Source organism: Schistocerca cancellata, chromosome 2 (assembly GCF_023864275.1).
Source record: "Schistocerca cancellata isolate TAMUIC-IGC-003103 chromosome 2, iqSchCanc2.1, whole genome shotgun sequence".
NCBI classification, from domain to species: domain Eukaryota; kingdom Metazoa; phylum Arthropoda; class Insecta; order Orthoptera; family Acrididae; genus Schistocerca; species Schistocerca cancellata.
This window is the reverse complement of record NC_064627.1, coordinates 626,763,104-626,907,282: the sequence shown is the minus strand read 5'-3', so window position 1 is coordinate 626,907,282 and position 144,179 is coordinate 626,763,104.

Below are 144,179 nucleotides of genomic sequence, written 5' to 3'. Positions count from 1 at the left end.
CTGTCACGTTTTCACGACTAAATCGCTGAACCGACCTTGATGAAATTTGATATGGAAATCCCTGACCGCTGAAGAAGGACACAGGTTACTTAAAAAAGTTTGTACTAGAACGTATTGAGGAGTATTATACGAATTAGGGAAAAATATTTACTCTCTAAAAATGCTATTTGCTCTCTGACTTTTGAATTGTATCATATTTTTGAAATCAATTTTGTTGGTTGATATGTTCTACGTATTACGATTCAAAGTAATGAATGAAATGCTAATATAATCCTCAACGTTTTAAATCCATATTTCCGTGCTAACATTATTAAAGGCCAAAGTAATTCTGTTGCATTTTCAGGACTAAGCCGCTGAACCGATTTTGATGAGATTTTGTACTGAGATAGCGTGAAACTTGAGAGAGAACATAGGCCACTGTAGAAAGTGACAAGAAGAGAAAAGAAAAATTACAACCAAGTGGGTGGAATAGGGAAAGGAATATTTTTCTTTTTTTTTCTTTTTTCTTTTGCATCAGTAAATATGAGCCATGTTAGAATTTTATAAAATTTGTTCGATAACGTACACGTTGCATAATGTATAGCAAGTGGCAATTGCTCGCTAATGTAATTATTTCCCTTTTTTTGTTCAGATGGGTTTAGAGTAGTCTCTTTTTCACTAAAAGGAGAAAGTAGTAAAGAAGAATCTTTAGGCATGGCACATCTAAGGCGGAACGTCGTATTTGCTTAAAGAGAAATTGCAGTACTGACGCTTTCTGACAAAACTGTAGTTTAGAAAAACGGCGATGAAATCGAATTTGCAGTGGCAGAGCGTTCGAAATATGCAAAGAATGCATTTCGCACCTCTTCTATAGCCGAATATTCCAACGGCAAAAGCGAGAATGAGATCGCGGTAGGAATTTCAGACGGGGTAAGAGATCGTTTTCCGCAGGAAGCAGATACTGGAACCGGGCAAAAGCGATCTCGGAAATGAGAAAGATTCTTTTTCCTCTAGGGAAATGACACTATACAGGAGCGCTGCCCGCCTTCCAAAAGGGCGGATTCAAGGGAGAGGCAGAGAAAGAGCTCATGTTTTTTAAACGTTTCGCCGTCTGAGAACCTTGTGTGCTGTACAGTAAAAGCAAAGTAAGTTGTCCAAGAGCGTTAATAGTGGGGCTGCACTTGCGATGCTCTACGGTGAATTGGACCTGGTGTGTCATAGCTTTTAAAGCACGGTTCGTAAATTCTGGAAGCTTACCCCATAATCTACATTTGCAGAAGCTATATCCATGGTTTTTATGTGAAGCTGTTAAATCAATAAAAACACTCATTAATTTAATCTTTGTTAATTACGACGTGTTCGAAGGGCTTTACCTCGTCTTAAAATTTTACCTCTTCAGAATAGCAAGACAACTTCTTTATAAATTTTGCAGTTGTAGTCCTCTTTATTTTTAAGACAGATTGAAGGTAAGATGCTAAGCTCTCCAGGATAATAATGCAGAAAAACAGAGCAAAAGAGTAGAACTTCAAAAGATATTTCGACGAGAAAGCCATTACGTGAAGTCAGTATACAGGACAATCATCTGAAAATGGAGCTAAATCGCTGCTCATTTCTTTCTTTTAACCTATTATGATTGCAGTAAATGGATTTGTCTTTTGTTTTCTTTCTGAATAGCTTTGTATTTAAAATGACATTGTACGAACAGAGGTGAACACACATACACCAAAAGCAATTTGATTCAAAGGCACCTACTGAGTGATTTGAAACGCATAGTGCCAGCACTAATAACAATAATAATAATGTTAATAATAAAATTGTGGCTGACACAGAAAGCGGTTACCGTTCACTTAAACGCCTGCATTATTAAGCTTGACGTAATGATAAAAATCGCACAAAATAGTACTTTTCTTACAGCCATACCTTAAGGATCCTGTAGGTGTATATGCGATTGTGTGTGAGCTGCACTTAGTTCATTCTTACTCGCAACATTGCAACACACCATAAATAATAGGTATAAAGGTTACAGAGTGTTTTTGTTGCGAATAAGAGTTGTCTACATCTCTGCGGGCATAGTTGTTTTGTAGGTAACCGAAATTGAAAACCAAAAATCGAACACATAAGTTACTTCTATCCATCTTAAGCGTGTGACAAAATAATCTAGACACGACAACGATTTTTCTTTGTGCCCTTATAGTTATCAACAAAACTACGAAGTTCTTCAAAACAAACGTACTGCTCCTTCAGATCGTGGTGACTCAAAGAACATTTATTACTTTATTCCTTATAGACTTCCACTTGTTTTGCTTTAACAGTCGCACAGTATAGCTAAATAGCACTTGCAAAATTTTTCGTTCCTTAGCGACTAACGCACTATTGACACGCATGACAGCACTGTTTTCCTTGAATGCATCAATCTCTTGTCGAAAGCCTACCAAGTAAATCTTTTCCATGATCTACCAGAATTACCAGTAAGTAGCACATACAAAAAGAATAAATTTCCGAATATACCTTTTATAAGACTCTGCAGTTTCGGAAATATCAAACCAACGAAGCGAGAAATAATTGATAGTAAAATCTGTCATTTACTGAAGTACACCACGTTAATTAATATACATGTACCTTCCAAAACGAAGGTTTATAAGGAAAGTTATAGTTTAACAACCTATCAGCGATGAAGTCACTTGGAGTCTTATACGAGGTGAGATGGGCAGCGGTGGTGAAGGATGCCCCCAGAGACATTGTTGAAGAAACAATTCCGACGTTCTTCGCTAGTGATCTAGGGAAACAACGGCAAACGTAGTAGCGACGGATGGATGGTGATCTGATTCCAATTCCTCTCTTGTACATACCCAGCGTCTTAGGCTCTGTGCCATCGTGTTCGGTGATATGTTTAAACTGGCAAATTTCAAGCAAAGACATACAAGTACCATTAAAAAGACCGACCTACAGAAGGTTTAGTTTTGTTAATATGAAGTTAACATTATTTTCTTCAGGTATGTGTGATATTTAGTTTCTGTTGTGAATTGGCAGGAGCCAATTCACGGAGTTTGGAGGAAGCCGAAAGGCACGCGTTTAAGCTCACGCAGGCTGGCGTGAGGTCTGGAACAGGTCAGAGAAATAAGACTAGCAAAACAGGAGGTAACTGGTAGAATACTTAACTTTAATCCACAATTGGTGAACATCTCTCTTGACTGTACATGCTTCACAAGATAAATAGCAAAGGATATGGCGCCTTGCTAGGTCGTAGCAAATGACGTAGCTGAAGGCTATGCTAACTATCGCCTCGGCAAATGAGAGCGTATTTGTCAGTGTAGCATCGCTAGCAAAGTCGGCTGTACAACCGGGGCGAGTGCTAGGACGTCTCTCTAGACCTGCAGTGTGGCGGCGCTCGGTCTGCAATCACTGACAGTGGCGACACGCGGGTCCGACGTATACTAGCGGACCGCGGCCGATTTAAACGCTACCACCTAGCAAGTGTGGTGTCTGGCGGTGACACCACAGTTTCATTGTCCACTCTTCTTTGCAAATGAAGACTGTTTAAATATATTACACCGCTTTCATATTTGAAGCTGCAGAGTCTTCAAAGAATTATGGAATGAAGGGTCTAACGTTTTTCAGTTATTGTAGTGCAGACGTTTCAGCTAATGGAAACCATTTCCTGCGCCATTAATTGGATTATTTCTAATTTCTATAGGGGACAACGCGTTACGTGATCAAACGTCGTAATCGAGCGTCTTTCAGTTAAATTATGGTTACATGATAGTTGTAGCATCAAGTTCTATCTGTAGCCCCCATCCACATGTCACTTTCAGTCGTTCAGTGTCATTTTAAAGACGAAGCTTCTGACAAAGAGAAATTCTTTGACGCATGGAATTTACAACTACTTAAAAGAAAGAAATATGCTATTACAGATCTTACTTTTTTGTTATGCCCAAAAACAACTCATTTGTGGCACAGAGATAAATAAGCCATTCAGATACAGGTAGGCCACACAGCATGGTTAAAACACATGATGCTTTAAACAAAAAGTTTTTAGGTACAGATGAACAGGAGCGTATTAACCTATAAATTAGCAAATTAAAAGCACAATTAAGTAATATGTAGAAGTGTTAGACTGCAAAGTGAATTAAGTTACAAAAGAAACAGCTGTCACACCATATTTCACATTTCTCAGAACAATGGTGTACCAGCATGCAGCCTCCATCACTAAGATTGCCTGAGAATACGGGCTAGGCATTAATAAAAGGTGTGCCATGTGAAGGGATGAACGCAAAGGTATACTCCTTGTCAGTTGATACCAGTACACTCTCGAATATGACTTCATCAAGGACGTAACACAGTCACAGTGAGAAAAAGCAAGGATGACAACCCACGTGACTGCATTCCATACACTGAAAGCATCTTGCAAAAAATCACAGTTCATTCATATTAATAAACTAAAAATTTTATCTTAAGATAGGAACGAAGAAATCCAAAATTTTATGCGTAACATTTCTAGCACCTGCATACAAAACACTTGAGGCCATCATAAAATAATTTGCTTCACAAATAAGAAATTTGGTATTGAACTGACAGGAAAGTACTTTGAAGTATAGCACACTGATAATTAAGAAGATGTGACAGTTAGTTCCAAACAAAATATGCTACCACATTCAAAATTTAGTTACGTACCTGTGAAAAAATACAGAAGTATTTTGGAATATTTCAGAAAACGAATCTAAAAGTGTCAACAGTGAAGGTGACACAAAAAATTCAAAAACTTCACGCAATTTGTAAAGAAGTTTACCTAAAATTACTATCATTTATGGAGCTGATGTTCTCTGAAAATACTTTGATAAATAACTTTTAACTCCTGTTTTTCTTTAATTTCTTTATGAATGTTTCTACACGTGAAGATCACCTTTTTTATGTGACACTTGTTCAAATCGGGGTTACTGAAGAATGGGACACAGCCCGTCGACTTTGCCCAATGACGTCAGAAGTTACCAGAGATGATGTATTGCACAGATTTAATAGCAAACACGAATGTTGAGAAACAAAGGAATGAAGTTCAGAGAACAAATAGTAGACATATGACGTACATTCAGGTTTCGAACATAACGTTAAGTATATCGCTTTTTTGAGTCCTAGTATCCTATTTTCAGTTAACCTGTATAGCTCAACTGACGAATGGGATACTAATGCGAAAAAGAAAAAATAGAAACAGAAGTAACGTTAGGGTGGAATATCTCAGTTGGCCGGCCGGTGTGACTGTGCGGTTCTAGGCGCTTCAGTCTGGAACCGAGTCACCGCTACGGTCGCAGGTTCGAATCCTGCCTCGGGTATGGATGTGTGTGATGTCCTTAGGTTAGTTAGGTTTAAGTAGTTCTAAGTTCTAGGGGACTGATGACCACAGATCTTAAGACCCATAGTGCTCAGAGCCATTATCTCAGTTGACATAAGAGTTGTATCCCCAACATCGGTTGAGTTCTTTAGATTAACTGCAGTAAGGGATACAAATTTAAAGTATGTCGACTTTTTCCCCTTCGTTAGCACTAGTGAATTATTCTTCAGTTGACCTGTATAGGTGAACTGAAGTATGGGATAGAGATTTTACAGATGTTGCTTCTTCCGCCTCCACTACTACTAGCATCCTATTCTTCAGTTGATATTAGTGCTAGCGAAGGCGAAAAGACCGGCGTACGTAAAATTTGTATCCCGTACTTCAGTATCACCTGAAAATTATCGTTGCGGTACTAGCGACGGCGAAAAATCTGTTGTTGTTGTTGTTGTGGTGGTGGTCTTCAGTCCTCAGACTGGTTTGATGCAGCTCTCCATGCTACTCTATCCTGTGCAAGCTTCTTCATCTCCCAGTACCTACTGCAACCTACATCCTTCTGCCCAGAATGAGATTTTCACTCTGCAGCGGAGTGTGCGCTGATATGAAACTTCCTGGCAGATTAAAACTGTGTGCCCGACCGAGACTCGAACTCGGGACCTTTGCCTTTCGCGGGCAAGTGCTCTACCAACTGAGCTACCGAAGCACGACTCACGCCCGGTACTCACAGCTTTACTTCTGCCAGCACCTCGTCTCCTACCTTCCAAACTGGCAGAAGTAAAGCTGTGAGTACCGGGCGTGAGTCGTGCTTCGGTAGCTCAGTTGGTAGAGCACTTGCCCGCGAAAGGCAAAGGTCCCGAGTTCGAGTCTCGGTCGGGCACACAGTTTTAATCTGCCAGGAAGTTTCATATCAGCGCACACTCCGCTGCAGAGTGAAAATCTCATTCTGGAAACATCCCCCAGGCTGTGGCTAAGCCATGTCTCCGCAATATCCTTTCTTTCAGGAGTGCTAGTTCTGCAAGGTTCGCAGGAGAGCTTCTGTAAAGTTTGGAAGGTAGGAGACGAGGTGCTGGCAGAAGTAAAGCTGTGAGTAGCGGGCGTGAGTCGTGCTTCGGTAGCTCAGTTGGTAGAGCACTTGCCCGCGAAAGGCAAAGGTCCCGAGTTCGAGTCTCGGTCGGGCACACAGTTTTAATCTGCCAGGAAGTTTTACATCCTTCTGAATCTGCTTAGTGTATTAATCTCTTCGTCTCCCTCTACGAATTTTACCCCCCACGCTGCCCCCCAATACCAAATTGGTGATCCCTTGATGCATCAGAACATGTCCTACCAACCGATCCCTTCTTCTAGTCAGGTTGTGCCACAAACTCCTCTTCTCCTCAATCCTATTCAACATCTCCTCATTAGTTACGTGATCTACCCACATAATCTTCAACATTCTTCTGTAGCACCACATTTCGAAAGCTTCTATTCTCTTCTTGTCTAAACTATTTATCTTCCATGTTAAGAAATTTCTCTCCTTCAGAAACGCTTTCCTTGACATTGGCAGTCTACATTTTATATCCTCTCTACTTCGACGAAACCTTCGAAAAAACCTACAACAGTAAAATTTGTATCCCGGATTTCGGTTGACCTATATAGGTAAACTGAAGAACAGGATACTACCTTCGTAGTTCAATTGAAGTAAAGGTTGCCAGTATTATATATGTCACTTTTTTTCGTCTTTGCTAATATTAGTGTCCTATTCTTCAGTTGACCTATGTAGGCCAACTGAAGTACGGGGTACAGATATTTCGTATATCGGTCTTTTCGCCTTCGATAGTACTAGCATCGACTGAAAAGTATCATAGCAAGAACAGTGCTAGCGAAGGCGAAAGAAAGCGACAACTGTAAAATTTGTATTCCGTGTTGCAGTTGACGAACTCTGGTTCCAGTCTTCCAAATTCATAGGAATAGACAAATCGATAACTACAAACGAAAATCAAAAAGTAAAAATTATCCAGAATGGAAAACATTTCTTCCAAAATATCTCAAAGTCACTAAGAATGAAAATAAGTGGTGGTGGTGGTGGTGGTTAGTGTTTAACGTCCCGTCGACAACGAGGTCACTACAGACGGAGCGCAATTTCGGGTTAGGGAAGGATAGGGAAGGAATTCGGCCGTGCGCTTTCAATGGAACCATCCCGGCATTTGCCTGAAACGATTTAGGGAAATCACGGAAAATCTAAATCAGGATGGCTGGAGACGGGATTGAACCGTCGTCCTCCCGAATGCGAGTCCAGTGTGCTAACCACTGCGCCACCTCGCTCGGCAAAAGTACCGAATGAACTGGGACGAACACATAAATCTTTTTAAAACACTTACTTCAATTTACAATGACGACCCCTCATCACAGAACATAACCGATTTATTATCTGTGATTCGAAAATAAAGGCGTTAACATCTATAAGTAACCAATGACGTAGTTGGTCAAAGCCGACGGGTTGTATTCCATTCTTCAGTTGACCTTTCAAATCAATCTCACTAGCCTACATTATTATCTCATGTGCATATAAACTATTTCTGAAAGCGAGCCCTTTTCGTCAGTTTCTTTCTCAACGCGGCTTCAAACTGAAACGACACTACATGAAGAGAATTACCTCATAACTACAGCAACACAACATCGAGTGTTTTTATGAGCAGCTTTTGAAATATAATTTAATGCAAAGGTCCCTAACGATGAAGATGTTCTCTCGATACGTTTAGTACGAATTAGAATTAAAAACTGTTACTGACGCATTTCATTGCACTTACAGATTCAGGCATTAAACTCATTCTCTATGCGCAAGATGTAAAAATTCCATCTCACACAAATGCAGCGATGTAGCAATACACAGAACACGAAGTATGTCACTTGAAGTGGTGCATGAAATACGTAGACTCTAACACCGTGACACGGAGGAAAGGTATTACTTGTCCGTGCGTCGCAGTGCGTGACGGTGACGCGTGCGCAAGCAGCATTTTCTCTGTGTATGCTGCAGTGTGTTCCATCTTCTGCTCTTGATGCGTTGCCTAGCGAGGGCGTAACTATAGCAAAAATCATTGTCGAGTGAGATGCGGTGACTTCAAGAGACGGCAAAAATTCTTATACGTTTGCTACAATGAAGTATTATATTAAGTAACAACCTGTCGACCATTTTCACAAATTTTCTTCATCATAGTGTGTTACAGACGACAGCACCAATACTACTAAGGCTCGTTTATTCTAGTTTTCCTTCCTGCCCCTATTATTTCTTAACAACAGCGTTATAAAACTCGTATTGTATTTCATTTGTGTTCTGTTTCTAGATAGGAAATATGGAGTAGGAATGAAGTTTGAATTGCAGGTTGGTAATATTATGGAAACCGATGTTTGCTTATGGACATTATTCACCAAATAGCGACAACAAGAAACAACAGCAACAGGACGAAAAGGAACACATCACGAGTGTTACGTATAACTCAGGCAGCAAGATAAACTATCACTGACAGCCCACCAGAGTGACTAGGAAAGCTACGATAGTACGAATACACATATTGAACTGTTAGAAAAAATGTACCACAAGAATGAGGAAAACGTGAGAGGAGATTCATATAGTTAAACGGGCAGCTAATACCATCCACGATGATGTTTAGAGGATTCCATCGCCTTTGTTGGTAGCAGTAGATACATCAAGCGCAAAAGACCACAGACTACCATGGTTCCGTCTGAACAGGATTGGACATCACCATGAATGCAGGTTCCACAGGTTCACCAATTTTCACCAACAGTATTAATCAAAAGCTACAAGCAATGAAGGATCTCAGCTGCTACCCATCATACAAGCTGTTGACACGATTAAAATACTGGCAAGAGACCGTATGATTAATTAAGAACATTAACATGCGACGGGCGTTCAATAAGTAACGCAACAATTTTTGTTCTCGGCAAATTTGGGTTGAAAAAAAGCGGAATTTATTGAGGACATCGTAGAATATTCCCACTTCAGCCTCTATTGTTTCACAAAGTTCCAACAGAAACGTCTAGTTGTGCAGCGTGGCGTTTGACTGTGAGTCTGCGATCACCTCGAATGGGAGTTTTCGCACGTTTCAACATTGCAGGAGTCATAACATATGGCGGCGCTTTACGTAGCCTTCAAATTGATGTCTGTAACGGAGGTGCTTTCCAAGCAGCAGAGAGCTGTTAGTGCCTACAAAGACCAGGCATCGAACAAAAGCACGGTGAGACGCCGGGTAGGCCTCTGTCATTATGGCAACACGGTAGTGCGAACCTGTCCGATCTCCCAAGTACTGGCCGGCCATACCCAGCTGTGACTCCTGCAATGTTGGAACATGCGGAAACTCCCATTCCAGGTGATCGACGAGTCACAGTCAAACGCCTCGCTGCACAACTGGACGTTTCTGTTGGTAGCGCCGACACACTCGTCCACTACTAGGGCTACTCAAATGGATGTGCCCGCTGGAAATCACTTTAAAGCCTAGATCGTGCACTTTCCAGCTTCCACATGTTCGGCCCAATGAAGGATACATTCAACGGAGGTTATGTTGAAAAACAGGGTTTTCTAGCCAAAACAGCGGGGAATAATTTCGTGTACGGGAGGCCCGGATAAAACCACCCTGCTTTCAGAAAAAAAAGGTGTTGCATTACATATTGAGCGCCTCTCATATGTTACATGAAAATACACTGAGCTAGTGAAGTATAACTGCAGTTTTAATGGCGAGGCTTTACTAGACGCACGGTAATGAAGGGTCTTTTTTACTTTGGAGGAGTGGTCTTAATTGTTCTAAACCTCTGTTCTGGCATCCAGATTGATCAACGATGGCCAGTTAAACCTTTGTGAGAGCCGTTGACCGACATTTCCCTCAAGCACTAGAGGAAATACTGCTGTGACATAATTCCTACAGCTGTTGGCTCTTGCTACTGCCATGTACATGAGGAGTCTGTTGTCTTCGATTACTATTCACTGAAATATACATGTTGAAACGTCCCCTTCGAACAATTATACACGACTGTGCTTAAACTGACACACAATATTTTTTAGCGCAACGCAGTCTGACTTTCAATAATCCCTACAAAACAATGACCCTGACTAACATTAACCTATACCTTTCACAAATCACTTACCTCACAAAAATCTTCGTTACTCGAACTACTGCAATACAGTGAGCGCCACTACTGCCAGCTAAATAACAGATTCAAACTACGGAAGGCACTAACTACTGATAGGCATAGTTAGCAAATGTAAGATTTTAATAGAGAACAAACAATGTATTTACCTTAATATTCATAATTGACATCCAGTCTTACAAATTTCAAAACTCCGCCATCTCTCTCCCCACATCCACCACTGCTGGCGGCTCACCTCCAACTGCGCAACGCTACGCGCTGTTCACATCCAGCTGCCGCTGCCGAACACTACAGTGGCAGACAACAATGCAAACTACCCACAGACTGCACACAGTACAGCCAGTGATTTTCATACAGAGCGCTACGTAACGTTGCCAATAAGAAAACATAAACAGCCTACTTACATAGGTTCTTATATTGGTAACGCCGCCGCCACGTAGCGCTCTCTGTATGAAAATCACTGGCTGTGCTGTGTGCAGTCTGTCGCTAGTTTGCATTGTTGTCTGCCATTGTAGCGTTTGGCAGCGGCAGCTGGATGTGAACAGCGCGTAGCGTTGCGCAGATGGGGTGAGCCGCCAGCAGTGGTGGATGTGGGGAGAGAGATGGCGGAGTTTTGAAATTTGTAATACTGGATGGCATGAACTGCTATATATATTATGATTATTCAGGTAAATACATTGTTTGTTCTCTATCAAAATCTTTCACTTGCTAACTATTCCTATCAGTAGTTAGTGCCTTCCGTAGTTTAAATCTTTTATTTAGCTGGCAGTAGTGGCGCTCGCTGTATTGCAGTAGTTCGAGTAACAAAGATTTTTGTGAGGTAAGTGATTTGTGAAAGGTTTAGGTTAATGTTAATCAGGGCCATTCTTTTGTAGGGATTTTTGAAAGTCAGATGCGTTGCGCTAAAAATATTGTGTGTCAGTTTAAGCACAGTCTTGTATAAAATTTTCATAAGGGATGTTTCATAATGTAAATCAGATTTATTCGTCGACCGTGCATGTGCAGCACCCGACACGTCACGCGGGTTACCGTTTGCATTGGAAACACTATCGTTTGTACAGTATTACGCTACAGCTGGTGAAAGACCATTCTTTTCACACATGATTTTCGATAATGATTTTAAACGAAGGCAAATCTGCTTTAATTTGGCGACAAGACTGCACACATTTGCGTCGATCAACGATCCGTCGCGGCTCCTCCCGCCGGAGATTCGACTACTCCCTCGGACATGGGTGTGTGTGTGTGTTATTCTTAGTATAAGTTAGTTTTAGTTAGTTTAAGTAGTCTGTAAGTCTAGGGACCGATGACCTCAGCAGTTTGGGCCTTTAGAATTGGCTCTGAGCACTATGGGACTTAACATCTGAGGTCATCAGTCCCCTAGAACTTAGAACTACTTAAACCTAACTAACCTAAGGACGCCACACACATCCATGCCCGAGGCAGGATTCGAACCTGCGACCGTAGCGGTCGCACGGTTCCACACTAAAGCGCCTAGAACCGCTTGGCTACATTGGCCGGCCCTTAGAATCCACAACCTTTTTTTTTTTTTTTTTTTTTTTTTTTTTTAACGAGAAATACGTGGAACTGCGACTGCACTGATCTACAGAATTGAAATGTTATATGTTCATGATCTTACTTGTCTCGATAATAAAAGTGATATTTTCATCTGACAGAGGGTACACGTGTTCACCGGTAAACAGTTCAGTATAAAGAGCCCCCAGTCCGATCACCTGATATGAAGTCCGTGCAGTACATTTGAGTTGCACTCGAGAGGCATACGGTTGTTTTAAGCGGTTCCCCTTACCATACCGTTGTCTCGAGGAGAGCTGCTATGCAAGAATGCCACACACATCCGGTGTGGCTCATTGCTATCATCTCCCCCACTTCATCATATATTGTGTGCTGTGTCGTTGATGATGATCATTTGTAGTGCTGGATGAAACTGGTATACTCACGTGATCTATTCCAGATACGGCTGGGATGGTGGACGGCGGTAGGCAGATCAACAATCTGCGCTTCACAGACGATACTACACTCATTGCAAGAAATGCGGAAGAACCTAGAGACCCGGTATCTAGAGTGAAAACTATTATTTTAAGTTAAGGTCTAGAGATAAACATGAAAAACCAAACTAATGGTTATTAATCGTCAAGGCTTATACCAAATTTTACTTACAGGATGCTTAAAAGATCTGGAGGTAATGAATGCTTCAGTATGTCTAGGATCTATGATCAGTGACACAAGAAGTGCGACAAAAAAATAAAACGGAGAATCGTCCTTGGCTGAGCTGCAATGGTTAAACTCACTAAGACCTGTTAGAACCGGGCAACATCCAAAGGAATGAAGATGCCCCTTGTGAAATCGTTGGCGTTTCTTGTATTCTTTAATGGCTGCGAGACCTGGATCGTGATAGTTAGTAACAAGAGTCAAATTGATACCTTCGAAATGTGGTGGTCGTGGAAGCAACGCTTCGAAAATAGAAGGACTTAGCACAACAAAGTGCTTGTCAGCCAAAAATACTGTAGACACATTTTGAGAAGAGAAGATGATAATTTGCTAGAATCTGTCTTACAAGGCAAAACTGAAAGCAGAAGGAAGGAGGAAGAGCAGCCACCATATGTTTGGATCAAGTGAAGAAGATCAACAGCTTATCATTTCACATTATATAAAGATGAGTTGAAGATCGCTGTCGGTGGAGACAGAATGAAGAAATGAGGTCACAGCACGCTGCAGTTGTGGGGCGGTGGGTTTGGATATTTTTATGACGATGGTTGTACGCTGTCTTTCTCACGCGTGCCTGGCAACTAATTTTGTGGTAGCCAGAAAGCGATGGAGAACATACTGACCTTAGTTTATACTCTGCACGGCCATATTCTGGTCCAGCCCACTGAAATAAAGTTTTCTATTATCTTTCTATGTAGCGGGATCAGGACTATGATTATAAATGAAGGTATAAAATTTAGTTCAAACGCCCGCATCTCGTGGTCGTGCGGTAGCGTTCTCGCTTCCCACGCCCGGGTTCCCGGGTTCGATTCCCGGCGCGGTCAGGGATTTTCTCTACCTCGTGATGGCTGGGTGTTGTGTGCTGTCCTTAGGTTAGTTAGGTTTAAGTAGTTCTAAGTTCTAGGGGACTTATGACCACAGCAGTTGAGTCCCATAGTGCTCAGAGCCATTTGAACCATTTTAGTTCAAACATATAGTGAGTAAAGCCTCTCACGTACAACATTTTGAATACTTTGAAAGTCACTAGGTTCAACAGACAGTAAATCTCTCTATTCTAAACAGTACAATTGGTTCAAATGACTCTGAGCACTATGGGACTTAACATCTGAGGCCATCAGTCCCCTAGAACTTAGAACTACTTAAACCTAACTAACCTAAGGACATCACACACATCCATGCCCGAAGCAGGATTCGAACCTGCGACCGTAGCGGTCACGCGGTTCCCGACTGAAGCGCCTAGAACCGCACGGCCACACCGGCCGGCTTAAACAGTACAACTAGTAGTTCAGAGGTTATTTCTACGGTATGTTCCAACCAGATTGACTTTCGCCCTGATGAATAATATTCAAATAAATGTTTGAAATAAATGCTCACCTCAAAAGTGGAAATAATAGTAACCACTTGCCGCGCGGATTTGTAATTATCACGGACGACACACTAACAGTTACTTTAGCGAATTCTAAGCGACCGAGGTCCGTGTACAGTCCTCGCGAGTTCACTATCCGCTATTACCACAAATACGCGATTTGTCACAGTCCGTCTCTGACGTCAGCCGAGGCAGAGCGCGCTCCGATGTTTAACAGACATGGATCGTAACAGTGGCTGAGTGCTAAGTGAACCTTCCTGCTGCCTCTCGGGCTGTGTTTACATAGGTGCTGCAGCGGACGGCCAGGGAAACATCTGTTGTCTACTGCCTTAAAACACGGCAGCAGCCTCAGAACGACCGCTTTCTCGGACACATAATCTTTAATAACATAGTTTTGAATTAATTCAGAATCTTCTTAATTGTTACATGTACTTAGTTAAGTTGTTTGAAAGCAAAGAAAAAGTTTAAGCTCGCTCGAATAAAAATTTCGCTTTCTAGATTTTTATAGTGGAACTAACAGTAGATCGTTACCTTTCAAACATACCTTTACTAGAACATGTATTTGCTATTATTAATATTACAACTCTAAAATTTGGTATAGCTCCATTATTTAGTAGGTTTTACTATGTGCTGAATCCAAAAAAAATCTCTACCATTAAAATTACTGGTACTTAATCTACTAAAAATGGATATATTTTAGTTACAAATCTGGTTTTTTCTTAATTCCTCAAAACTATAGAGGTAGCTTAATGTGGTCTCTTAGTTATGATTTTTTTATGGAGAACTGAAGTAGAAAACAAATTTTTACGTTTCTAAGTCCAGTTTTTAGCACCCTTCATTTTTCTTAAAAACGTCGATTCCTGTTGTAATTTTTGTTCTTTAGCTTTGAAACTTGCACCACTTATTTATAAGCTTCATGGGAACATTCTGACCCAGTTATGACTTTCTAGCTTTATTCTTTTGCGCCACTTATTTTTTCTTAAAACTGCATTTATACAAAAACTATCGAGTCCAGGTACATTGACAGTTGATATTCGAAAAGTTATTTCAATAAAATACATGATAACAAAGTTTTGAACGTAAAATTTGTCTTTTAATTTTATACTTAATTGTGGTGCAATAATTGTGCGTTACGCCCATACGCGTTAAGGTGACGTGGCGCTACTAGCAGTAAACTGGGGTAAGTCCCGGCACACTTGCTCGCCTCTGTATCTCACACACGATACAGCGTTTGTTTTTCTTCACAGTGAGTTAACCGACTAATTATGATGATACTTCCTAAAATGAATACAATGTCTAAATCTAAATTTATCGCTGAAATAATTATTTCTAGTACTATACGAAACTACCATACCATATGAAATATTCGACAAATATTAAATGTTCTAACATCAATTAGTTGATAATAACTGAATGTTGATCCCTATCCTAACACACATTCGTGCGGTTCGAATCCTGGTGCCAATGGAAATTTCCTTCACCAATATTTGGCCGCCTAGAAGTGGTGGTGGCGTAAGGTTCGTAATCATAGGTCTTTGGACCAATGTCCAGTATTAATTCCAAACCTCTTACGAGTATCTCATAGTGTGACCGCTTGTGACACTGTTGATGATGATCCCCGTCCCTAGTACCGGCACGTTAAAGATGGCGTCCCTCTTGCTACTATATTTCATATGGTGTGGTAGTTTCGTATAGTAGCAGAAATAATTATTTCAGCGATAAATTTAGATTTAGACATTGTATTCATTTTAGGTAGTATCCTACGTGTCGGCACTGGATTTCCCCTTTCCTTACCTCATCGTCTTACAACACAAATACGATATTGTACTTCATATACATATCCGTTAGACTCAACAGATGTACAAGACACAATTCTGGTACATCGTGTGTGTGCGCACGCGACGAGGAAAGAAACCCTGTCCGACTAGGCGGCTGAACAACGCCTTGGTATCTCCCAGTCAGCTGACAATACCATAGGACCCACTCTGCCTTTACCAAGGTCGTGTTTTGTATCTTATCTTATCCTACAGAAACAATCCGATAAAATAAACGTCCTTCTAAAAAACACAAACGTGAAATTAACCTTCATAACAACAAATAATTTTAGCACAAAATTACGTTCAGGAGAAGCCACACTCCCGAAACGCTTAAGCCCTGATTTTACAAATTTAACTTCAGTAACTGCATAACATTTTGTATAGGACAGACTGGAAGAAAGTTCATCGTCAGGTTCAGCAAACACACGAGAGAAACAAATAACAATCAACCTGCCTTCTTTACAAACCTCAAATGCAAAAAACGCGAAGTTGGCAACATTGAAAACGGACCCCAAATCTTGCCCGCAATCGCAAAAGGTCCAATCATGAATATTCTGGAGGAACTTGAAATATACATACACACTAAGGATCATCACCCGCGATATACTAAATGAACACACTGATTTCAAGCACACACAGAAGAAAATTATTGAAATTTTATGTAGATATAACGGATAACCAAAACGGCAGAAATTACCAACCCATCAATAACAGTTCCATACATATCTGACATGCAACAACATAAATATATTTCAGTAAACAGCTGGCTGTCGGACTTCAGTTTGTACGACTGTCAGTATATGTGCAACATAAAATCGTCGACAACTTATAAACGCTACTGAAAAATATTACATTCAACAACTGCGGACAGAAGCAACAGTTCCCTCATGGTTGGCATATGTCCTTTCACAACGCCAGGTCATGAGTACAACATCCAACGTAAAAGACCTTTGTAAATTATGTATCATGTAAAATACAAATAAATGCGATGTTTTGCAGATGTACTGATGACGGAATAAAGCCGAAATAAGCTTACGTACAAAAATAAAATAATAGGCATCATATTGCCCACAAATACTCTGCATGATGCAAAATACGTATGGCTAATTTGACAAAGCTTGCATCACCCAGGAAAACAAAAGACTTTGGTAAAAACGACGTTCCGTTTGCGGAGACGGTGATTTACTTAATGTCAGGTATTGTTATTTTTTCTCATTTTTAACTCTGTCACTTTTTTATGATACAGTCATAACCGGTTCCCGCCTTCAAACCGATTATGATTCTATCATTAAAAAAGTGGTTTAGTCAAAAATAAAAAATTAAAATTAATAATACCTGAATCGAAAGATGATAGATGGTATAACGTTACAGTCTCAACGGGGTAATTATTAACAGTCCACGAGCTGCGACAGACTGAGGACGTGGAAGGGAATCGACCGTGTCCTTTTCAAAAGAATTATCCTGGCATTCAGCTTATGAAGTTATGGGAAAACATTATAAATGTAAACCTCAGTGGCGCAACGAGTAATTGAACGCCATAGCATCTGTGGGTTCACCACCTCACTCAGCGTCACCCACGAAATGATATTCGATATTCCTATGGTTACAAAGGATGTCCCTAATCCTCCATAAGACGTCAATTGTTCTAGGATTTTAGTATCGAACCACTGTGACCTGTGTATGTGTGTGTGTGTGTGTGTGTGTGTGTGTGTGTGTGTGTGTATTTGGAGCTTAAGGGTGCTCAACGGCGTGATTATCAGCGCCCTTATACTCATTAAAACAAATAAATGTAGCTCAAAGCTCGGTAATTGTTCCATACACATACACTCGAATCGACCACACAATCACTCTACCGCGCATGCTATAAATCAACGGAGAAAGACTAAAAGTAAAACGATAAGGGATATAAAGAAAGGCACACGCAGTTATCACTGGCTGACTACATTCAAAAAAAAAAAAAAAAAAAAAAAAGATAAGCCAGGCACATCACCAAGAGTAAAACGAGGATAATGGAATGTAGTTGAATTAAATCTGGTGATGCTGAGAGAATTAGATTAGAAAATAAGTCATTTAAAGTAGGAGATGAGTTTTGCTATTTACCAGTCGGGAATTGTAAAATAGTGAGGTAAAACTATGTCTGGCTGTAGGTGTACTTGTTATTCGGCAGACCTCGAGCGCTGCCACTAGCGTATCTACTATTTTTAACTTACAAATGTAATAAAATTTCTTTTATTTTTGTTAGTTTTTTTACTGTATTCTCCACATTCTGTTTTATTTTTATATTAATATTTGTAAATACTGTCACTTTCTGCGTTGCTCTTGTTGCAGTTGCTCTTTACACGCAAATAATTTTCTGGTGTTAAGCGAAACGGCGCAGTAGTCTAGGGTTAGAAGGAGCGGGATCTACCGTGATCAGGGCATCCAGAGCCATCCATGGTTTCCTAAAACCGCTCCGGGAAATATCAGGATGGTCCCTTGGAAAATGACGATTTCCTTCCGCCTCCCTGCCCTTTCCGAGCTCATACCGCGTCTCCAGTGACCTCACATCGTTCATTTCTTTTTGTATCCTTCAAACACAACACAGCTGGCCTGACTTATCAGTACTATATGAGTCAGTCGTTCAGAAATAAGAAATATAATTATTTAGGGAGAAAGGTGATGAACGGGATGGTGCGTTGATTTTCCTAGCTAGTGAAGTTGGAATAGCGTCAGACTCTTTGGGAAATCCATTCACGGGAGCAAAAATAATGAAGTGTATCCGGCGGACAGAACAGAAGAATTCTGGCAGTCACAAGTGCACAACAACGATGCTCACAGCTTAGAAGATGAATTATTTGACATAGGCAGGTCGATGATTAGGGTGAGAGAGCTAGACAGGAAGACGTAATACTTCCCGACAACAAGAAAGAGGCTAGGTAACGTGAGACTAGCAGCTCGTACAGAGCGTTAATCACTGGCTGAGTTAAATTATTCGTCGAGTGGGCATCGAGTCAGTCTATTACAGCAGTGATAACATCAGACATCTGCCTGGCGGTACTAAAGATGCCGTCGATATAGTACACGCAACAGGCGCTTTACTAGGTCACCTGCGCTGCGGATTGCATTAAGCAGGTAACGGCTAGAAGATCCATCAGCACACACCTAACGTGGCGCGAGTGTTGGTCTCTGTGAGCGCAACAGATCGGCGATGGCAGAACGCCGAACGAAAATACCGTAATAGTATTTTACCGGTACCAGTATTTCGGTAGGGTTAATGACAGACAACTACTGTTTGTATTTATCCTTTGCTGTCATCATCTCTGCGTACCGGTTACGCTCATCATACTCATTATGTACTCTGTTTTCCACTGTTTCTGCTTACATTTACTTTTTCTCCGATTACTACCCTATCTTTCATGACGATGAGGACACACATGCATTTCGTCGATTTCTGTGGCCAATTTGGAACCTTGCGCAGTTACTGGTATGGTTCGGAATACCTGTGTCCACCATGCAGCATAGCAATGCTATTTCAGTTGCCCCACTCTGATGCTGCCGTTTTGCTGTAGGCAGTAGGCACTCCTTCTATGTCCTCATTTTGAAGATAGGTGCTGACGTCCGTGGTTTTAATGCTAGCGATTTCCACTCCACACTAATGACAGCAACTGTAGAAAACGAGACGGATGTTGACATTCATCTACTACTCGCAACCATGCACTGAGTGTTTCATTATTAGTCATTTATCACTTGGTAAAAGGCAGGTTAGATATAGAAGATGTAATTGGCTTATTAAATCCGTTTCTTTTATTCCCCCTAAAATTATAAGAGATTGTCAAACGAAAATGAGACCGATGGAATAAGTAAGTAAACTTTTTATTATTTGAAAATCAATCGTCATAGCTGTTAATACACTTCTTCTTCTGTGAAACAAGACAATCAGTGCCTTCATGGAAAAATGTTTCCAGCTGCCTACGCAACTGTGTTTGTACTCAGGTGTACATCTCTCCGTCAGAAACAAATCGTTGGCCACTGATGTGTTTCTTTAGGGTGCATAAGGAGAAATCGAGACGTAATTGATTGTTTCGACTACTGTACAGACGTTTCGACGGGAAGCCCTTACACGTCCTCCATGCACTCTCGATCTCTCGTCACGCAATTTCCATTTTTTTGGATCCTAAGTAAGGCATTTTTGGCCATCAATTTGCTTCAGATGAAGAGGTGAATACCTGCGTACAATTATGATTCCTGGGAAACTGCAAACAATTTTTCATGAAGGCATTGGCCATTTAGTCTCAAAGTGTGATTAATGCACTAACTGTTATGTCAAATACTTTCGAAATAATAAACAGTTTACTTGAATTTTACCAATCTGTCTCCTTTTGTGATATAATTAAATTTTCCCTGTGACATATGAGTCTCATTTTTACCTACGATGATGATAGGAGCTGCAGAAATGAATTAAAATTTGTACCACGGCCAATACATGAACCCTGGTTCTCTTTGCCTAGTAGGCTGGTGGGCTATACATTACACAACCGCAGCAGTACCACTAATACAGCTGTAGGGACTATCGTAATCCAATTTCCTCCCTAACACAAACTTCAATTCACATCTTGAGCTTAGGTCGTCACTATTGCGAAAGCTCTACGGTATTCGAACAGCACCCCAGTGTTGCACGTAATTGGGAAATCCTGCCTGAACCTCAGGCATAGCTGATCTATAGGTCTGATATAATTAAATTTTCATTGACACACTTGAGTCTCATCTGTGATAGTGATAGAAGCCAAAGAAAGTAAGTAAAATGGTGACGATCTAAGAAGGAGAAAATAAGGTGAGGACGTGAATTGAAATTAGTGTTAGGGAGGGCATTGAACTAGAGTAGTCTACGAAGGTATGTTAACCATTATGTTGTGGTGGTGTTATGGCTAGCCCACCTGCACAAATTTTAATTCATTTTTTCAGCTTCTAACATGTATCTTTTAATGTTACTACCGCGTATAATTTAGAATGAATGAGGATATATGACACAAGCATACATTGTTGAGTGACAGAAAAAGGAAAGCAAGAGGGGTATTAATTTTATTACTATGTATTAGAACGGGTGAGACACTATGCGCTACCTATTACGATCCAAATTAAACAGCACGTAAAAACGGAAGAGTTCTGAATAGCCCTTTGGCTAGGGACAATTCTCATACACAATGGCCGCGCGTGATTAGCCGAGCGGTCTCAGGCGCTGCAGTCATAGACTGTGCGGCTGGTCACGGCGGAGGTTCGAGTCCTCCCTCGGGCATGGGTGTGTGTGTTTGTCCTTAGGATAATTTAGGTTAAGTCGTGTGAATGCTTAGGGAGTGATGACCTTAGCAGTTAAGTCCCATAAGATTTCACACACATCATCATACTCAATGAAGGGATCATCTTAGTGGTACTATCCTACAGTACAGGGTCAAAATATGAATACTACACACTTACTCCTGCTTAGTTAAACGGAGTCCGACCAGACAGCTGAGTGGTAGTGTAAGTGGACTGCTTCTGTGTTGGCAGCGCTATGTAGCGCCTCGCATTGGATCTCTGACTGCGCCTTCTTTGTAAGACACTCTGTGGCTGGTAGGACTTGTTGGAAGTTTATCGCCAGTGGTGTTGGGTAGTTGGAAGTTAGTCCCCAGCAGTGATGGAAGTACTGTTGGGCAGTTGGAGGTGAACAGCCAGCAGTGATGCATGTTAAATGTGAGAAGTTAGCATTGATGGAGGGTAGAGGTCTGAAGTGTTAGCGCAGGCTAATGATCTGGAAGTATCCGACTTGGAAATTGAAAATTATTCATGATTATATATCTTCGTACTGGATGTCAATGACGATTTATATTGGTGTTTGAACTGGGTGTCACATTATTAAGGTAAAAAAATACATTATTTGGTTTGCAAAAAAATCTTTCCTTTGCAAACCACATGCCTATTAGTAGATAGTGGCTTTAGTAGTTAGAATATTTTATTTAGCTGGCAGTATTGAGGCTCGCGGTATTGCAGTAGTTCTTGTAATGAAGATTTTTGTGAGGTAAGTGCTTAATGAAATGTATAGGTTATTGCCAGGATTGGTTCTTATTCAGGGCCTTTCTTTTGTATTAATTATTTGAAGTCAGGTTGTAATTTTTTTGAGCAGTCAGATTGCGTTGCGCTAGAATATTGTGGGTCATAATTGACATGATAAGAAAAAGTAAAGAGAAAGTAGGCTAAGTACGTTCAGTTTTACTTAGCTGTTTCAGAATCAAATAACGTAGAAGTTTCATATTATCAGTCATTTAGCAATTTAAGTACAGACACACACATTTAAATAAATAAGTTTCACTAGTTCCGCTTAGAGCGCCGAGCGGGAAGGCTTTTGTTTATTTCACTTGCCGCAGCGTCGCTTGTGTGGAGTTTTCCTTGTTAGTGTTGTTCTGTATGCCGAGTAAGTCTAGCGACTCCGTTCCGCCTTTACTGTCTGTTTGTGTTCGTCTACTTGCAGCGGAGTCGGCCGCTCCGCTATGGCTACCATGGTTTCTACGCATGTTCCACGGAAAGGTACTGTTTACTTTCGATAAACCAACGCAACACGTGCAGGCCGGGTCTCTAGAAATCCACGAATAGCTTGTCGATTCAATTCATGTGAACTCTGATCAGGTCCACACTGCTTATTTTGATGCAGACGAGTACGTGTTTTACGTGAAATTTATGGATCCCCTTAACGTTGAAAGATTACTGTCGCAGCATGGCTCTCATGTCCCGTTCAAGAATTGCGATAATTCCGTTAGTATGGTGCCCGTCGCATATGCTGAAATCAAGTATACCAATGTTCGAGTGCTCAACCTCCCGCCGAAGGTTCATGACAACTTTCTGAAAGACAAAAAATGGTTCAAATGGCTCTCAGCACCATGGGACTTACCTTCTGAGGTCATCAGTCCCCTAGAACTTATAACTACTTAAACCTAACTAATCTAAGGACATCGCACACATCCATGTCCGAGGCAGGATTCGAACCTGCGACCGTAGCGGTCGCGCGGTTCCAGACTGTAGCTCCCAGAACCGCTCGACCACCCCGGCCGGCTCTGAAAAACATATTGACACCTTATGGCAACGCGAAAAACGTCCGACGTGAACGCTGGTCTGGCCGGCCGGAGTGGCCGTGCGGTTCTGGGCGCTACAGTCTCGAGCCGAGCGACCGCGCCGGTCGCAGGTTCGAATCCTGCCTCGGGCATGGATGTGTGTGATGTACTTAGGTTAGTTAGGTTTCATTAGTTCTGAGTTCTAGGCGACTGATGACCTCAGAAGTTAAGTCGCATAGTGCTCAGAGCCATTTTTTTGAACGCTGGTCTACTCAGATTAAAGAGTTATAGTGGAATTCGTTCCGTGGAAATGAAAGTCAAACACAACATTCCATCACATTTACAACTGTGTGGTTACCGCGTCCGTGTCATGTATACTGGTCAAGAGGGAACCTGCCTCCTATGTGATGAAAGTGGACACTTTCGGTCTAATTGTCCGCGGAAGGTTTCTGTATTAAAGCCGTCATTGATGCAACGTCGCAAATTGGCGGTTGCTGATCTTGTTCCTTCCACTCCGGCCGTTGAGCCTACTTCTGCTTCAGATTATAGTGAACAAACAGCCAGTTCTGATGATCGTGTCAATGAATTTCTGCTTTTACCTCCACGACCGGTTCAGAATCCTATTGGCCCCAGGACAGAACGTATAATGACGACCAAGAAGCGACGTCGCACTCAGGATGGTGATGGTGAGGATTTGGCTGTGCCTTCTGCACCAACCTCCTCCGCATCGACTGTATCCCCTGCTCCTCTCGATGATGCGGTATCTCCCGTCCGTGGTACGGTGAGTGGCGCAGAAGTTATCTCCAGCATCCCTCCTGCGAGCGAAGTGGCTCCTTCTGAGCTGCCTGTGTGTGGAGAGGGAGCAGAGTCGCTCCCCTTCGTCTTTGTGTCTTCCGTTACAGTCTGAGACGATGCAATCTCCTCCTGCTCCTTCATCTTCAGCCGCCTACGGTTTCCTGCATTTGCTGACTACAGCAACTCCCGAGGAGAATAAAATTAGCGACCAAGCATCACCTGTTGCATTGACAGTTCTACAGAATGTTTCCGCCTTAGTGGCTGTTAAATGTTAAATGTCTGTGAGTTCTAAAGGGACCAAACTGCAGAGTCATCGGTTCCTAGACTTACACACTACTTAAACTAACTTAAACTAACCTATGCTAAGAACAACACAAACACCCATGCCCGAGGGAGGACTCGAACCTCCGGCGGGAGGGGACGCGCAGTCAGTGACATGGCGCCTCTAACCGCGCCGCCACTGGAACTGCATTACATGATCCTGGAAGCTGTTCTTATGACCCCTCCCACATCTACGTCTGCAGAGGCCGCCATCCCACGTAGCGGACAGAAACAGCGTATACAACCTGACAGTGCTGTGGCACGTAAGAAACCTAAGAAAAAAGGTTGCGATGACGGAGATTCTGGTCTTCCGATGTCTGATTCCTCTGTGGATTCCACAGTGGACCTTGACTGTCAGCTGTCTACCTAATTCTACTTGGAGGTCCGTACATCCATGTCCATCCGTGATCAATGACCAAAGCCTACACATTCCTTTCCTTAAACGATAATCGTGTGGAATCAGAATTGCGATTGCCTTCGCTGCGTCAGATCATTTATGATTCATGTGCGGACATAGCCTTCTTACAGGAGGTGTTATTTTGTAATTTCTCCTTACCTGGTTTTCGTATGATCTTTAATGTGGCACCCGAATATTCTACGGGGACCGCCTTATTCTTTCGGGAAAGCATTCCTATTTTTGAGGTGAAAATGTTGGATTCTGGCAGGGGCATAGGTTGTCAACTTTTTAATCTTATCTTCGTTCTTTTATATGCCCCTTCTGGCACTGGTCACGCAGTGAATCTTTCGCGTTTTTATAAAGAGGACATTGTTATTTGTTCAAATGGCTCTGAGCACTATGGGACTTAACATCGAAGGTCATCAGTCCCCTAGACCTAGAACTACTTAAACCTAACTAACCTAAGGACATCACACACATCCATGCCCGAGGCTGGATTCGAACCTGCGACCGTAGCGGTCGCGCGGTTCCAGACTGAAGCGTCTAGAACCGCTCGGCCTGTTATTTGTTGCGTAAGGGTCCTCCGGGTACTCTGTTGGATGGTGATTTTAACTGTGTATTGCGTCCTGCAGATCAATCTCCTAATTTTAATTTCTCTCTTGAATTACATGAACTGGTCCGCTCCTTACTCCAAAAAGACGTCTGGATACTTAAATACCCGACGTTAATTAAATTTACCCATTTTACTGCGACTTCTAGTAGCAGGTTAGATGGGTTTTACGTATCAGACTGCCTGAGCGATAGTATTCTTATCGTTGAAGTCACCCCTGCTTCCTTTACGGATAACTGTACTGTGGCCACAACTCTCAATCTTGAACGGCAACCAGTTAAAATGCTTCGCCCTCCGTGGATGTCAAACGTCGCTCACCTTGTTCACCCCTCTCTCGATGACGTCATGCTAGTCGTGTGGGAGCGTACTCTACAGCCCACTGGGAAATGCTCTTCCACCCTGGACTGGTGGTCACAGCTAGCAAAACCGACGCTCAGGCAAACTTTGATACTTTTCTGTGCTGCCAAAGCGCGAGACTTTCGCAGAACTTATGAATGTTACTGTTCCATCCTGCCTGAACATTATGCTGCTTCGGATCAAGCCCCTCTGCGAATTGCGGATGTTAGGCGTCTAAAACCAAAACTGCTGACCTTGAAGAGAATACAAATGGAAGGTTTGAAAATCCGATCGAAGCCGCGTTCATTGGTGACGGAAGAACTGACATCCTTATATCATTTGCTTCGGCATCAGACCCGTCACCGACGCGCTTGTATTCATTCTCCCACGACAAATGATGGCCATACCGTAATGGCGCAAGGTGATACAGTGCGTGTCTTACACAGTACTTTGTAGAAATCTATAACGACCCACTTATCAGCATCTTGGATACGACAATTACATCTGCACATAGTGCAATGCTCTTAGCTGCCTTTCAGCCTGAGGAAGTTTACAAACGTATTATGGGATCGCTTTCTCAAAAGTCCTCGGGTCCAGATGGACTTCCCAAGGAATTTTACGTGCGATTTTGGCCATTGTTGGGTGTTACTTTACCTCCCTTAAGAATGAAGTGTTACAGGGTGGAGTAGTGCCAATCTCGTTCAAAGTGGGAAAAATGGATTTAATCCTGAAACTTATTGGACCGGCTGACCTGATAGCTTTCGCCCACTTACTTTGTTAAACTTTGACTATAAGACTGTGGTGAGGGCAGTAAACAGTAGAATGTCGGCTCTGATGGAGACGATTGTTGCAAAACATCAAAGCTAAGTACCTGATCGTACCATTCTTACCTCTATAGTCGAGTGTCGTGACGTGGTTTCCGTTGCTGCTGTCACGTCCGTTCCTTGGGCCCTTGCTCTTCTAGACTTCGATAAGGCATTTGATCGTGTTAATCACGAATTTCTACTTCGGATTCTGGAGGCAATTAGTTTCACTGTTGACACACGGCAAGTGCTCTCAAATCTGTTTTCGGGTATTTCGGCTTCGGTAGTTGTTAATGGCCAACTGACGCCCCCAATAAATATCTTTATGGGAGTGCCTCAAGGAAGCCCGCTGACCATGACTTTGTTTGTGTTGTCTCTGGAGTCCCTGCTTCGGGTGCTGGCATCCCAGATGACAGGTTGGACGCTTTTCGGCGGAACTATAGCTGTTCGTGCATACGCGGATGACATGATGGTTCTACTTCGCGATCTTGCTGAAATATCTCGACTGAAGGATGTAATCGAAGATTTTTGTCAGAGTTCAGATGAAAAACTTATGAAGGTAAATGCAAGCTTATTCCCTTGCGAGGTTTTGGTGACAAAATAACAAAAAAATAGAAAATTACAAAAAAACCCATAGAAAAATAATTGTTACACATTTCATGTGAGCTTGCTGGTGGTTTGTCGTCTATGTTTTCGGTTTTTTTTTTCTTTTTTTCTCTTTATTTTTTCACTTTTATTATTATTCTGTTATCATAATTATTTTTTTCTCCCGTTTGCAGCTTATATTACATGATGATTTATCTATGGTCTAAAAAAAAAAAGGTCAGTGCGACGGAATTCCATTCAAAGGGGCTCGGGTTCGATTCCCGGCTGGGTCTTGTGTTGTCTTCACCGTTTCCAGCGACACGGAAATCGTCCAAGTGGCGTCAACTAAAAAGACTTGCACCAGGCGACCGGTCTACCCGACGGAAGGTCCTAGCCACACGATATTTCATTTCATTGCTGTCAAATGGAGCACATTGATTGATTCTTTTTGCATTTGATGTGGCCTACGGTGGGCCTTAAGAGGCTACTGGAGGCATCATTTCTTCGCACCAAAACCGAGGTGCGGATTCCAGGACAGCTACGCACAGCAAATGGCTGAAACCTTACGATATTCCTAAGAACCCAATATCGAACAAACTTGAAATTCTTCTTGATATCTTTATACATTTTTGAGATACAGAGTTTCAAAGTTACCCTACTTGTGTGCATAAAACACGCACGTAGAATTCGCCGTGGTGCGAAAACGCAGTTTATAAAGTGATATAGCACGGAGAAGTATGAAATAAAGTTTCTGCTTTATCATCAGAAGGATTCTGGGAACCACATGTTGTAGTACTGAAGCAAATGCAAAACTTTTGTGCACGTTAAATACGGTCTGAGGTGTAAAATTAGTTTCGCATAAGTAAACTATTTTACTGGCCCATAAATTTCTTCTTATACGAGAGATATGAGTGGCATGTCCTGCTTTGATAGAAGAAAGAAGGGAATGCGCGGAAAAGTGCTCCTGTCACAGGACAAAAAAGATGAATATGCTCATGCCTCAAAAGTGGAGTACCAACTGCCTCATACTAATATTTCCTGAGCACCTATAAAATTTTTCCAAAAAATTTCGGCTTGCAACCACACTCGCGCTTTTTTTCTTTTTTATTGAGAAAGAGAGAGACAGTGGCAGTGGTCGTCAGCCACCTCCCATTCGATAGCAGCAGAGAAAACTGACAAATCAATGGCCGAGAATGTCCCTGTTGTTGTGTAAAAATGGGTCATTGCACCCATATTCAGGAAAAGCGTGGTGTCATATCGTAATGCGCTTTCAGCCACTCGTCTCCTTGGTCAGATGGAGAGACTACCCGATAGAGTATTTGTTGTGTACATAGTTCCGCGTAGTCAGCGCGTACACAACTTTCCCACTAGAGCGCGCCCCGCTAAGCACAACAGCGTAGGCGCAGCGCTCGTCCGTCTCCGCACTACAAGATGGCGCTGCCATAGAGACGGACCAAATTCTGCTTCCGCCGATCCGCGTATTAATATGAACGCAGCCAATGAAATTGCTGCTAACGTAGAACCTTTTCTCCTCACGGATCACACTCGTGCAGTGATACATGAACGCGCGAGGTATTATCACGAGTCTACAGACCTCCAATTAGTCAGTCTGCATTTGTCTGCATCAATCTGTACCAGTCTGCATTAGTCTGTACCAGTCTGTACGAGTTCTAAAGTTGTCTGTACCAGTCTACAGTCAAGTTTCAGTCTGCACCTAATAAGATCACCATATTCCTGTACATAGCCATGAAGATAAATGTATAAACACTTTTGTCAAGTATCAGAGATATATGTGGGAATAATATTAACGTACCAATACCAAAGGAACTTCAGACTGTCAACTGTAAATAGCATCCAGAACCAAGTTAAGTAATTTTTATGCATTTTATTATTTTAATAAATGTGTATGAAAATTAATCAAGTTCTGTTTAAAGTTGGTCACCGTCCACCTGCTACTCTAAGCGTGCAAGTGGCATTTCTATCATCTGACCTAACGGCAGAAGATAAACACGCCACGATAAGACCACGAGACATATTGCTGACACTCGCCTACTTCGTTAGAGCGACAGGTCGAATAATCTGATGGTGTGTGTACTGAAGTTCTTACAGTATGAACACCACATTATTATGGGCCTTAAAGTCTCCTAAGAATACAAACGGTGGCGGAAGCTGGTCGATCAGCCTCGAAAGTGCCTGTGGCGGAAAGTAAAGGGAACATAAGTTGACCTGAAAGGTCAGTGACCGCAACTGCCTGTAATGTGGTGATTTCGGTGACAGGTGAGGAGTAAAGTGTGTCAAGCACGAACACTGCCACTCCTCCCTGAACTCTGTCAGCATGAAGGTCAACTTTTGGATGCGGACGATAACCCCTAAACACAGGGGTATGGGAATCCGTAAAAATGTGTTCCCTGAAGACAAACGCACACTGGTCTGGTCTTTGTGAGTAATTTTAGTTCACTGCAGTATGTCCATTACCTTTTGGGAAAGTCCGTTTTCCCTTTCTCTTTACACCTTGACGGGGAGCGCATGGTCATTGGTGGTGAACTAGTAGCACTTGGTGGATCGCCGACTGGAACCACATCTAATCACCAAATCGTCAATAGCAGCCGATTTCACTGCCGATGCTTTAGATACCGTTCCACTCAATTTGCTCTTTGTTGCGGTTTTCCCTTGTTGGACTGAAACACCGAGGCATCCCTTAATGAGTGTACCAGTCGGTACCAGTGAGACATTTGCTATCCGGAGCAATGGCTGCACATTGTCTTCTAAGAAGTTTCTGTAATAGAGTCTCTGGCAAGCTGTCTGTCGGATGTGCAGCAACAGGAGCAAGTGATGATAACAGCAGTTGCCTATTCCATTTGTGTCGTCGCAGTAACTTTAACATCGAGCGAGGCGGCGCAGTGGTCAGCACACTGGACTCGCAGTCTGTTGGACGACGGTTCAAACCCGCGTCCGACCATCCTGATTTAGGTTTTCCGTGATTCCCCTTAATCGGTTCAGGCAAATGTCGGGATGGTTCCTTTGAAAGGGCACGGCCGATTTCCTTCCCCATACTTCCCTAATCCGATGGGACCGATGACCTCGCTGTTTGGTCCCCTCACCCAAATCAACGCACCAACCAACTAACTTTAACAACGGGCTGTTTCACAGCTGATGCAGATGAGATATAAAATAATGGGGCTGCGTGGTTTTAAACCGCTTCTTTCCAACTGCATATGATACGCGATGTGTAAATTTAAGATGGGGTACTCTCTGCTCTAGACTGGCTGTGAATTAGAGTAATTAACACGCACTGGTGGAAATGTACGTTCCACACCTGGTTCATAGACTGCTTGACCATAGTTTCCACAAGTAGCACGACCATTACATACAACGGCAGTGCGACCATATCTATGACACTTGAAACAGTGCATCGGATTTGGAAAAAATTGTGAGCTATTAAGCGCAAGAAAACTGCCTTAATGTGCCTCGGCAGGTCTTGCGTGCTGGAAGTTAGAATGAATTTAGGTGTTGTTTCAAGCTTTCCAATCTTCTTCGCATTTTCTACTTCCACAAAGCCTTCGCCTGCCCATTCCTGTTGTAACACACTGACTGCCTCATCTGTGAGATCTTCACATGTTACCACCTCGCTGCTGGAATTTAAGGTCTTACATAGTTCAACAGTAATAGGGTAATCGCCCAATTCTGTTGCTTTCAGAAGTTTCTGTACTCGCCCTGAAGTGGCCGTTTCAATCAACAATGTACCGTTACGAAGCCTTGTTATTCTCTTCAGTCCATACGTAATACCATCTAAACCTTTCTGAATGTAGAATGGGGCCTTTTCAACTATCACTTTGACACATCTGTGTCCTATTACTATGACCGATTCTGCATTTCTAAGGAGAGGTACCCTCACGGCTTCTCTTGCTGGATTGGGTACGAGTTCTTACCAGCGGCCCACCCGATCCACTGGAAGCAGGTTTCGAGGAATTAATAAGCTCCATGCTCGTCCTACGAGCAGCTAGGAAACAGATGTCCAACCAGACAGAGCTCCATTTGCCAGGGTACGCCTTGTACAACTAGGGTGCGGCAGGTTCCCCAGAGGTCGCCAGCTAGCGATTATTCCACCTCAATAGCCATGCATCCCACCAGAGCGCTGCTCACCTTAGGACTGAGGCTTTTTTGAAGAACGGTCTTTATCAGTCTAGCGACACAGGCGGTTAGGCCAAGATACCTGGCGCCAGTGAGGCACAACATTAAACTGCCGCGTCGCACGGTGGTCGTTGAAGCACGCCCTGAGGTTACGGTGACAGAGGGCTCGCACCGGTCACCAGTCACCAGCTAGGGACCAGGGTTCACCAAGCCCGCATCCAACAGGTGACTGCAGAGCCCTCTGAGAATTTGAGTCTAGTCAGCTCGGAAACGTGAAAACTGTCGAACTCTTTTTCTTAACAGTTATTTCTTAGCACAACCTACCCTGCAACACCCTTACAAGCAAATTGTCACTGCCGGCCGCTGTGGCCGAGCGGTTCTAGGCGCTTCAGTCCGGAACCGCGCTGCTGCTACGGTTGCAGTTTCGAATCCTGCCTCGGGCATGGATGTGTGTGATGTTCTTAGGTTAGTTAGGTTTAAGTAGTTCTAAGTCTAGGAGACTGATGACCTCAGATATTAAGTCCCATAGTGCTTAGAGCCATCTGAACCATGCTCTGAAATTGTCTCTAACCACCCTGCATATGCTTCTGTACGCGCACTTGTTTTATCACACCTTCGTGGTCCTTAAGAGAGATGTGCATTGGTGGCAGTAGATTCGTTCTGCAGGCAGTTGAAACGCCGGTTCTGTAAACAATGTTTCGCCAGAAGAAGTCTGTATTTCTCTGTTCTATGAAAATGTTGAATGAGGTGTCTCTTTATAATACTAAGCGGAAGGTTTGGGTAAGTTTGTGAAACTGGAGATGAAAAAATGGTTCAAATGGCTCTGAGCACTATGGGACTTAACTTCTAAGGTCATCAGTCCCCTAGAACTTAGAACTACTTAAACCTAACTAACCTAAGGACATCACACACATCCATGCCCGAGGCAGGATTCGAACCTGCGACCGTAGCGGTCACGCGGTTCCAGACTGTAGCGCCTTTAACCGCTTGGCCACATCGGCCGGCAAACTGGAGATGAAAACTACTGTATTGTATATGGTAATATTGTGAGACTGGAGATGAAAACTGTTGTATTGTATATGGTAAAGGATTATTGGATGTGACGCAGGTTTTGGGAGGTGGGTAGTGATTCATTTTCACATGGAAAGAATGGTTTGCAGTCTCTAATTTTTGTAGGAAGAGCCAGCCGGAATCCTAGTCACATCTTTCAACAGATAATATTTTCAGAGACGTGGAGTCAACCAGATGATATCCTCATATCCTCATCATTCGAAATGCGTCTCTGGAAACATGTGACACGTCCTGTAAGCGACGTAAACCTTTCACTCCAGTGTGATATTAGGTTGGTTCATAGATTCGTAGCGTGTCCGCATAAGTTTGACAAATGCAATGGATGCACATAACAGAGGCTTTAGTCATCAAAAATATATTTTCCTCCTCTATCTTGCACAGGTTGCCAACGCTGGAGTAACTTTTTGATTCCTCTAATGTCGAAACCACGTGGTTTTGAACGATGCCACGTTCAAAGCGGAAAAGACGAAAATCTGAGGACGCAAGCTGAGATGAATAAGGAGGGTACGGGATGACTTGCCAAACCATCTCGTCATTTTGTCAGTATAGCAGAATGTGGGCGGGCGTTATCACGGAGTAGCATCATTTCACGTAGTCTTCCTGCTCATTGTTCTTGGATTGCATCTGCGGGAGCTGTTAACCAATGTCAATAGTGATGGTTACACCTATCGGAAGCAATTCGTGGTACACCACACCGTCGCTACTCCACTAGATGCATAACATTACTTCTGTAGATATGCGCAGTGTTTCTTTGTGCAGCGAGTTGCTGCTTTGTTATTGCGCACCTCTACATCCCCCCTCCCCCCCATAGCACCCGCTTCTACCATCCGATGGCCAGGTCCCAAGCCGTACTTAGCTGTTGACCGTCGTCTTTTATGAAGCGTTTTGTCACAAATTTTTACCACCTCGATCGCTTCTTTAATAACGCTATCCCGGACAATACTAGTCCGTGTGTTTAACTGATGTCTCTTCGAATACAATACTACGTCCGTTTTCTAGAGCGTGCTCCGCTACTGCTGATTTTTCACGGTGCCGAAGGCGGAAGAATCCCTCGTGTTCTACAGAGCGCCCGAAAAAATTTCATCAGTAGATATCGCCGCGAAAGAATGCATTCATATATGGTCGGTGTCGTCAACGAAGCAATCTATCACGAGCAAGCACAGATGCACGTATGGCCACCCGCTCAGTTTTGTGGTTTTGGCTTCGATGGTTATGTAACCGTACACCCGATTTTCGAACCTTCCACTTTGCATGCAAATGTCTCACCACGGTAGAATGATAACAGTTCATCACATTTGCTAGTTGTCGAGTAGAATAACGTGATTCATTGTGGATTAAAGATTTTAAAGGATCTTCATCAAACTCCGAAGGTCTTCCTGAACTTGGAAAGTCACTAATCTCAAAAGGAGGAAAGCACTTTCATCCCGTGCTCTGTTCAACGGCATTATTCCCACACATGGCGCAATTGTATCTGGTTGTCGACGTTGCCCTCACCCTCTACTGCACTCAAACAGAAGAATACGTCGAAAGTATTCCGATTTCTCCACTTGGCAGTCCATTTTCTAGCGTTCACAGCTCCACTCACTATCTCCAAATGACAAAACGACATTAGGTAAACTTAAATAGAAACAGTGAATTACAAACAAAAAATGACAGTAGGTAAACAGTAACTGCAACGGATCTTGCATCTCGCGTTCTCCGTCGCCTGTCCTAATTCGACCAGCACACCTTCATTTCTTCCTCCAACTAGAGACGGCTTAGTGCGCCTGGTACGGCTCTCAACATAGAGACCGACGCCTCTCGTAAAACGTCACGAACAGCAGGTGAAGAGCGGCCGCTCATTCAGGCAGCTGTGCCGTTAAGGCGGCAGGTAAGCCGCCTACACAGAGCAGGCAGTCTGGGCGGTGGGCCCCAGGTGGGGAGCAGGCGCTTGCCGGACCGCACAACTCCCTCTGAATGTCGGAGGCGGGCGGCACCGCTACAGCGACAGAGCCCAGGGCGGCTGCAGGGGGGCGGATGCGAATTACCGGCCCGGTCAACGCGCACCCAGCAACCGGCACACGTAATCCTCTTACGGCGGGATTACGTCGACTCCAGGCGCCGCTCTGCGTCGGCTTCCGGAAGATGAAGGTCTGCAACGTGGAGTCGTCGGGGGCGGCAGGCGGCGATGCAGACACCAACCACTTCGCAGGCAGCTCCGCACCACACTTGCACTCTCGTACACATTTTCTTCTTGGCGAAATTAAGCGGGCCGCAACTACAGTAGCATTTTTGTAACATTATTGATGTCTATTACTATGTACCCAGGATCTAAGGAACTTATACCAAGAGAAACGTAAAATCAACAGAACAAATGTCACCAATTAACACTAAAAAAGTTTTCGCTTTGGAAAATAATACCTGCGACACAGTAAGAAAGAGAAATGTGTACATTAGTTGCGATTGCTGCGAAATAGTTATTTGATACTCAAAAGTGGCTAGCCGTTTGGCTAGTCTCTTTTGATAAAATAAACTGGTAAACAGTAGGATACAAACAGGGTGTTTCAGAAAATACTTCAACTTTAAAAATTAATAAAAAATTTATTGAAAGAAGATACAGAGCTGGGTTTAGTGTTATTTTGTAGGGAAACACACAGTTTTTTTACCTTAAATTATAGATATTGTAGGTAGCTTCCGTCGGTTATCCTGCACACGTCGCATCGGAAGTCAGTTTCTTCACAAACTGCCGGCCGCGGTGGTCTAGCGGTTCTGGCGCTGCAGTCCGGAACTGCGGGACTGCTACGGTCGCAGGTTCGAAACCTGCCTCGGGCATGGGTGTGTGTGATGTCCTTAGGTTAGTTAGGTTTAAGTAGTTCTAAGTTCTAGAGGACTTATGACCTAAGATGTTGAGTCCCATAGTGCTCAGAGCCATTTGAACCATTTCTTCCCAAACTCGCTGTAGCATTGCAGGTTTAACTTGCTCACTGGCGGCATAAATTCTTGTTCTACGTTCAGGTAGAGAACCCGACGCAAAAGGTAGAAATTCGATATCCTTGACGAATCCCCATAGAAACAAATCGAGTGGTCCAGAATGAGATTTTCACTCTGCAGCGGAGTGTGCGCTGATATGAAAGTCTCGGTCCGGCACACAGTCTTAATCTGCCAGGTAGTTTCAAATCGAGTGCTGTCATGTCTAAGGGACGTGGGGACCTTGCAATTGGCGGATCATGGCCAATCCATCGACCTAGAAACCTGAGAAATTCCCTTACGCCAGCAGGGTAGTAGGGTGGTGCACCATCTTGCATGAAGTAACCATTTTGTATTTTGTCATCGTTATCGATCAGTGGTATCAAAAATTGTTGTAACATATCCAGGTACACTTTCCCGTTGATGGTCCTCTCACTGGGAGAAAAAGGGGCCGGACACTGTTCTTGCTCAATGCAGAAAAAAAACGTTCAGTTTGGGCTATAACGAACATGTTGCAATGATTGATGTGGATTTTCATTGCCCCAAATCCTACAGTTATGTGTGTTAACCTTGCCACTTAAGTTAAAAGTCGACTCGTCAGAAAATATGATTTTGTCCAAGAAATGTTCATCCTCACGTAATCAATTTAACATATATGCACAGCAGTACTTGCGAGAAATTTTATCAGTGTCTTTTGTTGCTTGTACGGTCGTCAATCTGTACTACGGTTTCAAATGCAAAAGGTTTCTCAACACACGCCAAACAGTCGTGTGTGGGGTTTGCAGTTCGCAAGTTGCACGCCGGGTCGACTTCGTAGGGCTGTTGACAAAACGCGGTCTCACTCGCTCAGCGACGTCGTCAGATGTCCTTGGACGACCTGATCATTTCCCATGTCTTACCGAGCAACCTGTTTCTACAAAACATTTTAGCCCCACATAAACTGTAGGCCTACTAGTAGGATCCTTAGCGCGCTTGATTCGGAAATTACGCTAAACCGTTGCCGCGGACTTTGATTCTTAAAACAGCTAGTACGCTCCGGTCCAGTGAAGGCAACCATCTTTAACGCAACTGTTGCTAACGTTCCTTACGGTGCTACTCCGCACTATTGAACTACGCGAGACAAAACTTGATGTACACTCCTGGAAATTGAAATAAGAACACCGTGAATTCATTGTCCCAGGAAGGGGAAACTTTATTGACACATTCCTGGGGTCAGATACATCACATGATCACACTGACAGAACCACAGGCACATAGATACAGGCAACAGAGCATGCACAATGTCGGCACTAGTACAGTGTATATCCACCATTCGCAGCAATGCAGGCTGCTATTCTCCCATGGAGACGATCGTAGAGATGCTGGATGTAGTCATGTGGAACGGCTTGCCATGCCATTTCCACCTGGCGCCTCAGTTGGACCAGCGTTCGTGCTGGACGTGCAGACCGCGTGAGACGACGCTTCATCCAGTCCCAAACATGCTCAATGGGGGACAGATCCGGAGATCTTGCTGGCCAGGGTAGTTGACTTACACCTTCTAGAGCACGTTGGGTGGCACGGGATACATGCGGACGTGCATTGTCCTGTTGGAACAGCAAGTTCCCTTGCCGGTCTAGGAATGGTAGAACGATGGGTTCGATGACGGTTTGGATGTACCGTGCACTATTCAGTGTCCCCTCGACCATCACCGGTGGTGTACGGCCAGTGTAGGAGATCGCTCCCCACACCATGATGCCGGGTGTTGGCCCTGTGTGCCTCGGTCGTATGCAGTCCTGATTGTGGCGCTCACCTGCACGGCGCCAAACACGCATACGACCATCATTGGCACCAAGGCAGAAGCGACTCTCATCGCTGAAGACGACACGTCTCCATTCGTCCCTCCATTCACGCCTGTCGCGACACCACTGGAGGCGGGCTGCACGATGTTGGGGCGTGAGCGGAAGACGGCCTAACGGTGTGCGGGACCGTAGCCCAGCTTCATGGAGACGGTTGCGAATGGTCCTCGCTGATACCCCAGGAGCAACAGTGTCCCTGATTTGCTGGGAAGTGGCGGTGCGGTCCCCTACGGCACTGCGTAGGATCCTACGGTCTTGGCGTGCATCCGTGCGTCGCTGCGGTCCGGTCCCAGGTCGACGGGCACGTGCACCTTCCGCCGACCACTGGCGACAACATCGATGTACTGTGGAGACCTCACGCCCCACGTGTTGAGCAATTCGGCGGTACGTCCACCCGGCCTCCCGCATGCCCACTATACGCCCTCGCTCAAAGTCCGTCAACTGCACATACGGTTCACGTCCACGCTGTCGCGGCATGCTACCAGTGTTAAAGACTGCGATGGAGCTCCGTATGCCACGGCAAACTGGCTGACACTGACGGCGGCGGTGCACAAATGCTGCGCAGCTAGCGCCATTCGACGGCCAACACCGCGGTTCCTGGTGTGTCCGCTGTGCCGTGCGTGTGATCATTGCTTGTACAGCCCTCCTTCAGTGTCCGGAGCAAGTATGGTGGGTCTGACACACCGGTGTCAATGTGTTCTTTTTTCTATTTCCAGGAGTGTATTTCCCTACAAATTGTCACTACAATCAGGTCTGTAGATACTATGAATTAATTTACATGAATTTTCAAAGATGTAAAGTCGTTTTTGAAACACCCTGTATATGCTGATTTTTAGTAAAGAGACAAATAATTTATTCACATTACAGTAGTTGGACGGTGTGATCTCATTTCTTTCTTTTAACTTTTTCTTATTTATTTTAACGGTCACAGTAAAACCTGATGCGGGGCATTTCTTTTGTTGTAGAGGCGAGTATGAGGCCTCTCTGGCTGGAAAGGAAAATAGTGACCCCACGGGATATTGCCTCTGTGGAATTAGCTAGCCAGACGGCAGTGCAGTGGCCTCTGGCTTCTTTCGCCATTATGCAAAACCTGTAAGCTTCAGCATTGTACGCCATCATGGAGCCAAGCACTGTAAGATGCGAGAACACTTAACATCGCACGACGTAAATCATTGTTCGGAGGGTGACAGGCATCAGCAGTACGTCAAAGAGAAGTCGCCTCTGTGATTACCATCTGCCGACACTCAGAAAACTTCCGCAAAAGAGCCCAAACAGTTTAGGAGGAACTATGAGAGGGAGAAAACGGCCTCTCCTCCAGTTTCTCATGTTTCACACGGATTGTGTACCGAGGCCAGCTATTTTAATAGGAGGCGCCGATTGGTCAATTGCTCCCTGACGTCAGATTATCATAAGACGGCAAACAGTTTTTCAAACAGGGGAAAATTTTACATCTCTAGGTGAGAGTTTCTTACATTCACACTGCTGTAGAGCGCCTTTAACTTTAAAATATATTGGCTGTCGTTGTTTTTGGCGGGAAGGAGCGTGCAGACAGTCTTGGCACGTGCTGAAAAAGACATTTTTTCTTCTTCATGAGGCTGGGAAGAACTTCGTCTCCAGACTTCACAGAGAACACTTTGTCTTTATCGCTGGGTCGGAACGATCTGCCTTGGGGCTGCGCTGGCTATGGTTTGAATTGTAGTCTCCATCAGTGCTGTACTTGATCACGGATATTCGCGGCAACGCCTCACAGCTTATAAGGCGACGAATATGAGGGTGAGTATGGATACATCTTCGGTGTGTTAGGAATATCTACATCTACATCTACATGGATACACATTTAAGTACCTGGCAGAGGGTTCATCGAACCACCTTCACAATTCTCTATTATTCCAATCTCGTATAGCTCGTGGAAACAACGGACACCTATATCTTTCAGTGCGGGCTCTCATTTCCCTTATTTTATTGTCATGATCGTTTCTCTCTAAGTAGGTCGGTGTCAACAAAATATTTTGGCATTCGGAGGATAAAGTTGTAGATAGGAATATCGTGAGAAGATTCCGCCGCAACGAAAAACGCCATTTCTTTTCATGATTTTCAGCCCAAATCCGGTATCATTTCTGTGACACTGTCTCCCATATTTAGCGAAAATACAAAACGTGCCGCCCTTCTTTGAACTTTTTCGATGTACTCCGTCAGTCCTATCTGGTAAAGATCACACACCGCACAGCAGTATTCTAAAAGAGGACGGACAAGTATAGTGTAGGCAGTCTCCTTAGTAGATTTGTTACATTTTCTAAGTATCCTGCCAATAAAACACAGTCTTTGGTTAGCCTTCCCCACACCTTTTCTATATGCCCCTTCCAACTTAAGTTGTCCATAATTGTAATACCTAGGTATTTAGTTGAATTACGACTTTTGATTAGACTGATTTATCGTGTAACCGAAGTTAAAAGAATTCCTTTCAGCACTCATCTGGATGACCTCACACTTTTCGTTATTTTGGGTCAACTGCCAATTTTCGCGCCATTCAGATAGCTTTTCTAAATCTTTCTGTGCCAGCTTGGCAATCTATATCCTGAAGGTTGCCTGTAGTAAGACATAAGATTTCCTGTCTTTATGAAATTTGTGAAAAGTGGGTGTAGTTACCAAGTAATACTATTAAGAGAGATGCTTGTTCCATTCTCTATTTAAAATTTCAGATATAAATCACTAGTTGAAGTACTCCAATTAGTAAATTTACTTGTAAGTTCACTGTTTTTCATTTTTCCTCTCTCAACTGTTGCAGGCTAATGGCTGAAGATGTGTTAAGTCTTATGTTAATAATTTTTTTGGTAATTGAGAAACAAAACTTTTAAGTATCTCTGAGAATATAAAACTGAGTCTAGCCGTGTCTACATAAAGTTATGGTTTATTTTGCTTGAAAAAATATGCCGGCAGGAGTGGCCGTGCGGTTCTAGGCGCTACAGTCTGGAGCCGAGCGACCGCTACGGTCGCAGGTTCGAATCCTGCCTCGGGCATGGATGTGTGTGATGTCCTTAGGTTAGTTCTAAGTTCTAGGTGACTGATGACCTCAGAAGTTAAGTCGCATAGTGCTCAGAGCCATTTGAACCATTTTTTTGAAAAAATAAAACATTTGAGACAATATTGTGTTAGGAATCCATTATCTCGTTCTATACTCTGTTCACCACAAGAATAAACCTGATACAAACATTACACTATGTATTTTACACGTTTGCTGGAATTTTTCTAGATTTCGTTTAACGTAGAGCGGAAGCCAAGCTGTCTCTAATGCAGTCAAGTACAATTATAAGGATACGTTTTATGTTCTGCGTTACGCCCACACCAACTGAGCGATAAGACGGGACAAAGGCTTTACCAGCGCATTTAACACGGGAAGCACAGCCGAGCCAGCTGGTCCAACTAACCTGCAGTGATGGGAGCAGTAGCAGCTAAGACGCAAAAAGAGACGAGAAGAGAAACGGTATAACTTTGAAGGTTATTTAATTTTTAAAGGGAATGAATTAATATTCGGCAAAACTGCAGCAACACCGCACGCTTCTTAGTGGACCAGAGGGAAAGCATAACATGCTTTCGTTCGCAGCTACCATAGTATTGTAATTAAAAACAAGAGTGATGAAAATTTCTAACTGAAGAAAGATTAATTTTTCTGAGGAAGCTATGAGAGTCACAAAGGCGTATTAGAAAAATTTCACCTACTGTTATATATTGAAGCCACTGTAGTTATTACAGTTGTGCTCCGTCTATCCTATCTGGTAAGGATCCCACACCGCACAGCAGTATTCTAAAAGAGGACGGACAAGCGTAGTGGAGGCAGTCTCTTCAGTAGATCTATTACATTTCTAAGTGTCCTGCCAATAAAACGTAGTCTTTCGTTAGCTTTCCCCTGACTTTTTCTATATGTTTTTTCCAATTGAAGTTGTTCCTAATTGTCAGTACTTATAGTTCCATCAGATGTCTTAGGATGCAACTTTCAGTTTATCAACACAGGGTCATGTCCATGGGCTCGCTTATAACCTTTTATAGCAGTCTTTCAGCCACTGTAATCAATGTGTAGGGAACAGCAGCAACGTTCTCATTATAAATTCCTGACGGACAGTGAAATTCCAACCCCATCCTATTATTTTGCCAACCGATAGCTTCAGTAATGATTTAAGGTTGTGAGTTTTGTAGATCGTCATCACTCGAATGTTGTGTGGATTTGTAAATTGATTAATTTGATGCATATTTTTGTAATAAACCCACTAGTTCATTTAACTTGCTTTTTTTATTGTGTGTGAAATCTTATGGGACTTAACTGCTAAGGTCATCAGTCCATAAGCTTACACACTACTTAACCTAAATTATCCTAAGGACAAACACACGCACCCATGCCCGAGGGAGGACTCGAACCTCGGCCGGGACCAGCCGCACAGTCCTCTTAGACCGCTCTGCTAATCCCTCGCGGTTAACTTACTTTTCATTGGCGTGTATAGACGCCGCGTCATTCCTATCTCATATTTCTGACTAATAAAATTTTAATTTCCCACTGTTAGGTTCAATACCAGGACCGCGACTTTCATAGTGCTTTAATTTTGTTGCCCTCATTTTTACCAGCTCTGAATCTCAAAGATGTGTTTGAGTTATGACGAGGTCTAATTCAGTTAACTTCATTTCTCTAAACATGCATGGTTCCGCATTAGTTGTGCTCAGGTACTGCGACGGAGTTACTTACCAACTGTGAATACAGCGTGCACAGTGCTCCTCTTGAAACATGGACTCTTTCAGAATAGTTCGAATTTCTGAGGACTGTTATGTCACACCATCTCCAGAAGACAATGCCTAATAAAAGGGCTTATATTTGTCATTGTCAAATCGGGAGATTGACGACCTGTTATAGTGCAATGTGTGGATAAAATCCTAGCTCAAGATCGTTAAAATTTCTTTACTGATTACTAGTTTCAGCCTATTGACAAGCCATCTTCATATCAATAAGAATTGTTACTTCACTCACTGTGTACCGGCCACCAGGCATTACACATCGTCATATCTGTAGAGGTGAACAGCTCTTGTTGTCATGTACACACGGGGGCTGCTCGGAATCCTCCCGCGGTCAGAAAAATGGTACAGAGTCCTCACGAGCCCGCAAAGGTCTGAAAAACGATGGGACCGAATCCTCCCGTTTGAAGCACGTAGCATTTATAAACGTTAAGAATACTCCAAGCAGGCAAAGGAAAGCATATGAAGTTACAGTAGAAGATGTAAAAAATTTTCGCTTGTATTGTATGTTTTAAAGTTTTACCTTTTATCTTATTTAGATATTTATTTTTAGAAACTGGAACCATTTATACCCTTAATATCTTCATAATTAATTTATTAAAATAGCAAATCATGATTTCTCAACACATATCCTGCCTCAGTGTTCATTTTATGAATTATGGTTACATTTCCAGCAAATCTATACATACAACAAACTGATAAGTGTCCGGTGTCTGAATATAGGAGAGGGTTAAGAAAACTTAATTTGAATGGTCTATAGAAGCGCAATAGACGGCAAAAAATATTTTTATAATTTCTTCTGCGTGCCTGTTTGTACCCGCATTATGCAAAAAGTAATGCACGAAGTTGGATGCTGTTTTGACACTTATATTGTTGCGGGTCTAATGTAAAATGTTTTGTTATGAGGCATTTCTTCATGATTGTGCTCTTCTTGACACTCCACGACATCCAGCTCCTCAATAGAAATAGTTTTAACAAAACTTCTGCAGCCATTAATGTTGTGCGTCCATCGCGCTAGGCCACCTTTCAGCAGTTTTTGAAAACCGAAGGTATTACCTTTAAAAACCAACATTTTCCTTCCCTTCCTACTTACTGAAACTGTAATCTCGCCTAAGGACATATTCACTCTACAACGATCTGCCGCGAACTGCGAAGTGGCCGCAGGCAGCTGTGGTCATTAGCCCACACAATGCTCTGTCGCATTGTGTCAGTTTGGGGGGGATTCGGGTTTGGTTCAAATGGCTCTGAGTACTATGGGACTTATTTTCTGAGGTCATCAGCCCCCTAGAACTTAGAACTACTTAAACCTAACTAACCTAAGGACATCACACACATCCATGCCCGAGGCAGGATTCGAACCTGCGACCGTAGCGGTCGCGCGGGGATTCGGGCCTGTCACCTGCTTGTCTACCTGGTTTCGGGAGGATTTGGAGCTGCTCCCGTAGACACTACGTAACTTGCCATCGTTACGTAATTTGCTACGATAGCCAATATGAGCACTTTACGTGTATGGTCAACATTGCGAACTATAGAAACATGACGACCTATTTTAGTGTGTACATGACTACAAGGGCGATTCAGCTAAACAGATTATGGTGATGTGTAATGCTTGGTGGCTGATATACACTCAATTAGGTTACAATTTTTAGATCTGAAGATGGCTTGTCAATGAGGCATAACTAGAAATCAGAAAGGGAATTTTAGCGATCTTGCCTTATGAGAGCGCTGTTATGTTCAAAGCAATCTTTGGCTTACCTACTCTCCATAATGGGAATTATATTAGGGTCGTATAAGTGTGAAGAGAGCTGCCATAATATGCACCAAGTATGTGTTAAGCGACGGTACTGCGTAAACGCAAGGGCTATTAAATTCATAACAGAAAACACGTTGTTTATCGCTTTGTCACCAAAGGCACATACAAGGGAAATTTCAGTTACTCTTTTTTCTTTACTCCCCCCCCCCCTCACCTCTATATTTATTTTAGCTTCTCTTTTTGTCGTTCCCCTTTCCCTACCAACGTTATTTCTCCCGCCCCCTACCCCCTGTCTAAATTTCGATCTTCTTTTCTAATTCTTTTTGCTTTACAGTACTCTAGACAGAAACGTCACCCCTCCTCCACACCTAGGCCGCACACGCCCACCTGTCCTACAGCCAGGCCACGCGCCGGCCGCCTTTCTCCCCCGCGCCGTGCCGCAGCGCTGTTCTGCAGCGCGCGCGTATAACGCCGATATTGAATAAGCCGGAAGGACGTTATTTCCGGCGTATAGGAGGCCGGGACGGCCCGTAGCGGCGCCGTGCCTCACGGAATTCACAAGCCTGCAGGCGGCGCGCGGGCCCGCACCACATTCCGTGCAAAGGCATCGCAGACGGCCCCGACGCGAAAAGTGTTACACGGCTGCACGCAACGAAACAGGCCGTCTCCGTACGTGTACGTGCGTGTTTACTGCACAGCAGGGCGAGTCAGCGCATCAGCGTTCCTGCTTACTGGTCACTTTCCTCAATAATGGCTCTGACAAGGGAACCCCCCTCAGATTTAGTTATAAGTTGGCGCAGTGGATAGGCCTTGAAAAACTGAACACAGTCTCTAAATAAATTTTTGAATTTAACTTTTGAGTCAAAAGGCTTAAATTCTTCTTTAGGACGAGAAAACAGGAAGAAGTTGTGTGGAACTATGAAAAAAATAAGAAAAATATACAAACTGAGTAGTCCATGTGCAAGATAGGCAACATCAAGAACAGTCTAAGCTCAGGAGCGCCGTGGTGCCGTGGTTAGCGTGAACAGCTGCGGAACGAGAGGTCCTTGGTTCAGGACTTCCCTCGAGTGAAAAGTTTACTTTCTTTATTTTCGCAAAGTTATGATCTGTCCGTTCGTGCATTGACGTCTCTGTTCACTGTAAAAAGTTTAGTATCTGTGTTTTGCGACCGCACCGCAAAACCGCGCGATTAGTAGACGAAAGGACGTGCCTCTCCAATGGGAACCGAAAACATTTGATCGCAAGGTCATAGGTCAACCGATTCAAAAAATGGTTCAAATGGCTCTGAGCACTATGGGACTCAACTGCTGAGGTCATTAGTCCCCTGGAACTTAGAACTAGTTAAACCTAACTAACCTAAGGACATCACAAACATCCATGCCCGAGGCAGGATTCGAACCTGTGACCGTAGCGGTCTTGCGGTTCCAGACTGCAGCGCCTTTAACCGCACGGCCACTTCGGCCGGCTCAACCGATTCATCCACAGGAAAACACGTCTGATATATTCTATACGACACTGGTGACGGCATGTGCGTCACATGACAGGAATATGTTGTCGACCCGCCTAACTTGTACACTTGGCGAATGGGTAAAAAGATTCTTCTACCTTGCCCGATTTGGGTTTTCTTGTGGATGTTTCGATGTTTGTTTAGGTGTAGCGTCCCCATACTACGGCACAGTTACCTTGCATCGGACGGACGGACAGATAATACTTGTCTGAAAATAAAAAAAAATTAAACTTTTCACTCGAGGGGAGATTTTGAACCAAGGACCTTTCGTTCCGCAGCTGCTCACGCTAACCACGGCACCACGGTGCTCCTGAGCTCACACTACCCTTGATGTTGCCTATCTTGCGCATGGACTACTCAGTTTGTATATTTTGCTTATTTTTTCATAGTTCCACTTCTTCCTGTTTTCTCGATTGATCTGTGTTCAATTTTTCAAGGCCTATCCACTATGCCAACTTATAACTAAATCTGAGGGGGGTGCGATGGGGAGGTTCCCTTGTGAGCACTATGGGACTTAACATCTGAGGTCATCAGTCTTTCCTCAATAAGCCCCACAAATTCGCTGCCTGATGTGACGCGCGGATCCTAGTGGTTGGAGAGATTGGGGGCGGTGGGGATCTTGTGGTCGTAACCATCCCCCCCTCCCACCCACACACAAAAACACGTTTCAGTAAAAGCCTGTATACATAAATCTCCTAATTTTTGAGCTAATTTTCGGAGAATAATTTAGCATTACAACTAAGAGTCTCGAAAATAACAAGGAATTGCAGAAAACTGCGATCTAGTTTTCACTTTCCTGCCCACGTGGATGGATTTGCGCCCTCTTGACCTAAGGAGAACTTCCTACCGGAAAAATTTACCCACTAGCTGACCGTACTCCGGCAAGTGCAATTGTGAGGTGTTGCATTGTCCTGCTAGAATTTGCCAAGTCCGTAGGAATGTACAATCGACTTGCATGGACGCAGGTGATCAGACAGGATGCTTACCTACGTGTCACGTGACAGAGTCGTATCTAGACGTATCAGTCGTCCCATATTACTCCACCTGCACACGCCCCGCACCATTACAGAGCCTCCACCAGCTCCATGAGGCTTTTCGTGGATGATGCTGTAGTATACAGAGAAGTTGCAGCATTAGAAAATTGCTGCGAAATGCAGAAAGATCTGCAGCGGATAGGCACTTGGTGCAGGGAGTGGCAACTGACCCTTAACATAGACAAATGTAATGTATTGCGAATACATAGAAAGAAGCATCCTTTATTGTTTGATTATATACTAGCAGAACAAGCACTGGTAGCAGTTACTTCTGTAAGATATCTGGGAGTATGCGTACGGAACGATTTGAAGTGGAATGATCATATAAAATTAATTGTTGGTAAGGCGGGTGCCAGGTTGAGATTCATTGGGAGAGTCCTTAGAAAATGTAGTCCATCAGCAAAGGAGGTGGCTTACAAAACACTCGTTCGATCTATACTTGAATATTGATCATCAGTGTGAGATCCGTACCAGATCGGGTTGACGGAGGAGATAGAGAAGATCCAAAGAAGAGCGGCGCGTTTCGTCACAGGGTTATTTGGTAAGGGTGATTGCATTATGGAGATGTTTAGCAAACTCAAGTGGCAGAGTCTGCAAGAGAGGCGCTCTGCATCGCGGTGTACCTTGCTGTCCAGGGTTCGAGAAGGTGCGTTTCTGGATGGAGTATCGAATATATTGCCTCCCCCTACTTATACCTCCCGAGGAGATCACGAATGTAAAATTAGAGAGATTGGAGCGCGCACGGAGGCTTTCCAGCAGTCGTTCTTCCCCGTTGCGTGGCTTGCGGAGTATAAATGTAGATGTAGATGTGAACAGACCCTACTGACATGCAGGGTCCGTGGATTCATGAGGTTATCTCCATACCAGTACACGTCTATCCGCTCGATACAATTGGAAACGAGACTCGTCCTGCCAGGAAACATGTTTCCAGTCATCAACAGTCCAGTGTCGGTATTGACGGCCCCAGGCGAGGCGCAAAGCTTTGTCTCGTGCAGTCATCAATGGTGCACGAGTGGGGCCTTCGTCTCCGAAAGCCCATATCAATGAAGGTTCGTTGAATGGTTCGCACGCAGACATTTGTTGATGGCCCAGGATTGAAATCTGCAGCAGTTTACGGAAGGGTCGTTGAACGACTCTCTTCATTCATCGTTGCTCCCGTTCTTAGAGGATGTTTTTCCGGCCGCAGCGAGGTCGGAATTTGATGTTTTAGCGGATTCCTGATATTCATGGTACGCATGTGAAATGCTCGTACGGGAAAACCCCTCTTCATCGTACCTCGGAGATGCTGTGTCCTATCGCTAGTGCACTGACTGTAACCCCACGTTCAAACTCACTTAAATATTGATAACCTACTTTTGTAGCAGAAGTAACCGATCTGACGTCTGCGCCAGACACTTTTTGTCTTACATAGGCGTTGCGGCCCGCAGCGCAGTATTCTGCCTGTTTACATATTTCTGCATTTGAATACGCACGCTTATATCAGTTCCTTTGGCACTTTAGTGTACAAGAAACTAGTGTATCATTTGTTCTAATGAAAGCACTAAAACCGTCTGATAAAGAATTGCGAAAATTTCGAAACAGGTAAAGGTACTATCTGAATAAAGAATCGTAAAACCAATCTTTGGTTGGTTGCGGTGCACCATTAACAGTTGAACTCCTATAAGGCTCAAGTTTCCGCACGCATGATGGAACAACAGGAAATTAATCGAGCCGAGATACTATAGGAAAGAACCCCCTCTCCACAAGAATTACAGAGAGACTCGGTTCTGCTATACAGAAGGAAACCACTGAAAGGAACAGTAACCCCCTCATTTACACACTCGCGTAGACGTATTCTGCACACCTGTGTCCAAAAACGTAGTGCTAAGTGAAAAACTAACAGTGATCAAAGCGTACCGTTAATTTATATTATGTATATACACTCCTGGAAATGGAAAAAAGAACACATTGACACCGGTGTGTCAGACCCACCATACTTGCTCCGGAGACTGCGAGAGGGCTGTACAAGCAATGATCACACGCACGGCACAGCGGACACAACAGGAACCGCGGTGTTGGCCGTCGAATGGCGCTAGCTGCGCAGCATTTGTGCCCCGCCGCCGTCAGTGTCAGCCAGTTTGCCGTGGCATACGGAGCTCCATCGCAGTCTTTAACACTGGTAGCATGCCGCGACAGCGTGGACGTGAACCGTATGTGCAGTTGACGGACTTTGAGCGAGGGTGTATAGTGGGCATGCGAGAGGCCGGGTGGACGTACCGCCGAATTGCTCAACACGTGGGGCGTGAGGTCTCCACAGTACATCGATGTTGTCGCCAGTGGTCGGCGGAAGGTGCACGTGCCCGTCGACCTGGGACCGGACCGCAGCGACGCACGGATGCACGCCAAGACCGTAGGGTCCTACGCAGTGCCGTAGGGGACCGCACCGCCACTTCCCAGCAAATTAGGGACACTGTTGCTCCTGGGGTATCGGCGAGGACCATTCGCAACCGTCTCCATGAAGCTGGGTTACGGTCCCGCACACCGTTAGGCCGTCTTCCGCTCATGCCCCAACATCGTGCAGCCCGCCTCCAGTGGTGTCGCAACAGGCGTGAATGGAGGGACGAATGGAGACGTGTCGTCTTCAGCGATGAGAGTCGCTTCTGCCTTGGTGCCAATGATGGTCGTATGCGTGTTTGGCGCCGTGCAGGTGAGCGCCACAATCAGGACTGCATACGACCGAGGCACACAGGGCCAACACCCGGCATCATGGTGTGGGGAGCGATCTCCTACACTGGCCGTACACCACTGGTGATCGTCGAGGGGACACTGAATAGCGCACGGTACATCCAAACCGTCATCGAGCCCATCGTTCTACCATTCCTAGACCGGCAAGGGAACTTGCTGTTCCAACAGGACAATGCACGTCCGCATGTATCCCGTGCCACCCAACGTGCTCTGGAAGGTGTAAGTCAACTACCCTGGCCAGCAAGATCTCCGGATCTGTCCCCCCATTGAGCATGTTTGGGACTGGATGAAGCGTCTTCTCACGCGGTCTGCACGTCCAGCACGAACGCTGGTCCAACTGAGGTGCCAGGTGGAAATGGCATGGCAAGCCGTTCCACAGGACTACATCCAGCATCTCTACGATCGTCTCCATGGGAGAATAGCAGCCTGCCTTGCTGCGAAAGGTGGATATACACTGTACTAGTGCCGACATTGTGCATGCTCTGTTGCCTGTGTCTATGTGCCTGTGGTACTGTCAGTGTGATCATGTGATGTATCTGACCCCAGGAATGTGTCAATAAAGTTTCCCCTTCCTGGGACAATGAATTCACGGTGTTCTTATTTCAATTTCCAGGAGAGTATTTCTGTCAGAACTGTGAGAGTTTGTTGCTGTCATCAGATCAACTGTTAAATCTGTTGAGTGACACAATAACTTCTAAAAATTTTAGAGGAATGCTTGTCTCGTAGACAACAGCGCTTAGTTTCCTGCCTTGTTCCTTGACTTCAGGAAGGAAATTGGAACCGTCCCGCACTGCTGTTAAGTGAAAAAAATACGACCTTACTGTGTATCGGACCATATTTGAGACTGGATTCAAGACTTCCTACAGATGGAACTCAACAGGTCGCTCTTAACAAAACGAAATCGACATGTGTAAAGCTGATTTCTGAAGTACCTCACAAAAGAGTTATAGGACCGTTACTGTTTACAATATATATAAATGATCTAGTAGAAAGCGATGGAAGCTCTTTAAGACTGTCTGCAGACGATGTGGTTGTCTACAAGAAAGTAGCAGTGGCAAAGGACAATTTCAATTTGCAGAAATGGTGCACGTTCTGGCAGTTGCCCCTGGACGTAAATAGATGTGACATATTGCGCATACATAACAAAAGAAATCCACTACTGTACTACGACACTATTGATTACAGATTTCTAATAACTGCATCTACCGTAAAATATCTGGGATCTTCTTTTAGAAATCGTAAACAGCCAGTCAGTTGCAAACAGGAGGGTTTATTAAAACCTCTTTACTACGTTTCAACATTTATGAAAGCGTCTTCTTTAGAACAGAAGGAGATATAGATAACTGGATTACATGTTGTGACAGAGATACGTTGAAACAAAACGCTTCTCTCAAGTAACAAAGAAAAGGAGAGAAACCAAAAAGAAAATGGTCTTAAGCTATCCGTGAAACTGTTTTTTCTACAATTAAGATATTTTATAAAACGCGACGCATAGTAGTTCAATCTGTTTGGTCTTTTCTCGTTCTGTTAGGAATGGCTATATCTTTTAAATATTTAATTCATCAAATGTATGCCAAATAACATATCTAATTATCATTTTTATGAACAATAGGCTTCGTCTTGTTTCTAATTACATATTGCACACAAATTTCCAATTTGCTCAGCAAATATAAATTATAAAGAAGTAATCAGTAACCAGTTGCACAAAACTGTAATACCTACAGTGGCTTCAATATATAACCGTAGGTGAAATTGTTGTAATACGCCTCTGTGTCTCTCATAGCGCCCTCAGAAAAATTAATCTCTTTTTAAGTTAGAAATTTTCATCACTCTTGCTTTTAATTACAATACTATGGTAGCTACGAACGAAAGAATATTATGCTTTCCTTCTGGTCCATTAAGAAGGGTGCGGTATTGCTGCAGTTTTGCCGAATATTATTTCATTCCCTTTAAAAATTAAATAACCTTCAAAGTTTCTCTTCTCGTCTCTTTTTACGTCTTAGTTGCTACTGCTTCCATCACTGCAGGTTAGTTGGACCAGCTGGGTCGGCTGTGCTGTCCATGTTAAATGCGCTGGTAATGCCTTTGCCCCGTCTTATCGCTCATTTGATGTGGGCGTAACACAGAACATAAAACGTATCCTTATAATTGAACTTGACTGCATTAGAGACAGCTTGGCTTCCGCTCTACGTTAAACGAAATCTAGAAAAATTCCAGCAAACGTGTAAGAATACATAGTGTAATGTTTACATCAGGTTTATTCTTATGGTGAAGAGAGTATAGAACGAGATAAGGGGTTCCTAACACAATATTGTCTCAAATATTTCATTTTTTCAAGTAAAAGAAACCATATGTTTACGCAGACACGGCTAGACTCAGTTTTATTTTGTCAGAAATTCTTAAATGTTGTACACTCAATTAAACAAAAAAATTATTGACATAAGACTTAACACCTCATCAGCCATTAGACTGCAGCAGTTGAGAGAGGAAAAATGAAAAACAGTGAACTTACAAATAAATTTACTAATTTGGGTTTTTGATACTTCAGCTAGTGATTTATATCTGAATCTTTGAAAAGAGAATGGAACAAGCATCTCTCTTAATAGTATTACTTGGTAACTATACCTATTTTTCACAAATTACATAGAGCCAGGAAATCTTATATCATACTATAGTCAACCGGCAGATTTAGATTGGCCAAGCTGACAACTTATCAAGTGTTCGTTATGCCATTCGAGCCACATCACCTGAAATATAATAGCTGTAGGGCAGATTTGAAATGTGTGAAATATGGAAACACACCTTAATTTTACCTACTTTTCCTTGAATTCACAGGGTGGTTCAGATAAAATGTGTGTCTCTCCGCCGCGCGGGGTAGCCGCGCGGTCTCAGGCGTCTTGTCGCGATCCACGCGGTTCCCCCCGTTGGAGGTTCGACCCACCCTCGGTCATGGGTGTGTGTCGTCCTTGGCGTGAATTAGTTTCAGTTAGATTAAGTAGTGTGTAAGCTTAGGGAACCGATGACCTCAGCAGTTTGGTCCCATAAGACCTTACCACAAATTTCCAATTGTGTGTCTCCAACTAACAAAATAATAGGTTACAGCCGCACTGAATGGCCGCGGGATTTGAGGCGCCATGTCGCTGATTACGCGGCCCCTCCTGCCGGAGGTTCGAGTCCTCCCTCGGGCATGGCTGTGTGTGTTGTTCTTAGCATAAGTTAGTTTAAGTTGTGTGTAAGTCTAGGGAGCTACGACCTCAGCATTTTGGTCCCTTAGGAATTCACACACCCTTGATCATTTCTGAGCAGGTGACAGGAAAATTTATTGAGGTAAGTCTACATAAGAAACTTTACACTCACTGCCAGCTTATGAACGTAGTTCATTGAGCTATTTTCCAGATTTTTTTTTAAATAGTACTTTTTTTCCTAGCGTGTATTTAAATCAGCTGTGTACAAATCAATTCAAATCACATTTCCATCAGGTTTAGTTTGGGGGCTACAAACCGTCAGCGTTAGGGGTGGATGCAGAATGAAGAAAACACTTGGCTTTGAGCAGATGGAGAACACTAAACCTGATGGAAATGTGATTTGTACATAGCTGATTTAAATACACGCTAGGAAAAAAAGTTCTATTTAAAAAAATTCTGGAAAATAGCTCAGTGAACTACGTTCATAAGCTGGCAGTGAGTGTAAGTCAACTTTCCGTTGGTGGCGGAATGTTGATGAAAATAAGGTGTTCAAAATGGTCCTAAATGGACAGTGCAATATGTCCTACAGACGTTTCCGGTGTCACGGAGCGACAAGCTTCCTCGATACTGGAGGCTTTTATTTTAGCTGTAATACAACGTGATCCTCAAGTCAGTGCTTACGAGATATTGGTGGAGTCCAGTGGCAGCCCGTGAGCATTTATTCCAGGTGTTCACCAATTTTTAGCTTCATATAAATATGAGAGCGTGAAATTAATAGCATCTGCTGCATAACAGTTATGATTATCAACATTTTTATACAACTACAGCCACTGTCAATAATTTTAATAATAATAGCAGTCATAATAATAATAATTAAAATATGCGTAACCTGTTTCGAAAAAGACCTAGTTGCTTTTGTGGAATTTTGTACATAATTAAGTACGGTACAGTTTAGGTCAAGAACGAAGTAATGCTTAAGCTGTCTCTACTCTCTCTTTCGCATTATTGTGTAATTGGAAGTTTTCGTGCTTTTATTTTTGTAGGTTTTTTTTGTGCAAATGTACAAGATCTCTAAACATGTATTAATTAACGAGTTAACTTCAGGGCTGAAAATGACATGCAAAATCTTATGCTTATTATACACTCCTTCGTTAAAGGTTCGCTTGTAGCCACACTTATTTGATGTCGACACTTTCTCAGTCAACGGACGTGGTATGGGGGGGCCTTAGTTCCTTTGCGGCAAACCTTTCCTGATAATTTTCTTTTCTGATAGCACTTAAAATAGTGTTCACGTTAGCGCTGCACACGAAAGATGATTCCAGCACCAAACACAAACTGCCGGTTGTGCAAAAGATTAAATTCTAATAGCACTCTCTACCAACATGGTTACTTGACTAGAATGCAAATGAGGCCCAGAAAATCATAAGGGTGAAAAACACACCGTCTTCGATCCCACATTTAGGAGGATATCAGACAAACCAGTGAGACAGCTTTTCGTGAATGTTCGTGTATACGATATCGGTGGGCCTGCAGCACAGATAAAGCTGATCCAACATAAGATCAACAAATGTCAGAAACGTGAATAAATGCCAGAGACTCACCATCGACGATGATGTGCTTCATGGTTATCAGCGCCTAAAATGGATTACTATATGATGAAATCCAAAACTTAAAATACTACATCTCTCTCGGAACACCACAAAATAGGTTTTCTTCTATCAATATAACTATAATACTTATGTCCGATCTAATTTTACTATGTAGTGAGTGAATTGGCCTATCTGAGGCGTGTGCTATCGTCTAGCGAGATTTATGCCAAGGGAACGGATTGGTTGGTTGGTTGGTTGATTTGAGGGAGAAGACCAAACATCGAGGTCATCGGTCCCATTGGATTAGGGAAGGACGGGGAAGGAAGTCGGCCATGCCCTTTCTAATGAACGCAGGTAAAAGTCCACTTCAGTGTGCTACCTGATGTGTTGGCAGATGTGCCAACACCTTGTAGTTAGAGGAGGCCGAAATGCACGCTATAATCTAACGCAGACTGGCGTGAGATCTGGAACAGGATACGTAATGAATGCTATAAAGAAAAGTACGTAGCTGCTGGAATACTTAACTTTAATCCATCATTTGTATACAGCATTCTTGATGATACAAGTGAGACTCTCTCTAGAAATGGTTAATGGCGCCTTGCTAGGTCGTAGCTATGGACTTAGCTGAAGGCTATTCTAACTATCTCTCGGCAAATGAGAGAAAGGCTTCGTCAGTGTAGTCGCTAGCAAAGTCGTCGTACAACTGGGGGGAGTGCTAGTACGTCTCTCTAGACCTGCCGTGTGGTGGCGCTCGGTCTGCGATCACTGACAGTGGCGACACGCGGGTCCGACATGTACTAATGGACCGTGGCCGATTTAAAGCTACCACCTAGCAAGTGTGGTGTCTGGCGGTGACACCACACTACCACCTGGTGACATTGACGTAAACTTGTAGTTGAGTGCTGAGGGCTAGCTGTGCACATCGTGAACTGTGCACGTTGTTTATCAAACCCGTATGTATTTGGCCTGTAGACTTACAGGCCAAATACGCCAGTTGCGCATGTGCAAAGATCCTTAAAATTTGCTCAACTGAAAGCGTGCTCGCGACCCTGATTCCAAGTTTTACAGAGTCTAAGGGAGTAGCAATGTAGCATAGTGCGGTAGATTTAGGGACGTGTATCTCACATTACCGTATCTACATTGCGCTTTACAGCACTCTCAGAGAATAATAACCAATAAATCCGCAAGGTGTCAAAAGTTAGTGTGTTCACGTGCTCTTATACTGTTATCCAACAGCCACCACTGCTGCGGTCACTCTTAGCCTTATAGGCGTGTGGCGTGTAGTGCAGGATCAGAGGTTTCACCCGAGCCACCTGTTGCTGACATAGGAGTTGCATGGGAATGATTTCAATCAGAGAATGGGCCATGCATAATTTCACGCCAGGCGCCTTACAAAATGTTATGCTCTTCGATGAATCGATATTCACAAATTATGATGCCGTGAACCGTCATAATACACATTGCAAGATTACAGAAAATCAAGGATTACAAAAAATCCTATTTATCGTCAACGGAGGTGTACCACTGTCTGGAGTGTCATTCTTGGGGATAAAATTATGGGTCCACACCACTTCGCACAAACACAGACAGGTTAGATGTATCGAGATCTAACGTCGACAGATTAGCTGCTTTCCTTCAAAATGTTCGTCTATACATCAGACGACGTATTTGGATGCAGCACAACGGTCAACCAGTCCATTCTACACGTGGTGTTGTGAAGGAACTGAACAACAGATTACCTGAAAGATAGTTGTTGCGGGTTGGTCCACAGGAATATCGCGCAAGGTCGCCATATTTAACATCATCAGATTCCTTTTCGAGGGTACAACTCAAGAATGGTGTATGTCACTGAAACCAAAAACTTCGATGACTGCAAGCTTGTTTCTCTGTGATATCAGCAACGTTACTTCTCCTGCGCAGGTAGTTTAGGATACGCATTGAGTTTTTCATTCAGGAACAAGGACGCACATCTGATCATCTCACTTACGTCAAAATTCCGCCAACAACAACCATCTGCACACATCCATGAATTATGTACAGCATGTTACATCCATCTCTAGCTCTTTGAAGGATTCTAGCTCCCAAAATGATTTAAGTTGATTTGTACACAGCTATATTAATTACATCAGCTACATTGTAGAAATGAACGAACGTTGTGTTAATAAGAGTAGTATCTTGTTGCTGTAGCTCTCTGAAAAATTACCTAGTAAACTACGCTACTGGCCATTAAAATTGCTACACCACGAAGATGACGTGCTACTGAGGCGAAATTTAACCGTGATATGCAAATGATTAGCTTTTCAGAGCATTCACACAAGGTTGGCGCCGGTGGCGACACCTACAACGTGCTGACATGAGGAAAATTTCCAACCGATTTCTCATACACAGACAGCAGTTGACCGGCGTTGCCTGGTGAAAAGTTGTTGTGATGCCTCGTGTAAGGAGGAGAAATGCGTACCATCACGTTTCCGACTTTGATAAAGGTCGGATTGTAGCCTATCGTGACTGCGGTTTATCGTATCGCACATTGCTGCTCGCGTTGGTCGAGATCCAATGACTGTTAGCAGAATATGGAATCGATGGGTTCAGGAGCGTAATACAGGACGCCGTGCTGGATCCCAATAGCCTCATATCACTAGCAGTCGAGATGGCAGGCATCTTATCCGCATGGCTTTAACGGATCGTGTAGCCACGTCTCGATCCCTGAGTCAACAGATGGGGACGTTTGCAAGACAACAACCATCTGCACGAACAGTTCGACGACGTTTGCAGCAGCATGGACTATCACCTCGGAGACCATGGCTGCGGTTACCCCTGACGCTGCATCACAGACAGGAGCGCCTGCGATGGTGTACTCAACAACGAACCTGGGTGCGCGAATGGCAATACGTCATTTTTTCGGATGAATCCAGGTTCTGTTTACAGCATGATGATGGTCGCTTCCGTGCTTGGTGACATCGCGGTGAACGCACATTGTAAGCGTGTATTCGTCATCGCCATATTGGCGTATCACTCGGCGTGATGTATGGGGTGCCATTGGTTACACGTTACACGTCTCGGTCACCTCTTGTTCGCATATACGGCACTTTGAACGGTGGACGTTACATTTCAGATGTGTTACGACCCGTGGCTCTACCCTTCATTCGATCCCTGCGAAACCCTACATTTCAGCAGGATAATGCACCACCGCATGTTGCAGGTCCTGTACGGGCCTTTCTGGATACAGAAAATGTTCGCCTGCTGCCCTGGCCAGCACATTCTCCAGATCTCTCACCAATTGAAAATGTCTGGTCAATGGTGGCAGAGCAACTGGCTTGTCACAATACGCCAGTCGCTACTCTTGATGAACTGTGGTATCGTGTTGAAGCTGCATGGGCAGCTGCACCTGTACACGCCATCCAAGTTCTGTTTGACTCAATGCCCAGGCGTATTAAGGCCGTTACTACGGCCAGAGGTGGTTGTTCTGGGTACTGCTTTCTCAGGATCTCTGCATCCAAATTGCGTGAAAATGTACTCACATGTCAGTTCTAGTACAATATATTTGTCCAATGAATACCCGTTTATCATCTGCATTTCTTCTTGGTGTAGCAATTTTAATGGTCAGTAGTGTATATCCATAACCCCACAGAAGGTGTAACGTTTCTTATGTGGACTTATCTCAATAAATACTCCTGTTTTGTAAGTTACAGAGGCATAAACTTAATCTGAAAGATATATGTATTTAAAAAGGGAATAGGACGTAATATTTACATAGACGTAAGACATGTTGCTTCGCTGGCATGTTGTAGGGGCTGTGAAGGAATAAGTTTAGTTCTTTTTTCTGCACTGGGCATTAGATATTTTTGTTTTAGCATATTTAGTTAAATAGTGTTCTGGTCGGTGAGAAGCATGCAAGCAGGTGTTCCCCAGGAACAGCGAATGTCTGAAGCATGAAGTGTGGGTTACGTAGCACAGAGACGCCACGCAGCCCCCATTCGCGTTTTTAACGCAGCTTGTGTGCTATTTCTTCCCATCGGAAATCTTGTTATTCCATTCACACTGCCAACCCCCAGTACATCGGACTTCTTTGTAAGTGCCACATATACTGGCTTCACATAGTCAAAAGGAAGGACTGGACGTGAAGGAAACTCAACAAGCAATAAGACTGCTTCACACGATGAAAATAAAGTTCCGTTCCGACACAACCTCAAAAGAACAACTTCAAATATTAACCGAAAATTTTGAAAAAAATTGGCGACTTTGCTACCAACTCGTATATCAACATATCGGGGGAGGATGTAGCCTACTTGTATCGATATTTCTTGAAGATTCTGTCGATCTATCGATATATTATCAATTGACCTAAGAGCAAGTGCAGCAGTATTTGTGCAGCATTCTGCCTCTGAAAATCGCGTTTGCTGCCCACTGGATATCAGTTAGACATTGTTGTTATATGAAAAAGAGGTTACATTTTTGGCCAAAGAAATGTAAAACCAAAGAGTTAACAAAACAGAATCATTGCGTGTAGGAGACTGATTAAGAAATGAATATGCATTTCTTGCGTTCTTATGGCTCAGTGTCAAGGTGGCAATTAATAACTGTAGGAGCTGATTAAACTACTTGTGAATGTTTTTGCTGAATTCAACTGCTATAATTTTCCGTATAATTGGATAATAAAAATGAAATATAACTACGTATATTGTAAAACTCTTAGCAGGTACAGGGAAAGGCTCTGTTTACATCGTCTACATTACATTTATGACTAAAACTATGCAAAATAAGACATGGTACACAGGACATAAACGATAAATGTTTACAACGTACCACGGGGGAAGTCGAGGCGAACAATTAGACCTAAGACCTTTGTTGTCTATGAAGCCGGGAAGCAATCTTAAATTAGCCTCCAAAAGCCACCTGCTATACAGCCCATGTGCGCTGCGCGAGATGTTGCATACCCTCTCGTACTCTTAGCCGTCGGCTTTTGTTGACACTAGTAATTTAACTTTTGAACACGTCAGGCAAAAGCTAATTATGTTTACAATTAGATCTAAATTTAACCCTTAAAATCACAGTAATCTCGTTGTAAGAAGGCCAGAAAAACAAAATGCTTCTTTTCTTAGTTTTAAGCTATTAAAATTTACAAAATTTTGAGGTAAAATGTACACAAGGCCAGTTTACAGTCTGTAAGTTCACGACTAATTCGATGCCATAAGAGTGTGAGAGTATGTCCGAAAACATCGCGCGGCGCTCATACAGTTTTGTAAGCGAATGTCTTTTCCTAGATTTATAGAACGCGCAGGACGCCGGAGTGGCGTCAACTCCAAAGACCTGCACCCAGGCGAACGGTCTACCCGCGGGAGGCCCTAGCCACACGACATTTCATTTTTCATAGACCACAGGCATCCCGTATCCGATTGTTCGTCTCTACTTTCCCTACTCTCATGTAGTACGTTGTAGGGAATTGTCCTTTACACCCTGTATTTATGACGGTATAGTTATATGTTATGGTGAGTACATTTATGTAGGCGATAACTCTAGAATTACAGTGACTGGCCGCGACTGATTTTGGCACGTCACTTAATACTTCTGATAAGTAATTTACAGAGAATTTATCTATTTAGAAACACAGTTTTTATTAAAAAAATTCAGAAAGACCATATACTACTTAGCTATATTACGTAATTACACTAAAGAACGTTTTAAATTTTCAATACGTCTTTAATGTACGTGAAACGTTCCATGCATAGCTTTTTTTTTTTTTTTTTTTTTTTTTGGTCGGGCAACAGCTTCCACTCTGGATGGAGTCTCTGTTTGATATTTATTGTGACATCTGACGTTCTGTTGATCAAGGCCAGTTTTTTCCTCGTCCAACTCAAATTCGGATTTGGTTCCACGTGTTAGGATGTGCGCTAAGATGTCCACCAGGTTGCGCTGTACGCTGAATGACGTTAAGTATTATATAGGTGTTGTCAGGTCAAATTCGCAGAAATGCGGGACTTAGAGAGTGGCGGTTTCAAAATCTGGTGGGACTAGGATCTAAAAGTCGAAACATGAAAAACGTAATTTTTCAATTATTGGATAAGTATCTCCTTATATTATGAACAAAGTTGACTCTCTTTACAATTCCTGGTTTTAGAATCTGTTATCATAGCTCAGACAAGTGTCATAAAACTACCTTGCCTCTGCGCCTTCAGCCACAACGCTTTTCTCACAGCAGAATCATTGTCTGCACGGTGGGCAGCTGACGGAAGTCATATCTATTATAAAATTTGCGCAAACTCAATAGACAGGAGAAAAACTAAGTGTTGTAAGGTCAGTGCCGTTTATCGTTCTCACAACAGAATCAATAAAATCCACTGTCATGTGCATATTTGCACATATTCTGTATAAACAGAGTTTTCAATGTTTTTCTTTAAGTAAAAACACAAGGGAATGATGTTCTATTCACCATAACGTTCAACTTCCCAAAACATGTAGAACCATATCATCAGCCAGTTATGAAATAAGTACGTAAGTAGCGACCAGTTTTTACACAAAATGCAGCTTGTTACTATCACAAAGTCAAAGGGCCATTTTCTCTGTTAAATATGTTTAATGTTGAATTCGCTGCAGCCCTTTACATATTTGCTGGAACTCCAGTTAATAATATGGTTGCATCTGTTTAATGCGCATGAATATTCAACCTCCAGAATTGGTATACGCCTACTTTAAATTTTCATTTATATAATGCGAGCCACTCTTCTCGGTCCCACTGGGTTAACGAGTTTCACTTTCACATTTGACAATATAAGGTAAACAATCCATTAACACGTTTTTACGTGATTGTCTTACATTGGGCTACACTATTTGGAGTTAGGTGTATAGTGGTGAATTAGCGCAATGAGTAAAAAGACTGTGACAGGAGGACCTTACTCCTAATAATGTCGTACCCAAAGTTACCGTCATTTCGCCATTACTTCAGGCTGCCAAATGTAATCATAAATTTTAAGAATCGAGGTAATTTACCGAAACTAGTCAAGAAGTTAGTTAATAAAAATATCTGCAACTGACAGTTTATATTCCTGAAACGTGCTTCACTATCTGCTGATTGACAGCCTTGAATAAAATTGTAATCATAAATGTTCACTCTGAAATACATTAGCAGGAGAAGAATAGCCTGTAGTAACGTTTCTGTTCTAGTGACAAAGACGCAAAAGACGCAAAAATATGAGACACGATCGTCGCCACTCTTAAATAGCTGAAATAATCATGTATCTCTATAAAAAAAAAAATAAGAAAAAAAATGTTGCGCCACTTTTCACATCTCGACCCCAAGATAAATCAACTGATTGACAATCGCATGCAAATATTTGCAGAATCATTAAGATCTTAAGATCTGGTGACTATTTTTCAGGTTTTTTTCATCACTACATGTAAATTGTACCTTACTCTTAACTCGCTTGCTTTAGACAATGTGTGTAAGTTTACGCTCACAACGAAGAGGGAGACGACAGAGTTATTACGACTTTCGACTGTTTTCGGTTAGAAAGCGATCACGTCCCTCAAGAGATGTTTCTATTTCTCACTGCTTTCCTACGATTATTTGCAGTTTGCTGCAATAGGTTCACAATCGGACAAAAACTGATTCTGTATCCCAGCGTTGTCAAGATGAATTAGTATTCCAACAGAAAATTATATCTTAACCTTGATTCTTCGATCATAATTACGAAACAAAGCATCCAGCACATGTCGAACGCCAAATAACTAAGTACGGTTTCTCAAATCACCTTAGTTTGGTACACTATTTAGTCAATGATTCTTTTCATCCTCATAAAAGACACACTTTCATCTCCATTCATAATGAATCGGAGTTCTTGAGGAACGGCCAGTCGCCTAAACGAACGAATGACTCGTATCCGAGATATAAAGGAATAAACATTTCTTGAAAAAGATTGGTCGTTCCGTATGACCCGCCACATTTATAACAGCTTTACTCTTCTGCTAAAAGTTGTACCTCAGAGGGGCGAGATTGTCATTAGCGTCTAATGAACTAGCTAGCTGTACGACGTTCGATAAGTATCTTCAGCCTGCTTTTCATGATTCTTCGGCTCTGTAAAAGATGCACCGATGACATAATGACGGTGTAGGAGGGGAAGTTTAATGAAGCCGTATTTTCCGAGACATCTCAGTTAGAGCTGTATGCAGATTATATTATGGTTATGCGACATTTTCGGTAAACTCCAATGACCAACGAAGTATGAAACTGTTCAGCACTTAATGCTCCGCACACCCTTTACATCATTAACAGTACAGATCACTTTACTCCTCGGAACATGATCACAAACTGCCATGCCGAATTGATCAGGGAACAACAAATGTTACGGTTGCTGGTGAGAGATTGTGTTTCTTCTGATTGTCACTTTTTCATGCCAAAGCTTAAGCGAACATTAAATTAAAAACAAGAAAAAGATTGTTCACATATTCGAGAGAACCAAACAGGTCGGTCACCAAGTCAACCAACGGGGAACCACGCAGAGTTGTACCAACACTATTACCAAATTATTGAATAATGTATTTGGTAGCTACATTCTAGAAGTACCCCAAGCTACCTTTGCAGCGTTAGTAGACACTATAATAAAGCCTTAAATAGTTAAAGCTGGTAATCTTCCCGCTTGAACTGACGACGCAGACGCCGTCGATGTAGCCAGTATTCCGTAACACTACTGCCGCCTGGGTTCATATCATGTCGCGCGCGTCAACCGTTTCAGCGCAGAAATTTCGTGCCATCGCTACTGCAATTATATTCTTAATAAGTGCACATGAAACGGAACTCGAAGAAACATGATTATTCCAGTTCGTCCTAAAGAAGAGATGATAAAATATTGCGATTTCATATCAACATGTCACCGTAGACAATCAAATAACAGAGATTAGAAAACTGACGATGTTCAGAGAACATCCGGCAACTTATTCTCTGCAGATATACACACAATTTAATTTCGACGATACCTGTCTTTCGACAACACACGTTAAGGATTAACACCACAACATAATTTTCAAAAATCATTTTATTGACTTAAAAGGTGCTATGAACCTTCAAAAATTTATTGAGGCAAAAAAGAAACTGTTCTATCGCCTCCTCTAGCGACTCGGATGACCCGAAACGGTGTACATGCGCCAACTCGCTACCCCCTGTAGCGTCTGTGTATAGTTAGAACCGTTTCACGACTATAATAAGTTAGCTTGGCATCAGCATGCCTCCGTGTATGAGCAACACAATTCTTCCACTTCGAATCTTGATTTGTGTGTGTGTTATTGTCTCTCATAGTGTATCTGTGATTTTATAGTGTAAAGTTTTGTCTTTCAAGTAAGAACTAGCAGTAATAAAGTGTGCTCGGACAGAAGAGGTAGAATCGTATCCAACGCGGCGTAGAAGCAGTATGTCATCAAAGAGTACATACAATAGATATGGCAATGAGATCTGTTCGGAAGGACTCTGTGCCTCGCCTACGAAACTGAAAAACAGTGACCAGGATTCTGATGTGAATTACAGATGCAGCTACAGCACTATAAATTTACTTGCCATTTTCTCGGTTATTTCCCTACTCGTGAAATTTAAAACGCGTATTTCAGACGTCACCTTGGAAAAATCAAGTCTTCGAGGCTTTTTCACAATAATCATCGCTTCTCCAAATTGCCCAGAAGTTGTTATACAAAGTAGTAATTTTACACGGATAGTATATGAAATTAACTGTTGAATCGACCTAGCAATCAGTCTATGGAATTTCCACGATCGATATTTCGATCGTTCTGTGATATACCAATGCTGCATTGTAATGTTGTCTAGCTTGCTGCGTTTTAGCTGTAAATGTGTACCCCACTTGATTGTCTCTGTTTCGTCATTCCATATTCTCAAACCCTTATTTCGTCTCTAGGTTGTACGTTTGCCCAATACTTCATCCGCTGCTCTTTTCATACCGTTCCTTATCCCTGCCATTATTCATCAATATCCTTCTTTCTTTCGTTTGCTAAAAAATAAATGATTAATATTTACAGATAGAGATCTGCTATTGATTTTTCAGTCAACAGTGTAATACTGCAATTTACCTTCATTTCCCTTTCTAGTAATAATTGTTTCTTGCATTTTACCATCTAGTTCATAGAAGCACATTGCCCATCAGATGATTAGCTACTTGTGGTTTATGACTGGTCTAGTATCTTTATTGCTCCAGATGTACTTATGAATATCTCTTTTTCCATGAAATGTATTAGGTACCTTCAAGGCATTACAACATACTTTGCATCACAGGGTGCGCAGAGTATTTTATAGTCTCCCGACCTTTCATACTTGCTCACACCGTTACCAACATCATCTCCCAGATTATATCTCACTAAATTACTCGTCTGGAGTGCTACTTTACGGCAGGAGACTAGAAAATATCCGCTTTCTTTTGCGAAGCACTTCCATTGTATGGAATAGTGACGATTTTCCTCATTTCATTCCTTCTTTCTTTCTTATCATTCTTTCGCAGATATTTATTAACTGTATCTTCTTTGCAAGCACTGCTAGCCACTGATTTTCTAACAATGTTTACACCAACTTGTTTAATATGCTTGTTCATTGGCTGCATGAATGCTCATAAGTCCACGTGTAACGCCGGAAATGCATATCCTCCTATTTCCATCTACTGCACTGCAAATTTTTTTCCTTATTTTGTTACCTGAAGATATAACATTTCTGTGTCTTTGTATACTGTAATTGTTTTACTATTTGAATATATTTATGCATTTATGCCGATGTATAATTGGTTTGTTTTGTAAATATTATTTGTATTTTTACGCTGGGTCTGGCCTAGGGAAAACTATGCTATCGAACGAATACATCGATAGGTCGTGTGGAGAACCAAAGTGTTTAGGATCTTTGGTAGTGTTAACTCTGTCGCGTGGAGCGCGGGCAGAGAGAGTCTGGCTGGGGTAGTGCAGTGGAGCAGGTGTGTTGTGTGACGCTCTCGCGAGTTGCCGCACTTTCGGGGTTTGTCAGCATGTAATTGTGCTCGACTTGCTATGTTAGTTTCTAACACGGTGTCGCGGACGGGAAGCATTAGCTGGCGCACATCAAGAGCCCGTTTCGCCTGGTGACCGTGTCGAGAAGAAGGCACGCCAACATCCAGCTTCTGCAACAGCGACGGCCGACAATGAGTGACTGTCGCCACCTCCTCGATCGAAGGCTTCAAACCTTCAATCAACCAACAAGGAAGACTGGAAGCACGTAAAGTTTTAGAACTGTATGGCAGACCTCAGCTTTTCAAACTGTTCCATTTGCATCACAAAAATACAGCAACGTAGCATGAACCTTTGTTGCTTATTGTCCAAATTGCATTACCAAGCACGGTCCCTTCCTTTTCCGGAATGAACCCTAGTGTCGTTGAAATTCAAACGCCAGCATCATTCGATTTCACTGCTTTTATTTCAAAGTTCAGTTAAGGTATTCATAGCTGGCTACAATATTTAGATTACACAAGCACAAATTAAGAGTGCGAGTTTTGTTCCGTATTTTAGCTTACCTGTGACTGCAGCTCAGCTTGGTACGTACTAAATTTTACTATTGTTAATTGTTCAGAATCATTTAATTCAAGTTCAAAGTTAAATCTCTTATTTCTAAATTGCGTAGATTCAAGTAGCTTTTGAAATGATTGTTGAGGTAGTCCAAGACTAACCGTATTTTACTGAATTTTAATGTGCTTCAGAAAGAAAGTTCACTATTAACTTCAGTCACTAAATTAACTTTCGATTTTCCGGTTTTATTAATTCTTTTGCTAAATTAAGTCAGAGTGTAGCGAAATTTATTACTTCTGACAAACTTTCAGTTTTCACACTACACGTGTCAACCTTCAGTTGCCACGCTTCTAGTGCCAATTATATGTGTAATAACCTTTCTTTTTCGGTTACTATAGTAATTGTCCTTAGGACCGTAATTTCCCCAAATCTCAAATATCTAATTACCGCCAGTTAATTGTTAACGTAACGGCCGCACATTTACTTTCTTTATTAACTTTACCCCTTTTCAAAATTAATTTCCACCAGTTTCATTTGCATTTTTCCTTTCATTTAGATGTAACCCTTTCCTCCCTCTTTACCGACAAATTAACTTCGGTGACGATTGCTTTTCCCAAATTTCCATTAGGTACACGCGGTTTAATTTTTCACTGTCATTAAGGTCGATAGTTGAGGGGGAGGTTACACACGTATGACATGAATGGTCTAGGAATTACTGCATCAGTCGTTTTTGGTTTCCTACACATTCCGAACACATGCCTATTACCCAGTCTTTTAGTGGTCATATCACGGATTTGTACATTGTCATCAGTTTCATGGTCCACGTGAATTCTATTTTTTCGCAGCAGACTTTTTCACTTTTTCCTCTATATTCTCTTCAGGCCACCAATAAGCAAAGCATTCGTCTACATAACATTCACAGCTGTCAGTTTTACCCATTATAGCCTGTCAAAATTCAACAAAAATGGTTGTCACGGTCCCTCAAATACCTCTACCCGTGGTAAACCCATTATTTTTAATTTAAAACTAGTGGTTGAAAGTGCAAGAGTCAAAATGTGTAATCATCTATATAAGTACTATGCGTTTTATTGTATTTAAGGTAATTCCTTCTGATGATTCAGTCTTTTCTATTATGGGAATACTGGAGTACAAACTCTTAATGTCTAGTGAAACAGAGTGTGAAAAGTCTGCAACTGGTTTCCCCTTCACTTGATCAATCAGAGGATACTGTTAGAGATCAAATAATTGATATCAGAAACACAAGTTCCATTTTTTTAACATTGTGGTTGCAGCCTAGTTATCTTAAAGGTCAGAGAACTTCTGAACCTCTGTACTGATCTAACAGCGTGGTTAGCGTTGTGCGTTTTCCGCTGTTACCACAATTTCAGTGCAGTTGGGATCATAATTAAACATGTAACATCAGTCCCAGGTGTTCAGTTGCGGATAACTGGAATTCAGATACGATTAAGTTTACTCTGATTCCGACTAGATTCCATCATTCCTTCCCCTTACATATCATGCTTAGTTATAGACTACTTGGCCATCTAAATGGCGAATGGTATGACCAATATCGATTCTGTAATCTCATTTGGTTTAAAAGTTTACTGGTGTTAGCGATTTACAACAACCGGTGGAGTGCAAAAGGTAATAAATTTCGCAGGAAGTATGTGGTAGTCCATCCCCAGCATTAGGCATTCGGCTCAGTGTTCGTGGAATGGTGCAAGTCTGGAGCCACTTAACGGTAACATCTACCTACACTCACCTTTGTTTGTGCGACTCTCATCTGACTTTCTCGTTTATTGAATGATTCACTTTGGCTACCGACAGACTTGTCCGAGGCTGTTGGTCTTGGAGGAAGAGATTAGTGTTTGACGTTCCGCCGACAACGAGGTCATTAGAGACGGAGCACAAGCTATGATTAGGGAAGGATATCGGATGTGCCCTTTCAAAGGAACCATCCCGTAATTTGCCTGATGTGATCTAGGGAAATCACGGAAAACCTAAATCAGGATGGCCGGACTCGGAATTGAACCATTGTCCTCTCGAATACGAGTCCAGTGTGATAACCACTATATTGGTCTTGTATATGCTTTGTCGTAGCCTCTTGTCACACATTTCATGTCAAATCTGTCGCAGAATGTCTCGTTCACTTTTCAGTTCATCTCTTTGAGTAATGTATAGTGTACAAGTTAGTAAAATTCAATCTGTGGTACAAGTGGCAACTCTCCTTCGAGAGACGCATTATGTGCCTAGTTTAACTGTGAAGTGTATGCAACAGTGTTAAAACAGTGCGAAATATAGTGTTTTATTTGTTTTGTGAATGCTGAAAGAAATAACCGAATATTACTTCAGGCACGTCCTATTTCTATGCAAATCAAAAAATTGATCTTTGTGGTTAAAATGTAATTACGTCCTTGTCTGCGTAGTTTTCATCCGTCTTTAAGAAAACCTTGACTTATTGTTAGTGTCGCACAAGGGATTTTTGAAAACACACATACTTAGATAATATTTTCGTGTTGTAAACACTAGCCACAATAATGCAACTAACTTCATAGATAATTTCCGAACGTTTTTGAAAACTGTAATTAGACTTCATTTATCGTCTGTGACCAGAAAAAAAGGTAAATGTTTGATACATAGTGACTGATGCACTTCTGATGTATTCTCGATTGTGTAAAGGTGGGTATGAAATGTAAGTAAATAATAGCGAAACAAGGAGCTAGTGTACACAAACTCAAATCAATGCATGTTAACTCTAAATTAGCCGTTGCATGGGACTCACATAAGGTGATGACTGAGGAAACTGTTACTTTCCGGGCCGGCCGTGGTGGCCGAGCGGTTCTAGGCGCTTCAGTCTGGAACCGCGCGACCGCTACGGTCGCAGGTTCGAATCCTGCCTCGGGCATGGATGTGTGTGATGTCCTTAGGTTAGTTAGGTTGTTCATTATTTCATTCAGAGTGCTCGGTTTCAAACCCGTAGTTCGTGCCAGAAATCTCTTTGCTTTGAAGATTTGTATTAATTTTTTCCCAGTTTCTGTCACAATTGCATTCAAAAAATTTTGTGTGTGGTGACTAGTTTCGGACTACATTGTGAATTCTCATACCATAGCCTACAAACAATACATAGTTTATAACATAACTTTTTTTTATCTTAAAGATTTTTACATTCCAGAAAATTAATCTAACCTACATTTTTGTGGGTGCATGAGATTCATTAATAGTGAACTTTGCCCCTGTATATATGAAATAGGCTGTGCATTGTTACATCATAATTATTTAGATATTTAATTTAAATTTATACTTTTTTGATAGTGAATTCAAATCTGTTATCCCATGCACAAGAGTATGTGCCACTAGCCATAGCGTATTGCAGCGTGTAGGTCATTCATTACTGATTACGTGCCAATTTATATTTGTCGTTTCAAATTTCTAGAGTTAGGTTTTGAACACAGCTTAAAGCCACTTTGTGTTTGATCCCACCTCATTGTGGCGTTGTAATTTTAACGCTTACTGACTCTGGACAGTTTTAATTACTACATTAATGGTTTAGTAGAATGTAGTAGACGCTGTGAAATTTGCGTTTGCATTAGCACCATTTAATTATCTTACTTACATTTTGTAGATGCAAGTGATTCACGTACGGTGAACTATCACATTTGAATAAAGAAAGAGATTTTACATCTTAATTATTTTTCATATCTGTGTAAATTTAAAATTTAATTTTTTTTTAAAATAATGAATACAAATCTGTTTCCCATGCATCAGAGTAATGTTCCATTAGCAGTTTGCAAATAGGTGGGTCTAGGTGAAATGCCACCGGCACAGTACCGTAGCAAGCCGAACATGTGCCCAAACACAACGTCCCCGCCTGTTGGTAAACCGGCGTGCACAAACTCTTTTTGATGATAAATTAATGTGTTGGTAAATTATAAATAGGCTAGGATTGCTAAGTGAGGTGTAAACTACATCACTGTTAAAATGTAGTCAATATTCTCTTCTGTGTGTTTATGTCATTGTAGTATCTGCGTAATATATATTGTCTAATACACCACCAAATCACTCTTTTACTGAGCTCTTGCTTCCGGTATGCAAGGGGCATTGAAATATCTGCAGATATTTCTGCATCACGTACTTATTTTCAGCTCCACCCCTGGTTAGGTGTACCTTATATCAGATCCTAGCAGCCAATACGTATTGTTCTACAGCTGTAAAGAACAATGACAGCAGTTGGAAATGCGTAAAACTGGCGCAGGGGCTGGTATCATCATCTACGCCTCCTCTCCTCACACATCGCCGCCCCGTTTCCAGTTCGTCTTAAGCTCGACCATTAACTGAACGAGGTGGTGCAGCGATCAGTACACTACACTCATATTCAAGATGAAGCCAGTTCAAAACCCATCTGGTCATCCAGATTTAGGTTTAACATGATTTCCCTTCATAGGACCCAGCCGACTTTCTACCATTTCTTTCCCGATTTCTAATGCTCTGTCTCCAACGCCCTTTTTAACGAGACATTGAATTCTGTTCTTCTTTCTGTTATGTCTTCCTTTGCACTCTGTGTGGTCCTTTAGTGGCTACAGGAGCGAGGAACAGATGCTGTTCATGAACTGAGAATTCGGACATTAATGTATTCAAGATCTAATATCAAATGGTAAAAATAATATATACTTTGTTGGTGGATTTAGAACGTCAGTTGCTAACAGTAAGTACGAATCTAGCAATACATACAGATACAAAAAATTATAAATCTGCCACTTTTCAACACAATGTCTACGCAGAAGATGTCGAGCCATGGCCATTATGAAGCCCTGTAAATAGTTATTCCACTGGCAAACACACCAATTACACCCGCCGCTGCAGCTCCGGAGAGGGGATGCTTGCATCTCATTAGCAGCAGCATAATAGTTCGTGGCAGCTGTAGGAAACGCTGCGGCTTTGTTGGCAGCACGCATATTTGAAAGTGCGGCTGACACCACACCCTCTCCACCCAACTTAGAAGGTACGAGAGAGAGGCAGGGTGGAGGGTTGAAGGGCAGTGCGTGAATGGCGATGAGGCTGGCTGCTGGCTGGGGCAGAGCAGACCAACCCGGATCCCGACATTGCTCCTTCGGAATGCCGCGAAACTGCCTCGGAAAATCAAGCGCAGGAAGCATCCGACAGCACAGGTAGGACCATGGAGCGTGCAGCAGAGGGTGCCGGAGACTAGCCGACGGTGATGGCGTCGACGTCCGCGGGAGAGGTGACCGGCAGCGTGGGCGGCAACGGCATCGCAGGTAGGCAACCTGAGACCAAAATCGTTGACGGCCGCGGGTGTAAAAATCGGCTCGGTTAGCTGCGTAGGAAGCTGGGCTGCGGCGGACGGATATGGCTGCGTCACGGCGCTAGGTGTCGTGCAGTGAAGAAATCTGAAAAAGTTAGATCTACGACAGGATCACTAAAGTCGCGGAGGCATAGCTGATATCGGCGGAACTAATGCGTACCAGCACTGTCACGAATAGTACACTGTGCTCTGCCAGCTGATCTGAAAAGGATGCTAGATCCCATAAATGTGGCTTGTTATACACTGGATATTCAGATGAAACTTTTCGATCATTTCTGACGCTGGAACAGAGCGGTAAGGACGAAGTAAATGCACCAAGGCCCGCTGCTGTCTCCGATGCATAAGTTCCGCCGGCGAAACGTCAGGAGCACCTAAAGTACGACATGAACTCAGAAACATCAATAAGGCATCTCCACGTGAATGTGAAATAGAAGTTTTCACATATGTGCCTTGAACATACGAACGAAACTTTCGGCGTCGCCGTTAGACTGTGGCGTGAATGTTGCTGTCCTGACATGCTGTATTCCATTGTGGTTGCAAAATTGTGAAAATTCTTTGGAGGAAAAAGAATGTCTGTTGTCAGAAACAATTGTTTGTGGGAAACCTTCGACAGCAAACATACACTACTGGCCATTGAAATTACTACACCACGAAGATGACGTGATACAGACGCGAAATTTAACCGACAGGAAGAAGATGCTATGATATGCAAATGATTAGCTTTTCAGAGCATTCACACAAGGTTGGCGCCGGTGGCGACACCTACAACGTGCTGACATGAGGAGAGTTTCCAACCCATTTCTCATACACAAACAGCAGTTGCCTGGTGAAACGTTTTTGTGATGCCTCGTGTAAGGAGGAGAAATGCGTACCATCACGTTTCCGACTTTGATAAAGGTCGGATTTTAGCCTATCGCGATTGCGGTTTATCGTATCGCGACATTACTGCTAACGTTGGTCGAGATTCAATGATTGTTAGCAGAATATGGAATCGGTGGGTTCAAGATGGTGATACGGAACGCCGTGCTGGAACCCAACGGCCTCGTATCACTAGCAGTAGAGATGACAGGCATCTTATCTGCATGGCTGTAACGGATCGTGTAGCCACGTCTCGATCCCTGAGTGAACAGATGGGGACGTTTGCAAGACAACAACCATCTGCACGAACAGTCCGACGACGATTGCAGCAGCATGTACTATCAGCTCGGAGACCATGGCTGCGGTTACCCTTGACGCTGCATTACCGACAAGAGTGCCTGCGATGGTGTACTCAACGACAAATCTGAGTGCACGAATGGCAAAACGTCATTTTCTCGGATGAATCCAGGTTCTGTTTACAGCATCATGATGGTAGCATCCGTGTTTGGCGACATCGCGGTGAACGCATATTGGAAGCGTGTATTCGTCATCGCCATACTGGCGTATCACCCAGCGTGATGGTATAGGGTGCCATTGGTTACACGTCTCGGTCACCTCTTGTTCGCATTGACGGCACTTTGAACAGTGGACGTTACATTTCAGATGTGTTACGACCCGTGGCTCTACCCTTCATTCGATCCCTGCGAAGCCCTACATTTCCGTAGCATAATGAACTACCGCGTATTGCAGGTCCTGTACGGGCCTTTCTGGATACAGAAAATGTTCAACCGCTGTCCTGGCCAACACATTCTCCAGATCTCTCACTAACTGATAACGTCTGGTCAATGGTGGCCGAGCAACTGGCTCGTCACAATACGCCAGGCACTACTCTTGATGAACTGTGGTACCGTGTTGAAGCTGCATGGGCAGCTGTAGCTGTGCCCGCCATCCAAGCTCTGTTTAACTCAATGCCCATGCGTATCAAGGCCGTTTTTACGGCCAGAGGTGGTTGTTCTGGGTACTGATTTCTCAAGATCTATGCACCCAAATTGCGTGAAAATGTAATCACATGTTAGTTCTAGTATAATATATTTGTCCAGTGTATACCCGTTTATCGCCTGCATTTCTTCTTGGTGTAGCAATTTTAATGGCCATTAGTGTAGAAGCGAGAGCCTTGATAGCGTTGGCGGCATTCGTCGAATGCACTCGGATAATGTAAGTGTATTTTCTGTAGTCATCGCCGATAATCAACCAGCGTGGTTGTCAAAACGGACCAGCAAAGTCCATATGGAGGCGTTGCCATCATAAGATTGTGACAAGGAGAAAAACTGCTGTCTTGGAACTACCTAATTGTTATGTTTGCTTATCTAAACCTAGCCACGTACAAGGTTAGCGCGCCAGCTGATTAGTGCAAAATGTTCCCCAATGACCTCTATGTAGAATACGTGATACCTGCTGTTGCAACGAGGTGGGGATTAACACCCTTGGCTATTAGTTACGCGTGTAAAGCTGAATCACATAATTCAGAACACAAATTATCTTCCCACAAAGGAATCGGGAATACAATTAGGAGAGAGCAGACAATCGTTGCGGGGGGACATTTTAGCAATCATAGCAACTGGACAGATTCCGTGGCTTGTACAATCCGTCATGAATCAATATGAAAAGAATCCAGTGCTTGCGAATCAGAAGAATCAATATGTAAAAAAGACGCTTCCGATGCTTCGAATGCTACATCTGTGCCATCACGCAAACGAGACAATCCGTCGGTGTTCGCGTGTTTGGCTGATCTGATCTTCGATCAGGAGGAGGTGCAGAATCTGAACATAAAACATTGACTTCCATCCAGTCTTCTGCAGGCAGACTGGTTTAGCATGTCTCTTGTGATGACAAAAATTCCCTCGGTCGTGGGTGACATAGCATCTCACACATCACCTCGCTCTGGGCGGAGCTGAAGAATTGTGATTAGCGTAGGTAGTGTGCTTTGTTTACGCTGTGCAGACTTTTTATTTTATTTTTATTTATTTATTTATTGCCAAATTATAGACCTGTTACCTGATGTTTAAAACAGGTCGTACATCTTACAATTTTCGTTTTTCATCTTTTTACAGTTTTCTTTCCTTTTTTTTTTTTTTTATCTACAACATTTACAAAGAATGATTCAAAATAACAATAATTTGAGGTTGAAATATAAATAAAATTTTGTTGTTTTTAAGAAGAATATAAAAAGAAGATAGGATAGATGAGAGATTTGTTAGTACCATCACCGAGTGTGACTGACGGTGAATACCTCGGAATGATTTCATCGAGCCGTTGACCGCCAGTCACACAGACACACACAAATGGTTATTAGAAGAGAAATAATTTTTCTTATCCTATTTGTTACTAATCCTATGTATTAACTACATTAGGTGCGCATCCATGTACAGCATTTGGTGTTTTCTTGGCTAGATTGCCAGCAATTTGCTTATTTACATTCACATCTCAGCTTCTTCCTCCTGTTCCTCCTCATTGTCACTATTTTCGCTGTCGCTGTGGGTATCGCTGTCCATCCTCTGGAGATTTCTGTGACGCTGCACATAGGCATGTCTGTGATGTCGTGTCCGCATATACTCTTCATGTGTTGTTTTAGAAATACTGTTTGTCAGTGCGTTTAATTGTGCCCATTGTTCTTCGTCTCTTATTGCTGTGTATATGTCTATGTCTGTATCTGTGTAATCTAAGTGTAGTGTATGTCTATTGTTCGCGTATTGCCCGCAGAAAAAGACAGTGTGTTCTGGGGAACCTTCTTCCCCGCATGTGCATGTAGGTGTCTGCCTCAGACTCACGCGGTTTAAGTGCGTGGGATAAGGTCCGTGCCCGGTTAAGAAATGTACCATACCGCGGCTGGGATCGATATGTCTCATTCTCAACCGCTCCCTTATGTCAGGGAGAAAGTCGTGCAGTCTACGTCCCTTATCACTTACATCCCACTCACCTTGCCATGTATCCAAACGCCAACTTTTAAGGTGACGTATCGTCTCTATGGGCACACCGGTTATTGTGTGCACCTTATCTAGTCTCCCCACCTTTAACCAGTACCTTGCAGCTCTGTATTTGATCGTGATATCTATGGGGCATATTCCGAGCACCACACACAGTGCATCCGCTGAGGTGGTACCGAAGGCTCCAGATAGCCTAAGTAGGACACTTCTCTGCCCTCGTCTGACGGATGCTTTGTTGGTGACCACGTTCAGTCTATGTGCCCACGTGCTAGCTGCAAAGCTGAGTACTGATTCGAAGAGCGCACAGTGGTATGTACGTATGACTGGTAGAGGTAGTCTGTACTGTTTTGAATTTAGCCTCACCAGTTTGTGGAGTATTTTTTCTGCTTTGTCTGTTGTTAGCCTTATGTGTTCGTGGAAATTCAATTTTTCATCTATGTGTACCCCAAGATAGCGCGTAATGCGTGCTCGTTTGATGTTTGTGTCCCCAATTTTAACCGAAGGATTCCTTTGGAGTGATCCTTTCAGTAAAGTGTATGTTGTTTTGTTTTCGGCTATCCTGAGTTTGTTGTTGTGACACCACTGAGTAATTGTTTGTAGTAATCCACTGGCTTTCTCTTCTAACTGGGCTCTGTTGTTTGCAGTGACTACAACTAATAGGTCATCTGCGTAGGCGACAATTCCGTCTGACCTGTCATCCCCATCCAGAAGTTGTAGGAGGGGTTCGATTGTTATGTCCCAGAAGATGGGGCCGCAGATCGACCCTTGAGGACAGCCTTTGGTAATTCTTTTAATTACTTTCCGACTGTCCATCTGCCATTCGACTACTCGGTCTTTACAGTAGTCCAGAAAACTGTTGTACAGTGACTGCGGTACCTCCAGATGTCTTAGCCTCTGAAACAGTGCTGGCCACCAAAGATTATCAAATGCTCCGGCAATGTCAATCATTATTGCCATGGCGTATTTCTGTTTTGTGGTGTTAACTATGTGCAGGGCCTGGTTGATGGCATCATCTATTGATCTGCCAGATCTGAAGCCGAACTGGTGTTGGTTCATACCTCTGAGAGCTCTGTGTGTTTGCAGGCGCTTACACAGTAGCTTCTCCTGAATCTTTGCTAGGGTGTTTATTAGGCATATTGGCCTGTAAGTCTTTGGATCTGAAGGATCCCTGTCCGCTGATTTCTTAATAATGACTGCTTTGGAGGTTTTCCATACTGTAGGTACCCTGCCCAGCCGTAAGGCATCGTTCAGTAACGTTGTTAGGAACGGGGTGATCTGCGGTGCTAGTTTTTTCAGTGTTTCCGAGTGGATACCATCTGGTCCAGGTGCTTTTTTGTTTTTGAGCTCTGAGATTGCTAGCGCAACCTCTTCTTGCGCAAAAGGACAGGTGACAGTTGCAGTGTTATATGGTGTGTGTAGGTTTTCTCTTAGTGTTGCATGATATTGTGTGTCTGTATCGATAACATCGTCAGGGAGCAGTTTATACAGCAGAAACTCCGCTGTATTCCTCCATCCCCTCGTCATCGTGCCGTCATCCTGCCTTAGCGTTCCCAGAACTAGTGGGGTTTTTATCTTCTCTGTCAGTATTTTGTATGGTTCCCCCCATATATTTTGCTCTGTTTGTGTTGTTACAAATAGCTCCCACTGTTGTCTACGCGTGTTGTATAGGGTCTGTCTATATAAGTCTTGTGCATGCCTATATGCTTCAAGTCTTATTCGCCGGTCCCTATCTGCTATCGCCCTTTGATATAATTTTCGTTTGCGTCTTGCGTCTTGTTTGAGTCTCGTAAGTTCGTTGGTCCATGGTACTGGTGAGCAATTTGTGTTCTTTGCTGTCGGTATTGATGTGTTTTGTGCATGTTGTATCACCTGTGTTAACTTGTGTGCTCTATAATCGATACTTCCATTGATGTTTTGTAGATCGTGACGTTGGATAATTTCCGTTAATTTGTTCCAGTCTGCTTTGTGCAACAGCAAGTGTCTGGTGTGTGATTTGGTCATTGTGTTCTGAGTGTGAGTTAGTGTGTATGTTATGACATTATGATCACTACTGGTTATGTTGTCGTGTACAGTCCAGTTTGTTACGTATGCCATGGCTGCATTATTTGCTAGCGTGAAGTCGATATTACTGCTCGTACCATCGAACCCTGCATATGTTGGTATGGGTCCTTCCGTATTCATTACATGTAATTGTGTTTCTTGTATTAGATCGGTGATTATGCGTCCTCTGTCATCTGTTCTGTCTGAGTTCCAGAGGGTCGATCTGGAATTAATGTCAGCACTTATCACTAATTTTTTGCCTCTGGCATACATTACTAGATCTCTGATGTAGTCTGCATACGGCTGTATTTGATGGCTGTATTGGGCGTACATGGATGCAATAACCCATGTGACGTTCCCGTTAGTTATCTCTATGGTAACCAAGTGTTGATTGCATAACTGTGTTACCTTAACTATGTTATAAGTTCTATTTAAAATTACTATTGCAGCCTTACAGTCATTGCTGCCTGTTATTGTGGTAGCATGTTTTGGTAGACATATTAGTTGCCCGTTTCTGTTATAGGGTTCTTGTAAGCACATGATGTCTGCCTGCAGGTCTAGTGCTATTTTAGGGATTTCCGCGCTGACTGTCGTACTGTTTTTTGTATTATGTTGTAAGATATTCATTTTTTGTCTATGTGTTCTGGGTGTTTTACGTGTACGAAACATTTACTGCCAGTCTGTGAGTAATCAAAATATGTTCGTCCGTGTGCTCTTACATGATCTATATATATTTTGTCCAAGTCGAAAGATTCTGACCTGCGCAGGCAGACCTGGAGCATGAGATCAAGCAGCGGCTCTGCTGATGTAGGAATATTTTCTGTCTTTAGGATGATTCTGTCTGTTTGCTCAGTTACTGGAAAACAGAGAGAATCTCCCTTTGGATGGCACAATCTAAGTAGCATCCGCTGCGCTGTCTGCAGTATCTCTTTTTTCTCTAGCCTACTTAAAAGTAAGTTACGTTCTAAATTATCATAATTAGGTGCAGCTGGCCTGCTGTTGGTGCTGGTTTCTGTTGCGGTCTCTGAGGTAGTACTGGACGGATTGTGGCTTGGTGTTGGCCGCTGATTGGGGGACATTTTAAGACCTCTTTGGGATGTCACACGGTTACTTTCCGTTTTGTCACACGCCTCTTCAATGCTGTTTGCCATCACACGTTTTTCACTGATGTTGGTGGTGCTTGCTGGCGTGGTGTCGGCGATGGTGGTGATTTGTATGGGACTGACTGTATGTGTTATGTTGTCTTTGTTTGTGTTTGGAGTGGAGGTTGTTGCTAGACGCACGTTGACATCGTTGCAAATGTCACATGTCTCTCCCTCAGATTTGTCCTCATCTAATTGGTCTACTTTTATAAGTCTGGGTCCAGTAGTTTTGAGTTTTGTATTGGTCTGCAGCCTGAGTGTTTCGATGTGTTTTGATTCAGGGACTGCATGCCTGTTTGTTCCTTGTTCCTTTTCCCCGGGGTGAAGAGTGCCTCCCGAGACAAATTTGACTGGTTTGATGTACTGTTCACATTTACGTGTGTCGTAGGGTTTTCCATGTGATGATGATTCTAGTTTGTGTTCATCCTGTGTATGTGTGGTGTGATGTACTTCTGCTGGGAGAAATTGTGAGAGCGTATGTCGGTTTTGTTTGTACATTTTCTTGTGCACAATATATGTAAGTTCATCTTCCAACTCATCTATCCTCTGCATTAATGTTATTTGGAAGTTTATCCAGTGGTGTAATTGTCTTTTAATTTGCTTTGCCACCTCGTAGTGGATGGAACCACAGATTGTCATGTCATCTATATATTCTATCGTATTAATGCAGCTATCCTGTAACGTCGTTGAGTGTGTTAGGGGCGGGATGGGTTCACTATCGACGTAATTCTCCGGCAGAAGATTCATTTGTCTTCTCCAGGAAATTGCTCTTTGGTAGCTTCTCTGTATTGTTGACGGTGATTTGTATTTATGTGTTTTGGGTGATTGGCTTTGGGCGTTCGTGTTTCTTGCGTGTGTGCTGATTTTAGCTGCCATAGTCTATACTGTCCAGGAGCCGTTCATGCAGCTGTTTATAGGTCTGACAATCACCTCCTTTTGTTTTATTGCAGACGCGGCCTCTGTATTTGCAGGGGATACAGACGCAAATCGCGGACCTGCACTCACTGCGCTTGTGTCCTTGGTTGCCGCACTTGGCACACGTGACGTCGGCTTTTCTGCAGGTTTTAGTCGTATGTCCTAGGTCGCAACACCTAAAACACTTGTTTACTACTGTATAGTCTTTCACAGAAAGTGATTCGAAGTCTATGTAGACTCTCTGTCTTCTTGTAAGAACTCTGTACAGGTGTGGGCTGACCTCCAGTATCTGGTGACTGAAACCCCTTCCCCTAGGCCCTGTTTTGAATCTTATTTTGACCTCTCTGTCGAAGTCTTCTTTCGTGGTGTCACCGCTTAGATTCTGCTCGTAAAGACTTTCTAGAAACTCTTTGTCGGTAAGTGTATCTGGCACGTGATATACTGCCACGAGTGGCTTGCGTTTTCGTGGCCCTTCACAGACAATGGTGTGCAGGTCTTTAGTCTTTTCTATTATTTTTCGACAGTCCTCCTGTGTTTCCGTTTCTACTATAACTGCAGTCTGTGTGGTTCTGATTGATTTTATATGTATATTCTCTTTCCTGGGATTTATATTCTTGGTGATGGTCTGTCGGACAGCTTTGGCGTCTTGATTTTCTGTCGATTTGATGTAGAGGGTTGTGGCCTGTTTTGTTTTAGCCTGTTCTATTCTTCGAGCGTCTTTGGTTTTGGGCTCTATAGTTAAGGCGGCAGCATATGTCAGTGTCTGTGCTTGTGTCTGTGCTTGTTGTGTGACTTTATTAGTTAGTTCTCTTATTTGTTGCTGCAAGTCTTGGTTCGCTACACTCAATTCCCTATTTTCGTTCTCTAATTTCTCGGCCTTCTCTTGCAAAGTTTGTATTTGTAAGTCTTTGACTGGATTCGAGGCTCTCTGTAGTTCTAGTCTTAGTCGCCTATTTTCATCGTTTAGGCAGGACAGTTTAGCTTCAAGGCTAGTTATTTCGAAAGCCAAGGGAAACACTTTGTCTCTAATGACGGTTAACAGGGCAGATGAAACATGCTTAGCTTTTAACTCTGCTCCTATTTCACTCAATATTTTGTCTATGGCTGCTATCTTTTGACTGGGGGACATGGGCACAAGTTCTTCCTCCGTGTGTTCCATACCTGGAGTGACGTTGATGGCTCTAGCTAGCGTCTTACCCCATGCTTTCCTTCTTCTTCCGTCGGCCTCTGGTGTGGAGGTGTCGCTGCTTCGTCGGCTGGAATCCAGGGCCGAAGGAAGGCAAGCGATTGTTTACCAACAGCAGGGAGCACAGCCGGCGGCCGCTACTGCTGACGTCGACGGCGGGGCGCGGGGCAGCTGGTGGCCGCTGCCGACGCGTCGGATTCCGCTGCGGCTGGTGAGGTGTCGCAGCGCGCGGCGCGGAGTGCTGACACGCGAGAACCGACGCGGCTGAATGGCGAAACCGACACGCGCTCGGCCAGCGGGAGGGCGACGGCCTCTCCGTTGACGCGTTTAACACGACGAACGTACTGGAAGCACTTTAATCACTCTCTCTGTTTTATTTACAGTATTTAAAGAATAAACGAGAACGGACTGTGTAAGATAACACTCCCGGTACACGATAATAAAAAATCAGTGTCCACAATCAAATTTTTACCGAGAAAATCTGCGTCTGAATGCGGAGCCACATCACACTGCAACCTACTCGGCCGCCATCTTGAGAGAAATATGCAGTATGTGCAGACTTGCGAGTACTGGGGCCAGGGCAATGACTGGGGCACGGGTTGTTTGTCTCAAGTGAAGTAATAACTGCTAGACGGAAATCTTGCTCGGCTAAATCCTGAACTTCGCTTGCATCGATAACGTTAAGCACCTGACTGAGGCTGGGGTTGCAATGTTTCAGAATTTTGGCCCAGGACTTCTGATCTGATAGATTCTGAATAACAGCATCGCGAAGCATTTCATCCTGATAAGTTGCGCAACAGACACAAGTGAATTTACACTCTCTAGTCGTGCCCTGCAATTCCGCAATCTTTCTTTATAGAAATGATTACTACGACGTCGCGTATGACAAAATTTATGTTATGCAGTAGCAACTTGTATTTGACTCTCAATAAATTAGTCTAATCTTGCAATTAAGACCTCATAGGGCTGGGTTTGGGACTCACTTGGAGGAAACGATTTCACTAGGAGGCGGTACACTGCTACAAATGAAGAGAAAATTGCACGAAGTGATTCATCTCTGATTTTATAGGCGTCGAAATGTTGATCAGCTGTGTTATGTATTCTTTCCATGGTTCCTTAATCTAATCGAACTGCCGGAAGGGTGGAGGCGGCAGGTGAGTGCCTTCGTTAGCTTCTGGCACCTTTTTCTGCAAGCTGTGAGTAAAGCTGTGAGTACCGGGCGTGAGTCGTGCTACGGGAGCTCAGATGGTAGAACACTTGCCCGCTGAAGGCAAAGGTCCAGAGTTCGAGTCTCGGTCGGGCACACAGTTTTAATCTGCCAGGAAGTTTCATATCAGCACACACTCCGCTGCAGAGTGAAAATCTCATTCTGGAAACATCCCCCGGGCTGTGGCTAAGCCATGTCTCCGCAATATCCTTTCTTTCAGGAGTGCTAGTTCTGCAAGGTTCGCAGGAGAGCTTCTGTAAAGTTTGGAATGTAGGAGACGAGATACTGGCAGAAGTAAAGCTGTGAGTACCGGGCATGAGTCGTGCTACGGGAGCTCAGATGGTAGAGCACTTGCCCGCGAAAGGCAAAGGTCCCGAGTTCGAGTCTCGGTCGGGCACACAGTTTTAATCTGCCAGGAAGTTTCAGAGAACTTTTACCTAGTCTCTCTACAAAACTTACAACTTTATGCTCCAACTGTGCAACACCACGCGCTCGAGAGTTAGGCGGATGCAGTGGGAAGAAGCGAAAGATTAACATGTGTACTGTCAGAAGACCAAATAATGTACTACCAGAATTATGAACCAAATTTTCACGGAGGATCGACTGTTGTCCTGATATCCTGAGATTGTCCTTTTTTCCCCTACAAATATGAAATCAAGTTGGCGATGTTTCCACGCTAGACAGTAGGTCCAAAAGAATGCAACAAATAATTACAGAAAAATAAATAAGTAAATTAAGCCAACTGAAAATGGTTGAAGGCTCGAGACGACATTTGCTCTAAATAAAACTAAAACGAATATACATTTCTTCCAGTACACTACCTTACATGGATGACACTACGAGGCCGGCCGGAGTGGCCGTGCGGTTCTAGGCGCTACAGTCTGGAGCCGAGCGACCGCTACGGTCGCAGGTTCGAATCCTGCCTAGGGCATGGATGTGTGTAATGTCCTTAGGTTAGGTTAGGTTTAAGTAGTTCCAAGTTCTAGGGGACTGATGACCTCAGAAGTTAAGTCCCATAGTGCTCAGAGCCATTTGAAACTTTTTTTTTTTTTGACACTACGAGTCTTCACTTTTCTGGGCTTTATCTTGTGTCTTCACGAGTTCGGCATGTTAATCTAGACTGTGGCCAAATATACTTGGTGTCGCCACCCCCTCCCTCGGAAATTGACTACTCCAACGATTTACATCTATGAAATTAAAATTATATTAATACCTTCAGCTGCTAACGGGCGTTGATATATATACACTCCTGGAAATTGAAATAAGAACACCGTGAATTCATTGTCCCAGGAAGGGGAAACTTTATTGACACATTCCTGGGGTCAGATACATCACATGATCACACTGACAGAACCACAGGCACATAGACACAGGCAACAGAGCATGCACAATGTCGGCACTAGTACAGTGTATATCCACCTTTCGCAGCAATGCAGGCTGCTATTCTCCCATGGAGACGATCGTAGAGATGCTGGATGTAGTCCTGTGGAACGGCTTGCCATGCCATTTCCACCTGGCGCCTCAGTTGGACCAGCGTTCGTGCTGGACGTGCAGACCGCGTGAGACGACGCTTCATCCAGTCCCAAACATGCTCAATGGGGGACAGATCCGGAGATCTTGCTGGCCAGGGTAGTTGACTTACACCTTCTAGAGCACATTGGGTGGCACGGGATACATGCGGACGTGCATTGTCCTGTTGGAACAGCAAGTTCCCTTGCCGGTCTAGGAATGGTAGAACGATGGGTTCGATGACGGTTTGGATGTACCGTGCACTATTCAGTGTCCCCTCGACGATCACCAGTGGTGTACGGCCAGTGTAGGAGATCGCTCCCCACACCATGATGCCGGGTGTTGGCCCTGTGTGCCTCGGTCGTATGCAGTCCTGATTGTGGCGGTCACCTGCACGGCGCTAAACACGCATACGACCATCATTGGCACCAAGGCAGAAGCGACTCTCATCGCTGAAGACGACACGTCTCCATTCCTCCCTCCATTCACGCCTGTCGCGACACCACTGGAGGCGGGCTGCACGATGTTGGGGCGTGAGCGGAAGACGGCCTAACGGTGTGCGGGACCGTAGCCCAGCTTCATGGAGACGGTTGCGAATGGTCCTCGCCGATACCCCAGGAGCAACAGTGTCCCTAATTTGCTGGGAAGTGGCGGTGCGGTCCCCTACGGCACTGCGTAGGATCCTACGGTCTTGGCGTGCATCCGTGCGTCGCTGCGGTCCGGTCCCAGGTCGACGGGCACGTGCACCTTCCGCCGACCACTGGCGACAACATCGATGTACTGTGGAGACCTCACGCCCCACGTGTTGAGTAATTCGGCGGTACGTCCACCCGGCCTCCCGCATGCCCACTATACGCCCTCGCTCAAAGTCCGTCAACTGCACATACGGTTCACGTCCACGCTGTCGCGGCATGCTACCAGTGTTAAAGACTGCGATGGAGCTCCGTATGCCACGGCAAACTGGCTGACACTGACGGCGGCGGTGCACAAATGCTGCGCAGCTAGCGCCATTCGACGGCCAACACCGCGGTTCCTGGTGTGTCCGCTGTGCCGTGCGTGTGATCATTGCTTGTACAGCCCTCTCGCAGTGTCCGGAGCAAGTATGGTGGGTCCGACACACCGGTGTCAATGTGTTCTGTTTTCCATTTCCAGGAGTGTATCAACGGGGACAGGTGAAAATGTGTGCCCCGACCGGGACTCGAACCCGGGATTTCCTTTTACAAAGCAGACGCTCTATCCATTTGAGCCACCGAGGGCACAGAGGATAGCGCGACTGCAGGGAATATCTCGCGCACGCCTCCCGCGAGACCCACATTCTCACCTTGTATGTCCACACACTACATTCGTAGTGTCTCAGCCCAACACACTCATTACTCTTGGAAGACATTCTTACCAAGTCCCATAAGAGTTCTGGGAATATGTGTGCATCCGAACAGAATAAGGTCATGACCAGTGTTGCCAGAACTACATACTTACATGGAAATGGGGTCTGTTCTTTCCATCCATGTAAGTATATAGTTCTGGCAACACCGGCCATGACCTTCTTCTTCTGTGCGGATGCACACATATTCCCCGAACTCTTACGGGACTTGATAAGAACGTGTTCCACGAGTAATGAGTGTTGGGGTGGGACACTACGAATGTAGTGTGTGGACATACAAGGTGAGAATGTGGCTCTCGCGGGAGGCGTGCGCGAGATATTCCCTGCACTCGCACGATCCTCTGTGCCCTCGGTGGCTCAGCTGGTTAGAGCGTCTGCCATGTAAGCAGGAGATCCCGGGTTCGGGTCCTCGTCGGGGCACACATTTCCACGTGTCCCCGTTGATATATGTATCAACGACCGTTAGCAGCTGAAGGCATTAATATAATTCTAACTTCGTTATAGACGGCTTCAGGTCATCTATTGTGTCTGTTCTTTTGGACATGTCCGAATGAAAAGACACCATATCCATAAAAGTATTTACGTCTATTGTTAACCATGAGAAGGTGAGCGAACGTCTTCTAAATGTTTGCGAAACGTATAACTGAGGTGGGATGTGCGTACATTCTTGGTATTCACCGAACAGGAATGTGGTAAATCCCTTAAAAACCACATCCCGTTTCGCCGACACAGCGGCCCTCGTCGTTAATCCGATGCGTTGATTCTAACCGATACTGGTGCACCTCCCCGAATCCCGAAAGGGGCAAGGTAACGCTTGAGGCTATCCGGATTGGTATGGCAACACATTGATGGAAGAAAAAAATCGTATCATGAAGAAGAAGTTGAGTGACATAAACTAAAGTGGATGGGCGTGTTTCTACATCTGATAGGTGATGTCTACTCTCGTTTCGTGCCAGTCGAAAACTAGTGGTGCTAGTGGCACCACTATGAGGATGCAAATTAGGTTAGCCTTAAATACGCGCTGTAACGGTCGTGAGCGTTAGTTACCTTTGAGTGTAGACGTGCTGAACTGATTTTAATGAAGCACGCCTTTAAGGTGACAAAGACGCCTTTATCAGTACCTCACTGAGTTTGAACGAGATCATCTAATACGACTACGAGAAGAAGTTGAAGGACAGCTCCAAGCCGGACGCCCTGTAGTACGCATTCCACTGAACGCAAACCACTGCCGTTGGCGAGCTGAGTGGTTTTAAGCGAGAATTCGGAGGGCGGAGTGGAGGATTGTTTTGTTTTCTGATGAAAGCTGGTTCTGGCTGGCTTAGAGTCAGTGATGGCCGTGTGTTGGCTAGAAGGAGGCCAGTTGAGGGCCTACAGCCGGCCGGGATGGCTGAGCGGTTCTAGGCGTTGCAGTCTGGAACCGCGCGACCGCAACGGTCGCAGGTTCGAATCCTGCCTCCGGCATGGGTGTGTGTGATGTCCTTATGTTAGTTAGGTTTAAGTAGCTCTAAGTTCTAGGGACATGACCTCAGACGTTAAGTCCCATAGTGCTCAGAGCCATTTGAACCATTTGAGGGCCTACAGCCAACCTTTCTGTGTGCTGTACACACTGGTCATTCACGTGAACGTATGGTCTGCGCTGCTATTTCGTATAACAGCAGGAGCACTCTCCTGCTTATCTTATGTGTCCTGATTGCAAGTCTGTAAGTCAGTCTGTTAATTCCACCTTTTGTGCTCCCATTCATGAACAACATTCCGAGAGTTGTTTTCCAACAGGATAACGCTCGCCCACATACCGCTCTTGTAACCATAGATGCTATACAGTGTGTCGACAAGTTGCCTCTGCCTGCTCTATTACGAGACCTGTCTCCAATTGAACATATATGGGACAATATTAGCGAACAACTCCAGCGTCATCCGCAATTAGTATTAACCGTCCCTGTACTGTCCGACCAAGTGCAATAGGCATGGAACCCCAACCCACAAACTGACATCCGGCACCTGTACAACACATGCTCGTTTGCATTCTTGAATGCGATATTATGGTGGTTACACCTGTCATTAATGTACTATCATCTCAAATTTTCCATGGTTTATCTCCCGCTTACATTAACCTAAGATCGTGCAATATTAAGCATTTAAATATGTTACCTAGACAACTATATTCCCGAAATTTTATTACTGTACATTAATTATTTTTTGATGTTGTTGCGATTTTTTTCCGTCAGTGTAGTTATGAAAAATGGTTCAAATGGCTCTGAACAATATGGGACTTAACTTCTGAGGTCATCAGTCCCCTACAACTTAGAACTACTTAAACCTAACGAACCTAAGGACATCACACACATCTATGTCTGAAGCAGGATTCGAACATTCCACCGTAGCGGTCGCGTGGTTCCAGACTGTAGCGCCTAGAACCGCTCAGCCACTCCGGCCGGCCAGTGTAGTTATTCTTCTTCTTCCCCTTCTCCCCTTCTTTTGCGATTCATGATTTAAGAACCTGTACCTGTTCCGTCTTCACCTTTTACTGTCTTCACATTTACAGCCACCTCGTTCTGGGTCTTCCTAAGTCCCTTCTTCCCCTTGGCTGGTACAACTTGGTCTGGTGCGGGATTGTCTCTACACTCATGTTTTCATAACACAAATATGTGTGGGTATTAGCACTTATTTTCAATTTTTCATTTAACATATTTTCAGCTTCCAGAGCATCTTAATTATACTGCAATACGATGCACACGTTAGAGGCGGGATTCAGAGAGCGAGTACTTTTATTATAATGTCTAATATATCTGACATATCTTTTAAGAAAACTACAAATATACTCCTAGTTTTATAAAATATATGAAACTACCTCATTTCCGTTAAACGTTTAATAAAACGCCTCTTACAGCACAATACGTGTCTCGTTAGGCGGCGGCATTCCTCAGTGATCACAGAGGTCAGCACACTTCTGCAGGGGAGCGTTCAGGACGATGTAGACCTCAAGCTCTCTCTCAAGCTGTGTGTGAAACGGTTTGCCCTGGAGTGTGTCCAAGGGCATCCTTGAAAGGAGACGTGGGGGGCTGCCGGCGGCGGCTACGGCGACGGCCCCGCAGTCGCAATTCCGGGAGAATGACGCGACGCGGGACATCGCGTGGGACGGCGATGGCTGAGACGGGAACAGAAAACGAAGTGACGCCAGTGGCGGGGCTACAGAAACGCTTGGGTGGAGCGGGTCGGGTAGGGGAAGAAGCTCCGGAATCGGGGCGCGCCCGCTGCGTAACTGGGGCCCGGGGCGATGAGAGAAATCACAGGAGATTGCTGCGCATTTCGCCCTCTCTTCTCCACTTCGTAGCGTGTTTTATTTTCCTCCTTTTTGCTGGGAAGTCTTTCGGCTTCATCACGATGGACACGGAGCCTGACCTGCTCTCTATGGCTCCTGGCACTGTAGTCCATAACAAACCTTACGATTACTGGGCGAGCCTGACAAATTCGGCAATGGGGTACAACTACAGCCTCATTGGCTCGGATGAACCACTAATTGGATGCAGTATATTTTCTCACATTAGCGCACTCATTGCTGATCCACGGAAATCTCTCCCCCTCTCCCACTTGCCTATTTCCTATAACTTCTCCTGTCTCTCTCCCTCTCACTGCCCCCCCCTCTCTGTCTCTCCCACCCACCCATGCCTCTCTTCTCCTACCATTTTTCCCCCCATCTTTCTGAACCCTCTTCCCCTCCTACCTGTTTCTCTCTCCCTGTTTGCCCGTCTCTCCCTCTATCCTCCTCTTTAATCCTCCCTCTCCTCTCTAATCCTACCTTCCCTGTCACTCTCTCTCTCTCTCTCTCTCTCTCTCTCTCTCTCTCTCTCTCTCTCCCTCTCCCTCTCCCTCTCCCTTCACTCTACCACGGTCTCTCTGTATCAGTTAAGGATGAAGGAGGTTTCGTTATGTACCATCATGGTTTTTGTACAGTGACTTAAGTCCTCTAATTCGGGTTACTAACAAAGTGCCACTTTTTTCTCTTCGTTCATTCTCTTTCTCTAAGGGGTCAGGGTTGTTATACATGGTCCTCTAAAATTCCCCTTATAAACTTGTAGGACTTGTACAGAGTACTCAGTAGACAATATTTTGAATTTGTACCCATGTCTCGAAACTTACTGTTTCCTTGCTACAAACATTTGAAAACGTCTTGGTAACCCGACAAGTTTTACAAGTCATTTATTAAGCGTGACCAATTTCATCACTTATTTCACAATTCCACTCACACGCAACCAAAGGAGAAAAAAGAAACTCAATCAGTTTTCACAAACACAGTTGTTTACAGTTCAATTTACACTGTATTTGTCCTTCTCAACGACTGCTACGGCCGCAGGTTCGAATCCTGAATCGGGCGTGGATGTGTGTGATGTCCTTAGGTTAGTTAGGTTTAAGTAGTTCTAAGTTCTAGGGTAATGTACACATGGTCTAGGGAGCCGGCACGGTAGCTCAGCGTGTTCGGTCATAGGGTTAGCTGCCCTCTGTAATAACAAAAAACTGAGTGAATGTATCAATAGCGAACTTCAAAGGGCGTCTGGGACGTCCGCCACGAACAATTGCAACGAACTATAACGAACAAAATGAGATTAAAAAAAAAAAGAAAAAAAGGGGGGGTAGCGCCTTTGATTCATAATCAAAACGTCTTCGGCCTCGGGTTCGATCCCCGCCTAAATTTTGATAAATAATCAGCATTGGAGGTCGAAGACTTACGGCATAAGAAGTCAGCCTCATTCTGCCAACGGCCTTGTCAAAGAGGGCGGACGAGCGGATAGAGGTTCAGGGCACTCTCTTGTCCTAGGGGTGGGAAATTGCCCCTAAATGCGGACGAATCAGCAATGATCAACGACATGAGGATGCAGAAGGTAATGGAAACCACTGCATTAAAGACACGTAACGTGTATCCACAGGACATGTGGCCTGTAATTGAAGAAGTGTCATGATGATCTCTCCATTGGCAAAAGATTCCGGAATAGTCCCCCATTCGGATCTCTGGAAGGGGACTGCCAAGGGAGGTTACCATGAGAAAAAGATTGAATAATCTACGAAAGGATAACGTTCTACAAGTCGGGGCGTGGACTGTCAGAAGCTTGAACGTGGTAGGGAAACTAGAAAATCTGAAAAGGGAAATGCAAAGAATCAATCTAGATATAGTAAGGGTCAGTGAAGTGAAGTGGAAGGAAGACAAGTATTTCTGGTCAGATGAGTATCGGGAAATATCAACAGCAGCAGAAAATGGTATAACAGGTGTAGGATTCGTTATGAATAGGAAGGTAGGGCAGAGGGTGTGTTACTGTGAACAGTTCAGTGACCGGGTTGTTCTAATCAGAATTGACAGCAGACCGACACCGACAACGATAGTTCAGGTATACATGCCGACGTCGCAAGCTGAAGATGAACAGATAGAGAAAGTATATGAGGATATTGAAAGGGTAATGCAGTATGTAAAGGGGGACGAAAATCCAATAGTCATGGGCGACTGGAATGCAGTTGTAGGGGAAGGAATAGAAGAAAAGTTTACAGGAGAATATGGGCTTGGGACAAGGAATGAAAGAGGAGAAAGACTAATTGAGATCTGTAACAAGTTTCAGCTAGTAATAGCGAATACCCTGTTCAAGAATCACAGGAGGAGGAGGTATACTTGGAAAAGGCCGGGAGATACGGGAAGATTTCAATTAGATTACATCATGGTCAGGCAGAGATTCCGAAAGCAGATACTGGATTGTAAGGCGTACCTTGGAGCAGATATAGACTCAGATCACAATATAGTAGTGATGAAGAGTAGGCTGAAGTTCAATACATTAGTCAGGAAGAATCAATACGCAAAGAAGTGGGATACAGAAGTACAAAGGAATGACGAGATACGTTTGAAGTTCTCTAACGCTATAAATACAAGAATAAGGAATAGCGCAGTAGGCAGTACAGTTGAAGAGGAATGGACATCTCTAAAAAGGGCCACCACAGAAGTTTGGAAGGAAAACATAGGTACAAAGAAGGTAGCTGCGAAGAAACCATGGGTAACAGAAGAAATACTTCAGTTGATTAATGAAAGGAGGAAGTACAAACATGTTCCGGGAAAATCAGGAATACAGAAATACAAGTCGCTGAGGAATGAAATAAATAAGAAGTGCAGGGAAGCTAAGACGATGGCTGCAGGAAAAATGTGAAGACATCGAAAAAGATATGATTGTCGGAAAGACAGACTCAGTATACAGGAAAGTCAAAACAATCTTTGGTGACATTAAAAGCAACGGTGGTAACATTAAGAGTGCAACGGGAATTCTACTGTTAAATGCAGAGGAGAGAGCAGATAGGTGGAAAGAATACACTGAAAGCCTCTATGAGGGTAAAGATTTGTCTGATGTGATAGAAGAAGAAACAGGAGTCGATTTAGAAGAGATAGGGGATCCAGTATTAGAATCGGAATTTAAAAGAGCTTTGGAGGACTTACGGTCAAATAAGGCAGAAGGGATAGATAACATTCCATCAGAATTTCTAAAATCATTGGGGGAAGTGGCAACAAAACGACTATTCACGTTAGTGTGTAGAATATATGACTCTGGCAATATACCATCTGACTTTCGGAAAAGCATCATCCACACAATTCCGAAGACGGCAAGAGCTGACAAGTGCGAGAATTATCGCACAATCAGCTTAACAGCTCATACATCGAAGCTGCTTACAAGAATAATATACAGAAGAATGGAAAAGAAAATTGAGAATGCGTTAGGTGACGATCAGTTTGGCAGGGGTAAGCTATAGGGAGAGACGGGTCATATACAATATGTACAACAACCAAGAGCGAATAATAAGAGTGGACGATCAAGAACGAAGTGCTCGTATTAAGAACGGTGTAAGACAAGGCTGTAGCCTTTCGCCCCTACTCTTCAATCTGTACATCGAGGAAGCAATGATGGAAATAAAAGAAAGGTTCAGGAGTGGAATTAAAATACAAGGTGAAAGGATATCAATGATACGATTCGCTGATGACATTGCTATCCTGAGTGAAAGTGAAGAAGAATTAAATGATCTGCTGAACGGAATGAACAGTCTAATGAGTACACAGTATGGTTTGAGAGTAAATCGGAGAAAGACGAAGGTAATGAGAAGTAGCAGAAATGAGAACAGCGAGAAACTTAACATATGGATTGATGGTCACGAAGTCAATGAAGTTAAGGAATTCTACTACCTAGGCAGTAAAATAACCAATGACGGACGGAGCAAGGAGGACATCAAAAGCAGACTCGCTATGGCAAAAAAGGCATTTCTGGCAAGGGAAGTCTACTAATATCAAATACCGGCCTTAATTTGAGGAAGAAATTTCTGAGGATGTACGTCTGGAGTACAGCATTGTATGGTAGTAAAACATGGACTGTGGGAAAACCGGAACAGAAGAGAATGGAAGCATTTGAGATGTGGTGCTATAGACGAATGTTGAAAATTAGGTGGACTGATAAGGTAAGGAATGAGGACGTTCTACGCAGAATCGGAGAGGAAAGGAATATGTGGAAAACACTGGTAAGGAGAAGGGACAGGATGATAGGACATCTGCTAAGACATGAGGGCATGACTTCCATGGTACTAGAGGGAGCTGTAGAGGAAGACAGAGATTGGAATACGTCAAGTAAATAATTGAGGACGTAGGTTGCAAGTGCTACTCTGAGATGAAGAGGTTAGTACAGGAAAGGAATTCGTGGCGGGCCGCTTCAAACCAGTCAGTAGACTGATGACCAAAAAAAAAAAAACTTCTAGTGGACTGATGACCTCAGATGTTAAGTCCCATAGTGCTCAGAGCCACTTTTGTCCTTCTCAAAGGAGGGTTAGCATTTTGTTCCTCTGCATGTAAGGTTCCGTGCGGTGACCAACGAATAATGCGGTAAAAACGCTTTATCGCATCTGCTGCCTACGTAACCTGTCCTGCAGCGACTGCAAGCCAAGCCACGATATTTTCTTCTGTAGCCAAAGGAGTCTCAAAAATGAAACCTTTCATCCAAACCCAGAGGAAAAAGTCCAGAGGAGCCAGTTGCAGTGTTCGTGGAGGTTATCCGATCTGACCATCCCGGTCTGTCCGAATCTTTGGACCAGAAGTTCCCGAAGATGACGTGAAAAGTGAGCAGATGCGCCGTCGTTCCGCACTCACATGTGTTGATGCACGTTCAGCGGGCTGACAACCAAAAACACACCCAATACTTCTTGTACGAAGGTCAAGCTGATGGTACACGTGAGCTTGGATATACGGTTCAGTCACATGACCATTGAGAATACATGCCTACATTTTGATATCAAATCTGTTTTGCAATCTACACTACTGACCATTACAATTGCTACATCACGAAGATGACGTGCTACAGACGCGAAATTTAACCGTCAGGAAGAAGATACTGTGATATGTAAATGATTAGCTTTTGAGAGCATTCACACAATGTTGGCGGCGGTGGCGACACATACAACGTGCTGACGTGAAGAAAGTTTCCAACCGATCTCTCATACACATACAGCAGTTGACCAGAGTTGCCTGGTGAAACGTTGTTGTGATGCCTCGTGTAAGGAGGGGCAATGCGTACCATCACGTTTCCAACTTTGATAAAGGTCGGATTTTAGCCTATCGCGATTGCGGTTTATCGTATCGCGACATTACTGCTAACGTTGGTCGAGATTCAATGATTGTCAGCAGAATATGGAATCGGTGGGTTCAAGATGGTGATACGGAACGTCGTGCTGGAACCCAACGGCCTCGTATCACTTGCAGTAGAGATGACAGGCATCTTATCCGCATGGCTGTAACGGATCGTGTAGCCACGTCTCGATCCGTGAGTGAACAGATGGGGACGTTTGCAAGACTACAACCATCTGCACGAACAGTTCGACGACGTTTGCAGCAGCATGGAGTATCATCTCGGAGACCATGTCTGTGGTTACCCTTGACGATGAATCACAGGCAGGAGCGCCTGCGATGGTGTACTCAACGACGAACCTCGGAGCACGCATGGCGAATCGTCATTTATTTTGGATGAGTCCAGGTTCTGTTTACAGCATCATGATGGTCGAATCCGTGTTTGGCGACATCGTGGTGAACGCACATTGGAAGCGTGTATTCGTCATCGCCATACTGGCGTATCATCCGGCGTGATGGTATGGGGTGCCATTGGTTACACGTCTCGGTCACCTCTTGTTCGCATTGACGGCACTTTGAACAGTGGACGTTACATTTCAGATGTGTAACAACCCGTGGCTCTACCCTTCAATCGATCCCTGCGAAACCCTACATTTCAGCAGGATAATGCACTACCGCATGTTGCAGGTCCTGTACGGGCGTTTCTGGATACAGAAAATGTTAGACTGCTGCCCTGGCCAGCACATTCTCCAGATCTCTCACCAATTGAAAATGTCTGGTCAATGGTGGCCGAGCAACTGGCTCGTCACAATACGCCAGTCACTACTCTTGATGAACTGTGGTATCGTGTTGAAGCTGCATGGGCAGCTGTACCTGTACACGCCATCCAAGTTCTGTTTGACTCAATGCCCAGGCGTATTAAGGCCGTTACTACGGCCAGAGGTTCTCAGTACTCTGTGTTCTCGGTACTGATTTCTCAGGATCTATGCACCCAAATTGCGTGAAAATGTAATCACATGTCAGTTCTTGTATAATATATTTGTCCAATGAATACCAGTTTATCATCTGTATTTCTTCCTGGTGTAGCAATTTTAATGGCCGTTAGTGTATGTATATAGGTGGCATCTGGATTTTCGCCTTACCAGGCACGGTTGTTTCGAGAACCGAGAATACAGTCCCTAGTAAATTTACATTAATCTGTGAAGAGAACGCGCCGTTGAAGTACTAGGGGTCGGGGATGGAACGGCGCAGAAACTGCTTAAAGAACTCAACGCGTGGTGCACAATCGGCTGCATCAGTGACTGTATCCTTTGGACGTACTATGCATGTAGTTGTGGGTGACTGCATAACATACCAGACGGTGCTGGGAGCAACGTACAATGCACGCGCAAACGTACTCTTGTACTCGTTGACGGGTTCTCTTCAACGTGATGTTGTTCAACCTCTTCTGATTCGGATGCGCGGCTACTGCTTGGGGCACCACTGTCACGCCTACTGAGGGTAACTCCTTTCCCGAAGCCGTTGCGTGATTGTGGCTGAAAGCGTGTGGAGTCGTATGTTGTGGATAACGATATTGATGAAGCTGACGAACCGCTCTTCTGTTACTGTGACTTCGCCACACGGAAGGATCAAGTCGACGTATTCTGCAAACGTGTACTTAACCATGTTGCTATAACACTCATGTTGTTGTTGTTGTTATGGTCTTCAGTCCAGAGACTGGTTCGATGCAGCTCTCCATGCTACTCTATCCTGTGCAAGCTTCTTCATCTCCCAGTACCTACTGCAACCTTCTTCTGAATCTGCTTAGTGTATTCATCTCTTGGTCTCCCCCTACGATTTTTACCCTCCAAGCTGCCCTCCAATACTAAATTGGTGATCCCTTGATGCCTCAGAACATGTCCTACCAACCGATCCCTTCTTCTGGTCAAGTTGTGCCACAAACTTCTCTTCTCCCCAATCCTATTCAATACTTCCTCATTAGTTATGTGATCTACCCATCTAATCTTCAGCATTCTTCTGTAGCACCACATTTCGAAAGCTTCTTGTCCAAACTATTTACCGTCCATGTTTCACTTCCATACATGGCTACACTCCATACAAATACTTTCAGAAATGACTTCCTGACACTTAAATCTATATTCGATGTTAACAAATTTCTCTTCTTCAGAAACGCTTTCCTTGCCATTGCCAGTCTACATTTTATATCCTCTCTACTTCGACCATCATCAGTTATTTTGCTCCCCAAATAGAAAAACTCCTTTACTACTTTAAGTGTCTCATTTCCTAATCTAATACCCTCAACATCACCCGACTTAATTCGACTACATTCCATTATCCTCGTTTTGCTTTTGTTGATGTTCATCTTATATCCTCCCTTCAAGACACCATCCATTCCATTCAACTGCTCTTCCAAGTCCTTTGCTGTCTCTGACAGAATTACAATGTCATCGACGAACCTCAAAGTTTTTATTTCTTCTCCATGGATTTTAATACCTATTCCGAATTTTTCTTTTGTTTCCTTTACTGCTTGCTCAATATACAGATTGAATAACATCGGGGAGAGGCTACAACCCTGTCTTACTCCCTTCTTAACCACTGCTTCCCTTTCATGTCCCTCGACTCTTATAACTGCCATCTGGTTTCTGTACAAATTGTAAATAGCCTTTCGCTGCCTGTATTTTACCCCTGCCACCTTTAGAATTTGAAAGAGAGTATTCCAGTCAACATTGTCAAAAGCTTTCTCTAACACTCATAGACACGTGAATGTGACTCGAAGCAGGTCATAGAGGTAGGATAGACGCCAAATATCATCAGCCGATCTGAAATAAGCAACCCCCCCCCCCCCCCCCGCAGCATACCTACCTAGCAAACGTGTTTTCTAACGGCCGTAGCACGATATCAGTAGCGTACGTTCCATGACATGGGTTGCAGCTCAGAATGTTACCTACTCACTCCCATCAACAAGTGCTAGGAGTTTGTCACTGACTTTTAGAGCACAGTGTACATCTGTGTTAGTGGCATTTGATGGCCGGGTGTCCCTCTTGACGCCACCACTCACCCCGGGAAGAATCTGCGTACCCAGCGGTTTGCGTCTACTGTAGACCCAATGTTGGAGTGTGATGGGATTTTCAGATTGTTTTCAGAGCGTATATCTGAGGTGGGATGTGTATACTAGTCCTTTATTTACCCAGTAGTCAGTGGGAAACCTCATAAATATCACATCCAGGCTGCTCGTCTTACAAGAGTTCGTTATTTCACGAGACGGATAAATCCCAGTGCATCCCCATGTGTCGAAATTATGCACGTTACCGCTTTCGACATTCTGGACGGGTCTTACGGTCAATGTCAATCGCGATGTTTATTTCGACAATGTCAGTGACAAAGCGCATCTGTTTCGAAAACTCACGCAGTCTATCACATATGGACTGGCTCGTCCGTTCTTAATCTTACAGAAAATGTCAGTCATTCTTTCAAACACCAGATGAAACATACCAACCAACAGCTCACATTTTGGTACTTACGCAGATCTAATCGACAATGAGTGACTTCAACCGGATATGGTATATTTGAGAAAACTTGTGGACGCCCTCTACATCGGTATCAGAGCAGTACACAGAAGGTAAAAAATGTTTTGTCCAGTGTACTTATATGCGTTCCGAACCACAGTTTAAACGACGATGGGTATATTACACGGTCCAGTCACATGAATGTGACCACCGTCTATGTTCCAAGTCAACGTGCAATAGTCGCTCACAGACGGCAGATGGCACTAGCAGTGGAGGTTATATAAAGCGTGTCGGGGGACGCAGAAAACAGTGTGAAGTCGCTGTGGTAATGCGGAAACTGATAGATCTGACGTCCGATAGGACCTAATTATTGGCTGTAGGGTGAAGGGTGGAAGCATTTCCCAAACGGTTAAGTTTGTAAACTATTCGCTTGCTACTGTGGTTAGAGGACATGAAAAAACGACGCTATTCGAAACCGGCGCCGAGGCAGCTACAGTGCACCACGGACTGTAGGTGACAGGCACGGACGGCGGCTGCTGAGGTGTGTACGGACGAATACACGAGAAACTGTTGAGCTACTGATCACCCCGATGATTCAAGGCGTCACCTACAGTGACTCCCCAACGACCGTTCAGTGAACGTTGCTGCGTATGCGCCTCCGCAGCCGATGACTGGTTCATGCGCTCTTCTGACTGCACTTCATCAGCGACGAACGCAATTGGACGTCGACTGAGTAGCGACAGGTGATATTTTTAGTTCAACCACGTTTTGTGCTCCATCGGATAGATGACCATTGGCGTGTACGGTGTGATACATCTGAAAGCAAACTGCTGCAACAAACGTCTAAAGTGTTCTCGCGAGAGGGGGGAGCTTCATGGTATGGGAAATGTTTCTGTTGCATTCCCTGTGTGATCTATTGGATCTGAAAGGCACAATGGATCAAAACAAGTATGCATAACGTTATCAAAATCATTCGGACACCTGGCTGAAAATGACTTAAGTGCGTGGCGCCCTCCATCCATAATGCTAAATTTCAATAAGGTGTTGGCCCACCCTTAGTCTTGATGACAGCTTCCACTCTCACAGGCATACGTTCAATAAGGTACTGGAAGGTTTCTTGGGGAATGGCAGCCCATTCTTCACGGACTGCAGCACTAAGGAGAGGAATCGATGTCGGTCGGTGAGACCTGTCACGAAGTCGGCGTTCCAAAACATCCCAAAGGTGTTATATATGATTCAAATCAGGACTCTGTACAGGCCAGTCCATTATAGGGATGTTATTGTCGCGTAACCACTCCGCCATATGCCGTGCATTATGAACAGGTGCTCGATCGTGTTGAAAGATGCAGTCGCGATCCCCGAATTGCTCTTCAACATTGGGAAGCAAGAAGGTGCTTGAAACATCAATGTAGGCCTGTTCTGTGATAGTGCCACGCAAAACAACAAGGGGTGCAAGCCCCCTCCATTAAAAACACGACCACACCGTAACACCACCGCCTCCGAATTTCACTGTCGGCACTACACACGCTGGCAGATGACGTTCACCGGGTATTCGCCATACCCACATCCTGCCTTCGAATCGCCACCATATGTACCTCGATTCGTCACTCCACTCAACGTTTTTCCACTGTTCAATCGTCCAATGTTTACGCTCCTTACCCCAAGCGAGGAGTCGTTTGGCATTTACCGGCGTGATGTGTGGCTTATGAGCAGCCGCTCGACCACTAAATCGAAAGTTTTCTCACCTCCCGCCTAACTGTCATAGTACTTGCAGTGGATCCTGATGCAGTTTGGAATTCCTATGTGATGGTCTACATGGATGTCTGCCTATTACACATTACTACCCTCTTCAACTGTCGGCGGTCTCTGTCAGTCAACAGATGAGGTCGGCCTGTACGCTTTTGTGCTGTAAGCTTTTGTGCTGAATGCTTTCGATGCTAGCTATTGTGCTTACTTGATAAGAGATTCAAGTACTGGAAGGAAGGAATGAAGCAAGGAAGGAAGATTAGGGTTTGATGTCTCGACAACATCGAAGCTATTAGAGCACAAGCTCGGAATGTGCCGACAGTGGGGAAGGAAATCTGCGTTGCCCTTACAAAGGAACGATCTCTCTATTACCTTGAGCGATTTAAGGAAATCGCGGAAAATCTAAATCCGGATGGCCGGACGCTGATTTGAATCAACGTCCTCGCGAGTGCGAATGCAGTGCGTTAACCAATGTGCGATCAGGCTCGGCCCCTGGACTAAATGTCTAGAACTGTGCGCTGTACCGTCTTGTAGGTTGTTTCCATAACATATCCGTCTTTGTCAGAACCGCTGCAGTATATCTACATCTTCATTCACCATCGATACCACTTGTTGTGCGTGCTTCTATCACTTCGTTTTGCTTAGCGATATTATAACTGAATTCTAAATTTGCATGACAGGCTTCATAAATTTACAGTTAATCTCATAATCGTGCTCCATCGTGTCGTTTCGCTGTTTTACAGGCATTATCCTGCTTTTTCCACACTAAAAGACCAGCCATGGGTTACACTACGTAGAAATTTTTCCAAATTTTCTTTTTCTGCGCCTCCTTACTTTTGTATTATGACGATACTTTCCTGTAGACGACAGCATCGCCAGGGGACAATCTGGTGGGCTGTTTACCCTTCCTCATAAATGATTTAGCTGTAATGAGAATTTTAGAGATTCTGTTATCTTTTTTTTTGGGGGGGGGGGGGGGGACGCCAGTTGCTACAGATATTTCTGTTGAAAGCTTGCCGTCCAGTATACCATAGGGTTTTCTATTAGTCACGTAACCTTGGTGCCCTGTATGTGTGAAAATACTCCATTTCATTCGCTCATCACAGATGTTATCTTTATTAAACCTGTCCAGCTGGAAACATTATTAATTTCCAGCCTCTTATGATAGTTAAGTGTAGCACTGCAGCGCTGAAGGTAAGAACAGCGTAACAGTCGACTTGAATCTGATTACTTAACATGTACGAGGCTGATTAAGTGGCCATCCAACTATTCTAAAGGGGGAACCCAAACTTAACAACAAAATTGCGGAGTTAATTCAGGAATGGTTTTTAAGCGTTTTGGTGCAACAGACTCATTGTGTATGTCCGAACAACCTCCAAAATTTCGCGACAGGAACTGAACCTAATTTCTCAGTACTGGGAATAAACGTTTGCTTAGTTGTCACAAATGCTGAAATATAGATTTCTATTCTTGACTAAAGAAAATTAAAGATTGTACCAATGTATAAGCGGATAATTCTGAGACAGTTTTAATGTGGGGTAGATTACTTACAGCTAGTATGATGTCGACTATTTATTTTCCTCCAGGTTTCCATTTCACATCGATAACTTTTGTAACAACACTGAGAACAAGCAGTCTATTTCAATAAAATGCTGCTAATGGTCATCCATTCTGTGGCAAACATTAATTGAGTTTCGGCACTGGTGGAGCTGCACTTAGTGACGTTGTGCCCAAAACACTGAAAGGTGGCACGCCACTCTCTCACTTTAACAACATCGTCAGTCAGGTTAACATTCATGTTTTAAGACATGATTTCGGGATTCCCCGGTACTATTTTTGCCATGTGTGGTTAATGGCTTTTTCTGCAGGAGGAAATTGTGCGCATAGTTCTTACAACTGCATGTGTAACCTGTAGAGAGCTTGTACCCAACGGACCACAGCGGAAGCGATCAAGAACAGGGATCAATAAAAACTGGGGTCCATAAATGCTGAAGGCAGTGACCTGGCCGTTTGAGTGATTCCTGGAAAGAGTGTTCAGTGATTCATGCTTGCAGAGGGACTTCTGGCTGAAGCTCTCTCATCGTTGTGATTAGGGTTGGACAGAAGGGTGCCTGTTCACAAAAAAATTCACTTGCTCCAGGCGCCAGTCCATCGTGGAAGATGGCTGGATGGTTGAAAGTGGGTGGAGGAAGCCACTCAAGCGAGACTGCAGTAATCTGAGCTTTTGTGTAAATGGTGGGCAGGTCATAAATCTCCGTGCATTACCGAGCGAGGTGGCGCAGTGGTTAGACACTGGACTCGCATTCTGGAGGACGACGGTTCAATCCCACGTCCAGCCATCCTGATTTGGATTTTCCGTGATTTCCCTAAATCACTCAAGGCAAATGCCTGGATTGTTGCTCTGAAAGGGCACGGCTGAATTCCTTCCCCACCCTTCCCTAATCCGATGAGACCGATGACCTCGCTGTCTGGTCTCCTTCACCAAGCAACCCTACCCTCTCCGTGCATTCTCATGTTAGAAGCTGGACTGATATGGACAGAGTGGCTGGTGTACATGTCTATTGTAGGTGGGCCTGTGACCCCCTACGCCCCACCCCCTCATGATGCCAGGAAGTAGCCAGGTTCTTTTAGTGAGTAATAATAACATACATTTCACGGGCATGACTGTTGGGGAAACTTAACAGCCTTCTTTCGGAAACGGTCAGCCTGAAAAGATTATATCATTCTGTAAATGAGGGACTGAGGTCCCATCTACGTAGCTTGATTCCGGACATAGTGTTCAGTGGTTCTTACCTGCAGAGGAACTTTTGGCCGAAGCTCTCTCATCCTTCTGCTTAGGGTCAGGAGGAAGGGCGCCTGTTCACATCACATTTTACCTGAGCCAGGCACCAGTCTTTTGCGGAAGAGTGCTGGATGGTTAAAAGTGGGTGGAGGAAGTCGTTTAAGAGAGACCCAGCTTTTTGTGCAAATGGTGGTAACCAAACTTAAACTACGTGAATTCTCAGGTTACAAGCTGGGCCGATACGGACCGAGCCGCTGGCGTACTTATCTACTGGAGGTAGGACTGTAGCCCCCCGCCCCTAACGCTAAGGAGGCTCCAGGCTCTTTTAGTGAGCGACATAAATATGTATTTCATGGGTATAACTGAATGGAAAACTTAACAGCCTTCTTTGAGTAACTGGAAATGGTCATCCCGGAATGATTAAATCAAATTGTAAAAGAGAGATTGTGGTCGCGTGTAGATAGTGATTTTTTTTTTTTTTTGGCCAAAACATGGCCAAGGTTACCGTGCGAACGATGCCTACAATAGAGATCTGGAATCCTGATTGGCTCCTCTCAGGATATGCAATTTATAGGGTTGCTACTACCCCCGCTTGAGGACCCTGGTGCTGTGTCTGGATTGGCTATCTGGCCAACAGAACAGTAAAAAGGGGAGATTTAATGAGCAGAATTGTGCAACGTTGGGGGCGGTTTTCGTTTTCCAAATTTAGCTCCCATACCAAGCCTTGGTGGAAAGTGGTGATGATTCTTCAAAGGCTTCGTCTTCTGGTCCTTCCCAGGTGACGAACGTTAGGTCTTTCCCTAGTGGATAAGACTTCTGGTCCATATCTTGTGATGGACTAAGAGCCAGTGGCAGTTGCCCACATTACCCATAGAGGAACTACATATCATCTTGGACGTATTCGTCCTGAGTTGCCCATCCGACATTTGACAATTCCAGCACGCACCGTCGTGCCCGTAAGTTACGAGTATTAAACTGATTTGGCCAGAACAGTGAGCGGTTGCACTTCACACTGAAATCTGACGGGATTTCAGAGCTCTGATTGGGAAGTTTCCCGCGATGTGATAATCAGAACGCCACACTGTGTAGTTCACATATTTTCGTGGAGCGTTAAAACATTACAGCGGCCGCAGGGCGCCGCTCCTCGCGCTCAACGCACCGTTTTCTGCTGTGGCCTGAATCAAGGTGAAAGGTTAAAGTACTACTGCACCTGTGCAGGGTTGTTAAAATGATATTCACGGCTCCACAGCAGGTGTTTGTGTTATAGTTGACCGTAGTTAATTCCATTCGAGTAGGATTGAGCCTCAATGTGAATTCATGCAAACGAAGTGGAATGCGTTGTAAAGTGGATTAATTCAGGGGAGAATTTGTATAGCTTCCACTCCAACGTGTGTTTTTCCTGTCAAACGCCATTCCTAATCTGATTTGTGTTTGACATTTTCGTGTAAGATCAGTCAGCTATGTGGTTACTAATATTTTAATGAAAATTGTCAACATTTTGTAAACTTAAAGACGCCACTGTTATCATACACACTCCCTCTACTATTCACTAGTTTTATTTTATTGTGGTGGTACATGAGTAGCTTCACTCAGACGTATATTTATGATCAAAGCGAGTGACCGTTTGCTACATTTTCTTCCTTGTGGTATACTTTCTCTGCCTGTACTTCTTGCACACTATGTATTGAAGGTAGACACCGCTTTGGTGAACTTTTTGTCGTTTCTTGTTTATGTTAATGACAGGACTAATAAAAACTGTTCCTTCCTCGTCATATACCACACACAGAAAAACTCATAATACCATACCAACATTACGAGTTGTTGCTGCGAACTACCAGTTAGATCAATATAATATGTCAATGTCCATTTGTTAACTAAAACCGTATTTAGCACTGATGATTTCTTGCAGCTGTTCTTACGTGGTTCAGCAAAAAAATGGTTCAAATGGCTCTGAGCACTATGGGACTTAACATCTGCGGTCATCAGTCCCCTAGAACTTAGAACTACTTAAACCTAACTAAGGACATCACACACGTCCATGCCCGAGGCAGGATTCGAACCTGCGACCGTAGCGGTCGCGCGGTTCTAGACTGTAGCGCCTAGAACCGTTCGGCCACCCCGGCCGGCGCCATTTTTCACACGTAGCTTATGGTCACGTGATAAGATTTTAGTGACGTCAAACTAGACTAGGAGAGTGTTTCTGCCAGAAAGGGCAGATAAGCAGTTGTTAGCATCACACTTAAATAAACAAGTCTGTGCCGAGTAAGTGGGTTAAGGACGGAAAATACCCACCGTAGTTTAAAAACGAAATTCGGAAATCGGTGAGGAAGCAAAGGCTGTTGCTCTCTCTGTTACAAAGAGATCGTGCAAATGACGACAGCCAAAAATAAGTAGAAACTCATAGCAGATCGATGCGCGAAGGATACAGCTGCCACTGTCGTACCATAGCAAAAGATCTTGCTGAGAAACCGAGAAAATACTAGTCCTACGCAAACCGATAAGCTGGTCAAATTGTAAATTTGGAAATTTGTGGTAAGTTCTATGGGACCAAAATGCTGAGGTCATCGGTCCCTTGACTTACACACTACTTAATCTTAAACTAACTTACACTAATAACAAGATACACACACACACATACACACACACACACACACACACACACACACACACACACACATGCCCAAGGGAGGACTCGAACCTCCGCCGGGGAGAGCCGCGCGAACCGTGGCGAGGCGCCTCAGACCGCACTGCTACCCAACGCGGCTCAAAGTGTAAGACTTATATCGAGTCACTGGTTGATTGGTATGGTGTGGTAGTAGAAAATAGCAAAAGGAAATCCGAATTTTTAAATTTCGCTTTTAAGAAATCGTTCATGCAGGATAATCGTAAAAACATTCCGTCCTTTGGTTCAAATGGCCCTGAGCACTATGGGACTGAACATCTGTGGTCAGCAGTCCCCTAGAACTTAGAACTACTTAAACCTAACTAACCTAAGGACATCACACACATCCAGGCCCGAGGCAGGATTCGAACCTGCGACCGTAGCAGTCGCGCGGTTCCGGACTGAACGCCTAGAACCGCGAGACCACCGCGGCCGGCATTCCGTCCTTTGCCATGGCAAAATTCCCAGTATAGATCACAGAGTGATAGGCATCCTTGACTTAGAGAAACTACTGAAAGAATTAAAAACAAATGAGTATCCAGGTCCCGATGGCATTCCAGTTTAGTTTTACAAAGAGTTGATCCACTACTTAGCTTGCATTTATCGCGAATCTCTCACTGAGTGCAGTCCCAACCCAATGGAAGAAAGCGGAGGTGACTTCTGTATATAAGAAGAATAAAAAAACGGACGTGAAAAATTACGGAACAATTTCCTTAACATTGGTGTACTACAGAATCATTGAACATACTCCCAGTTCGAATATGATAAATTTCCTTGGGATGGACAAGCTTCTGTCCACGAATAAGCACGGTTTTAGAAACCATTGCTCACACAAAACTCAGCTTTGCCTTTTCTCACGCTATATCGAGCGAAGCATGGATGAAGGGCAACAAGCAGATTCAGTAGTTCTAAATTTGCGAAAAGCATTTAACACGGTGCCCCACTGCAGAATGTTAACGAATGTACGAGCATCAGGATTAGATTCACATATATGTGAGTGGGTCGAAGACTTTCACAGTACGTTGTCCCCGACGGCGAATGTTCATCAGAGACAAGAGTATCATCAGGAGCGTCACATTGAAGTGTGATAGGACCGTTGCTATTTTCTATACATATAAATATTGTGGCGGAGAGTGAGCAGCAATTTGCGACTGTTTTCTGATGATGCTGTGGTGTACGGGAAGGTGACGTCCTCGAGCGACTGTAGGAGGATATAAGACGACTTTTTCTAGTTGGTGTTATGAACGATAGCTGGATCTGAATGTAGAAAATTGTAAATTAATGCAGATGAGTACGAAAAAAAAACCGTAATGTTCGAATATAGCATTAGTAGTGTTCTACTTGACACAGGAACGTCGGTCAAATATCTAGACGCTACGTTGCAAAGAGATATGAAATGGAACGAACTTGTAAGGGTTCTTATAGGGAAGGTGAACGGCCGACTTCGGTTTATTGCGGAAGTTTTAGGAAAGTGTGGTTCATCTATAAAAGAGATCGCGTATAGTACAGTAGTGCTACACGTTACTGAATACTGTACAGTGTTTGAAAGGCATCGAAGCAATTCAGAGGCATGCCGCCACATTTGTGGTAGGTTCGAACAACACACAAGTATTACGGAAAGGCTTCGGGAACTCAGATACTTCCTAGGGGGAAGGCGAAGTTCTTTTCGTGGAACACTACTGAGGAAATTTAGAGACAGGGCATGTGAAGCTGAGTGCAGAACGATTCTACTGCCGTCAACGGTTATTTCGCTTAATGACCGCGAACATAAGGTAAGAGAAATTAGGACTGATAAGGAGGCATACAGATAGTCGTTTATCCCTCACTATATTTGCGAACGGAATGGGGAAAGAAACGATGGAATACCGTCCGCCACACACCATGCGGTGGGTTGCAGAGAACGTATGTAGATGTAGAAATTGAGTCAAAAACGTGATGTAAGATTGAAAGTTTCCCCTCAAATCTCCTTGCCTAGGGACGCCAGATGAAAGTTGATGTAGTCAAGCCCTGAATGAAAATTGCGCAACGGATAACTGGGGAGGGGAGCTTGAGAGTGCTACTTAGAGAGCGTGCCCTTTCTGTACGATACTAGGCAAGGGACTGGAGGGCTCACACGCTAATGTGTAGGTCCCTGCATTCTATATCTTTTATTTTAAATGAATTCCTTTAACTTGATTTTTAAAGTATATTAAAGATTGATGACAATTGATTACCTATTAATTTTAAACATTATCACTCGACTTTACAGCGATTGCAGCAATTATTCCAGTTCACAGATATTACAATTTTACAACTTATAGCTCGGGTATATTATATACTAACCTGCAAGCACATGTCTACGAGCAAGACGGAATTGCGTTGGCCAAATGTATACCACCAAAGCCTCCCAATATTTTACATAGGACATTCACTATGTGAGAAGGATAACGGGTAAACTGGGGACCAGATACATTAACACAGGGGGTCAAATTTCCGAAATTAAACGAGAGCATTCATTTCCTTACACAATCCAAAGCTGGAAATGAAAGAATTAGTTCAAATATCCAAATATCTCTCTTCCATTCTTGAACATTGAGACAGATGCACTGAGGGCACGTCTGCTTACTTACCCGTCTTCTGTAACACCTCGAATATGGCGGGCACCCGGAGGTCCTCCTGGGCCCCGGTGGAGGGGATGGTCGAACCACTTGGCCGTGACCAACCACTCCACCCCAAATCTTGTGACACTGGAACATCTTTCACTTTTACCTGCCTGTGATGTCTCTCTGATCCCCTACCCAGGAGTGAGGTTGGCACTACTATTCTACAGAACTACTTCCCAACTAAGATTTGGCCACGCTTTACGGAAACGTGTGAGGAGGATTAGGAAAGTTCATGTACAGATTCACATTCATGTACAAGAAATGCATAATATATGTCACATATAAATACGTACTATGAAGCCTGACACATTTCTTTCCACCCGTCCACATGGGTTCTGTTGCACCCGCAGCCGGCCGCGTCGTGCAATAAAATTGGCGGCAGAGCCGCCTGTGTTTGTATTTCTCTGTGCGAGCGGAAACTACTGTACCATTTCAAGCTCTGTAGATTATGATAATGTTGACTACATTCTCCAAATTTCATTAGGTTCAAATGTTTCAAATGGCTCTGAGCACTATGGGACTTAACTGCTGAGGTCATCAGTCCCCTAGAACTTAGAACTATTTAAACCTAGATAACCTAAGGACATCACACACATCCATGCCCGAGGCAGGATTCGAACCTGCGACCGTAGCGTTTGCGCGGTTCCAGACTGAAGCACCTAGAACCGCTTGGCCATACTGGCCGGCAATTTCATTAGGAACAAAAGGTTGTTCAAGCTCTAAGAAATATCATGCTGCAAATGTTTGGAATATCCAAACTCCCCCTCCCCCCCCCCCCCCCTGTTTGCTTCCAGATTCGGTAAACTCTAACTTCCACCAGTTCGCACATCCAAACAGGAAAGCATTTGGAGTTTAATGATGTAGCTTTGGCAGCCGAAGTATGGTACTTTGGAGACCAATCAGAATCGCACTCACTAGAAAAACATTGGACACAGCTCATTTACGCGGGAGGTTGCTGTGTAGAAAATACGTATTTTAACTTACACTAAAAGGCAATGAAAGAAATAATTGAAAGTTAAGAGTGAGAGTATTTCTCTGCCTGGCCAAGATGTTTTGAGCTTGTATCCACTCCGGCTGCGGTACCGACAGGCCACGGTTCGATGCGAGCCAGCCGTGTAACTAGGATGAGCGGAGCGCGATGTGCTATTCGCGTATAGCACAGCACGCACGCACACGTAGCGGCCGCCGTCGCACGCACGTTCATTAATCACGGCGCAGCTGTCTGCAGGTGTCGTGTTCCGGATTCCCCTGGCCACTAAAGCACGTGCCTGCCCGGCTGGAACGTGGGGCGGTACCGACCAACCGCCCCTCACACACTGCAACCACAGCCACAGGCACATCGACCACGTTCCCTACCGTATCCTGTTGCATTGCACCTGATAGTGGCGACCTTTCTAACTACGTCAGGTCTCTCTGCTATTTGTATGTAAATCACACAACACCAATGCCTTTTCCTTTCATTCAACCTCGTTATTAATGTCATACATCTCTCTGAACTGGTGGTTAGCGCTGCTGCCTCTAGACTCTCAGCCGGGTTGGAAATTTTCTTCGCTCGATGATTGTGTGTTGTCCTAATCACTTCATCTCGTCATCATCTACGCACAAGTCGCTGAAATGCCAGCCAGTGGAAAGACATGAACTAGGGAGCCAAGCAATTCCAGACGAGGTCTATCGGCCAGTAATATCATACGATCATTTCACTTCATATTCAATTAAGAAGGAAAGGGAAGGAAAGAGGGGTGAGATTTAGCGTCTCGTCGATATCGACGTCATAACAGACGAGGGCGCAGGCTCTGATTGTGGAAAGATTGGGAAGGAAATCGGCCGTGCAATTTCAAAGGAATCATCTCCGCAGGTGACTTAAGCGAGCTAGGCAGACCAAAGAAGATCTAAATTTGGATGGCCGGAGGGGAATTCGTGAAGCGTTGGCCTTCCGAATCAAGTCCAATGTTCGAACCATCTCGCTCGGTTTAATATAGAAATCCTCGGACTGTTTGTATGTGAGAGGTCATTCGAATCGGATACGGGACCACAACGTAACCAGTACTCGAATCGGGACCGCTACGTATTATGGGCTGTGCTCTACCGATTACTCCAGCTGGATGCACCTCGTACACTCCTGGAAATGGAAAAAAGAACACATTGACACCGGTGTGTCAGACCCACCATACTTGCTCCGGACACTGCGAGAGGGCTGTACAAGCAATGATCACACGCACGGCACAGCGGACACACCAGGAACCGCGGTGTTGGCCGTCGAATGGCGCTAGCTGCGCAGCATTTGTGCACCGCCGCCGTCAGTGTCAGCCAGTTTGCCGTGGCATACGGAGCTCCATCGCAGTCTTTAACACTGGTAGCATGCCGCGACAGCGTGGACGTGAACCGTATGTGCAGTTGACGGACTTTGAGCGAGGGCGTATAGTGGGCATGCGGGAGGCCGGGTGGACGTACCGCCAAATTGCTCAACACGTGGGGCGTGAGGTCTCCACAGTACATCGATGTTGTCGCCAGTGGTCGGCGGAAGGTGCACGTGCCCGTCGACCTGGGACCGGACCGCAGCGACGCACGGATGCACGCCAAGACCGTAGGGGACCGCACCGCCACTTCCCAGCAAATTAGGGACACTGTTGCTCCTGGGGTATCGGCGAGGACCATTCGCAACCGTCTCCATGAAGCTGGGCTACGGTCCCGCACACCGTTAGGCCGTCTTCTGCTCACGCCCCAACATCGTGCAGCCCGCCTCCAGTGGTGTCGCGACAGGCGTGAAGGGAGGGACGAATGGAGTCGTGTCGTCTTCAGCGATGAGAGTCGCTTCTGCCTTGGTGCCAATGATGGTCGTATGCGTGTTTGGCGCCGTGCAGGTGAGCGCCACAATCAGGACTGCATACGACCGAGGCACACTGGGCCAACACCCGGCATCATGGTGTGGGGAGCGATCTCCTACACTGGCCGTACACCACTGGTGATCGTCGAGGGGACACTGAATAGTGCACGGTACATCCAAACCGTCATCGAACCCATCGTTCTACCATTCCTAGACTGGCAAGGGAACTTGCTGTTCCAACAGGACATTGCACGTCCGCATGTACCCCTGCCACCCAACGTGCTCTAGAAGGTGTAAGTCAACTACCCTGGCCAGCAAGATCTCCGGATCTGTCCCCCATTGAGCATGTTTGGAACTGGATGAAGCGTCGTCTCACGCGGTCTGCACGTCCAGCACGAACGCTGGTCCAACTGAGGCGCCAGGTGGAAATGGCATGGCAAGCCGTTCCACAGGACTACATCCAGCATCTCTACGATCGTCTTCATGGGAGAATAGCAGCCTGCATTGCTGCGAAAGGTGGATATACACTGTACTAGTGCCGACATTGTGCATGCTCTGTTGCCTGTGTTTATGTGCCTGTGGTTCTGTCAGTGTGATCATGTGATGTATCTGACCCCAGGAATGTGTCAATAAAGTTTCCCCTTCCTGGGACAATGAATTCACGGTGTTCTTATTTCAATTTCCAGGAGTGTATATAACGTTATATCACGGGTTCGTCCCGTTCAGTTCCTCACTCTGTAGAGCTATCATTGTTCTTTGGTTGGTCCACATTTGGAACGCAGTACCTCAGCGATTCTTCGTCTCATAGGTCCATCAATTCGTTAGTAGGTTTCAAGAGGTCTGTGGCACCTGATGTCTATGCGCACGTTACGTAATTCCCGTAAGTTAAGTGTGGATGGTTTGTGAATACGGAGCTGGTGCCCGATTCCGCTCTGCCCCATTCCGTACCGTGTGTGTTGCATCTGTTTCCGATATGACGATTCTGGTGGCCAGAACATCATCGTGAGTTCATTGTCATGGTCCTCAAACCACTGTGGCATACCGAGCGAGTTGGCGCAGTGGTTAGCACACTGGACTCGCATTCGGGAGGACGACGGTTCAATCCCGTGTCTGGCAATCCTGGTTTAGGTTTCCCGTGATTTCCCTAAATCGCTCCAGGCAAATGCCGGGATGGTTCCTTTGAAAGGGCACGGCCGACTTCCTTCCCCATCCTTCCCTAATCCGATGAGATCGATGACCTCGCAGTTTGGTCTCTTCCCCCAGACAACCCAACAACCCAATCACCGTGGCATGATTCTGGCCTTGTGGTACGGACACCTGTCCAATTTAGATGACACCTTCGACATCGGGGAAGGTATCATGCACGAAGGGATGCTCTTGGTACGCAGTTCGGTTCGCATGTTTCACTGCTGTCTATGTGCCTTCGATTCCTATCACAGGCCTCACACAAACCCAAGTGAATGCCCATCAAATTAATTAGAGTATTCTTATGTATATGTTGCAGTGAGTATTTTACGCGTAGCGCAAAATGATGTCGTTACGACTAAAGAATTTAAATGAACTTCACTTTTGTTCGTGTACTGCTACATGCAAACTACGACTTCTTTAAATATAAAGCGTGAATCAGGAGGAAAGATACATGCTTTAAAACGCGATAGTATTAGTGATCCTGAACAAAAAAACTTCATATTGACATATGCCCTATTCCGAATGGTTTGCGAGATAGAACACGTTTAATATCATTTTTGTACGTTTTTCTTTACTAACTGGAAAATAGCACACTCCAAAATAGTGTCTCAGTGCACAATTAAACTAAATTAAATTTTCTACAAAAAAAGATATTATTTATTTTTTGTCTAGGACTAACAGTTCGCGCGTAGAGGTCGCGAGAATATTGAAAATCTCGCGCGACGCGAGTGCGCTGTAGCTTAGGTACTTTTTGTAGGCCAAATGGCTCTGAGCACTATGGAATTTAACATCTATGGTCATAAGTCCCCTAGAACTTAGAACTACTTAAACCTAACTAACCTAAGGACAGCACACAACACCCAGTCATCACGTGGCAGAGAAAATCCCTGACCCCGCCGGGAATCGAACCCGGGAACCCGGGTGTGGGAAGCGAGAACGCTACCGCACGACCACGAGCTGCGGACTCTGTAGGCCAGTTTGAGGTAATTTTCCGAATTGATAGACCACTGGAATCCCGTATCAAAATGTCCGCCTCAACTTCCTCTATACTACTGCGGTACGTTGTAAACAATGACAATGAATAATACAGAAAATAAACAGAAATGTACATTAAAAGTGTTTTATCTCGGAAACTATTCGGAATAGGGCAAATGTTCACGTCAAGTTTTTTGTTCAGAGTCACGAATGCTATCACTCGTCAAAAGACGTACCTTTCCTCCTGACTCACCCTATATAACATTGTGCAGGTTCGTCATGTTTCAGATGGATCCGAAGTCGTCGTGAATTTAGTCGTCTATTATACGCGTTGCTTGGACAAGCAACGATAATATTTAATGTTGCGCTCTGCTGCATTCGTCGAATCTCTGATTTCTATGCTAGCACTTGAACACGAAATTAAATATTTTCCATTTCAGTGTACTTGGTGATTATTTTCAGTCAATTGGAGCTAAATAGCTTTCATTTCGATTCAATTAGTAGCTCACTCCATTTTTGAAAAAACACCACTGTTATGAAAATACATCTGAGCGAAATGTTTTAAATCCGGAAATTTCATTTCTTACTTATACTACTGTTTAGTATTTAAACATTTTGTTCAATACTTGTAACTAATTTAAACCTCCATCAAGACATAACGGCGAATACGTCGGTATTTCATGGATAATGTAAAACACCTTTAGTACTTTTTACCTTGAAAATGTCTTCTGGTTGATGTACTGAACATCAGAAAATATCATCCAATGACACGTATTAAGTCTTCAAGCCTTAATAACATACATGTAATTTCATCGTGGTCAGAACAACGCCTGACTGCAATGTTGACAACATCCAGTGGTGTATTTTCATATTTATTTTGTGTTATTGCATCAATAACAGTCGTTGCTTCTTATGATTGACGGCCGTCTACAAGATGAAGTTCGAATCCGGCGACTCGAATTTTCTGTACCGCATGAAGGCAACGACGTTCATGCAGCAAAGTAAAAAACAAAAAGCTGCTACGTAGTTTTACTTTAAACAATTATTGTGATGAAAAATAATTAACATTAGTATACACTATATTAACTGCAGAGTTGTAAAATTACCGTTGACTGTCATAGACTACCATATGTAAGCGTAGACTACTGTAGTTTTCCTAGTAGCTTTGCTCAGTTAAGGTAGTACCCACATTACCTGTACATTAGGTGTGCTGCACACTTACTGGGCGTTATCTCATAACGATCGCTTTCTTCACCTATGTGATCAGTGTCTTACCCATTTCCTTATAAACCGGAAGCGGTGAACAGTCTAGAAACTGATTGAGGCTGTATAAAGGACAGGTTACCTATGGAACAGTTTTATTCTACAGTGTTATCCTCCTGCCTATGTTTAAGAATGAACAGAACTTATAACAAAACTTAAATTGTCAGTGTTTAATTATGGTTTATACGAAAATGGTAGATTTGTAACGTGATACAGAGGGATTTTGGAGTAAAAGTAAAGAAAACAATACATCGCTAAAAGACTCAAGTTCCTTAACAAAAAAGTAAAGTAAGAAAAAAACGCTAAACAAGAATATATCAAACATTGCTTCAATACTTTGTCGAACTTATACACACATCAAAGAAAGTTTTGCATCACCTCGGTTGCGAGAGTTCCGGAACGTGTACAGAAAATTGGAATAGAGATCAAGGTAAACATTATTTCCGCCCTTTTTATTGCTCATGAAAACGACACATTACATTTTGTCCCACCATTCAGTGAGACCTTCAGAGGTGGTGGTCCAGATTGCTGTACACACCGGTGCCTCTAATACCCAGTAGCATGTCCTCTTCCACTGATGCATGCCTGTATTCTTGTACTATCCACAAGTACATCAAGGCACTGTTGGTCCATATTGTCTCACTCCTCAACGGCGAATCGGTGTAGATCCCTCAGAGTGGTTGGTGGGTCATTTCGTCCATAAACAGCCCTTTTCAATCTATCCCAGGCATGTACGATAGGGTTTATGTCTGGAGAACATACTGGCCACTCTAGTCGAGCGATGTCGTTATCTTGAAGGAAGTCATTCACAAGATGTGCACAATGGTGGTGCGAATTGTCGTCCAGGAAAACGAATGCCTCGCCAATATGTTGCCGATGTGGTTGCACTATCGGTCGGAGGACGGCATTTACGTGTCGTACAGCCGTTACGGCGCCTTCCATGACGACCAGCGGCGTACGTCGGCACCACATAACGCCACCCCAAAACAGCAGGGAACCTCCACCAAGCTGCACTCGCTGGACAGTGTGCCTAAGGCGTTCAGTCTGACCGGGTTGCCTCCAAACATTTCTCCGACAATTCTATGGTTGAAGGCATATGCGACACTCATCGGTGAAGAGAACGTGATGCCAATCCTAAGTGGTGCATACGGCATGGTGCTGGGCCCATCTGTACCGCACTGCATGGTGTCGTGGTTGCAAAGATGAATCTCGCCACGGACGTAGGGAGTGAAGTTGCGCATCAAGCAGCCTATAGCGCACAGTTTTAGACGTAACACGGCTTCCTGTGGGTGGACGAAAAGCATTATTCAACATGGTGGCGTTGCTGTCAGGGTTCCTCCGAGCCATAATCCGCAGGTAGCGGTGGTCATCCACTCCAGTAGTAGCCCCTGAGTGGCCTGAGCGAGGCGTGTCATCGACAGTTCCTGTCTCTCTGTATCTCCTCCATGTCTGAACAACATCGCTTTGGTTCACTCCGAGACGCCTGGACACTTCTGTTTTTGAGAGCCCTTCCCGGCACAAAGTAACAATGCGGACGCCATCGAACCGCGGTATTGACCGTCTGGGCATGGTTGAACTAAAGACAACACGAACCGTGTACCTCCTTCCTGGTGGAATGACTGGACATTCAACGTTTATCTTCAGGAGTTCTGGGAAACGCGGTGATGCAAAACTTTTTTTTATGTGTGTATAAAACAAGTTACTGTAATTTATAAACAACTTTCGATTTTATCAGTAATAGTGGGTAACTCTTGCCCTTGATCATGATGTAGAACGTTCTGTTAAGTACAAAGTAAAAACAGTAATATATATAATATATATTATATGTATTATATATTTTATGTTTGTGAGTGTAAACTGTACTTGCATCAAAAGCACTTACTTTGGGTACGTAAAACTGGATAAGTTACACGATCGAATAATTTTTATTGCTTATGAAATGCAATTTATAGTCTGTAATGTAAATGAACTAACACTGAATAACATACGGTTCTAATTATGTGCAAAACATACAACCAAAGAAACAAAGAACAAAGAGCAGTCGTCGGCTCCCAATTTCTCTCGTACACGTTCATTTATGTTTCTTTCGCAATCACTACTACCAGTATTATCAGTAACCCCACCATTTACTACGTCATTTATGTAGCGTACCGTGTTGTCAACGAATCCTTCAGTAGTACAGCACAAAACTCTATATCACTAGAGTGTGTTTGAGTGTAACAAGGTTAAAATGACTCCATCCGCTGTTTAAGTGACAAAGGAAGTTCGTACACAGGTTGGATAAAAACATGGAAACCCCAAAGATTCATTAAAATGCTTAAACGGCGTGGGAAACCCGTTGGCATCAAAACATCTTCTAGTCGTCTCGGAAAGAATAAATAGAAGTCCATTATGGTGTTCAAAGGAATCTTATACCATTATTATGGCAAGTTCAGGTAACACTGACAGAATTGGATAGCGATCACGTACCGTTCTCTCCAAATTAAAGCACAGAGGCTCAATAACGGTGAGATCTGGTGACACTTGTGATCAGTGGAGGGGTGACAATTCATCCTCGTGCTAACAACAGCAGTCTGGAGCTCTCTTCGTGTTCTTTTGGCGCTGACAGGGTTCGCGAGTGTGACGTTCACTTCTGCAGTGACTTTTGCAGCTGTCTGTCCCTTATTTTTCGTCACGATGATCAATAACCGTCTGTCACGATCACTCAACACACACTTTTGTCCGCGCAGTGACGTAGCGGATGCTGTTTCTCCCCTTTCCCCGTGTACGGTATGACTCTGAGATACGGTGCCTCTTGTTTCAAGAGGCACCGTCGAGTTATTGCAGTCAAAATGAGCTATGTCTTCTCGACTGGCGTTTTTAAATCATCAGATAGTTGAATACCATTCGATACACTGATTTATGTAACACGTCCACAGGAACAAACAGTATTTTAGATAACTGTACACAAAATGTGTCTGTACACTATGTGTGCCAAAAGAAATGAATAGAACAGGTGGAAACAGGAATTTACAGAAGGCTATACAACTTGTAGCTACACATAAAGAGGTTTATATCGATGCACTATTATCATCGATTATAACTGGGTTCATTACTGAAGCAAAATTACAGCTATCGGTTGCTTGCCTCATTCTGAATAATTAGCCGGAGATCTCGGGAGACGTGAAATGATGAAAATTCAACGGACATTCTACAATACGAGCTAAACCAAACAAAAATGAGAACTGATAAGAGGGAAGTTTAAGATTTAACGTCCCGTCGACGAAGCGGTCATTACAGACGGAGCTCAAGTTATGATCTTTCAAATGAAGCGTCCTTGTATTCACTTTAAACGACTTAGGGAAATCACAGAATCATCAGCTGGTGAGCCGGATTCGAATCGTCGTACCCCTGAATGTGCAACTCGTCAGATAAAAGAGTTCTGTACTTTTTACGCAACCTGCATTACTTTCTAGGACGATTTTCTTTTTTTCCCAAAGTGTAAAACATCAAATTGCTACGAATGGATATCGATCGACATATATTCCAGAAAGAGACTGTTCAGAACAACTCTTCTCAATCCTTAAAGACAAAAAACTGTGATCCATGAAAAGCAACTCAGAGAATATATCGCTTCTAGAGCAGCTTTGAACGGCTACAAATTGATCTTATGCAGGAGACGCGTTTGATATTCCCAGACTGAAGCGTTTTTGGTGAACGGCGGGGCCTACCATATTTGTCTGCTGTGTACAAAGAATGTTTACCATGAGCGCGCCTTTGTCGCTTCATAACTTCCACACATACCCGCACCCTACTATGCGCCCCTCTGTCGCATCGGATGTAGAGGCGCTCGGAGGATTCTAAGTGAATAGCCGGTGCCTTTGATGCGGCTCTGGGCCGAAGTGCAAACAATCGTGGTCACGGTGTAATGCACCCGCAAAGCGAAACCTGTTCTCACTACAAAGGAGACTGCGCCATCGCTAAACTCGTGCATGACGCGCTCGCATATCTATTTTGTCACAGCCCAGCATAACCACACACAAAAGCAGACTGACGACTATGCATCGTGACCTACACCGTGTAAATACGTTTCGACACGCAAACATCTTTGATCACCAGACATTACCGTAAAACATGCAGTTACGTTGCAGGCAGACGTATTGTCTTAAAACTCAGAAGAGCGTGTGACCTTTTAGAACAGGGGCGGGCAGGAATCCTGCACGTGTGCGGTGCACTTGCACGCGTGCAGTTAACAGGTGTTCTGCGTGCACACAGGGGCAAGCTGGCCACCTGCTTACCTCCCCTCCCCACCATACCTTCTGTCCACTCCTTCCTCTGTAATCTTGCTTTATTGAATGATGGAATAAGGTTAGCAGGAGTGCTTGAAATAAATCATGGTTTGAAAGAGTACCTATTAACTACGATAAGTTTTATTTAATTATCACAGTTTACAATACGTTTAATATCTGGAACAAAATTTCTGCATACAGACAAACGCAAACAGTTACGTAAATTTTCATCACTTATATTTGCTCTTAACCGACGCTTATTAATTCAGCAAATGGTTTTCCAGCTCTCACTATATTAAGCGCAATTTTATAGCTTGCACGTACCGCTGGGCTATTATTGTTGTCGTCCTGAAAAATTGAAAACAGTGCTCCATAAAAAGTCGCAGATCTCTCGTGACAACGGCAACTAGGACAGATGCATCTAATATCGTCAGGTCGCTCTTCTTAAGCTCAGTCAATTTCCCCATCCGCTCAGAATCCGACAATAAATTGTACTCGTCCTTGTGAAATTTATTATAATGCCTTCAATACTAAACTTCCGCTGACCAGCGAGAATACTGCCACATTTTAAACATTTCGAATTTTCACGTCTTTGCACAAAGAAAAAATGATTCTCCCATTACTTTTTCCTTGATTCACTCTGCATTTTCCGGTTCTTGAAATACAACGTTCACTACGTAGTGGTCGCTTCGCATGAACGTCCGCGGCTTACAAAGCCTGGCACTACACTGCCGCAACCTGCCGGCTGTCGCCACTGCCGCATTCGACGCCTGCACGCGAGCAGCACACGTGCAGCGCTGTGCGCTCACGAGCCGCGTGCAACGTTTGCCCGCCCCTGTTTTAGAAGGACGATCTGGTAGGAGCTTTTTTGCGTTTTGGCACTTTGTTTATAAGTTATCGCTTGAAATCTAGACAATAGAGCCATCAGATTAGCTATTATTTCTCCTTTTTTTCGTTTTTTAAAATCGAGAGTGACGGATTTTCCCATTTACTCCGCGTGTAAAAATTTTAAGTAAAAGACGCACCGAAATTATCGCCCACTCTCTTCACCGTTTGCTACGCCATTGAATTTTAAAATAAACACACTCGCTGAGAAAAAGCCGTGAGGTGCGTCTTTTGTCAGATAAACTCAGATGAAGTATACAATGTGGCAATCCTCCACGATGTAGATCAGCGTATGCCAGAGAAAATTTGTATGAAAGAAAAACCAAGGGTGGTAGAGTTTGAATGGAGGCTATTTTATCTTCCATTCTCTGACGCATGAATTGAGGCGCGGTTAGTTCCTACCTAAGATCGTAGCAATTCTAGCGTCAGGCCACTGTTCCACTCAGTTTTTCGTATTCATGACAAGACTCGCACAATGATCAGGTGGACCGTTCGCACAGAAGATTTACACGAAAAGCAAGACGGTTTGGACAATCGTCTTGGCTTCAGTCCACGTTACCCGACGGGCAAAGGGTACTGAAGTTCTACAGGGTGTTACAAAAAGGTACGGCCAAACTTTCAGGAAACCTTCCTCACACACAAAGAAAGAAAATATGTTATTTGGACATGTGTCCGAAAACTCTTACTTTCCATGTTAGAGCTCATTTTACTACTTCTCTTCAAATCACATTAATCATGGAATGGAAACACACAGCAACAGAACGTACCAGAGTGACTTCAAACACTTTGTTACAGGAAATGTTCAAAATGTCCTCCGTTAGCGAGGATACATGCATCCACCCTCCGTCGCAAAGAATCCCTGATGCGCTGATGCAGCCCTGGAAAATGGCGTATTGTATCACAGCCGTCCACAATACGAGCACGAAGAGTCTCTACATTTGGTACCGGAGTTGTGTAGACAAAAGCTTTCAAATGCCCCCATAAATGAAAGTCAAGAGGGTTGAGGTCAGGAGAGCGTGGAGGCCATGGAATTGGTCCGCCTCTACCAATCCATCGGTCACCGAATCTGTTGTTGAGAAGCGTACGAACACTTCGACTGAAATGTGCAGGAGCTCCATCGTGCATGAACCACATGTTGTGTCGTACTTGTAAAGGCACATGTTCTAGCAGCACAGGTAGAGTATCCCGCATGAAATCATGATAACGTGCTCCATTGAGCGAAGGTGGAAGAACATGGGGCCCAATCAAGACATCACCAACAATGCCTACCCAAACGTTCACAGAAAATCTGTGCTGATGACGTGATTGCACAATTTCAACATTACCTTCCTTCAATTGGGCCAACTGGCGGTGAATCGAGGAAGTACAATACATGCTGACGAAACTAAAATGAGCTCTAACGTGGAAATTAAGCTTTTCCGGACACATGTCCACATAACATCTTTTCTTTATTTGTGTGTGAGGCATGTTTCCTGAAAGTTTGGCCGTACCTTTTTGTAACACCCTGTATAGAGCCGAAGCCTCAGGTGCATAGCTCATTCACGTTATTCGTCTTGTTGACTCCAATCCGTCATATTGCCAGCTAATATTTCCTCAGTCGAATTCTTCGAAAATTTGATAAATTATGTGCATTAACTTGGTACTAATCAGTGCCATGTAATGCAAGAGAGTAGTAAGATCACGTGGATCGACGCCGACAGGGCTTATGGGGTACTTTATTTAAAACGCAGGATGAATGTCGAATCAATATAGGTGCTTCACACCACGTTTCTAAAGTCTTGTTATCTGATCGTTCTTAATTCTTCGAGTCAAAAGATCGCATGATCTAGACTTCAGGTTTCCGCCTGAGCTTAGACCAGTTACTATTTGTACGATTTATAAAATGTTCAAATATGTGTGAATTCCTAAGGGACGAAACTGTCGAGGTCATCGGTCCCTATACTTACACACTGCTTAAACTAACTTATGCTAAGAACAACACACGCACCCATGCTAGAGGGAGAACTCGAACATCCGCCGGGAGGGGCCGCACAATCCGTGACATAGCGCCTCTAACCGCGTGGCCACTCCGCACGTCCATGATTTATAATTCGTACTGTTGCATTCCTATAACTTCAATGGGCACGTGGGTATTTTCTTTTATCGTGTGGTAAATTGAATACAATAAATTTACTTCTAAAGTAGTTTTATTTCCAGTTATTTAATACGCTTGACATATTCTCCGACAATATACTATTTACGGCTTCACGAGAGAGTGCTGAAAAGTAATGCCTCCTATTTTTATGTGAAAACTCTTAAAGATTTTTAAATAAAACAAACGTTATTAACTTTCTTCATTCTTTTCTTCATCCTTAGATATTTATTCCTCAATAGATTCACCCTCTCAACGAACACATTTCTCCCAATAAGAGACCAGTTTGTCCACACCGTCATTGAAGAATATTTGACTTGGTTGACGGTGCCACAATCTCACCTCTGTTTGCACCGCTTCATCACCATCACAGTGAAGTCCTCGAAGGTGTTCTCTAAGTCTTAGAAACAGATCAAAATCGGATGGCCTACTCGGGATTGTATGAAGGATGATCGATGACACTGAACACAATGCACCGGACTGTTTTGGATACCACAGCGCTCGTGCGTGGTATGGGATTGCCATGCTGAAACAGAGGGTGCTCCATGTGAGGACGAACGTATATTTAAATTAATAACAAATCTTCAGATGAACTGTTGGCTTATTTCTGTTGTTACGTTAACATGATCTGGGGTATTATGAAGAGCAGATTCTGTTTATTTTAGCTATAGGTATGTGTATAAGAGTTATAGTGATTGTAATGCATTAATGCTGTTTGTATGGCTGAGCATTTAATACTTAAAAATCCATTAACAAAAATTCTTTAACTATTGACTAATTTTTATTCTAACATTAGAGTGATCTGGGATATTGGTAAAGGCAGCTTCTGTTTGTTCCAGCTAGAATTAATATGTATAAAGTGCTGTTTTATGTTAGCATTGGAGGGCTTTAACATTTAGAGATATGGTACAGGTCTTATTCTGTGGTAGTATACTACATTGACACCGGTGTGGTTATGATGTAACGAGAGGGAGGAGGTGGGTCATTGGGAGGAGGGGGGGTTTGGGGAGCAGGTGTAGGGTTCGTTGGGTTCGTACTTGTTTTGAACTAGTATATCTTCAAAGTTCTGAAGGAAAAATTTGTTTCTCAATTCAGTTTGATCATTGAGTAGGTAGTCAGATGCTGTATTTGTGTAGATAAATATTTCAATTTCTTCAAGAAGGTCAAGTATTGTGCCTTTGTTGGCAGACCAACATAAAAAAGCATTCTTCAGAATGGACACAAGTGAAACACGAAAAGAAACAGAAATTATCAAATCAATTGCCTCACCATTGGGTACAACCCTGCAATAATAGATAAACTAATCCATACAGGAAAACTAAATAAAGCAACTGCTGAACAACCACCCACAAACAAGAAAACCATATTTGTTAGCCTGCCTTTCCTAGGGAAGATTTCTCACCAGATTGTCAATCTCTTCAAGACATACAACATAAAAATAAGTTTCTTCACCAACAACAAAATACAAAATAAAATCATACACAGCACCAAAACCACTATACAACAATATCAAAAGTCAGGTGTATACAAGCTCATTGCAACTCATGTCCAAGCTTCTACATTGGACAAACTGGTAGAAGCTTCACAACAAGATTTAAAGAACACATAGATGCACTCCGTCTTAACAACCTGAACAAGTCCAGCTTTGCCTCACATCTTACCCAACACAATCATTCTGCAAACAACATAAAACAGAATCTCCAAATACTACATTTTGCCAACAAAGGCACAATACTTGACCTTCTTGAAGAAATTGAAATATTTATCTACACAAATACAGCACCTGACTACCTACTCAGTGATCAAACTGAACTGAGAAACAAATTTTTCCTTCAGAACTTTGATGATCTACTAATTCAAAACAAGTAACCACCCAACGAACCCTATAGCGGCTCCCAAACCCCCACCCTCCCAATGACACACCCCCTCCCTCTCCTTACATCATAACCACACCGGTGTTAATGTAGTATACTACCACAGAATAAGACCTGTACCATATCTCTAAATGTTAAAGCCCTCCAATGCTAACATAAAACAGCACTTTATACATATTAATTCTAGCTGGAACAAACAGAAGCTGCCTTTACCAATATCCCAGATCACTCTAATGTTAGAATAAAAATTAGTCAACAGTTAAAGAATTTTTGTTAGTGAATTTTTAAGTATTAAATGCTCAGCCATACAAACAGCATTAATGCATTACAATCACTATAACTCTTATACACATACCTATAGCTAAAATAAACAGAATCTGCTCTTCATAATACCCCAGATCATGTTAATGTAACAACAGAAATAAGCCAACAGTTCATCTGAAGATTTGTTATTAATTTAAATATACAGGTTTTAGTCATACAGACAGCTGCATCTCACTGCAGATACAATAACTCTGTATTATTGATTCCTTGGGATTCATATTAATGTCAAACATGATAATTGCTAAAAAAAGCAGAAATAAGATATCAGATCACCTGAAATTTGTTCTTGTAGTAATTTACTTATTTATTTTATCTTGTGCTCTCATATTATCGCCATTCTGATTAAAATACTTGCCCTTATATCGACTTTAACACATGTAAAGAACAACAAATTACATCTCTGTACAAAGTAGGCTTATGCCATATCTTTCTGTCAAGATCTTTGTTACAAGCAACAGTTGTAAAGCGCATGTTGGATGCTGGTAAAGTGTCACTGTCAAAGTGTAAACTAATATAGTTTGTGTGAAAGTGTTCTGGACATCAAAATGGAGGCAGGCAGATCCGAAAGAAGCCGCCTATACTGTCGCCGTAAGTAAAAACTAAATTTACATCCATATCGACAGATAAGCTATAGTCATTGGGATACATTAAAGTGTGACCCATCTTTCTGCCATAGAACCAGCACGCAGCATTATGCTACTACCAGTAATGATGTAACTTCCCGGATCCTCCCGAAACCATCTGAAGATGAACCTGAAAAGGTTCGAAAACTGGTTCATGTTATAAAGCATTATTATTCAAAAAAAGTGACTGGTTGCACTTCTGCAGACTGTTTGTCTCAGTACAACACGTCCAGAGGGTGCCGCAGTCATACGCCAGTTGCCCTGCAGTACTCAGGCGGTACCGTCGTGCCCTTACGGCCAAATAAACGTCCTCTCTTTCTGATGTCACACATAACCGGCCCTCCCCTGGTGTTTGGGATATACTTTCCGCCTCTGTAAACTGTCGCTAATCCGAGAAACAACAGAACGATTCACATTAAACAATCGGGCCACATCAGTCTGTGACGGCCCTCGTGTTCCTGCTGCTAAGAAGGCGAGTACACTGTTCGTTTGTTGTATATTTTTACGAGCTTCCAGCAGGACCGAATTATTTATTTACAGATATCTGTGTAGTTACTAGATTATTTTTGTAATTTCTTGCGTGTTCGACTGCTTACTAAGCACAAGCTTTTATTTTAATAACAGTGCAGCGTACCGTACCTCTGTTGCTGTCGACCCTTATATCGACCTTCGGATCGTACAGGCTTTTGTTTGTTTTGGTTATTGTAGCCCAGTGTCGGTTGGACCGTTAGTAAGAGAGCACTTCGAATCCCTGTTGCTAATAAGAGGAGTACACCGTTCGTTGGTTGTATATTTTTATGAGATTCAAACGGGAGCGATTGCAGTAATGGATAGGAACTGTGATTGCTGTGTACAGATGGGATCCGAGTTGGCGACCCTACGCTCGCAGCTCCTGGCTGCGTTGGCTTCCGTCACACAGCTTGAGGCTGCTGCCAAGGGGCAAAACTGTGTGGGGTCGGACGCGGGGTTGTGAGGGACGTCGAGCACGTCGACTTGTCCCCCGATCGGTCCACTGCTGTGGCCACCCCAGGTACTGTCTACACCGAGGTTGACCCCTCACCCGTGGTCGAGTGGGAGATCATTCCAAAGTCTGGCAGGCAGTGAAAAACTATCTGAGGGGTCGATAGTAGGGCCTCACTGGTTCGTTTGACGAGCAGGTTTCTGGCGTTATCTGTGGCTGACGATGTTCCTGAGCCAGATGCAGTCGTCCACCCTGTTCCAGAGGAAGCTTATCGGCCCACAAGGTCTGGGCGTTCACAGAGGGTGGGTTTGTTGTTAGTTGGGAGGTCCAACGCTAGGCGCGTAATGGGGCCCCTTAGGAACATGGCTGCCAAGGAGGGGAAGGAAGCCAGTGTGCACTCCTTGTGCATACCGGGGGGACTTATTTCGGATGTGGAATGACTGCTTCCGGAAGCCATGAAGAATACAGGGTGTAGCCAACTACAGGTGGTTGCTCATGCCGGTACCAATGACATATGTCGCTTTGCATCGGAGGAGATTCTCTCTGGTTTTGGGCGGCTAGCACAAATGGTAACGAGTGCCAGTCTTGCTTGCGAGATTAAGGCGGAGAACACCATCTGGAGCATCATCGACAGAACCGACTGTGATCCTTTGGTGCAGAGCCAAGTGGAAGGTCTGAATCAGAGGCTCAGGTGGTTCTGTGATCGTGTAGACCGCAGATTCCTTGACTTGCGCCATCGGGTGGTGGGTTTCCGTGTTCCGCTTAATAGGTCAGGAGTCCACTACAAATACGAAGTGGCTACACGAGTAGCGGGGGCTGTTTGTAAGGGACTGTGCGGTTTTTTAGGTTAGAGGGCCTCAGGGAATCACAAAAAGGGCGTCCGTCTAAAAGGGGGCAGCTAAAACACACAAAGTTAGTTGTAGAAACGATCGGTATTGTAGCTGTAAACTATCGTAGCTGTGTTGGGAAAGAACCAGAGCTCCTAGCTCTAATAGAAAGTACTGTAGCTCAAATAGTTTACTGGACAGAAAGCTGGCTGAGGCCGGAAAAAAGTTCAGCAGAATTTTTTTCTGACGATGTAACAGTGTTGAGAAAGAATAGATTAAATACAATTGGTGGTGCAGTCACAAGCTTGCTGTCACAAGCAGTTTGCCTTGTAGTGAAACTGAAGTACATCGTTCCTGTGAAATAGTATGGGTAGAGGCTATACTTGACAATCGGACAAAACTATTTATTGAGTCGTTTTACCGAACGCCGCCCCCCCCACCCGCCCCCGGAAGATATAGTTGCTGAACAGTTCAAAGAGAACTTAAGTCTCATTTCAAATAGGTATCCCTCTCATACAGTTATAGTCGGTGGTGACTTTGATATACCCTCGATATGCTGGAAAAATTATACGTTTAAAGCCGGCGGCAGGCATAAAACGTCATCCGAAACTCTCAGAAAATTATTTTGAATAATTAGTTCATGAGCCCACTCGAAGCGTAAATGGTTTTGAAGGAATAGTGGACCTCTTAACTACAAATAATCCTGGTCAAATAGTAAGTATCGTGACGAATACATGAATTAGCGACCACAAGGCAGTTGTGCTAGGCTGAATATCATCAAAAAGAAATGCAAAGTATGTCTATTTAAAAAAGCTGATAAAAATGGTCTTAACGCCTTTTTAAGAGACAGTCTGGTCTCCTTCCGATCTGATCATGAAGGCGGAGAAAAGTTGTGGAATGATTTCAAAGAGGTAGTATCGACAGCAATTGAGAGATATACACCACATAAACTAATAAGTGATGGTATTGATTCCCCATGGTACACAAAACGGGTCAGATCACTGTTGCAGAAGCACTGAAAACAGTATGCCAAATTTAAAATAACGCAAAATCCCCAAGACTGGCAAAGTTTTGCAGAAGTTCGAAAGATAGCGCGTACTTCAATGCGAGACGCTTTCAATAATTTCCACCACAAAACTCTGTCTTGGAATCTGGCAGAAAACCCAAAGAGATTCTGTTCATACATAAAGCACACCAGTTGCAAGACGCAATCAATACCATCACTGCGCGATAACATCTGTGGAGTCATTGATGACAGTGCCACTAAAGCAGAGTTATTAAACACGAATTTCCGAAACTCTTTCACCAAAGAAGAAAATGTAAATATTCCTGAATTCCAACCAAGAACAATTGCTAAGATGAGAAACATAGAAATAGATACCGTCGGTGTCGCAAAGCAGATTAAATCAATAAAGGCAAGGCTTCCGGTCCAGATTGTATACCAGTCAGGTTCCTCTCAGAGTATGCTGATACAATAGCTCCATATTTAGCAATTATATACAACCGTTCGCTTATAGAAAAATCCGTACCTAAAGACTGGAAAATTTCTCAAGTCACACCAATACCCATAAAGGACAGTAGGAGTAATCCTTTGAATTACAGGCCCATATCAAAAATGGTTCAAATGGCTTTGAGCACTATGGGACTTAACTTCTGAGGTCATCAGTCCCCTAGAACTTACAACGACTTAAACCTAACTAACCGAAGGACATCACACACATCCATGCCCGAGGCAGGATTCGAACCTGCGACCATAGCGGTCGCGCGGTACCAGACTGTAGCACCTAGAACCGCTCGGCCACTCTGGCCGTCACGGGCCCATATCAGTAACGTCGATTTGCACTAGGGTTTTGGAACGTACACTGTATTCGAACATTATGAAGTACCTCGAAGAAACGATTTATTGATACGTAGTCAGGACGGATTCAGAAAATATCGTTCTTGCGAAACACAACTAGCTCTTTGTACTCATGAAGTAATGAGAGTTATCGACAGGGGATTTCAAATTGATTCCATATGTTTAGATTTCCAGAAGGCTTTCGACACCGTTCTTCACAAGCGTCTTCTAATGTATATCGCCTCAGTTGTGCGACTGGATTCGTGATTTCCTATCAGAAAGGTCTCAGTTCGTAGTAATAGATGGAACGTCATCGAGTAAAACAGAAATAACATACGGTGTTTCCCAAGGAAGTGTTAGCCCTCTATTGTTCCTGATCTATATTAACCACATAGGAGACAATCTCAGTAGCCGTCTTATATTGTTTGCAGATGATGCTATCATTTACAGTTTTCTAAAGTCATCAGATGGCCAAAACGAATTGCAAAATGATTTAGATAAGATATCTGTTTGGTGCGAAATGTGACAGTTGATCCTGAATAAAGAAAAGCGTGAAATTATTCACATGAGTACTAAAGGAAATCCGCTCAGCACCTGCTAAGTGTTCTGCCAATGAACCGCAGTCTTCGGTTGGCTCTACCCACAACATTATCTATGTCATCGTTCCAATTTAGGGTATTTGTAATTGTAAAACCTGAGTATTTAGTTGAATTTACAGCCTTCAGATTCGTGTGACTTATCGCGTAATCGAAATTGAGCGGATTTCCTTGAGTCGTACCAAAAAATTTTGGAGATTAAGTTTTACGTCGATTGGTAGGAAACAGTGAATGTTTAATGGGTTTATTCACAGAAGCTTCACTGTACTAGCCACGAAAACAATGTCGTCATTCTTAGTCAGTAGCATCCGTTGGCGGGCTCTATTATCATTCCTAGACAGTAGCATCGGTTGGCTGGCTCTGTTATGATCTCAACAATCACGAAGGCTACCGTGAACTGCTATAGTTTAATTTAGAAAAGCAGTACAGCAATGGAAAATTTCTGTGTGAAAGTAAATGTTAATTTAAAAGCAAATATGAGCGTGGTTGGTTATAAAAAATGTTAGAAAGTGTGTTACTTATGAACTCAATCACTGTGTTTACTTTAGGCAACAAGATCAATTTTCACACAAAGCATGTTCTCTCTGTTAACCTGACCCCCCCCCCCCCCGCCCCCCTTATCAGCTTACAGAAAACTGTTCAACTTAGGGTGGGGAGGGAGGTTAAAAGAAGAAATGTCCACCGCATTCTCAACATAAAGAGGTAGAAGAGAGGGTTTCATAGCCACCGAAAATATGAGATTTTTGTTTCATGTTAAAGATAACATAAATGGATAGGTCCATGTCACTGTAGGAAAAACAATTTCAAAAATCACAGAATGACTTGCTACGTGAAATATACTGAAGCGCAAAAGAAACTGGCATAGGCCCGCGTATTCAAATACGAGATATGTAAACCGACAAAATTCGGCGTTGCGGTCGGCAACGCCTATATATGACAACAAGTGTCTGGCGCAGTTGTTAGATCGGTTACTGCTGCTACAGTGGTAGGTTAAAAGATTTAGGTGAGTTTGAACGTGGGGCTATAGTCGGCGCACGAGCGATGGGACACACCATCTCCGAGATAGTGGGGCTTTTCCCGTACAACCATTTCACCAGTGTACCGTGAATATCATGAGTCCGGTAAAACATCAAATCTCCGACATCGCTGCGGTCGCAAAAGATTCTGCAGGGACGCGACCAATGACAACTGAAGACAATCATTCAATGGGACAGAAGTGCAACCCTTCCGCAAATTGCTGCAGATTTCAATGCTGGGCCATCGACAAGTGCCAGGGTGTGAACCATTCAGCGAAGCATTATCGATATGGGTTTTCGGAGCCGAAGGCCCACTTGTGCACGACACGTATCTTTACACCTCACTTGGGCCCGTCATCACCGACATTGGTCTGTTGATGACTGGAAACACGTTGCCTGGTCAGACGAGTCTGAACGTGTACGGGTATGGAGGCAGCTTCATGAATCCGTGGACCCTGCATGTCAGCAGCTGGTGGAGGCTCTGTAATGGTGCGGGGCGTGTGCAATTGCAGTAACATGGGGCTCATGATACGTCTAGATATAAGTCTGACAGGTGACACGTATCTGATCACCTGCATCCATTCATGTACATTATGCGTTTCGACGGGCTTGGGAAATTTCAGCAGGGCAATTTGACACTCCCCAAGTCCAGAACAGCTACAGAGTGGCTCCAGGAACACTCTTCTGAGTTTAAACGCTTCCGCTGGCCACCAAAGTCCCCAGACATGAATATTACTTAGCATGTGTGGGATGCCTTGCAATGTGCAGTTCAGAAGAGATCTCCATCCCCACGTACTCTTACGGATTTACGGACAGCCCTGCAGGATTCATGGTGTTAGTTCGCTCCAGCACTACTTCAGTCATCAGTTGAGTCCATGCCAAGTCGTGTTGCGGCACTTCTGCGTTCTCATGGGCCCCTACACGATACTGTACAGGTATACCAGTTTCTCTGACATTGCAAGGTAAATGCATCTCCAGCCTGTCGCTGCACTCGACGTCTAGAGTCATTTGAAAACAGACAAGATCGCCACTACTGTCCAGTTGCTGTGATGCTTAGCCCAGTGAAGACCTTTGGCGAGGTACCTGACCCCAGATGTCCACCATTCAAACGTTAGCTCGGAAATTGGTAGAGTGTGACCTACGATCACTGACACCAGCAAATCCTGTCGCGTTTGACAAGCCTTGACACTGGCATCCGTTACCCATTCTTTACTACTTTTTACGCCACTTAGACCAGAAGAGTAAAACAGAAGAAATTAGTGCTCGTAGGTCCATGGAGATTTATCCCTTGTCGTTCTTACCATGCACCATTCGCGAATCCCACAGAAAATAGGGTAAGATGAATAGCGGATTTGGAATGTAGACGAGACGCCATATGGTGGTAGTCAGATAGCGATAAGTTCCAAACTGGCTTCATTTCAGCTCCCCGCCATGGTTTAATACAGTTTGGAGTGGCTGAGGCATGCAGCAGGTATCCAGCAATCTCCTGACATCCAGCAATGATGACAGAGAGCAGCATCGGCGAAGCAGCGGCTCGTAACCTAGCTGCCTGTGTCAGTGACGGCTCCAGTTCCAATGGCCTCCAGTTAATAAGCCCGTAAGTAAGGTGGCGTGACTTGTGCGCCCAGCACTGCCTAGCAGGCAGCAGGCAGATGACGTCAGTTATCCAATGCCCCGCGTTGATGGCCGGCAAACTGCATCCACGTTCTGTGCTAGCCCATCTCAGTGCGAACTGTCCTGTTGCAGAGTCGAAATGGTGGTCCATGAACAACATTCTGGATGGCGCTCCAAGCGCCATAATCCCGTGGCAGTAGAGCTGAGATACTGAGTGACTTTAGTGTGGAATGGCTAGGTGTTTATACGTTTTTTGGGATTGCTTGCATGGGTTTTATTGTGCCTTGGGGCACTTAAGCTAAACACTTTAGCGGCTGTCGGGAAAAACTTTAGACATTCGTATTGATACGCCATGAAATTAGACTACTTCATTCACGGTATTTTGATGGGCATGCCCAGACAGTATAGTTCCTACCTACCATTCTGTCATGTCTCTTCGTCGATTGATTTAAAAGCTATGATTCCGTGCAGTCGATTTGCACATACACACCACTTCTATTCCTTGACTTTCATCAGTGGTGGTGGATCAAATGTCCATCTGATACCAGACACACGTAGTCTACAGTGCTCCATAGGCCCAGTGTGCTTTTGTGAGAGGGTGACTAATATTTTATCCTGTCAGCTTACTATCTCTGTAATCATAACCATTTGTGCGTTGAGGCTTATCATCTCAGGGATACAATGTTCATGTCCGTCACATGTGTCCTTGGTTCTACAATTTTCACAGACTTCTGGGCGTGCAGTTTTCCCTAATTATCTGCTATTTTGGTTCAGAAAAATTGTGAGTGAACAACTTGTAGGCAATGAGAGTATATTTACGTGCTCCTAACGCAATTTATTTTACAGGTCCGTCTTGATCACACAAACTTTTACATTTGAAGACGGACCTGTAAAATAAAGTGCCAAAAATATGATGACGGACTTATTTTCAGACTTCATGTCTTCAATTGATTGTTTCTAATGAACTACATATTCTGTCGAATACTTGAAACAACGTTCTGTGTCGTTGATGTTCAGGTTCCAATTTTATCGAGTCAGCTGTTACACCATGAGATTGGAATCCGAACCTCGTAAATATATTCAATAGCACTCTAGAAGGAAAATCATACCATTTATAATAAATCTTGGTCCTAGATGGAACGATGAACTGCCTGCTTACTAGATGTGACATTATGACAAGTGAGAAGGGATGTTACTAGAGGCACGTGACAGAAGATACAAGTGGAGAGAAAATTTAATTAATACACTTGTGAGACCCTGCTGACTACAGAAAATGGATTACATTTTTATTCCTGCAGATAACCACCCGTAATCCAGGGGCACTGTGTTGGACTTGTTATCAAAGGCTTCTGACGTTCTGACAACCGCTTTGTAGAACAGGGCAGTGGAGCGGACAGACTTTCAGGGCAGCCTCTTCCCTTTGGGTGTTTAACAGCCTCTAAGACGCGAAAGAAACAGCAACGATCAACGGCACAGGGATGAAGAAGCTAGTGGAGACCAATGCAGACACATAAAGTATATGTGCAGGACACGTCGCCTTTCACTGATAAAGTATCATGATGATCTCTCCATTGGCAAAGATTCCGGATTAGTCCACCATCCGTGTCTCTGAGAGGTGACTGCGAAGAAGGAGATGGCCACGAGAAAAATATTCAATAACCAACCAAAGGGTAACATTCTGTAAGTCGGAGGCGTAGGATGTGAGACGTTTGAAGATGCTATGGAAGCTAGAAAATCTGAAGAAAAAAATACAGAGGTTCACTGTGATACAGTGGGAATCAGTGAAGCAAAGTGGAAAGAAGTCATGTGAATGTAGTGTAATAAAAACAACAACATAAAATGGTATAACGAGATTAGGATTCGTTCTTAATAGGAAGATGAACAGGATAGAAAGTGAGTTACTGTGAACTTGTCAGCGACATGGTTAGTTGTAATCGGAAACCATCGGCACCAAAAGTGTTTCAGGTATACATGTCACTAGTAGAAGATGGAGATTTTTTAAGTCATAAATGGAGCACGGTGAACTTGTGTCATAATGCATTAAAAATAATCAGTCTAGATCGCAAATTGTGTTTATTTTTCTGTCAACCGGTTTCAGTCATAGGCAGACGAACTTCAGACCAGTATGTGTCTTGATTGTTTTCGTATGAACTCGATGAGTGGACCCGTTGTACGGGTGAAGTGCCACCTGTCATCAACTGCTCATTTATGTTTACGTAATATCTCCGTTGTAGCCAACATGCTGGAAATTTCAAGAAGTTAGGCTGTTTGATGAGCCTCAAGATTCATATATTTTGTGAACGTTTAAATGTTGGCAGCAAAGATCGAGGTGAACGCTTTTACAAAGACATCAAAGTGATGGAAAGAGCGCTGCTTGGATACCAGTATGATACTACAGTACCATTGGTCACTGAATAGTAACGTACTACAGGCAGATGACTGGAGACAAAACTTGTATTAGATATGCAAGGAAATAAAACACAATGGACATATAATACCTATGTAATAAAGCGTTGTTTGTATGTTTATACTTAAATAAAACTTTTATTCGTAGTGAAAAAAAAATGATTTTCTTCCGCTTCTTCTACTTTTTATTTTGGCCATCTGAGGACCATGTTAATTTACATCAGTTTCGTTTCTTATGATCTTTCTCTTTCCACAATATTCTTTCATTCCCGTACTTCACAAACTTCTTCACTCTTCTGCCAGTGCTGATTTTGTTCTATGTTTAATTCTGTCCTTGAAACCAGTGAGAGCCACCCTCCCCTTCTCCTCCCCCCCTCCCCCCTCCCACCGTCGCCCCATTACTGACTGCCCCGATCGTCACACATTTATGTATCCACAATTATTTGGCGACACCTGAAGATGAAGCTTTAGGGTTCGAAAACGGGAGCGCTATAAACAAGAATTTATTAGCGAGTGAATCGGATTTTTTATTCCATTTTTGATTTAGTAATCACCCTGTTGTATGTCTCCGGTTCTCGTGTTCCCAGTTTTTCCAGATTCCTTTTGCAATTGGATCCAGCGTACTTTGATTCTCTTATTCAGCAGACTGTATTAGTTGCTGTTTTAACCTCTCCCGGTTCTCTCTAACGATGGGTGCGGATTACATATTTTCCTGATGACGTGCCCAATTCTCTCTTGGTTTTTAGTTCTTGGTTAGCTGGTCTTCCATATTGACCATCATCTATTCCTAGAGACTCCAGTATCCTCCTGAGAATCTTCCATCAGTTTGACTGCGGTGTAAACCGCTTCAGGGCGCATGAGCGTCTGGTAATCTCAGTTTCACGACGATTAACATCCTCTTCCTATCGCAGATATTGTTAGTTTCTATGCTAAATTAATTTTGTTCATTCGTACCCCATTGCTTCTTATTGTGTCAGCCCAGTCTCTATCCATTCTCATAGGTATTTAAATCTCTCTATTTTGTAAATTTTCTCTCCAGTTGTCTTCCATGTAAGAGCTGCCTTGATGTTTGTCATATACCGACACTCCGTCTTCTCGACAGATGTCTGTAAGTCTTCTGTAGATGCCGGTCTCTATAGTAGCAAAGTTTGATTAACCACATCTTCTAATGAGTCCTACAGTATCACTATACCATCTACGAATGCTACACGATCTCCCCATATTCCTTTCTTCTTGCACCCTAGTCTTATTCCACCTACTCCCTTCATTTCTCGCCGCCACTCCCTGACCACCTTATTAAGTACACAGTTAAAGACCAAAGGGAATTCGTCTCCCTGTCTCACTCTGGAGTTAGTCTCGAAAGGCTTTCCTGCGAACTTGACCTTGGATGTTGCGTTGTTTAAGGTCTGTTTAACCTTTTCAGTGAATTTTCCATCCTAACTCGTCTCCTCTAAAATCTGGAACAGTGTTCGTCGGTTTACTGAATCATAAGCTTTCTTGAAGTCCTCGGATATGAGCACGGACCTCTTGTTCTTCTATTTTTTTATACGCGATTACGTTTTAGATTCAAAATATGTACTCTCCAGTTTAGTTATTTTTCCACTGTGTTCAGCAATGGTTTTGACAATCCCTTATAGGTTACTGTCACTGTTGTCAACGATACTCCTCTGTGGTTCCCAGGCTCCGACATACTTCAGTTTTTGTGTTTAGGATGTGTTGGTGTCGATGTCTATCCTTCTGGAAGCTGTTCTTCTTTCCAAATTTTACCGATAATTTTACGTCAGTTCGATGATCGCATTCCCGTTCGCATACTTCAGTACTTCTGCAGTGATCCCGCCTTACCTGGGAGCTTTATTATTCTTCAACGCATTTATGAGGCTCCTAACCTCTTCTACAGTTGCTTGTTCTGAGACGAGATTTGGTTCTTTCTAACTGCAGCTGAACGTCTCATACGGCGCATCACAGTTTAGGAGATCTGATTGTTTTCCGTGTCTCCAAATACTACCTTTCCGCTTTGTTCACGGTAAACAAATCTGCCACAGCTGTAAAATTTTATTTTACAAATGTGGCGGATTTGATTACCATGGACATAATACAGAACAGTTGTGTATGCTCCAGAAACAAAAATTTATGCTTTTCTTCTTTGTTCTTATGAAATTCCTTTTATTCTAGTTACAAGTATTTTATTAATTTTGTACTTTTATCAGGTTTGAGTCCAGTGGAAAAGCAGCTGTGCCAAAGACTGTATTTAAGTAGTATGAAGCAGCATTACATTCTATCTTACACAATCTCATTGAACAAATTATTCAGAGATATTAGATTCATAGCTCAGAAGTGTGTTTGGGTGAATACATCATACCAGAAGTTTGTGACTGTATGTTCCATTTTGTAAACATCGAAACTGAAGCAAAGACGCAACTGAGTAATGTTTGTAGTTCGCACCAATGTCATCTCTGGTCACACTGGTCACTTGTTCCATGACTTCTACTGTATACTTCTTTTACTTCTTACACAGTCATTTGCTTTCCTGATGACAACAGTTGTGGATATTGGCCAAAGATCGCATTTTCATCGAGAATTAACTGCAAAGGGGCAGCGAGATTTGATACAACTTCGCGGTTATAATTGAGTTTGAAGTTACGATTTATGTCTGTTATTGTAATGCTGAAGTCAGACGTTCATTATTAGCTTCATTATATCATAAAACTTGTAACGTTATTTAATAAAAAATATCATTTGTGTTTTTTAATGGATATACAATGCGTAGTGTTTGTCTTGCGGACAGTTACTGTGTAATGTATTGTTGAGCAAGTGGAGTGCTTAATCCGAAGTCTTCATTTTGAAAATTGCATTCAAAATAAAGTTTCTCCTTCACAAAATCTAGTATGAAACATTTTACATCAACTTCAAAATCAGTGAACTTCTCAACTGTTCTACAATTCTCACTTACCGACGTAGTTAACAGCTCAGCAGCTGTTGTGCCTGAGCACCTGAAGGATAATTTGGAAAATATTTCGAGTAGATTTCCCCACCATGTTATAGTTCTGGGTGGAGATTTTAATTTGTCGGATATAGACTGGGAGACTCAAACGTTCATAACGGGTGGCAGGGACAAAGAGTCCAGTGAAACTTTTTAAAGTGCTTTATCTGAAAACTACCTTGAGCAGTTAAACAGAGAACAGACTCGTGGCGATAACATATCAGACCTTCTGGTGACAAACAGACCCGAACTATTTGAAACAGTTAACGCAGAACAGGGAATCAGCGATCATAAAGCGGTTACTGCATCGATGATTTCAGCCGTAAATAGAAATATTAAAAAAAGGTACGAAGATTTTTCTGTTTAGCAAAAGTGACAAAAAGCAGATTTCAGAGTACCTGACGGCTCAACACAAAAGGTTTGTTTTAAGTACAGATAGTGTTGAGGATCAGTGGACAAAGTTCAAAACCATGGTACAATATGCGTTAGATGAGTATGTGCCAAGCAAGATCGTAAGAGACGGAAAAGAGCCACCGTGGTACAACAACCGAGTTAGAAAACTGCTGCGGAAGCAAAGGGAACTTCACAGCAAACATAAACATAGCCAAAGCCTTGCAGACAAACAAAAATTACGCGAAGCGAAATGTAGTGTGAGGAGGGCTGTGCGAGAGACGTGCAGTGAATTCGAAAGTAAAGTTCTATGTACTGACTTGGCAGAAAATCCGAAGAAATTTTGGTCTTATATCAAAGCGGTAGGTGGATGAAACCAAAATGTCCAGACACTCTGTGACCAAAATTGTACTGAAACAGAGGATGACAGGCTAAAGGCCGAAATACTAAATGTCTTTTTCCAAAGCTGTTTCACAGAGGAAGACTGCGCTATAGTTCCTTCTCTAGATTGTCGCGCAGATGACAAAATGGTAGATATCGAAATAGACGACAGAGGGATACAGAAATAATTAAAATCGCTCAAAAGAGGAAAGGCCGCTGGACCTGATGGGATACCAGTTCGATTTTACACAGAGTACGCGAAGGAACTTGCCCCCCTTCTTGCCGCGGTGTACCGTAGGTCTCTAGAAGAGCGTAGCGTTCCAAAGGATTGGAAAAGGGCACAGGTCATCCCCTTTATCAAGAAGGGACGTCGAACAGATGTGCAGAACTATAGACCTATATCTCTAACGTCGATCAGTTGTAGAATTTTGGAACATGTATTATGTTCTAGTATAATGACTTATCTGGAGACTAGAAATCTACTCTGTAGGAATCAGCATGGGTTTCTAAAAAGGCGATCGTGTGAAACCCAGCTCGCGCTATTCGTCCACGAGGCTCAGAGGGCCATAGACACGGGTTCCCAGGTAGGTGCCGTGTTTCTTGACTTCCGCAAGGCGTTCGATACAGTTCCCCCCAGTCGTTTAATGAACAAAGTTAGAGCATATGGACTATCAGACCAATTGTGTGATTGGATTGAAGACTTCCTAGATAACAGAACGCAGCATGTCATTCTCAATGAAGAGAAGTCTTCCGAAGTAAGAGTGATTTCAGGTGTGGCGCAGGGGAGTGTCGTAGGACCGTTGCTATTCACAATATACATAAATGACCTTGTGGATGACATCGGAAGTTCACTGAGGCTTTTTGCGGATGATGCTGTGGTGTATCTAGAGGTTGTAACAATGGAAATTTGTACTGAAATGCAGGAAGATCTGCAGCGAATTGACGCATGGTGCAGGAAATGGCAATTGAATCTCAATGTAGACAAGTGTAATGTGCTGCGAATACGTAGAAAGAAAGATCCCTTATCATTTAGCTACAATATAGCAGGTCAGCAACTGGAAGCAGTTCATTCCATAAATTATCTGGGAGTACGCATTAGGAGTGATTTAAAATGGAATGATCATACAAAGTTGATCGTCGGTAAAGCAGATGCCAGACTGAGATTCAGTGAAGAATCCTAAGGAAACGCAATCCGAAAACAAAGGAAGTAGGTTACAGTACGATTGTTCGCCCACTGCTTGAATACTGCTCAGCAGTGTGGGATCCGTACCAGATAGGGTTGATAGAAGAGATAGAGAAGATCCAACGGGGAGCAGCGCGCTTCATTACAGGATCATTTAGTAATCGCGAAAGCGTTACGGAGATGATAGCTAAACTCCAGTGGAAGACTCTGCAAGAGAGACGTTCAGTAGCTCGGTACGGGCTTTTGTTGAAGTTTCGAGAACATATCTTCACCGAGGAGTCAAGCAGTATATTGTTCCCTCCTACGTACATCTCGCGAAGAGACCATGAGGATAAAATCAGATTAGAGCTCACACAGAAGCATACCGACCATCCTTCTTTCCATGAACAATACGAGACTGGAATAGAAGGGAGAATCGATAGAGGTACTCAAGGTACCCTCCGCCACACACCACAGGTGGCTTGCGGAGTATGGATGTAGATGTAGATGTAGATGTACTTGGATTGTTACATGACAAAAAATCTGACATCGTCTGAGAAAATAGATTCCAGAATTTAACTTCCTTGTATCAGTGTTACAAAATACACAAAATATTACAAATCGGGTATACCTAATCAACCTATACATTAAATCTGATGTAAGATACTTGGTTCCTATATTCAAGGGATGGTACTGTTAGAATTAGCAAAACCTACATTGCGTTGCTGCATACTTAAAACTAAATACACAAAATTTCATTACATATAAAACTGTATTATGCTGCGTCCATAGGCCAAGAGTTAAATTCTCACAGCAAGCCACTAGCCTGAAGTCTTACATCCTACCTTTTAGAGAGTGCAATGACAATGCCACTGCACTCCATACGCCCCTACTTACAATCGATTCTGCCACTCAGGTAACATCTTTGGTTCAGCGGTGTCAAATGTCTTCTACATGTGATACCCATTTCATGTCATTTGTCATGAAATGTACTAGGAAATCCACGTTCAAGTGGACACTTCATAACCCTCCAGCGGGGTTTGTTAAATTTGCTATACCGTTTGGGTGTGCAATGGACACCAAATGTAGGGCAATTTTTTTTTTTTGCATCAGTAAATATGAATAATAGGTATTACATAATCAGTACAGTATAATCTTAAAGACAGTATAAAACATTGAGCTCTTGAGCAAGCTGGTGCTCTGGTGCGTAAGTAGTCGTCTCATACACAAAACGTTATTAAATCATGTTGTTAGATGATGCATAACATTAGTGAAACTACGAGTATAGTATATCTCTAGTTGTCAAGAAAATAGTAGGAAAATGGTTAAGGAAAGGTTGTTGCATGGCTGAATCTTATAAGCACGTAGATATAGATGCATTCCAAAGTCCAATTATTTTCGGGCTCATATCAGAGCATTATCTGTAGTAGGTTGGTCCAGCGTCCAACAACAGATAAACCAGTCTCCATAGTCTCACTCCAGTACGTAGGTACTGTTGGTACCAGGCACCATATTTACCATCACCCAAAGTTGGTTGTTCTCAGTACATGAGTATTGTGATGATCATCATCATCACTACATTTAAAACTGAAGATTCTTCATCGATCCATATTGCGCATAGCCACACTGAAGTATGAATGCTGATATCCAATAGCTCCGATGACATGAGCAGAGGTAGGAAATTGGATGATGCAAGGTGGGAAGCAGTAAAACAGGTTAGGTAGTGGAACATATCGTAATAAATGTAGGAAAATGTCTATGGAAATTCTAAATCAGCCTACGCTGTATGTTGCAACATGACAACATCTAGTAAATGTGGGAACAGTGAACAGTAAAGACACAATATCCTAATAAAACCATGAACTGGACTAAGCCACAGTGTTGTGCATTATGACATGTCAATTCTATACAATATAATGAAAAGTTTGCTAACAGTCTGCCTGTAAGTATAATAATTCTCAAGAAATGTGGCATCAGTCTGTCTCTGATTATATCAATACTAGCGTACATGCTAAATAAACAAGACATAAAGACTCAATCAATCAAGGCAAGACAATTTTATTGGTAATGTATAATCCTTCATAATCTACAGAGGCCTGTATACCCATCATAATGCATATAGTAGGGGATAGACATATCACAAAAATAGCGAGATGGCTACAAGCTCATTTTACATAGTAAGCATCCTGACAAAATATTTAAGAAGGTAATAAGAAATACTGATGGTATCGCTGCATGTGGTCATTATATAAAGTATACATATTAATGAAAGACCATAGGTTAGTTACAAGTGGCCGTTATAGCTAAAAGCGTAGTGTAAATTTAAAGTTCCTGGCTCTCAGTGGCCGTCTGACATAAATGCTTAGACAAACTCCTCATAAATTCATGGAAATTGGAATGCTGGCTCTCAGTGCCATTGTTTATGCAATATTGTGACATAATTACTTAAGAAAACGTAACAGTAAAATGAAGAACTGAATGGCTCCAAGTGCCCTTCTACTTGGAATACACTCACATCTTAATAACTAAAACAACTGTAGAGAGAATGTCAATCAAAGGCTCCAAGTAGCCTTCCTATATACGTAAATTCTGGTCTTAATAGGTATAAAATGATTGTGGTTCCATGTGGCCTAGTACATGAAATACATGCAAATCTTAATATCTGAAACAGTTGAATAGAAAATGTCAACCAGAGGTGCCAAGTTGCTTTCCCACTTACATAAATGCTGATCTTGGTAGCTATAAAAATGTTACAGACATCATATTTGTGGCTCAAAGTGGCCAAGGTTTACGAAGAAATAATTACTGACCTTAATAACTCAAAAGTGACAAAAATGTTCTTTGAGGCTCACAGTAGCCCTATTCTTACATGAAATAAAAGCTGATCTTAATTGCTATTGTGACAGAAGACATCTTTCTCGTTCAAGGTGGCCTAGTTTTACATAGCATAAACATCAAAGCTCAGAAAGTATCGTAACATATCATTTACCTGTAACTTTATATGGCACTCAGAGGCCTATGCATGATTCATAATGAGAATGCATAACTCGGCATGGCTTTCTACCCAAAGTGCATAAATAGAAGTATTATATAAAACTATGGCTTTGTATGGCCTGTACGAGTACATATTAGACAAAGAGAATCATAGAGCACAGACACAATAGTTATAGGTTGTATAGCACCCTCAGGGCTTCGTTAAACTATCTATTAAATGACATATATTCTCTAACAATGTGCGATTTCTACAGGGAAGGATATAGGAATGATTGATAATGGCACTGCACTTTACCTGTGAAGAAAATGATTAAGAGTCAATCGTCATTCATCTTGAGTCGAGAACTGCTATTGCCAAAGTAAAGAAAAATGTAATTATAGTATATGCAAGAATAAATACAGGAGTACTAAAACCAATATACCTAAGTAATTGGACAAATGTAACATATTACAAGAACTCAAGAGATAAAAAATTTAAATATGAGGGTGAACTGCAGAAATAGTGGAACCTGTAAATGTGATTATTAACCTGGAAACAAGAAACAGGCAGTTATGCATGTTAACAGAAGAAGGCAGTATCATAATAAATCTCATTAGGTGTAAGCTTCTGTGACAATCTCCCACAAACACCTCCAATTATGTGGCACATGGTAAGACAGATTTTCCTAGAAAGGACACAATATACACAAAATACACATTAACATCATAGAATATCATTAAGAAAACTCATCAATATATAATATAATCCACATCATTGGATTGCAGTTCATGGCATGAGCACTCACTAAGAATCAGTTATCCATCAGTATTCAAAAAAAATTTGCAGCTCGGGGCATGAACACTCATTAACCAATGCTCTTATACCTAACACGAAATAGAAAAAAATATATTTAACCCTAAATCTTTATAGGCGATCTGCCTAATTTACCAGGTACACCAAGAGGAAAGTGTTTATAAAAGGCCTGCCAGGAAATAGTTTGAGAAGTGTCAATGGTGTTTAATTCTATGTAGGTTACTTATGTCATGCTTTTCATGTACTGCATTTCCTGCACTTTCATGTCCTATTTATGAGTATAATGTTTCGTTAGGATAAAGTCACACTTTGCTACATTTGCACTACAAAATGTAGGAAATGGATGAGAACATGTAATTTACATGAGTTACATGGTACATTGATTTCTTAAATCTATGTAGGTGAAAAGCAAGTACACTAGTGATTTCATCAATTGCTAGATATATACCACAAATTAGAATACAAGACTGGGGATAAATGAAACATGGCAACGTTATAAAATACAAAGAGTGACTAACCTAACAAACAATGTAATGGTAATTCATTGGATAATAGAATACATTTCAGTAGTAATACTATCTTGCTTAGTATGTGCAATAATGGCAAAGTGGAGTAGCATAGCGTCAAATAATGGCACATTTCATGGTATTAGTAAAGGCAAAATAGCATCAGAAACAAATGAACATAAGCTATGTAGAGGCTATATACAGAAAGCACGCATATTCTTATTATATAAAAAAATGTTTGAGTTACGGTTTGCGATGTGATCTGCTGGACATATGTCAAAATAAATGTTGTCTCTTTCAGTTGTTGTATTCTTGCACACCTGTATGAAAATAGAAAAATGTGCAAAGCCTAAACTTACAGTAAGAGAAGCTATCTGTAAGGTTCTCCCTGCTGGACACATCGCCAACCAATAAAATGCTGAATAATCAAGGAAACGTGATAACAGGGCACCAATTGAATCAGTATAAGCATGGGAAATGCATCAGGTAAAAGGATCTGTGTTGTTTCATATTATTATGTACACATATGTAAATAATAAACACATATAAAAGCCGACAATATAAATACGCATATCTGTAAAAAAATTTGTCAATTATAATAGTTCCTGAAAAGTAACAAAAACATTTATACAAAACTGAGTGGCGAAAAAAGAGATATTAATAGCAGGAGTGTTATGGCTCGACAATGCAAGACGTCGAACTGAAGAAATAATTTATGTCTTCAAGATCGGTGCATGTTTGTAGCATAAATAAAGTAGCTGGTTACATAGAAATTATGCAGAATAAATTCTGTAAAAGTTTCTCCTGAAATTCTTGCTGTTGAAGTAAGAGTGCGTATAATTTCATTCATAATCTCGTCCATATCCTTGGCGCCAAAACTTACCTCACTTGTATTTCAGTAATTTTCATCATTGGTATACGATGGAAATTGAAATTCACTACATACCATTCACTTGATGCATAGCTACAATAGACATAAAAAAATGGACACGTTCAGTGTATCAGTGTCAAAATCATGTGTAATGTCACAGTCCAGGAAAGCAAAGTAATTAAAGCAAGTAAGTTATGTGATGGCAGAATCTGCTATGTTGTATTTACGTAGTGCAATATAATTGATCCAGGTCTGTGTTTTGCTTGGCACAATATTTTTGAGTTGAATGTGGATGTGATTAGTTTTGGAAATCGATGTTTTCAAAAAAATATGCTTGACAGTGTGGCGTTGGTGATATTCACCTCTGGTTATTTTATTGTGGGCTGATTTGTTGTTGATGATTTGCCGACTAATTTCATAAGATCTGCACACTGCTGTTAAATCAGATTGGCTTCGCAAGTAAAACAAAGTAGATTTCACGTCAGTGGCACTCAAACGTGGAGAGCAGAGTTTCGTTTTGATCGGCGTAGTGCTTCATTGCTTTAAAGTGAACTGTGGCATGCTGCACGTGGTATTGTTGACCGCGCTACCGCTGATTTCAAAGACGGCATGGCACTTCCTCTGTTGTGGCCTGTATGTTTTCAGTAGGCTGGGCACCAATTGCCCTTGACCTTGACTAATTTGTAACACTTGAGAAATCTTAGCATTATCAGAACTGCTTTCAGTTTGTATAGGATGACTGTGCGGGTTCGGTATAATGGAATCTGTATGTTTGCTTGTATTAAACAAATGGTGAATTGAATATAAAATATTTTCTTCCTCTTGCGTAGTCTGTTGCGAAAACGATTTGGAAACGGCATGATCCTGACGGGCTGTGTCGTTAGATAGCATTGATTGATCGTAGATAGTAAAATCCTATTCTCATCAAATGACATCTCATGTATAACGGTCTTCTGAATATGTTTCCTACAACACTGCTTTCATGGCTTAGGCTTTTCTGTACTGGTGCTGAAAGAGTTAATTCGAGCGGTTTCACAAATTTTATCTGAAATATGAGAAAAGTTGCTTGACAATGTCAGGGCAGCTGTGTCAGAAGATAATTTTGTTATGAAATTTGCTGTCAACTGTAGTTCTATAACATAATCATAGTGCATATGCTGTTCGTTAGAGTTAGAAGTGGGCTGTTGAAATAAATTCGAACTGCTGTGACCATCATTGTTACGGGCTGTGACATCAAATTGGGCTGGCTTACCATCGATAGTAAAATTCTGTTTACTGAAAATAATATCTGCATCCATGCCGAAATTCTGAATGTGACTTCCTCGAAACTGCTGTGTTTTATTTTCTTTAGTAATGGACATCCTCTTCTTGTAGCTGTTAATTTTGGGTTCTGACTGTAGGTTGCCATGATTATACGTAGCTGCTCTGAAAGAGAAAAACGGAATGGTGATACATTGCATGGTTTCACAGGAATCCGTGGCAACAGTAGATTCAACAGAAGTGTTGTTAGAAAAATTTTGCTTCTCAGAATTGTTTGAACCAGTTATCAGTCGTTTCTGTGTATGATTTATGGTCGTCACGTTTGGTGGAAAACTGTTCATCACTTTTATTAAATCGTTCATTGAACTGCGTAGGGCTGTCAAATTGTATTTCTCCTATGATGGAAAATTTTTCGTCCTTTTTATTACACAGTTCATTGTACAAAGTATTTTGTTTAACCATCATTTCATCAGTCTTATTAAACCGTTCATTAAACATGCGCATGGGAGTTTGAAATATCACTTCCATAATACTTGGAATTGATACGTCAGGTGTCACCTGTGTTGTGCTTTGTGATGTGGAGACATCATCTACAGCCATGGACGTTTCGTTTGTTGCATTAACTGCATAAATACAGTTTTCGGAATCTGACGGATTTTTAAAAACAGATTGAGTACTTTGCACTGTTGTTTCCTCTGACATACTATTGGCAATCAGACCAATTGTGTGAAAAGTAGGCAAATCACCGATCTCACTGGGTAAAGAATCAAGTTTTGAATTGTGCACAACAGCCATGTGCAGATCAGCGGCGTCCGCAATACCGGATTCTGCCGTCTCATTACTAGCCAAAGTAGTGGGTGAAATTATACTGTCAGGAATTCGTTCCTTATTTTTAGAAACGGAACTCATTTTTTCTGTGGCGCTTTGCAACTGTTGCGCCGCAGAGTGGTCACTGTCAATGTCAAAATTGTTCTCGATAATAGGAAAATCATCTATTTCGGTATCTTTAATTGTGAGTTCACGCGCCATAACATTATATGCATTTATTAACATGATTAGTTTTTATGTTACAAATTAGGCATTTAATTCGAGTGGTGTAGTCTGACAAGTGTACAGTTTGAGCCTCATTATTTCACGTAAGTTTCCACACTATCGTGGCAGCAACTCAGTACACTCCAGCATACAGTTTAACATTGTGCCTACTAAAATGACTTTTTACTGAAACTAGTAACAAACGCAGTTACTGTGCTGATGGTGGGGTCATAATAGTGCTTAGATAGCTTACTCCGCAAGAGCATTGCCTACGAAATTCGGGGTTCTGAGTTGGAGCCTGCATTTGGTATTGGCGCGTTTCAGGCATGTTCCGGCCGCGAGCGGAAGAGGAAGTGTGTACGCCACTGACAGTCGCGCGTGTTGTTGTCTGAACAGATCGCCATAGCACATAATTTCAGAAACACTACGATCCAATTTACATTTCTCAATAAATAAGCCACACCCAAGGCTCTTGAAATAGAGCATTTTTTTGAGTTATGAAGCTTGTTTACCTGCTACAAACCTCGTTGGGATACACCTATCCACCGTAAACAGCGCAATGTAGGCTATTTAAGACGAGTTTTAGCACCTATCCCGTGCTAAGCAGATCGTCCTTAACAAATATATTCCTTCATACTTATATGTTATAGGGCGTCGAGCTATTGTGATTTACGACGGCCAGCCGCAAAATGTTCTGGCCTTGGTGGAGGAGGATATATCCGCTCGGAGTGCGTACAACGCCACATCATGCAACTGCCACGTGGAGAAGCGCCACAGCGGGAAGTTCCCACGAAACTGCCGATGACGTGTTCGGAGCCTGACTCGGACATGTTGATGCAAGAGTGGACAGAGAGGAGCAGGGAGGGGACGGGGAGGAT